The sequence below is a fragment of the Somniosus microcephalus genome, chromosome 28, assembly GCF_052327205.1.
Source record: "Somniosus microcephalus isolate GS21.2 chromosome 28, FLI_Smic_1.0, whole genome shotgun sequence".
NCBI classification, from domain to species: domain Eukaryota; kingdom Metazoa; phylum Chordata; class Chondrichthyes; order Squaliformes; family Somniosidae; genus Somniosus; species Somniosus microcephalus.
This window is the reverse complement of record NC_141014.1, coordinates 8,645,703-8,789,881: the sequence shown is the minus strand read 5'-3', so window position 1 is coordinate 8,789,881 and position 144,179 is coordinate 8,645,703. Positions and strand designations below refer to the sequence as shown.

The following is a 144,179-nucleotide window of genomic DNA, read 5'->3' as shown; positions in this document are numbered from 1 at the left end:
AGGAAGTACACATTACGGTCCGAGGAGGGGAGGGGCCCTTTAAAGTCGACACTCAGGCGCTCAAAAGGGCGGGTGGCCTTGATCAGGTTTGCTCTGTCAGGCATATAGAAGCGCGGCTTGCACTCTGCACAGACTGGGCAGCTCCTGGTCATGGTCCTGACCTCCTCGATGGAGTAAGGCAGGTTGCGGCCCTTAATGAAATGGAAGAACCTGGTGACCCCCGGGTGGCAGAGGTCATTGTGGAGGCCCCGTAGTCTATCGATCTGCGCGGTGGCGCATGTGCCTCGCGATAGAGCATCTGAGGGTTCGTTGAGTTTCCCGGACCGGTACAAGATGTCGTAATTGTAGGTGGAAAGTTCAATTCTCCACCTCAAAATCTTGTCATTTTTTGATTTTGCCCCTCTACTTGTTGTTGAACATGAAAGCGACTGAACGTTGGTCAGTAAGCAGGGTAAATCGTTTTCCAGCCAGGTAGTGCCGCCAGTGGCGCACCGCCTCCACAATGGCCTGGGCCTCTTTTTCCACAGAGGAGTGTCTGAGTTCGGAGCCCTGGAGGGTTCGTGAAAAAAAGGCCACGGGTCTTCCCGCCTGGTTAAGGGTAGCGGCCAGGGCAAAGTCGGATGCATCGCTCTCCACCTGGAAGGGGATGGACTCGTCTACCGAGTGCATGGTGGCCTTGGCAATGTCATCTTTTATACGGTGAAAGGCTGAGCGGGCCTCCGCCGTCAGGGGGAAGGGAGTGGACTTGATAAGTGGACGGGCTTTGTCCGCATAATGAGGGACCCACTGGGCGTAATAGGAAAAGAAGCCCAGGCACCTTTTGAGGGCCTTGAGACAGTGGGGCAGGGGAAGTTCCATCAATGGGCGCATCCGGTCAGGGTCAGGACCGATGACTCCGTGTTCCACCACGCAACCAAGGATAGCGAGGCGGGCTGTGCGGAATATGCACTTTTCCTTGTTGTACGTGAGGTTTAGGAGTTGGGCCGTGCGAAGGAACTTATCAAGATTGGCGTCATGGTCCTGCAGGTCATGGCCGCAGATGGTCACGTTGTCCAGGTAGGGAAACGTGGCCTGTAACGCATTCTCGTCGACCATCCGGTCCATCTCCCTCTGGAAGACGGAGACACCGTTGGTGACGCCGAAAGGAACCCTGAGGAAGTGAAAAAGACGGCCGTTTGCCTCGAAAGCTGTGTACTGGCGGTCCTCAGGGCGGATAGGGATTTGGTGGTATGCTGCCTTGAGGTCAATGGTCGAGAAAACGCGATATTGCGCTATCTTATTAACCATGTCGGCTATGCGGGGGAGAGGGTATGCGTCCAACTGGGTGTACTTGTTGATAGTCTGGCTGTAGTCGATGACCAGGCGCTGCTTGTTGCCGGTCTTAACGACTACCACCTGAGCTCGCCAGGGGCTGGTACTATCCTCAATAATCCCCTCTTTCAGGAGCCGCGTCACCTCAGATCTTATGAAGGATCTGTCCCCGGTGCTGTATCGCCTGCTCTTTGTGGCGATAGGCTTGCAGTCGCGGGTGAGGTTAGCGAACAGGGGTGGGGTGTGATTTTGAGGGTGGAGAGACTACAGGTGGGGCGCGGCGGGCAATTTAAAAACTGCTGGTTGCAGACAGTGAGCGGGGGACGAGGTCTACCATATGTCAAGGTGACACTCTTAAAGTGACAATGAAAGCCCAACCCCAGCAGAACGGCAGCGCAGAGATGTGGCAGGACGAATAGCTTTACATTTTTATAAACGGAGCCCTTCACCGAGAGGGTCACTACGCAGTAGCCGCCGACGTCTGCTGAGTGAGATTTTGAGGCCATGGAGATCCGATGGCGCGTTGGCCGGACCGAGAGGGAATAATGCCGTACCGTATCAGGGTGTATGAAGCTCTCCGTGCTCCCGGAATCAAAAAGACAAGTTGTGGCGCGGCCATTTACCTGGATGTCCATCGTGGACCTGGCTAGCTGATGGGGTCTGGATTGATCCAGCGTAATGGAGGCCGCTGTGGAGCCGGGAGCGTCGCTGTAGAACCCCGGTGAGGCGGTGGGTGAGTCGGGGGCCCGTTGGCAAAATGGCGGACAAAATGGCGGCGTCGGAGAAGAAGGACAAAAAGGCGGCGCCCATGACGATCCCGATCCCCACGAGGCTGGAGGAAGGCAAGATGGCCGCTCCCACGAATCGCATGCGGCGCTGCTGGAGGTAGGGGTCTTCTGACTTCTGCAGGCAGAGCAGACTGCGTTTTTCGCCGGGCAGCGCGCCCTGGGGTGTTTGGTTTGGCCACAGAAATAACATTTCTGGCTCGGGCGGGACATCGCTGCAGCAGTTGGGGCCGGGGCCCGGGGCGGCGCCACGTCCCAAGATGGCGGCGGCTGCGACATCCACGAGGCGGCCGCGCGGTCCGGGGAGTAGGCCTCCATGTTCCGATGGGCTACGTCCAACGAAAGGGTGAGTGAAATCGCCTTCTTCAGGTCGAGCTCGCTACTTTCCAGCAGTCGCTGCCGTGTGTGAGTGGACCTGAGGCCCGCAACGAGGGCGTCCCGGATGAGCTCCTCCGTATGTTCCGTGGCTGATACTTGCTTGCATTCGCAGGCTCGACCGAGTTCCTTCAGCTCCCGTATGTATGCTTCTGTGGGTTCCCCGGGCTGTTGTTTGCAAGACCCCAGGAGATGTCTTGCGTAAACATAGTTGACCGGGCATGCATATTGCTCCTTCAAAATGTCGATAGCCCCCTGGTAGCTCGTAGCGTCCCGGATAAGGGCAAAAGCTCGGTGGTTTACTTTAGAATTCAGCACCCTGAGCTTGGCGGCGTCGGTGGCGACGGTCTCGCCGGAAGCAGCCAGAAAGGACTCAAAACAGTTCAGCCAGTGCGAGAACTTAGCAGTCGAGTCCGGTTCTTGCGGGTCGAGTTCCAGGCACTTGATCTTAAGTATCTGCAGCATCGTTATTATTTATTTATCTTTTTTGTCAGTAGTTAATAAAATTGATGCGCTATCAATTCTAATAAGAGGCTGAGCAAAGTTCAGAACGACAGGCTTTTATTAACTACTGAATTGCACTTCAAACAGATCAGGACTATGCCTCTAGTGGACGACCGAATGGCAGAGAGCTGCCATGCGGCCGTCCTTATACCAGGTAGCCAAGGGCGGAGTCAGCTGAGGCATAGTCAGGTATAACAGTGAAACAAGAGTGAACGACAACAACAAGAACAATAACAACAATAGTGAACACAGTGAACGACAGTGGTTTACCACACATTTAGTTTATATGCCCTCTCTTCATTCTTTCTACCAAAATGTGTCACTTCACACTTTTCTGCATTAAATTTTATCTGCCACGTGTCTGCCCATCCGTATCTATGGAGGATTGGAATATTATGGCCAGTACCTCCGCGATTTCCTCCCTCAATTCCCTCAGCATCCTAGGATGCATCCCATCCGCTCCTGGTGATTTATCTACTTTAAGTACAGCCAGCCTTTCTAATAGCTCTTCTTTATCCATTTTTATCCTATCAAGTGTCTCCACTACCTCCTCCTTCACTGTGTCTATGGCAGCATCCTCTTCCTTGGTGAAGACAGATGCAAAGTACTCATTTAGTACCTCAGCCATACCCACTGCCTCCATGTGTAGGTCTCCTTTTTGGTCCCTAATCGGCCCACCCCTCCTCTTACTACCCTTTTGCTATTTATATGCCTGTAGAAGAATTTTAAATTACCTTTTATGTTGACTGCCATTCTATTCTCATACCCTCTCTTTGCCCCTCTTACTTTCTTTTTCACTTCTCTATATATAGCCTGATTCTCAGATGTATTTGCAACCTGACATAAGAACATCTGTCATACGTGCTCTTTTTCTGACTTCGGAGCTGGGTTAATATTAGAGGCTAGGAGTTGGGGTTAGAGGTTAAGATTAGAGGCTATGAGTCGGGGTTAGAGGTTAAGATTAAAAGTTAGCTGACTGGACAACACTGCTCATCTACAATTTAAGAAGTGTGAAGATCTGATCATGGTCCTTTCGTCATAACACACATTGCCACTTAATCCACAGACCATTTAACCTCTAGGCCTGGTGAACAATGCCAGGACTGGTCTCAGCCGTTCCATGAGTGGGAGATCCACTCTGACACCATCACAACATGAGTTTATCTGAAAATAGATGGTTTCTTCTCACTGGACAATCACCAGCTCCTTCCAGTCTGCTTTCTAACTGGGCAAATAATGTCCTTTTCATCTCATAGGTTTCAGAATGCTTTTCCATGAGCTTTGGGCTGTTGGGGTACATCAACAGGGCTTTCAAAAATTATCTCCAAATCGTCCTTCCTAAACATGGATCAAGGGGTTGTTGTTCTGACCTTTGTCCAACCAGTCAGGAGTCAGGGCTCGAAGGCCCATTGATCTCTGACCAGTTGGGTTGATTATATTAAGTAAACATGAAACATGAACCAACTCTTTGTTTGTTTGGGCTCAGAACGCTGGGAAAGTTGGTCTCTAAGTTATACCTTGCTCAGCTTGTTAAGAACAAAAGAACATAATAATTAGGAGCAGGAGTCGGCCATTCGGCCCCTCGAGCCTGCTCCGCCATTCAATAAGATCATGGCTGATCTTCGACCTCAACTCCACTTTCCCGCCCGGTCTCCATATCCCTTGATTCCCTTAGAATCCAAAAATCTATCGATCTCAGCCTTGAATATACTCAACGACTGAGCATCCACAGCCCTTTGAGGCAGAGAATTCCAAAATTTCACAACTCTCTGAGTGAAAAAATTCTTCCTCATCTCAGTCTAAAACGGCTGACCCCTTATCCTGAGACTATGCCCCTAGTTCTAGACTCTCCAGCCAGGGGAAACACCCTCTCAGCATCTACCCTGTCAATCCCCCTCAGAATCATATATGTTTCAACGAGATCACGTCTTATTTTTCTAAACTCCAGAGAGTATAGGCCCGATCTACTCATCCCAGGGATCAATCTAGTGAACCTTTGTTGCACCACCTCTAAAGCAAATATGTCCTTCCTCAGATAAGGAGACCAAAACTGTGCACAGTACTCCAGGTGTGGTCTCACCAAAGCTCTGTACAATTGTAGTAAGACTTCCTTACTCTTGTACTCCTAACCCCTTGTAATAAAGGTCAACATGCCATTTGCCTTCCTAATTCCTTGCTCTCCCTGCATGCTAACTCTCTGTTTCCTGTACGAGGACACCTAAATCTCTCTATATCATTGGCAAACTTCGATTCATTACACTTGTTGACTCCATCAATCACTGTTCTTACATTCTGGGGTTTTTGCACAAGATTTTGGGGTTTTTGGGGTTTTTGCCCTTCCTATGAGTTTCGCAGCACCGACCACCCCTGTAAGCAAACACTCGCGCCCTACAACCTGGAGTGGGCACTTACCTGCCCAATGTTCAATGTTCAGGTAAATGTAGCTGCCACGTGGATTCCTCAACTTTGAAGGCATTTTATTAGACTGTGGCTCAGGCCATAAACAACTAGCCAGATTTATTCAACAGTAAGCAGATAAATTAATAGCATTTAAACAAACAGTAGATTTACAGTATTTAAAGACTTTACGATTCATAAAATCATAGAATGATACAGCACAGAAGGAGGCCATTCGTCCATCGTGCCTGTGCCAGCTCTTTGGTGGAGCTCTCCAATTAGTCCCACTCACTGCTCTTTCCCCATAGCCCTGCAAATTTCTCTCCTTCAAGTATTTATCCAATTCTCTTTTGAAAGTTACTATTGAATCTTCTTCCACCGCCCTTTCAGGCAGCGCATTCCAGATCACAACAACTCGCTGCGTAAAAAAATTCTCCATAACTCACCTCTGGTTCTTTACCAATGATCATAAATCGGTGTCCTCTGGTTACCGATTCTCCTTATTTATTCCATCAAAACTCTTCATGATTTTGAACATCTCTAATAATCTCTGCTCTTAAAACCTTCTCTGCACTAAGGAGAACCATCCCAGTTTCTCCAGCCTCTCCGCATAACTGAAGTCCCTCAGCCCTGGTACCATTCTTGTCAGAACACCAAAACAACAAAAGTGTTTCACTTACACAAACACGCGATATAAAACAGTCGGTTGAAACATAGTCCCTAACAAGGCTGTTTTCCATGGAGTCTCGGACTTGGCCTGAGCTCCAATGGCTTCAGACTGATTACTGACTGGGAGAAGGCCAGTTCACAATCCTTTGAAGATATAACAGAAGAAAAGGCATCAAAAACATATCTCTCACAACGACATTACGTGATCAGCCATTCACAGGATTCAAAATGCTGTTTTACCACACAAACATAATCAAGCATGTCTGTCAAAGCGTCCCCAGGATCTTTGAACCGCTGCTGTTCTGTCGCGACCTTTCTTCACTTTCTCTATTTTATTGAACCGACTTGGCTAGTGGTCCTCTGAATGTTCCTCTCTTCTTCTGTACAGGAACAAGAAAGACTGAGGTCCATCCAGTTCACCTTCTACCATCCCGGTAGATAATGGAGTTGTTGACTAATCACAGCCATCAATCTCTGGTCTACAACAGACCCAGACACGAGGTGAGGAAAACCCCCAGTGGTGGAGAGCTTTGGGAACCACAGGTCCAAAGTCACCTGTTCCTCCCGAGCACTCACCACACGTCACGTCGCAAATTACTCATACGCTGTAACTCTGTTTAATGTGGAACTGGGAGTTTGTTGGCAAAAGAGGGCGAGGACATCTGTTGGAAGAGCACGGAACTGCAACACATCCACATTTCTGCAAAGCTCGCTGCAATTTCTTTTTCTTTATTTTCTTTATTTTTATTTACAAAATTGTTACTAAAAATATAATCCATATCTTCAGGGTATAAACAGGAAACAGTCAATGTACAATAAACTATTGCGGAACAAAGCTCTTTTAATCAGGAAATGTCTGATTGTTCAGCATTTGGAGCAGGTTTTCACCTCTTGCTGAATTGGAAAAGTTCAGATTGATTTAAACCACTGACTGATTAAAATGCAAATCTTAACGATTAAGATGGAATAAAAAGCCAGTATCAGTAACGGTGGCCATGAAGATATTGGATTGTTGTAAAAACCCAACTGGTTCACTAATGTCCTTCAGGGAAGGAAATCTGCCGTCCTTACCCGGTCTGGCCTATATGTGACTCCAGACCCACAGCAATGTGGTTGAATCATAGAATGGTTACAGTATGTAAGGAGGTCATTCGGCCCGTCGAGTCCATGCCGGCTCCCTGCGACAGCACTTCAGCTACCCCACTCCCCCGCCCTTTCCCCGTAGCCCTGCAAATGTTTTTCCTTCAGGTACTTATCCAGCTCCCTTTTGAAAGCCATGATTGAATCTGCCTCCACCACCCTATCAGGCAGTGTATTCCAGATCATAACCACTCGCTGCGTAAAATAGTTTTTCTCATGTTGCCTTTGGTTCTTCTGCCAATCACCTTAAATCTGTGTCCTCTGGTTCTCAACCCTTCTGCCAATGGGAACAGTTTCTCTCTATCTACTCTGTCTAGACCCCTCATGATTTTGAACACCTCTATCAAATCTCCTCTCAACCTTCTCTGCTCTAAGGAGAACAACCCCAGCTTCTCCAGTCTATGCACGTAACTGAAGTCTCTCGTCCCTGGAACCATTCTCATAAATCTTTCCTGCACCTTCTCTAAGGCCTTCACATCCTTCTTAAAGTGCGGTGCCCAGAATTGCACACAATACCCCAGTTGAGGCTGAAGCAGTGTTTTATAAAGGTTCACCATAATTTCCACACTTTTGTACCACCACACAGTCCTTGTGGAGATGTTGTCCTGACACCCTCTATTGTGCTGTGTGGCACTACCACTGTGCTAATTGGGATAGATTCAGAACTGATTTAGCAACTCAAAACTGGGCATCCATGAGGTGCTGTAGACCATCAGCAGCAGCAGAATTATATTCCACCACAATCTGTAACCTCATGGCCCGGCATATCCCTCACTCTACCTGTGGTGTATGTGCCTTTAAGAGCCACTGTGTACTGTAATGCCGGTAGTGGCCACTCGGGCTATATAAGCCTGTATAGTGTCTTGTATCTTTTAGTTCACCTCCAGACTTTGTTCAGTAAACACCTGTTAAACCAACTCCTGCATTCCGTGTCTCCATTAACACACGGATACAACAGTGGCAACGAATTGGAAACGGACTTACCTGCAATTCGGCAGCACCTCAAGGAGATCGATTCCTCAGACGAAGGTCGAAGAAAAAAAAAAGAAAAAAAACTGTGGTTTCACCAGCTAGCCGGGCTGGTGGCAGGTACTGCAATAATCCTTCCTGGGCGGCGGGCTGAGGCTCGATCAGCTGGCTCTGCAGCGGGGCCGAGCAGCGAAGGCGGAGGCAAACACAGACGGAGGGTGGAGCACTCGGGAGACGGCCGGCGCTGCAAAGCAGGTCGGCACTCGGACCAAGCAGAGGGAGGGAAAAGTCCCAGAGAGTCCGGCAGGAACGAGTCTCCAACTATTAAAAATATCTGTATAAATAAAAACCGCGGTGAACAGCGTTGTCAGCAGCGGCAGCGGCGGGATAGCGTGGGAGGCACCATTTTTTCTCAGCAGGGAAGAAAGGAAAGCGCGGGAGGCGCCATTTTTTTTTCAGGATGCCTAAGACTGGCAATATTACTGCTTTCAATAGTGATATAGAGGATTGGACGACATATGTGGAAAGAGTGGAGGTATATTGCACAGTGAATGAAATAGAGGATGATAAAAAGACATCGGTGCTTCTAAATCTAATGGGCGCAAGGACATACGGGCTGTTACGAAACTTAATCACTCCAGCCAAACCGATGGACAAGAATTTTAAGGAGATTGTTGATACCCTACAGGAGCACTTAAACCCAACATCGCTGCTGATAGCGGAACGATTCAAATTCTTCATGAGGAATCAGCACAAGAATGAAAGTAACGCTGATTACCTCACCGAATTAAGGAAACTGTCAAAGCACTGCCAATTCGGGGCAGGACTGACAGATTCTCTTCGAGACAAATTCGTCTGCAGTCTCCTAAGTGAAGGAACACCGAAAAGGCTACTTTCTGAGAAAGATTTAACACTGGACAAGGCTTTCAGTGTAGCTGTATCATACGAAGCAGCAGCAAGAGGAGCTGCAGAGATACAGCAAAAGCCACAGGACTTCGGCACCCATGAAATGACACAGGGTTTTGAGAGATGTTATCGCTGCGGCAGATCCACCCATGACCAGAGGGACTGCTGGTCCAAGGACAAAGCATGCAGGCAATGCGGAAAGATGGGACACATTGCACGTGTATGCCGATCTGGAAACAAAAAATCCACTGACAGAAAAAAAATCAATAAAGAACAGTACAAAAAGGTATAAATGATGACGGACAGTCGCTCCGAAGACCAGAAGAGCGATAGCGACTCCGGAAACAAGAGACTAAGTTGTCTCAAATTACATAATGTAATTGCCAAAGAAAATTACCAGACCATTTGGGTTACCCTCACGATAGCGGGGTCCCCAGTTAAAATGGAGCTAGATACAGGATCAGCTCTGACCGTCATAAGTCGACGGGATTACGAGCGGCTATTTCCGCATATACCTTTGATAGACACATCCATTATCTTGAAAACATATACGGGGCAGAAAGTATACCCCAGAGGGAAAATAAGGGTGCCTGTTGTATACAACGGCAAGGAAATACAGAAGTTGTACTTATACGTTCTGCAAGATGGTGGTCCACCGCTGTTGGGACGTGAATGGATCAGGAAGATACGTTTAGACTGGCACTCCATTCAGGCACTGACGGTGACCAGTAAGAAAAAAAAATGATGATGACGTCATACCTGAACGATTAAAAGACATCTTGGCCAACGCCAAAGAAGTGTTTCAACAGGAACTAGGAACCTTGAAAGGCGTCACCGCCTCAATAAAAGTGGAAGATGCGGCAATTCCCAAGTTTTTTAAGGCAAGGCCGGTGCCATATGCAATTCGTCCAGCAGTCGAGGCAGAGCTGGAGAATTTGGAAAAGGCAGGCGTGTTATCCAAGATAGATTGGAGCGAGTGGGCAACAGCCATCGTCCCGGTCATGAAGAAAACATTGAATAATGATAAATCTGAAGAACAGAGAAAAATTCGCATCTGTGGGGACTTCAAGGTGTAAACCCGGTCCTTCACACGGTACAGTATCCTCTTCCGAGGATAGAAGATATTTTCGCCTCACTATCCGGAGGGAAACGTTTCACCAAAATTAACTTGGCACAGGCATATCTACAGATGGAGGTTGAGGAGGCCTCTAAAAAGTATCTCACGATAAACACACACAAAGGCCTGTACCAGTACAATCGACTGGTTTTCGGAGTAGCATCAGCTCCAGCTATCTGGCAAAGAGCTATGGAGCAAGTCCTGCAAGGGATTCCGAGGACTCAATGCTACCTAGACGACATCCTTGTAACAGGAGAAAACGACAACGAGCACCTTGCCAATTTGGAGAGGGTGCTCACTAGGCTGAGAGAACGGGGCCTACGAGCAAATCGCCCCAAGTGCGAATTTTTCCAGAAACAAATATCATATTGTGGCCATATAATTAACGAAGAAGGGTTGCATAAGTCACCTGAAAAAATTGAAGCGGTCATAAAAGCCCCAGCACCTGAAAATGTCTCACAATTAAGGTCGTTCCTGGGATTGATAAATTACTATCATAAATTTTTACTGAACTTATCAACTGTTCTGCACGCTCTTAACGAACTGCTACAAACGGGAGTAATTTGGAAATGGAGTGAAGACTGTAAACGTGCCTTCCATAAATGCAAAGGCTTGATCACATCCAAGGAAGTTTTGGCTCATTACAACCCATCACTACCAATCAGACTGGCGTGCGATGCATCCCTTTATGGCGTAGGAGCGGTATTATCGCATAGATTCCCTGATGGCTCGGAGCGGCCGATAGCTTTTGCGTCACGCTCATTGAACTCAGCTGAGCGTAACTATGCCCAGATCGACAGGGAAGCACTCAGCCTGGTATGGGGAGTGAAGAAATTCAACCATTACCTACATGGACAAAAATTTACCTTGTTGACTGACCATCAACCCCTCGTCTCCATATTCAACCCTAAAAAGGGCGTTCCCATTATGACAGCGCAAAGGCTACAGAGGTGGTCCCTTTTCCTAGGGGCACATCAATATGACATAGAATACAAAGGATCAAAACAGCATGGAAATGCTGATGGTTTATCGCGCCTACCGTTGCCAACGGTAGAAGAGGCACCTACAGTGGACCCAGTGGAGATGTTCCACTCAACCATAGTGGAATGTCTACCAGTAACAAATTCTACCATTGAAAAGGAAACGAGAAATGACCCGACTCTCTCACGAGTCTACGATTTAACGGTGAAGGGATGGCCAGCACATGGCGAACCATTGTTGCCAGCATTCTCGCAAAGAAGAGAACAGCTGTCAGTTTGCCAAGGAACCTTGATGTGTGGATCCAGAGTGGTGATTCCACCCAAACTCCAGGATAAAGTGCTAAAGGAGCTTCACGAGGGGCATCTGGGTGGAGTGAAAATGAAGAACCTAGCCAGAGCGTTTGTGTGATGGCCAGGTATCGATGCAGACATCGAAGAAATGACCAATGGCTGTCTAGGATGCCAGAAGGTCCAAAACGCCCCACCACAAGCCCCTCTACATCCATGGGAGTGGCCCTCATCTCCATGGCAAAGGGTACACATCGACTTTGCTGGTCCATTTATGGACTCAATGTTCTTAATTGCGGTTGATGCACACTCCAAGTGGCCGGAGGTAATAAAGATGTCCTCCACCACCACGGAAAAAACCATCACAGTATTAAGGACCATATTTGCCAGGAATGGGCTGCCTGAACAGATCTGTTCTGATAATGGACCGCAATTTGTATCCGAAGAATTCAGGAAGTTCTTAAAAAACAATGGGGTTAAGCACTACACGTCCGCCCCATACTATCCCGCCACCAATGGATTGGCTGAAAGGTTTGTCCAGACCTTCAAGAAGGCCATAAAGGCCATGGGTAATGAAGACATAAATCTACAGCATAAGGTAGATAACTTCTTGTTTGCATACAGGAATGCAACACATGTGGTTACAAACCAAACTCCCGCCATGATGTTTTTCAATAGAAGACTAAGATGCCGGCTGGATTTGATCAAGCCAAACATCAGAAGGGACGTAGGGAACCGGCAATTTCAAGGCATGAATGAAAGGCCAACTAGAACCTTCCAGATAGGTCAACAAGTTTTGGCCCGGGACTACTGTACCGAGAAATGGCAGCCTGGAACTATTTGCACATGACTAGGACCGCTGACGTATACCGTGGACATTGGAGAAAGCATAATAAGGCGCCATGCTGACCAGATCATAGAGTCATCCGAAAAGGGACAACCTACACCACAACTCTATACGCCTAATGATGAAGCAGAGATACCCATAGTATCTACCTCCGATCCGGTGATACTGGAACCAGATGAACCCGACACTGGCATTCAAACCGAATCGACCTTGCCAAAAGAACCTACTACACCACCGAAAACTACTACACCACCGAGGCGTTATCTGGACCGAGTCAGGAAGCCTCCAGAGAGACTGACTTATAATTGATTAACTGCAGCAAATGTGTAGATTATTGTTCTTGTAAACATGTTTATTAATGATTACTTAAAATGTTATGTACTGGTTGTCTAAAAGGGGAGGAATTGTGGTGTATGTGCCTTTAAGAGCCCCTGTGTACTGTAATGCCGGTAGTGGCCACTTGGGCTATATAAGCCTGTATAGTGTCTTGTATCTTTTAGTTCACCTCCAGACTTTGTTCAGTAAACACCTGTTAAACCAACTCCTGCATTCCGTGTCTCCATTAACACACGGATACAACACTACCATTACCATCAAGCCAGGGATCAACCCTAGTTCAATGAGGAGGGTAGAAGAGCATGCCAGGAGCAGCACCAGGCATACCTAAAAGTGAGGTGCCAACCTGGGGAAGCTGCAACATAGGACTACAAGCATGCTAAACAACGGAAGCAGCATGCTATAGACAGGGCTAAGTGATCCCACAATCAACGGATCAGATCAAAGCTCTGCAGTCGTGCCACACCACGAATAGTGGTGGACAATTAAACAACTAACGGGAGGAGGAGGCTCCATGAATATCCCCATCCTCAAAGATGGCGGAGCCCAGCACATGAGTGCAAAAGACAAGGCTGAAGCATTTGCAACCATGATTCACCTCGGCCTCCTCCTGAGGTCCCCACCATCACAGAAGCCAGTCTTCAGCCAATTCGATTCACTCCACGTGATATCAAGAAACCGCTCAGCGAACTGGATACAGCAAAGGCTATGGGCCCAGACAACATCCCGGCTATCGTGCTGAAGACTTGTGCTCCAGAACTAGCAGTGCCTCTAGCCAAGCTGTTACAGTACAGCTACAACACTGGCATCTACCGACAATGTCAAAAACTGCCCAGGTATGTCCTGTCCACAAAAAAAGCAGGACAAATCCAATCCGGCCAATCCAGCACTAAGTGGCTAATAGTGACCATCTGTTGGTGTGGAGTACCCAGATTTGATGTGAGAAGCAGGCACACCCCTCTCACTGATATCTGTAAGTAAATACCTGGGGGGAGAAATTCAGTATTGCCCCATTTGGGGCGCAATTATCGGCCGGGCGCAAAGATTAGCGCCTGGCACTAATTATCGCCTCCGACTGCAAACTTGGCTTTTATTGCCCCTGGAGGTGATTGGAGCGCTAAATCAGGCGCTACACACCTCTCTTAAGGCGCAAAGGCCGAGGAGCGAGGCGCTACCTCAGAGCGCTGGCAAAGCTCATGTGATGTCAGTCAGCAATGGAACACAGACACAATGGCGCCGGCCAGTTCGTAAAGGCGAGGGTTGATCTTGCTTTCCATCCACATCCTGCTCATTGCAGCCTTGAATCTCGGCCTGGAGAGACCTGTACATCAAATCTGCTGGAAAGAACAATGGAGAGGCCCAGGGAAAGAGCTCAGAGTGCAGCCCCCACAGTCTCTTCTAAATCGATACAAGGAAGGGCAAATCAAAATGAACCTGCAAAGTGCTGCTCAGTACCCAAAACTCCTTCACACAGCGTTGAATCTCTCCAGAAGTCTCTCTCTCTCTCAGAATGCGTGGTGCAAAAATGTCACCAACAAAAAATGAAGCCTCACAGCGCCAGGGACCCGGGTTCAAATCTGGCCTCGGGTGACTGTCTGTGTGGAGTTTGCACATTCTCCCCGTGTTTGCGTGGGTTTCCTCCGGGTGCTCCGGTTTCCTCCCACAGTCCAAAGATGTGCAGGTTAGGTTGATTGGCCATGATAAAAATTGACCCTTAGTGTTAGGGGGGATTAAATACGTGGAGTTACGGGGTTACGGGGATAGGGCTTGGGTGGGATGGCTGTCGGTGTAGGGACCGGGTGCTAGGGTTTGAATGATCAGCCATGATCTCGTTGAATGGGGCCGAATGGCCTACTCCTGCTCCTATCTTCTATGTTTATGTTTCTAAATAGCGCTCCCCCAGTCCCTTCCTGACTGCAAAACGCTCCCCTCAACCTGTCGTTGCTAGCGGCAGGCGGTAAGGCAGGGGGCGACACTCAATATCCGGTCCGGGGCGCTACCGGGGCATTGCACACTCGACTGACATCACGATCTGCTGGCGCAGGAGATAATGGCGGTAGTGTTTAGCGCCGCCGCAAAATATCTAGATAATTTCCAGAGCGGCGCAAAGATCGCCGCGCACGGGCACTAGTTGCTTTGCGCCCCATTAACGCCCTCTTAAGGCACTAACAGGAGGCGCAAACCAACTGTATTTTTCCCCCCTGGTTTGTTAAAAGCATTATGAAAATACTCCTTCCATCAGCACTTTCATATTCTGAGTATTATCTCGTACAATTCAGATAGGGGGTCCGAGATTACTGATCGATTTGTAAAGGGTCCTTCGGGGGTCCATGATTACTAATCGATTTGTAAAGGGGTCCTTCGGGGGTCCGTGATTACTAATCGATTCGTAAAGGGGTCCTTCGGGGGTCTGAGATTATTAATCGATTTGTAAAGGGGTCCTTCGGGGGTCTGAGATTATTAAGCGATTTGTAAAGGGGTCCTCCAGGGGTCTGAGATTACTAATCGATTTGTAAAGGGGTCCTTCGGGGGGTCTGAGATTACTAATCGATTTGTAAAGGGTCCTTCAGGGGTCTGAGATTATTAATCGATTTGTAAAGGGGTCCTTCGGGGGTCTGAGATTATTAAGCGATTTGTAAAGGGGTCCTTCGGGGGTCTGAGATTACTAATCGATTTGTAAAGGGGTCCTTCGGGGGGTCTGAGATTACTAATCGATTTGTAAAGGGTCCTTCAGGGGTCTGAGATTATTAATCGATTTGTAAAGGGGTCCTTCGGGGGTCTGAGATTATTAAGCGATTTGTAAAGGGGTCCTTCGGGGGTCTGAGATTACTAATCGATTTGTAAAGAGGTCCTTCGGGGGTCTGTGATTACTAATCGATTTGTAAAGGGGTCCTTCGGGGGTCTGAGATTTTATTAATCGATTTGTAAAGGGGTCCTTCGGGGGTCTGTGATTACTAATCAATTTGTAAAGAGGTCCTTCGGGGGTCTGTGATTACTAATCGATTTGTAAAGGGGTCCTTCGGGGGTCTGAGATTTCATTAATCGATTTGTAAAGGGGTCCTTCGGGGGTCTGTGATTACTAATCGATTTGTAAAGGGGTCCGTCAACCAAAAACGTTTGAGACCCACGGCCGTAAAAGATGCAAAAATAATATTTTTGTCAGATTGATTCTCTGCTCTGATTAGAGACAAGGGGCTAGAAATTCAGTATCGCCACAGTTGGGGCGCTAACTTTTGAAAAGTAGTAGAAGTGGCGCCAGGCGCTAATGATTCTCTCCTGCCGGGTAATTCAGCCTTAGCGCTCCAAGAGGGAAGTGGAGCGCTAAATCAAGCGTAAACCCCTTCTCCGAGGGCGCTAATGTCCGAGAGCGGGGCGGGAGCAGCAGAGCGCTGAACAATTTCGAGTGAAAAGATACCGGCATCGCAGGCTGCTTCCCTCGCTTAAAGGGAAGGGCCATTGATGATGCACAACATACTTCTGCTCAGTTCTGTGTTGCCAGGCGACCTGCATGACTGCCATTGCAGCCTCAAACGCTCTCAGCAAGCGGAGGGCTTGGACCTCTTGCAGCAATAAAGCATCGGAAACTTTCAGCAGGCGCCGGACTGGTGCAAAGAATCAAGTTTGGCCCACCGGAAATAGCGCTCCCCAAGTGGCCAGTCATGTCAGCCATGGCTCAGTGGGCAGCACTCTCGCCTCTGAGTCAGAAAGTTGTGGGTTCAAATCCCACTCCAGGGACTTGAGCACATAAAGCTAGGCTGACGCTCCAATGCGGTGCTGAGGGAGCGCTGCACTGTCAGAAGTGCCGTCTTTCGGATGAGATGTTAAACAGAGGCCCCGTGTGCTCCGTCAGGTGGACTTAAAAGATCCCGCGGCACTATTTCGAAGAAGAGAAGGAGAGTTCTCCCCGGTGTCCTGGCCAATATTTATCCCTCAATCAACATCACTAAAAAACAGATTATCTGGTCATTATCACATTGCTGTTTGTGGGAGCTTGCTGTGCACAAATTGTGACTGCCGTGTTTCCCACATTACAACAGTGACTACACTTCATTGGCTGTAAAGCGCTTTGAGATGTCCAGTGGTTGCGAATGGCGCTATAGAAATGCGAGCGTTTCTTTTAGCCGAGGTGAGGACGCCTCCTCTTCCTGCCGTTGTTCACGCCCGGCCATACAGCGGAGGGGGGCGGGAGGCAATTTCACATCCGGGGCGGTAACGGGGCGCTGCGCACTTTATTACGTCATGATCTGCCAGGTGCTAGAGGGCGAGGCGGTGAGTGTTAGCGCCAGCGCTAGATCGGCAGGGAAGTTCGCGGGCGTCGCTGAAATCATCGTGCCCGGTCGCCAACCCCTCAGCGCCCCCGTTACCGCCTTCCCCAGGCACTAACAGGAGGCGCAAAGCAGCCGAATTTCTCCCCCAAGGTGTTCAGAAGGTGTAAGAATAAAGTACGGAGCAATTACAAGCTCAGCACAGGGTGACCCTGATTGAAAACCATTTCACTGTTTAAAGGCGGGGCAAACCTCAGTCATTTAGTGAGAAGCGATGGTGAATCTTTCCTTGGTCTGTATGGGGTTCACATGTGAGTTGTGGGTCCCCATTGCTTGGACCTACTCTGGGGAGCTGAGCTGTTGGTTCAGCTTGTGTTCAACTTTTATTTTATTTTCTCTCCATTCCTCGACTTTGGGCAGGATTACAGCATTTGATGCTTCAAATGTCCAAGTGAAAAGCAGCTAATTGTCGATGCTGGAAATTTGAAACCTAGAACCCTGCAGCACAGAAGAGGCCATGCGGCCTGTCACGCCTGTGAATGAGCTGTCCAATTAATCCCACTCCCCAGCGTTTTCCCTATAACCCTGCAGATTTTTCCTCTTCAAGTACATGTCCAATTGCCCTTTGAAAGTTACAATGGAATCTGATTCCACCACACTTTCAGCAAGTGCGTTCCAGATCATAACAACCCTCTGTGTGAAGAATTGTCTCCCCATTTCCCCTCTAGTTCTTATCTCTGACCTCTGGTTATTGACCCACTTGCCAGAGGAAACAGTTTCTTCCTACTTGCTCTATCAAAACCCCCGATAATTTTGAATACCTCTATTAGGTCTCCCTGAACCTTCTCTGCTCTGAGGAGAACAAGCCCAGCTTCTCCAATCTCTCCACATAACTGAAGTCCCTCATCCCTGGTATCATCCTGGTAAATCTCTCTGCACCCTCTCCAGGGCCTTGACATCCTTCCTAAAGTGTGGTGCCCAGAACTGGACACAATACTCCAGCTGAGGCCTAACCAGTAAAGGTTTAGCATAACTATCTTGTTTTTGTATTCAATGCCTCTATTTACAAAGCAATGTATCCCATACGCTTTCTTAACTGCCTGATCAACTTGCCCTGCCACCTTCAAGGATTTGGGAATATGCACCCCCAGGTCCCTCTGCTCTTGCACCCCCTCAAAATAGTCCCATTTAGATTATACTGCCTCTCCATGCTGTTTCTCCCAAAGTGCATCACTTCACACTTATCCACATTTCACCTGCCATGTGTCTGCGATTTCACCAGTCTGTCTGTGTCCTCCTGAAATCTGCTGCTATCTTGTTCACTATTTACTACGTTGCCAAGTTTTGGATCACCCGCAAACTTCAAAATTGCACTCCTACACCCAAGTCCAGGTCATTTATATATAACAAGAACTGCTGCAAGCCTCACACCCACATCTCACAGCTTGCACACACTGCCAGCTGTTCAACCATGACAGGATCATCAGCCAAACGCATTGCACAACACTCAGCTGTGGCTCAGTGGGTGGCACTCTCTAGGTGGGAGGGGCTAGGAGTGAGCCAGGTGTTACTGGTTGCCTAATTGCAGCTGGGTGTTGGAGGGAATTTTGTAAAAAGTTGGTGGTGGGTTTTGGGGTGTTGTTTTCAGGTTTTAGGGCCTTTTTGGCCCACAAAAACTGCCAGATGGCTGCTGAGGGGTCCGGAGTGCCGGCACCCCTCAGAGGACAATATTCCCAAGAGGAATTTAATTAGGGAAGAAACTGTGGTGGAAAGGGGGAAAAAAAGGCCCAAAGATTTGGGCCGGGACCTCGGGAGGTTTGGTAAAGAAAATACGGTGGTGGTGCAGTGTGAAGATAAGAAGATTCGAGCTTGGGATATAATCCAGGCGGTTCATGAGGACTGTGGCGAGGGAAGCTGCTTTGCCTGCCGACCAAAGCCGAATGTGGGATTTGAGGTGATGGTCAGTGGCCGTGAGGAGGTGGAAAAACTGAAAGTTGGTGAGAAATTCTTGGAGGTGACTGCTATATTCAGAGGAGGTGGTGGTTTCATTTTTGAACTTGCCAGTGTACATTGAGGACGAAGTGCTGAGCAAAACGTTGGCGTCGTGGGACATTAAAATCTGTTCTGAAATAAAGAGGAGGTACTATCCGGGAACACGGGTAGCAGACAGAACCCGGAATATAAAGGTGCGGTTCCCAGAGGGGCTGAGGCCTTTGCCGTACAGTATGAAGTTCAAGACACTGGAAGGAGTGCAGTACTTTCGTGTGCTGCACGATAACCAAGTAAAGGTGTGCTACTATTGTCTGGGACATAACCATCTCGTAAGAAACTGTCCAGATTTGTATTGTTACAATTGCGGTGAGTCGGGACATATCGCTCGGAGCTGCAAGGCGGAGGGCTGTGGGGTGTGTCACAAAGGCCCCACCCACTGTGAGTGTGTGGAAGAAGGGAGCGATATGAGTGATGAGGAGATGGGAGAAGGAGAAGGAGATGAAAGTGGAACGGCCGGAGGAGCGGTGCAGTCGGAGGACACAGCCGATAAAATGAAGGAGAAAGCAGCACAGGAAGAGGCAGAGGATGGCGGAGCGGAGGACGGGATGGAGATGGCGGAAAACACGCCGAGTGCTGTGGAGGGGAACACTGACAGCAGTGGGCAGCGAGCGTTGAGTGCAGGCTCGAGCCTTAGTGCGGTTCGACTCCCCCTAGGGAGTCTGGTGGCTGCGGGGGGAGAGGAGGCAGGAGCAGGGTGTGTGGTGGATGTGGGTGCTCTGGGGAGAGGCGGGGAGTCGGATATCTTGGTGAGCGGGAGGGGGCAGGACGGGGAGAGTGAGCAAGAGGCAGGAGCCTTAAAGGGACAGCAGGATGGGATCGGCAAGATAGAGACGTCAGAAGGGAACAATTTAGGTGCGCCATTGTCCCATGGAGAGAGGGAACAGGGTGCAAGGGTCAGAGGTGGAGATGTGGTCGAAGGGAGCGGCACAGTGGGAGAAACTGCGATAGCAGGAAGACTCTCTATGGGAGATGAAGTATCTGACGGGGAGCAGGATTATGTATCTGACGGGGAGCAGGCACAGCGGGTTGCAGAAGAGCTTGAGTGTGAGGAATTAGAGGGGGACAGAGACATGGAAGTCGGGGGTGGGGTGGCATCATGTGGAAAGGGAAAGGTTAGTGAGGGGCAGAAGGAGGGAGGAAGGGCAGCTCCTGGGCCCAAACTTAATGCAAGGAAGAGGCTGAAACAGCAGGGAAAGTTTAAACAGGGGGGGAAAAAGAGTCGGAGGCTGCAGGAAAAAGCAACAGCTGCCCGAGAAGTTGGGAAGGAGCATGTGAGGAGGGAAGGGCCAGAGATTAAATGATGGGGAGATTATCAGGCATACTTCCCTTCTTTGGAGCCATGATTACATTGGTCTCGATTAATGTGAACGGACTGAGGGGTGAGAAGAAATTGCAACAGTTGTTGCAGGGTTTTAAAGGTACGGACTTGTTGTGTCTGCAAGAAACCTTTTGGGATGAGGATATCCTAGAAAGAGTTCAGAAGGTTTGGAAGGGAGAGGTGTTTGCGAGTTGTGCAAACAATAACCGTAGAGGGGTGGCTGTTTTGGTGAGTCCGTCCATAAAAGAGAACGTTGCCTTGATGGACAAGGACGCTGAGGGGAGATTTTTATGGCTAAGGGTAAAAATGGAGGGATTTAATTGCGATCTCTTTGATATCTGTGCACCGAACGACCATTGCAAGCGTCGCGAGTTTTTTCGGGGGTTAGTCACTGAAGCGGCAGAGATGGAAAATCCTTGTATAGTGGGGGATTTTAATGTATTTTTATCTCAGATGGACATTTCAGCCCAGATGACCTTTAAGGATGATAACTCCAGAGGGATGATTGTAAAAATGATGGCAAATTTAAATTTGAGAGACTTATGGAGGGACCGGAACCCCATAAAAAGGGAGTTCTCCAGATCAGGTTGGGTGGGTGATGTTTTAAAACAGAGCCGAATAGATTTTGTGTTAATGCGGGAAGGGTTAAGTTCTGAGGTGATGGAGATTTATTATAAAAAAGTATTTTTTAGTGATCACTCGGCTTTGGTTCTTAGAATTAGGAACAGCAGAGTTAAGATCGGTTCAGGGGTGTGGATTTTAAACAATCAATACCTGAAAGAAATTGCTTATAAAGAAGGGATTATAAATATAATAAAGAATGCACGGAAGGAACATTTGTTCTTGAAAGAAAGAAGAGTTTGGTGGGATAATTTCAAATATGAGGTAAAAGTTTTTTCGGTACGTTATGGGAAAAAGAGGGCGGCAGCTAACCAGCGTCGAGAAGAGAATATAAATAAAAGGTTTATGGATGTCTGTAAAGCAGTTGACGGAGGGGATAAGGGAGCGGAGACTAAGTTCCAGGTGCTAAAGGAAGAGTGGGAATTATTGCAAGCTGAAAAATGCAATGGGGCCATTCTCCGTGCAAAGGCTAGAGATGCATTGGAGGACGAAAGATGCACTAGATATTTTCTAGAGCAAGAGAAGCTGTGACAGAGATTATCATTAATTGAAGAGTTGAAGGTTGGGGAGAAGATCATTCATGAAAGTGGGGAGATTTTAGGGGCGGCTAGCAGCTTTTATCAAGAGTTATATACTAAAGAAGACATTTCCAATTTGGCGACGGAGAAGGTTACTGCTTTTATTGAAGAGGGTTTAAAGGAGGATGAGAGAAGCATGTGTGACAAAGAAGTAGGATTAGCGGAAATAAAAGTAGCAATAAGTGGAATGAAGGGGGGGGAAGCCCAGGGTCCGATGGACTAAGTGCAGAATTTTATAAAGAATTTTGCGAGATTTTAAGTCCATTGCTCTTAGAAGTTTTTAAGGAAATTAAAATTGAGGGAAGCCTGGCCCCATCTATGAGGAGAGGGATCATAAGCTTAGATTATATAAAAATAAAGGGGATAGACGTGATCTGAAGAATGGGAGGCCCATCACATTATTAAATGTGGATTATAAGATTTTGGCGAGGGTTATGGCAAATCATTTGAAGGAGATGTTACCGCAGATAGTTTGGCCCTCTCAGTCCTATGGAGTCATAGGCCGGGACATCGCAGACTCTGTGGTCTCAATCCGAGATGCGATAGAGCTCATGGAAGAGAGTGGGAGGGAGGCTTATGTATTAAAGATAGTTCAAGAGAAAGCCTTTGATAGGGTCTCTCATGAGTTTTTATTGAAGGTTTTGGAAGCATTTGGTTTCAAGGAAAATTTCATTCAGTGGATAAGGATTTTTTATTCAAACATATTTAGCTGTGTTAAATGTAATGGTTTCTTATCCAAGTATTTTCCGATACAGAGATCAGTGAGACAGGGTTGTCCCCTGTCCCCATTGTTGTACACATTGGTAGCAGAACCATTGGGTTACATGATGCGAAAGAAACAAGGTGTAGTTGGGATTGTGGTCCCCAGTTCTGGGCTGGTGTCGGTGATACACCAATATGCAGATGACACAACCTTAACATTGAGAAATGGGGAGTCAGTAAGGAAAGCTATGGAGGTAGTGGAAGAATATTGTAGAGCTTCAGGAGCCAGAGTGAATTATAGTAAGTCCCAATGCCTGGTTGCAGGGAGGGGTAGGGGGGAATGGTTGGGGGAATGTCCCTTTAAGGTGGTGGAGGTTTTGGAAGTTCTGGGGGTGCATATGGGGTGCAAGAAAGACAGGGATGAAGTGGATCGATTAAATTGGGAACCGAAGGTTATGAAAATTAAAAAGATTTTGGGAAGATGGGAAAGAAGGTGGTTAAAAGTGCAAGGAAGAGCGACAGTGGTGTCTGCCCTCCTGCTATCTAAGCTATGGTACTTATTGACGGTGGAGGATATTCCTGAGTGGGCAGAAAAGTCCATCCGAGAGGCTTGTGTGAGGTTTTTATGGGAAGGGAAACCAGCCTTGGTGGCTTACAATACCATCATTGGACGGAGAAATCAGGGAGGGCTCAATTTCCCAGATATTGATTTGAAGAAAAAATCCTTTAGAATCAAATGGGTGAAGAGATTTCTTCAGAAGTCAAATACAAGTCTTTGGAAGAGTTGTTTTGAGCATTTTTTAAAACGAAGTGGGATAGGAGGACAGAGGATATTATATATGGAATACAATAATATGTTTTTGAAATCGATTAAACTTCTCCCTAGGTTTTATAAGGGGGTTGTAGAGACTTGGGCCCAATTTTTTATAAGTGTGCAGTTTATGCCCAAGGGGGCTGAGGAATTTTTAGAACAGCCCTTATTTGTGAACAGGTGGGTCAACATCGAAGGAGAGGTTTTATTTAATCAAGCTTTTATAAAAGCTGGGATTATATCTGTGAAAGATGTATTATACGAGGTAATTCCAGGTTGGTTGCCGGAAGCAATAGTGAGGGACATGGTGTGGGAGGAGGATCAGGAGGTAGCGGAAAAAGCAATAGGAATCATGTATGAGAAGATTGTGAGGGCAATGCCACAGGATTGGATGGAAGAAATAAATGCGGAAATCTCCAAAGGAAGTAAAATGCGTCCTGCTTTTCCAAGCTTTGTACTGGAGAAAGGGGGAGAGTTGGTCCAATTTGACAACTGTAATACTCGAGATTTCTATGAGGTATTTAGAGAATGGAGATTCAAGACACCTGCTGGTCAGGAGTTTTGGCAGAGTATATACCCACAGCTGGGCTTCAACAGGATTTGGAAGGGAGTGTGGGTGAACTTTAAATGTCCAGAGTGGATTGAACTGGATTTCAAATTGGCTCATAACCGGATTTTTACCGTGACGGTCTTGTGCAAGATTGGGCGAGTGGAGGCGGCAACTTGCCCAGTGAGTGGGACACGGGATGAGACTCTGTCCCATTTACTGGTGTTATGTCCGCAGTTAAATGACTTTAAGTACTATGTTCGACAGTTGTGTGAAGCTTTTTTGCTGGGTGGGGACCGAAGAACGAGAATGGGAATTCCGTGGGACTCAATTTTGAGATGGGGATTGCAGGAGAGTCTGCCCGAGTCTAGCGGAGCGGCAATTAATTTAATGTTCAGTTTGGCTAGATTTGTGATTGTGCAAAGAAGGAATGCTCTGTTTTTTAAGGGCTGCAGGGTGACAATGCCTGGGAATTAAACATACCAGGTTATTTGACGATCAGGAAGGACAGGCAGGAAGGAAGGGGAGGTGGGGTGGCTATGTTAATAAAGGAAGGAATCACTGTAATACAGAGAAATGATATTGGGTCAAAAGATCAGGATAATGAAACAGTTTGGGTGGAGATAAGGAATAATAAGGGGAAAAAAACACTAGTGGTCATAGTCTATAGGCCTCCGAACAGTTGCAACTCTGTTGGATGGAGTATCAATCAGGAAATAGTTGAGGCTTGTAATAAGGGAACATCTATAATTATGGGGGATTTTAACTATCATATTAATTGGACAAATCAAATTGGGCAGGGCTGCCTTGAGGATGAGTTCATTGAGTGTATTAGGGATGGGTTTCTTGAGCAGTATGTAACTGAACCGACCAGGGGGCAAGCAACCTTAGATCTGGTCCTGTGTAATGAGACAGGATTAATTAAAAATGTCCTAGTAAAGGATCCCCTTGGAATGAGTGACCATAACATGGTTGAATTCCATATTCAATTAGAGGGTGAGAAGGTTGGATCTCAAACAAGCGTGCTAAGCTTGAATAAAGGAGACTATGAAGGTATGAGAGCGGAATTGAGTAAAGTGGATTGGGAAAATAGATTAAAGGGTAAGACGATACATGATCAGTGGTGTACATTTAAGGAGTTATTTTACAACTTCCAAAAAATATATATTCCACTGAGAAGAAAAGGGTGTAAAAGAAAAGACAGCCATCCGTGGCTAAGTAAAGAAATTAAGGATAGTATTCGACTAAAAACAAGGGCATATAAGGTAGCCAAATCTAGTGGGAGGATAGAGGATTGGGAAAACTTTAAAAGACAGCAAAAAGTAACAAAAAGATTGATTAAGAAAGGGAAGATAGATTATGAAAGTAAATTAGCAAAAAATATAAAAACAGATAGTAAGAGTTTTTATAGTTATATAAAAAGAAAAAGGGTGGCTAAAGTAAATGTTGGTCCCTTAGAGGATGAGACCGGGAAATTAATGGTGGGAAATATGGAGATGGCAAAAACACTGAATGAATATTTTGTATCAGTCTTTACAGTAGAAGACACTAAGAATATCCCAACACTGGACAAACAGGGGGCTATGGGGGGGAGGAGCTAAACACGATCAAAATCACTAAGGAAGTGGTACTCGTTAAAATAATGGGACTCAAGGCAGATAAATCACCTGGACCTGATGGCTTACATCCTAGGGTCTTGAGGGAAGTGGCGGTAGGGATTGTGGATGCATTGGTGGTAATTTTCCAAAACTCCCTGGACTCAGCAAAGGTCCTGGCAGACTGGAAAACTGCTAATGTAACGCCCTTATTTAAGAAGGGCAATAGACAGAAGGCTGGAAACTATAGACCGGTTAGCCTAACATCTGTGGTAGGTAAAATATTGGAGTCCATTATTAAGGAGACAGTAACAGGACATTTGGATAATCATAATTTAATAGGACAAAGTCAGCATGGTTTTATGAAGGGGAAGTCATGTTTGACAAATTTGCTGGAGTTCTTTGAGGAAGTAACATATAGGGTGGATAAAGGGGAACCAGTGGACGTAGTGTATTTAGACTTCCAAAAGGCATTTGACAAGGTGCCACACAAAAGATTATTGCTTAAGATAAAAAGTCACGGGATTGGGGGTAATATTCTGGCATGGATAGAGGATTGGCTATCCAACAGAAGGCAGAGAGTTGGAATAAACGGTTCATTCTCAGACTGGCAATCAGTAACTAGTGGTGTTCCGCAGGGGTCAGTGCTGGGTCCCCAACTCTTTACAATCTATATTAACGATTTGGAGGAGGGGACCGAGTGTAACATATCAAAGTTTGCAGATGATACTAAGATGGGAGGGAAAGTAGTGAGTGAGGAGGACATAAAAAACCTGCAAGGGGACATAGACAGGCTAAGTAAGTGGGCAGAGATTTGGCAGATGGAATACAATACTGGAAAGTGTGAGGTTATGCACTTTGGCAGGAAAAATCGTAGAGCAAGTTATTATCTTAATGGCAAGAAACTGGAAAGTACTGAAGTACAAAGGGATCTGGGGGTCCTGGTGCACGAAACTCAAAAGGTTAGTATGCAGGTGCAGCAAGTGATTAAGAAGGCCAATGGAATGTTGGCTTTCATTGCTAGGGGGATAGAATATAAAAATAGGGAGGTATTGCTTCAGTTGTACAAGATATTGGTGAGACCGCACCTGGAATACTGCATACAGTTTTGGTGTCCATACTTAAGAAAAGACATACTTGCTCTCGAGTCAGTACAAAGAAGGTTCACTCGGTTAATCCCGGGGATGAGGGGATGGACATATGAGGAGAGGTTGAGTAGATTGGGACTCTACTCATTGGAGTTCAGAAGAATGAGAGGCGATCTTATTGAAACATATAAGATTGTGAAGGGGTTGGATCGGGTGGATGCGGGGAAGATGTTCCCGATGATGGGTGAAACTAGAACTAGGGGGCATAGTCTTAGAATAAGGGGCTGCTCTTTCAAAACTGAGATGAGGAGGAACTACTTCACTCAGAGGGTGGTAGGTCCATGGAATATGCTGCCCCAAAAAGCTGTAGAAGCTACATCATTACATAAATTTAAAACAGAAATAGACAGTTTCCTAGAAGTAAAGGGAATTAAGGGTTACGGGGAGCGGGCAGGAATTTGGACATGAGTCTAGGTTCGGATCGGTCATGGCCCTGTGGGTAGCGGAGCGGGCCCAGGGGCCGTGTAGCCTGATCCTGCTCCTATTTCGTGTGTCTAATTCTGTTAGATTCAGGAGATGGTTCTGTGATAGTGGATTGGCGGTTAGGATCAGATCAGCCATGATCTTATTGAATGGCGGAGCAGGCTCGAGGGGCCGATTGGCCTACTCCTGCTCCTATTTCTTATGTTCTTATGTTCTTATAATCACAGCAATCAAAGGTGTGAATGGTGTCCAAACAGGTCAATCAGGAAAACATTACATCAAAGAACAATGAGGTGGGGTCACAAGGGGTCAAATGTTGCAGATGCTGGGGTCTGTATGAAAAACAAAAAACAAACAAAAAACTATTTTTTTGCTGGAAATCACAGCAGGTCCGGCCGCATCTGTGTAGAGAGAACAAGCCAACGACGACTCGAGTCTGGATGACTCTACGTCAGGTGGGGTTACATGTAGCGTGACATGAAACCAAGATCCCGGTTGAGGCCGTCCTCATGAGTGCGGAACTTGGCTATCAGTTTCTGCTCGACGATTTTGTGTTGTCGTGTGTCTCGAAGGCCGCCTTGGAGAATGCTTACCCGAAGATCGGAGGCTGAATGTCCTTGACTGCTGAAGTGTTCCCCGACTGGGAGGGAACACTCCTGCCTGACGATTGTTGTGCGGTGTCCGTTCATCCGTTGCCGCAGTGTCTGCATGGTTTCGCCGATGTACCATGCTCCGGGGCATCCTTTCCTGCAACGTATGAGGTAGACAACGTTGGCCGAGTCACATGAGTATGTACCATGTACCTGGTGGGTGGTGTCCTCACGTGTGATGATGGTATCTGTGTTGATGATCTGGCATGTCTTGCAGAGGTTGCCGTGGCAGGGTTGTGTGGTGTCGTGGTCGTTGTTCTCCTGAAAGCTGGGTAATTTGCTGCGAACGATGCTCTGTTTGAGGTTAGGCGGCTGTTTGAAGGCGAGTAGTGGAGGCGTGGGGATGGCCTTAGCGAGGAGGAATTTTTTCACCCAGAGAGTGGTGAACCTGTGGAATTCTCTACCACAGAAGGCAGTTGAGGCCAAATTATTAAATATATTCAAGAAGGAGTTGGATATATTTCTTAAGGCTAAAGGGATCAAGGGATATGGGGAGAAGGCAGGGACAGGGTACTGAATTTGGATGATCAGCCATGACCTCATTAAATGGCGGAGCAGGCTCGAGGGGCCGAATGGCCTACTCCTGCTCCTATCTTCTATATTTCTATGTTTCTATGTGGAGGAGGTGTTGTCAGCTGGAGGAGCTCGAGCTCTGGGTTTCGGAGCTTGAACAGCGGCTGGCGTCACTGCAGTGCATCCGTGAGGCTGGGAGCTTCATGTTTCAGGAGGTGGTCACCCCACAGTTTAAGAGTTTGCAGGCAGAGAGAGATTGGGTGACTGCCAGAAAGACAAGGAGGACCAGGCAGGTAGTGCAGGAGACCCCTGAGTACATCTTGCTCTCTAACCAGTAGTGGTGAGAGCGATGGTTCCTCTGGGGAGTGGGAGGTGGGACCTGTACAAGCCAGAGTCACGCCCACAGCACCACGGGTGGCTCAGTTGTACAGGGGTAAAGGAGGAAGGTCAGAAGAGCAATAGTGATAGGGATTCAACAGTTAGGGGACCAGACAGGCGTTTCTGTGGCCGCAGATGTGACTCCAGGATGGTATGTTACCTCCCTGGTGCCAGGGTCAAGGATGTCACTGAGCTGTTGCAGGACATTCTGTAGTGGGAGGGTGAACAGCCAGAGGTCGTGGTCCATATCGGTACCGATGACATAGATAGAAAGAGGGATGAGGTCCTGCAGGCAGATTTTAAGGAGCTAGGAAAGAGATTAAAAAGCAGGACCTCAAAGGTAGTAATCTCTCGGTGCCATGTGCTAGTGAGTATAGAAATAGAAGGATAGAGCAGATGAATGCATGGCTGGAGAGATGGTGCAGGAAGGAGGGCTTTAGATTCCTGAGGCATTGGGACCGATTCTGGGGAAGGTGGGACCTGTACAAGCTGGACGGGTTCCTCCTCAACAGGGCCGGGACCAATATCCTCATGGGGAGGTTTGCTAGTGCTGTTGGGGAGGGTGTAACTTAGCTTGGCAGGGAGATGAGAACCTGAGCATAGATTCAGAAGGGAGAGAAGCAAAGCTGGAAATGGAAGGCAGTAAATTAGTAAGTGAGTTTGGAAGGCAGAGGAAACAAAGGCTAGAAAATAGACAACAAAGGGCAGTGCTTAAGGGTATATACGTCAATGCAAGGAATCTAGTAAATAAGGCAGATGAGCTGAGGGCACAGATAGACACGTTGGAGTATGATATTGTGAAGGAATATACTATATAGCCTTTTTAGAAAAATGCACTGTCTTATGAAAGAATTCTGGACTTGTTGAGATAAGGCAGTGGTTGACCCTGAAGAGTACCTTATAAGGAACTCTACCTTATAAATTCTTTAAAACATGACAAACTGGGTTTGGAAATTTAGAAATCTAACTATGAAATAGCTATGAAAGAATTCTGTCTATTGAAACAGGACAAGTTGTTGACCCTGAATAAATAACCTTATTGAAACAGAAGAATGGGTGGCTCCGAGTGGCTGACCTTTTGGGAACAACACAATGGTCAACCCTGGATATGTGATATAAATTAAACTTTGTAAAGATGGCACATAAGATAAGGAACATCTGCCATCGTCGTAAAGATGACACATAAAATAAGGGACATCTGCCTTTCACGCCTTTTTATATGGTGAACCCAAAACACCTGGAGATGAAGGCACAAACCAAAAGTGTGGATAAAAATATATAAAATATGATGGGGGCCGAGGTTATGATCTGAAATTGTTGAACTCAATATTGAGTCCGGAAGGCTGTAAAGTGCCTAATCGGAAGATGAGGTGCTGTTCCTCGAGCTTACGCTGAGCTTCCGTGGAACAATGCAAGAGGCCGCGGACGGTGAGGTCCGAGTGGGAATGGGGCGGTGAATTGAAATGACAGGCGACCGGAAGCTCGGGGTCATCCTTACGGACTGAACAGACGTGTTCCGCAAAGCGGTCACCCAATCTGCGTTTGGTCTCCCCAATGTAGAGGAGACCACATCATGAGCAGCGAATACAGTATACTAGATTGCAAGAAGTACAAGTAAATCGCTGTTTCACCTGGAAGGGGTGTTTGGGGCCCTGGACAGTGGGAAGGGGGGAGGTATAAGGGCAGGTGTTGCATCTCCTGCGCTTACACGGGAAGGTGCCGGGCGAAGGGAAAGGGATGCTGGGGGTGATAGAGAAGTGGACTCGGGTGTCTCGGAGGGAGCGGTCTCTACGGAATGCTGAAAGGGGAGGGGAGTGGAAGGTGCGTTTGGTAGTGGGATCACGTTGGAGGTGGCGGAAATGGCGGAGGATGATCCGTTGAATGTGGTGGCTGGTGGGGTGAAAGATGAGGACAAGGGGAACCCTATCGTGGTTCTGGGAGGGAGGGGCAGGGGTGAGGGCAGAAGTGCGGGAGATAGAACGGACACGGTCGAGGGCCGTGTCAACCATGGTAGAGGGGAATCCATGGTTGAGGAAAAAGGAAGACATGTCGGAAGCACTGGTGTGGAAAGTGGCATCGTCGGAGCAGATGCGGCGGAGACGGAGAAACTGGGAGAATGGAATAGAGTCCTTACAGGAGGCGGGGTGGGAGGAAGTGTAGTCCAGGTAGCTGTGGGAGTCAGTGGGCTTGTAGTGAATGTTGGTCAATAACCTATCCCCAGAGATGGAGAAGTCGAGGAAGGGAAGGGAAGGGAAGAGTCGGAGATGGACCATGTGAAGGTGAGGGAAGGGTGGAACTTGGAAGCAAAGTGAATGAACTTATCTAGTTCAGGGCGAGAGCAGGAAACGGCACCGATACAGTCATCAATGTACCGGAAAAAGAGGTGAGGGAGGGGACCCGAGTAAGACTGGAACAAAGAGTGTTCCACATATCCCACGAAAAGGCAGGCATAGCTAGGGCCCATGCGGGTACCCATAGCAACACCTTTGATTTGGAGGAAATGAGTGGAGTCAAAGGAGAAGTTGTTCAATGTGAGAAGAAGTTCAGCCAGGCGGAGGAGGGTGGTGGTGGATGGGGACTGGTTGGGCCTCTGTTCAAGGAAGAAGCGAAGCGCCCTCAGGCCATCCTGGTGGGGGATGGAGGTGTAGAGGGATTGTACGTCCATGGTGAAAAGGAGGCGGTTGGGGCCAGGAAACTGGAAACTGTTAGAGTGGCGGAGGGTGTCGGAAGAGTCGCGGATGTAGGTGGGAAGAGACTGGACAAGGGGAGAAAAGATAGAGTTGAGATAGGAAGAGATAAGCTCCGTGAGGCAAGAACAGGCTGAAACGATGGGTCTAGCAGGGCAGTCCTGTTTGTGGATCTTGGGAAGGAGGTAGAAGCGGGCTGTGCGGGGTTGGGGGACTATGGGGTTGGTGGCCGCGGGGGGAAGATCTCCAGAGGGGAGGCAGGGAAAGCCTGGTGGGGAGGTGTTGCATCTGCCCTTTTACCTCCTCCCTTCCCACCGTCCAGGGCTCCAAACACTCCTTCCAGCTGAAACAGCGATTTATTTGGACTTCTTGCAATTTAATATACTGTATTCGCTGCTCACGATGTGGCCTCCTCTACACTGGGGAGACCAAGCGCAGATTGGGTGACCGCTTTGCAGAACACCTCCGTTCAGTCCGCAAGCGTGACTCGAGCTTCTGGTCGTCTGTCACATTCATTCTCCGCTCCACTCCCCCTCTGACCTCTCCGTCCTTGGCCTCTTGCACTTTTCCAATGAAGCTCAATGGAAGTTCGAGGATCAGCACCTCATCTTTCGATTAGGCACTTTACAGCCTTCTGGACTCAACATTGAGTTCAATCATTTCAGACCATAACCACTGCTCCCATTTTTTCGGATGGCAGCTGTTGATGATTCTGCCATTCCCATTTACACCTCCTCTAGACCCAGCTTTCGCTTCTTTACTTGTTCCATTACCATCTCCTTTTGTCTTTTAATCTCTCCTGCCTTCCACCCTATCACAGACCTTCCCTTTTGTTCTTTCCTCCCCTCCCCCCTCTCCCTGCTTCTGTACTTGCTTAAAAACATAGAAACATCGAAGATCGGAGCAGGAGTAGGCCATTCGGCCCCTCGAGCCTGCTCCGCCATTTAATGAGATCATGGCTGATCATCCAAATTCAGTGCCCTGTCCCTGCCTTCTCCCCATATCACTTGATCCCTTTAGCCTTAAGAAATATATCTAACTCCTTCTTGAATATATTTAATGAATTGGCCTCAACTGCCTTGTGTGGTAGAGAATTCCACAGGTTCACCACTCTCTGGGTGAAGAAATTCCTCCTCATCTCTGTCCTAAATGGCTTACCCCTTATCCTTAGACTGTGAGCCCTGGTTCTGGACTCCCCCGCCATCGGGAACATCCTTCCTGCATCGAGCCTGTCTAGTCCTGTTAGAATTTCATACGTTTCAATGAGATCCCCTCGCATTCTTCTAAACTCCAGCGAGTACAAGCCCAATCGACCCAATCTCTCCTCATACGTCATTCCTGCCATCCCAGGTATCAGCCTGGTGAATCTTCGCTGCACTCCCTCCATGGCAAGAACATCCTTCCTCAGATAAACCTTTTACATCTCCAACTTTTTCCAGTTCTGGTGAAAGGCCATCGACCTGAAACGTTAACTCTGTTTCTCTCTCCACAGATGCTGCCTGACCTGCTAAGCATTTCCAGCATTTTCTGTTTTTATTTCAGATTTCCAGCATCCGCAGTACTTTGCTGCTGTATGAGAGGACTCTGGGTAGCGGACACCTTTACTCGTTTAAGAAGCAATCAGATGCAGTAATGGGGAGTATAGGGATGTTGTGGAGGGATGAATTAATAAGGGCAAATGGCCTTTCCCATCACCACGTGTCTGGTGATCTGAAGTCCAGGCAGACTCCACACCTCTGTTGGATTAATGTGGAACTGGGAGTTTGTTGGCAAAGGAGGGCGAGGACATCTGTTGGAAGAGCACGGAACTGCAACACACCTGCACTACTGCAAAGCTCGCTGCAATTTCACCGGAAAATAATCAATATTTTCCTTATTTTATTTACATAATTGCTATTAAAAATATAATCCATATCTTCAGGGCATAAACAGGAAACAGTCAATGTAAAATGAACTATTGTGGAGTAAAGATGAGAGGCTTTTAATCAGGAAATGTCTGATTGTTCAGCATTTGGAACAGGTTTTCACCTCTTGCTGAATTGGAAAAGTTCAGATTGATTTAAACCACTGACTGATTAAAATGCAAATCTTAACGATTAAGATGGAATAAAAAGCCGGTATCAGTAACGGTGACCATGAAGCCATGGATGTAAAGATCGCATCAATTAACGTGCGTAGCATAAAAACCACCACACGGTGTGTTTCCACCTTGGGGTACCTCGCCAAGGTCAAGGCCGACCTGTTGTTCCTGCAGGAGTGCGGCCTACCGCACCTCAGCAACTACCGGCAGTGGTCACGATGGTGGTCCCACGGACAATCGATCTGGTCAGGAGGCAACGATTGCCGTGCCTCCAGCCTGGGTATTCTGCTGCGGGGAGGCGACTTCACCATCACCGAAGTTAAGGAGGTGGTGGGTGGCCGCCTCCTCATAGCAGACGTGTTGTACAAGAACGCCCCGCTCAGGCTGATCAATATGTACGCCCCGGCTCTCAAGAACGAGCGGCTGGCCGTTTTCCAGAAAAGTTTGTACAGGGCAACACCTTTGACCACAAGGCCGTCAAGCAGTGGTCAGCACGTAACGTCCTCGAGACCCTACGGGAAAAGGAGATGGTAGATCCTGTCGGATGGTTCCCCGAGCACAGACTGTCGAAGTCATTTGGCAGAATGCCTCATCACCAGAACTCACAAACAAGCACCAAGACGTAGCTTGGCTGGTGGTGAGAAGGGCCCTCCCCGTCAGATCCTTCATGCACTCCCGGCGTCTCTGCTCCACCGCACGCTGTCCGCGAGGAGGCTGCGCTTGGGACGAGACCATCATCCATCTCCTTCTGGAATGTGCCTTTGCAAAGAAGGTCTGGAAAGAGATGCAGTGGTCTTTGTCGAGGTTCATCCCGAGCAGCTCGGTAACACAGGACTCTGTGCTCTACGGACTGTTCCCAGGGACGCACACCGAGACAAACATCAACTGCTGCTGGAAGATCATCAACTCGGTGAAAGACGCCCTTTGGTCTGCCCGAAACCTGCTGGTCTTCCAGAGCAAGGAGATGTCCACGACCGAGTGTTGCAGATTGGCACATTCCAAGGTCCGGGAGTACGTGCTGAGGGACGCACTAAAGGTTGGTGCCGCCGCCGCCAAGGCACGATGGGGAAGGGCCACAGTTTAAGGCCCTCCCGCCAGTGTACACTGAGGGGCTGAAACCAGTGTAAAATCCCCCTTGTGCTGTCTGTAACAGAAAATGTAGAATGTAATGTAAATGTAGATGTAAACTGCATTGTAACTGGAATGAGGCACCCGTGAGTGCCATGTACTGTATTTAATCTGTATTGCACTTTGTGAAATGTAACACTTTGTAAGATTTCAATCACAGGACACACACAGATTACCCAAAGGGTCTTAGGAGTTTGTAATGCTTTTTATTAAAGAGCTACAGTTGAAAGCATAATCAGATATTACATGTGGTTAAGCTAAGTATAACAGACACACAACCCGTGACAGTAGAGAGCGATCTATGACCCCCGAAGCGGAGTGCCATGACTCGACAGACGAACGGACGGTTAGACGCCCGATGAGACAGCGTGGAGGTCTCGGGTCAGCGGATCTCTGCAGCCAGTAGCAGCAGTCACTTCTGTTAATTCGACCCTTGAGCTGTTGGAGGTGTTAGGCCGCCAGCCAGCACTGATTTCCACCTCAGAGGCTAAACTTGATCAAGGTGTTAGGCCGCCAGCATTGATTTCCACCTCGAGGAAGCCGTTGCCCCTCACTGTCTGACTATTTCTTTCTCGGTCCTTTATATTTATATGTTATTTCGGTGGGCTGGTGATTACCTGGTGTCAATCATGGCTGACAAGTCCTTCCCCTCATCTTTCTGAGGAATGTCTTGTTATGTTTCTTTAAGGACATTTTATGACTTTCTGGCTCCATATTGTCTAACCATCATCCCACCATCCTGTGTTTTGCATTTTACGATTCCCTTATCACTTTCACGCCCTGGCCTCGGCCATTGGACCCTGCTGATATATATTAATTCCCAGCCACATCTCTTCAGTTTGTTGTCAGACTCTGTTCTAAGAATTAAAACCCCATTTACGAGTCTAATTTCTTACAACTTGAATTGTACCTTTACAAATTTTTGTGAATAAAGTATATTTATGAAACAAAAGAAAAAGCTGTGCGCGGCGACGGCATTGCCTCACTGCCGCTCGAGCTCCAACCTGGCAACTCAGAACAGGCCAGGGATTGAACCCAAGCACATTCCTGCTCTTACATTAAGTAAGTAAAACAAAATATAATAATAATTATATATGCTTAATTGTACAACTAATTTTTTTATACAGAAAAAATAACTCAATTGTGTTACGGGGGGGGTCCCTGAATTTTTTATAACATGGGTGAGGGCCTCGGCAGCAAAAGGCCGGAGGATCAACAGAAGTCGGTCCTTGGGCCGTAGCCACATGCTCGGGGCGAGCTGCCGACACTGGCTGTGCCTCCTGCCTCCATGGGAAGGTGTTTTTTCATTTTTTCCCCCAAAGTTTACCTTTGGTTGGCAGTTGCAGGGACAGCATTGTGTGGTGGTTGTCTCGGGCACCAGGTGAAATATAAAGCATTTTCAGATGCAGTGATATCGTTTTTGTGAAGTGCTGCGACCTGTTAGCGATGAAATAAAGGTACTAATGAGCTTTATAAACCAACTCCCAATCTATTTTGGTTTATTTTTAAGGGTACGGTAGTGTAGTGGTTATGTTACTAGATTAATAATCCTAGAAGTCTTGACCTAATGATCCAGAGACTGGGCTGGATTTTGCCAGGCCCGAGGAGGTGGGATTGGAGGCGTGTGGGGTATTAAAATTGCAAAAAGTGGCAGGCGGGCCCGACCCCGCCTCCATCCCGCCTCCAAGCAATTTTCCCAAATGCATGGTTTCTGATCCCGTCTCCGTCCCACCTCCAAGAGGTGGGACAGGCCCTTAAGGCCCTTAACAACCACTAAATTGCCTCTATAATCCCATTTTGAGAGGCCTTTCTGATTTTAACACCTTTCCCACGTGATTCACGTCTCCTCTGAAACACGACGGTGAAACCTGGCGGGAGCACAATTGGGATTGCTGACTATCAGCTGCAGGTCAAACATTAAACAGGAGGTTTGATCAGCCATCATTTGCAGGTGGCAGGACTTTGTTGTCTCAGGTCTGGGGGAACTTTTAGAAGGCATAACCACAGCTGTGGAAGTTTGGAGCCTGACACCCATCTCCAGTGTGACCCCCTGGGAAACCCCTCTCGCCACCTTGACTGAGCACTTCCTCAACTGAGGCATATACCAGAAGCGTGGGAGCCATTTATTTCCTTCCCTTCTGGACATTAGATGAGGACGAAGACCAGCTGCGGCACCAGCAGAACCAGGAACAGCAGCAGCACCAACAGCAGCGCCAAGCTGCTGCTCACCCACCTGAAGCTGCACAGGCCAGAAGGGGCCAGCGCATGGAAGCCCGTCGGCGCAGGAGATACCCCCCAAACAGGGTCTACAGACACAGGGTCAGCTACCGCAACATGTCTGAGCAGCAGTGCCAAAGGCGGCTCCGACTTTCGCGAGAGGTAGTGGGTGACATCTGCGCAATGCTGCAACAAGACCTGGAGCCCAGAGGACCAGGTGGACAACCCTTACCAGTGGCCGTCAAAGTCACCACCGCACTCAACTTTTTTGCTTCAGGCTCATTCCAGGGATCAGCAGCAGACATCAGTGGCATCTCCCAGGCGGCCGCACACACTTGCACCACGCAGGTAACCGATGCCCTCTTTGCCATCGCGCACAATCACATCCATTTCTCCAAGGATCAAGCAAGTGTCACGGCGCGTGCGGTTGGATTAGCTAATCTGGCAGGCTTTCCAAGGGTGCAGGGCATCGTTGACTGCACACATGTGGCCCTTAAGGCACCCCATCATAATCCAGGCATTTTTGTCAACCACAAGGGCTTCCATTCTCTCAACATTCAGCAGTTGCCATGACTCCTTCATGCTGCACCAGTCTAGTGTGTCTCTGCTCTTCAGTCCGCCAGACCAACTTAACGGATGGCTACTTGGAGACAAGGGCTATCCCCTGAAGACGTGGCTAATGACGCCGTTGAGGAGCCCATCCAACGAAGCTGAGGAGAGCTACAACTCCAGCCACATGTCCACCAGAGCCATAATCGAGCAAACCATCGGCATGCTGAAGATGCGCTTCAGATGCCTGGATAGATCAGGTGGAGCCCTGCAGTACTCAGCAGTCAGGGTCTCCAGAATTGGCGTGGTTTGCTGTGCACTTCACAACATGGCACAGCGTCGTGGCTTGCAGATTCCTAAGGACCAAGTGGCTCCTCACATATCCTCCTCAGATGAGGAGGAGGAGGAGGAGGAGAGCGAAAACAAACGTCTTGCATTGGCCCATCAACCAGCGGCAGCAGTACGCAAGGACATTGCTGCCCGGGATGCAAGGAACGCACTCATCTTGGCCAGATTTGCTTAGCCTAGCCAATCAAGCACTTTTGCCTCGCAGCTTCTTACCAGAGCATCGACAATGGCCAAGAACCAACAGATTCCTAGCAATTTGATCACCATCCTGACAATTGCAAGTAATCCTAAACCCTCAATGTGGAAGTCCCATTTGCGAAATGACACACGCCACAACTGCAACAGTTGCCATCAGAATTTTTATTTACAATAACCAACTGATGGCATTTAAAAAATAAACACATTTCACCCAAGTGACTACCCTTGTGACTATTTGTGCAGTATCTTGCTCTTACGCGTGCTCCTACGTGGTACTTCCCCTGTGGCTTCAGCAGGTGTGGAGGCCCCTTGCTCACTTTCTTGCTGCTCCTGTCTCGACACCTTTGGCGGGCGTCCTCTGGGGTTGCGAACCTGTGAGGGCTCGGCAACATTCTGCTGCTCCTGCGGCTGTGCAGGGATTGAGACGCCGATCTTAGTTGGGTGGGGACTCTGGTGGGGCTCTGACCAAGGACTTGGCAGTGGCATGGAAGTGTGAGCGCTTGGAGAGGAGCCCCCACTTCCTTGTTCCCTGCCACCAACATCCCTCTCATGGGTCAGGTCCACCTCAGCGCTTGCAAATGGCTTGAGAGCACCTTGCTGCACATCAGGGGGGCCATGGGGACCCGTATCTGCACTGGCAGTCCTACTCAGAAGGACTTCCATGAAGGTCTGGTTTCTCTGTTCAATAGCTGACCATCGCTCCTCCAGAGATGTCAGTCTATTGTGAACACTCACCATGTTTTCTACACTCTGGCGACTTAGCTCCTCCATGGCCGTAGCCATCCTCTCGTCTACTGTAGCCATCCTTTCCATGGAGGTTGCCATCCTTTCCGTGGTGCTGTGTTCATGCGCCAATGACTCCACAAAGGCTCTGCTCATGTTCGCGATGGACTCCTCCATTCGCTCCACACTCGCAGCGACCCTGGAGACAAAACCTGCCAGAGACTCCTGCAACTGTTCCTGGAGTTCCAGCACCGCTGTTCTTCTGGATGGACCCAGAGGCAGAGGGTCGACATGCAGCTGTCCCTGTCTCCACAATCTGCTGATGCTCACTTGTGAGCTGTGATACACCAGGTGACAACACTACTCTATCTCACGATGGTCCCACCGAGGTGTGAGTGTCTGCGCTGGTGACGGGTTGGCTGAATTTTGCTGACGCTGCGCCCTCAGAGGTTGCAGTTTCCTCTGAGGAGTCTGGCGGCTCCGGCTGTTCCTCCTGGACAGTGGGGACGGGTGCTTGCGATGGTCCTGTGGGGGAGTAAAGGAAAGAGTCAGAGATGTGAGGCCAAGGTTACATGCACATTGCATATTGCAGATGATCATAAGTCAATCTGTTAGAGCTTCAGAATCATTATCAGCGACTCATGCAATGTCAATGAGAGAGATCGAAAACTATTCTGTCACCAGCTTGCTGTGATGCACCCTTCTGTCCATCCCACACTTGCGCATCGTCCTCGAGTCCCACGATCTCCAGGACCGCCTCCTCCCAGGGGGTGAGCTGCGCTACTGAGGGTGGCCCTCCTCCTGTCCTCCTCTTTCCCTCTTATTGTGAGCTCTCTTTTCCTGCAATGGGGGAGACAAGTGGAGGTTGAGTGAGAATGAAGGAGTGAGTGTAGAGAATCCATATCATTGCTGGTTAGAAGGAGACAAAGATGGAGTGAGTTGGCAAGACCAAGGGCCCTCCCTGTGTTTTGTAAGTTGTTTTCATAGCATCACAGTGATAGGGAGTGTGAGGGCTGCATAGTCGAATAGTTAGGTGAATGTGACCATAGAGAGAGAGGGAATGGGTGAGGGTGCAGGGATGTCAGTGACAAGTGGGATGTGGAGGAAGAGGTTGCTAAAGCTGAGTGCTGGTGAGGAAAGGCAATGGGGATCAGATTGAGGGTGATGGGAAAGTCATACTCACTTTTCCAGTGCGCAGAAGGTCATGAAACCTCTTCCTGCACTGAAGCCAGGTTCTGTGGATCATCGACAATGAGTTGACCTCTTGGGCCAGCTGGAGCCTTTGTAGGGCGTAGTGATACCGTAGTACCACTCCTGGCCATAGGGGTATAAATAGTACTGTGGGTACTGATCTCCCCTCAGTTCCCGCCTGTTGGTATTAAGTAAAGACCTACGTTGAATCTTCCAAGCTGTCTCGTCATTATTGCATTAAGTATAGACACATACTTTATAAAAGTCACCATGACTGTAAGTGGGAGCGGACTGCCCCTGTATCGAGGGTGGGCCAACAGTTGGGTGGTTCTTGTTATTTTTTTTTTTAAGTGGGAACCCTGGTTGAAATTAAAAGGGAGCAAAGATCAATAGTTATATTCATTCATTTATTTATTTATATTCTTTACACATGTATTTTTTAGAGAACAAATGAATTCTGTTATGAAGTTCAGTTTAAATCTGAGTATTTCCTTGGTCTGATGTAGTTCAGTCCCCATTTTAAAGTCATAGAATTATATTGGCTGCAACTTTCCTTACCTGGGCAGGTTCAGTCCGGGCGGAGTCCATGGTGGGTCCCGACCCTGCTGCTGGCTCCATCCCACTGTATCGAATAAACTTACCTTAATGGGGCGCATTAAGCCTGCCCAGCACGTTACCCGACCCAATGAGATGGAGCGGGTCTGGTTACATCACTCATGACGTGTTTTAAGCTGGGATCCTTAAAGGGACCCTGGCCATGTTAAATTTTAAGTTCAATCTAACATAGTGGGTGTTGAATCTTTACTGTACAATCATATAATAAAAGTTATATATGAGTGGCAAAGAAATATTTACATAATATTATCATTAAGTAATATGACTTCATCTACAAATACGATCAAGAACATAATTAAAAAGTACATTAATTGTGAAGTTATTGGTGCTTTAGTCACAAATCTATAGACTTTTGTATCAGTAACTGGTACAAATAAAAGGTGTGTGTCTATAGGTAGTACGTAAAATTAAGCTGATTTTAAAGGTAGTTGGAAAGGGGTAAATTTACAATCTGATACAAGTTCAGTGGAAGAGCTGCGGAATCCCTGACAAACTGTGTGATATGTGTGTGGTGCGTGTGGTGGGGGTGTGCGCGTGTGGTGGTGGTGTGTGTGGGTGGGTTGTGTGTGTGTGGGTGGTGGGTTGTGTGGGTGGGTTGTGTGTGTGTGTGTGTGGTGTGTGTCTGATATGTGTGTGTGTGGGGTGTGGTGTGTGGTGTGTGGTGTGTGTGTGTGTGTGGTGTGTGTGTGGTGTGTGTGGGTGTGGTGTGTGGTGTGGTGTGTGTGTGGTGTGTGTGTGTGGTCTGTGTGTGGGTGTGGTGTGTGGTGTGGTGTGTGTGTGTGGTGTGGTGTGTGGTGTGTGTGTGTGGTGGTGTGGTGTGTGTGTGCGGGTGTGTGTGTGGTGTGTGTGTGGTGTGTGGTGTGTGTGTGGTGTGTGGTGTGTGGGTGGGTGTGGTGTGGTGTGTGGTGTGTGTGTGGTGGGTGTGGTGTGTGTGTGGTGGGTGTGGTGTGTGTGGTGGGTGTGGTGTGTGTGTGGTGTGGTGTGTGTGTGGTGTGTTGTGTGTGTGGTGTGCGGGTGTGTGTGGTGTGTGTGTGGTGTGTGTGTGGTGTGTGGTGGGTGTGTTGTGTGTGTGGTGTGTTGTGTGTGTGGTGTGTGGTGTGGTGTGTGTGTGGTGTGTTGTGTGGTGTGCGGGTGTGTGTGGTGTGGTGTGTGTGTGTGTTGTGTGTGGTGTGTTGTGTGTGGTGTGTTGTGTGTGTGGTGTGCGGGTGTTTTGCTCAAGGACTGGTTCCTAAGGTTTCCCTGGAGTTTGTAGCTCTGGATTGTTGCAGATTGGACAGCAGGTTCAGGCCGGAACCGAGTGTGGCGCAGCTGGAGTGATCAGCAGGTGCATTTGCGAGCAAGTGTTTGGCAATGGCGGCACCCAGGAGCTGCGCGCGAACCCCACGCCAGGCCGGACAGCACGAGAGGTGGCAGAGCGAGCAGGGCCCTGTGCCCCCGACACCCCCTAACCCTGGGATCGGCCTACGCTGGGCCCGGAGAGCATGAGAGCACGAGAGGTGGCAGAGCGAGCAGGGCCTAGAGCCCTGACACTCCCAAACCCCAGGACATTGTTTAGGTCCTGCCCCTCCCCATATGGGCACATGCGCAGAAGACTGTGCAAATAATCACAGTGGACCTTTGCAAGTGGGAGTGACTGACCCTGGATCGAGAAGGTTCCTGCTATTTCAGTGGGAGCCCTGGTTGAAATTAAAACAGAGCGAAGATCAATCGTTATATTCATTTATTCCGAGGCTGGGGCAATTACAGCTGTTCTGGTGCACGGAGAGAACAGTTGGGATCGGGGTAGAACGTGATCCAGGTCTAAGGGGGGGGGTAATGAGAGTGAGAACAATCCACGTGGGAAGACTGATCACGTTCTCCCCCCCTCTGTTAGACATGGATCATGTTCTGCCAATGACTGAGTGAATCTCTTTCCACACATGGAGCAGGTGAACGGCCTCTATACAGTGTGAACTCGCTGGTGTGTCAGAAGGTTGGTTGAACACACACACCCCACTCACATGCCCCACACACATGGACCCACTGATTTATTGATTAACAAATCCTTACTAGCTTCCTGCTATAGTAGCACCATCTGAGATCCAGAGGCCATTGAGTATTTGCACTTTTTGTTTTCCATTTCCTATTTTAATGAGCGTTTCTTAAAGTTGTAGTCTTGACCTTGGATTAAAGCATTTTTATCACTTCCAGAAGGAAAAAAACATAAAACTCCAAAGAAGTAACTAACGCACTAATTAGAGTATAAAGTCTTTTATTTTACCAGCCAAGGACAACTATAATTACAATTGCAGTACACTAGATAACAGAGGATCGTCACAAAGCTAACTACAGCTCCACTTTCTGTTGGCTGTGAGACAAGACTGGATCAAATTTCACATTGTAGGCAAACTGTTGGGTGTGTCTTGTCCTCCAAAGGCACCAATCAGAAAGCTGGTCCAACCCATTGGTGTTGCAAATAAATACAGCCAAAAAGATTCACTAGAATACCAGAACTGAGAGGTTATAACTATCAGGAATGTTTGAACCAGCTAGGGCTCTTTTTTCTAGAGAGAAGGCTGAGGCGTGATCTGATAAGAGAGGCGTTTCTCGCTGTGTGTGGGGGGGGGGAGAAGGCAGGAGAGATTAAATGACAAAAAGTATAGTGGTGCAAAACAAAAGGAGATGGTAATGCGACAAGCAAAGAAACAAAATATGGGTCCAGAGGAGTTGTAAATGGGAATAGCAGAATCATGATCTCATTGAATGGTGTAACAGGCTCCAGGGGCTGAATGAACTCCTCCTGTTCCTATGTAACAGTGGGAGGTGTTCAAAATGTATTTGGAGAAGTACAAAGGCCTGTGCATGCCACTTGGCCAACAAAGGCAGTGAGAGACGGTATAAAACTGAACACAAAGCCTGCAGCTTGAAGAAAGAACTACAACTCCCACAATCTCCTGCGGTCCGACGACATGCGCCTGAAGAAGCGATCCCATAATGCCGCAGCGCTCGCTACTTTGCATAATGGCGTTCTCTTTTCCCAATTTAACGACCAGTTGTTTGGAGAAAGGCCGCTGGCAGCTGAGCGGGAGAACGCGTGCTGTTCGACACGGACTGGGCCGCTCGGGGGCCATGTGGTGACGGCCTCACCCTGACTGTAAGCGGGGGTGGCCGGGCCTTGGTCTGGGCCGCGGCGCTTTTTTCAGTATGCCTTAAACTAATGAGTAAGGAAAATAACGGTCCGGGGTGACGCCCGGGTCCTCGCCGCCTTGTGCGAGAGGAATTTTTGAGCGGGTAAAGGTCGCCTTTGTGGTGACCCGCCTACTTTGTGGGATGCCGCAGTGCAGCGATCTGCCCGGCCCTGCAACCTATTCAATAAAAAGACAGACTATGCAAGTAGGATAACAAAATACTGCAGATGCTGGAAATCCGAAATAACAACAGAAAATGCTGCACAAACTCAGCAGGCCAGGCAACATCGACGTTTCCGGTCGAAGACCCTTTTTCAAAACTGGAAAGGAAATGAAATAGATCGAAAGGCAGGGCTGCCAGAGAACAAAAGAAGTGGAGAGACATTAAGAGGTATTCAAAACGAGATGAGATGGCGATAGGACTTGTGGAGACAAAAGACGGCTCAGATTCAAGTAGCAGCGCTTTAATCTACCATTAGCGACTACTCATTTGCTCAACCAGGGTTCCGCTCTCCTGTGGTTGACATGTTCCATTTCCCGTACGACGGATACCATAATGCCACAGCGTTCTACTTTGCATAATAACAATTCTTTTCCAATTCCTATTTACCAGCTCTTTGGGGAAAGGCGCTGGGAGCTGGGCGGGGAGAGATTGCTGGTCGACAGGGATAGGCGCTTGAGGGAAATAAACTTGCAGGGCTACGGGGATAGAGCGGGGGAATGGGACTGACTGGATCGCTCTACAGAGAGCCGGCACGGACCCGATGGGCCGAATGGCCTCCTTCTGTGCCTTATGTTCTGTGCATGTTACACTAGAGTGGAATGCAAGAGGGGAATCAAAGCCTTTCCACCATCTACAAGGCACAAGTAAGGAGTGTGATAGAATACTCTCCACTTGCCTGGATGAGTGCAGCTCCAACAACACGCAAGCTCGACATCATCCGGGACAAACAGCCCGCTTGATTGACACCCCATCCACCACCTTAAACATTCACTCCCTCCACCACCGGCGCACCGTGGCTGCAGTGTGTACCATCTACAAGATACACTGCAGCAACTCGCCAAGGCTTCTTCGGCAGCACCTCCCAAACCCGCGACCTCTTCCACCTAGAAGGACAAGGGCAGCAGGTGAATGGGAACACCACCACCTGCAAGTTCCCCTCCCAAGTCACACACCAGCCTGACTGGGAAATATATCGCCGATCCTTCATCGTCACTGGGTCAAAATCTTGGAACTCCCTCCCTCCCTAACAGCACTGTGGGAGCACCTTCACCACACGGACTGCAGCGGTTCAAGAAGGCGGCTCACCACCACCTTCTCAAGGGCCATTAGGGATGGGCAATAAATGCCCACACCCCATGAATGGTTTTTAAAAAAGTAGTAGCTGGGCCTACAATACTGTAACAGCAAATTTCCAACCTTCACATGCACCTCCCACCTGGGAGTGATTTTACCTTCTTAAGATTAAAGAGCTTTCATCCCAGACTGGGGGAGGCCTGATTGTGTAAACTTCCAGTCTGCAGCATGTGTCTGCAATGTAACAATGCAGTTGTGACATTTATAACCAACTTGACGTAAGTGAGTTGGTTGGTCACAGGAAGGCTGGCATAGTCTCATTGCGTACGAGGCAGTGCTGGCGACCGTGGGGGCACAGAGTAGAACCTCAGGAGCTGCTCCTTCCCGGGGCCGCTAGCAACCGTTGGTGGCCTACAGCAGAGGGCCCAGCAGGTTCCGACAGGCCAGGAACGGGGGTTTATGCTCACTGTACAAACAACCGCAGGCAAGATCAGCAGGCAGAAAATGGAAATCATTAATAAATGGGCTATTGGCAAGCTTTTAGACGTGCAGTTTTGTGTGATGCTGCTGGCGTTGCTGCTGTGGAATCTGCGCTGCAACGTAGCAGACTCATTTCAAAGCCAAAAGGAAAAAAAACCTGCATTTATATCTCACCTTTCCCAACCTCAGGACGTCCCAAAGCGCTTTACAGCCAATTAAGTACTTTGGAAATGCCAATTGTTGTAATGCAGGGAACGCAGCAGATTTATAGTGCACAGCAAGATCCCAATGTGATAATAACCAGATAAACCATTTTAGTGATGCTCGCTGAGGGATAAATATTGGCCAGGACACCGGGGAGAGCTCCTCTGGCTCTTCTGGAAATAGTGCTGCGGGATCTTTCACATCCACCTGAGCGAGCAGACGGGGCCTCAGTTTAACATCTCATCTGAAAGACGGCACCTCCGACAGTGCAGCACTCCCTCAGCACTGCACTGGGAGTGCCAGCCTAGATTATACACTCAAGACACTGGAGCAGGGGTTGAACCCATGACCTATTGAGCCTGTAGAAGGGAGTGTGCTACCCACTGGGCCACTTCAAGAGGCACTGCCATCTTTTGCCACTTTTTACAATCGAACTAGGACTCAAGAAACACAGGGAGGAACTGGGATTTCCAGCTCCTTCATAGTTTGTTTGTAGCGAGCAAATGACAATCAAATTAGACGTGCAATAATCATGAGGATGGATGGCGTGAATCATAGAGCAGTTCTCCTTAGAGCAGAGAAGGTTAAGAGGAGATTTAATAGAGGTGTTCAAAATCATGAGGCATTTTGATAGAGTAAATAAGGAGAAACTGTATCCAGTGGCAGGAAGGTCATTGAGCAGAGGACACAGATTTAAGGTGATTAGCAAAAGAGCCAGGGGGGAGAGGAGGAGCACTTTTTTACGGAGCACGTTGTTGTGATCTGGAATGCGCTGCCTGAAAGGGCGGTGGAAGCAGATTCAATAGTAACTTTCAAAATAGAATTGGATAAATACTTGAAGGGAAAAATTTACACGGCTATGGGGAGGGGAGCGGGGGAGTGGGATCGCTCTTTCAAAAAGCCTGCAGAGGCACAAGGGGCCGAATGGCCTCCTTCTGCGCTGTATCATTCTCTGATAGCAAAACAGATTAAAAAGATAGGGAGTTGACTGAAGATGGCGCCTTCCAAGCAATGCCAGACCCCCCACAGGCATTGGCTACGTTTCATTAGGGATGGGCAAGAGAGGAACACAACAGCTCAACAGCGCTGAACAAGTGGTGTGACCTTTGAACCCTTGCTGTGCCAGCAATGCTCCATGGTAAAAGAAAGACAGACATTTTATATCCGCCTCAGGACATCCCAAAGCACTACCGTCGATGAGGTACTTTTTTTGGAAGTGCAGTCACTGTTGTAATGTAGGAAAAACGGCAGCCAATTTGTGCACAGCAAGCTCCCACAAACAGCAATGTGATAATGACCAGATAATCTGTTTTAGTGATGTTGATTGAGGGATAAATATTGGCCAGGACACCGGGGAGAACTACCCCTGCTCTTCTTCGAAATAGTGTCATGGGATTCTTTAAGGCCACCCGAGAGAGCAAACGTGGACCTCGGTTAGCATCTCATCCGAAAGACGGCACCTCCAACAGTGCAGCGCTCCCTCAGCACTGCACTGGGTGTGTCAGCCTAGATTTTTATGCTCAAGTATCTGGAGTGGGGCTTGTAACCCATGATCTTCTGAGTCGGAGGTGAGAGTGCCGCCCACTGAGCCACGGTTAACACAGGATGGACCTGCCCAGGGTGGCAGTGCATGCAACACTCACGATACAACCTCACGCAGCTCCCAATGGCCACAGACGAGAAGTTAATTCTGGTGTTTAAAAGAGGCGATCGGTATTCGTGGTTAGAGAGGAAATAAAGGCAGGGAATTGGGGTTAAAGAGATAGAACTGTCATGGTGTACAAAATGGAGTAGTCAGCAAGATGGCCTTCTCTTGTCCCTTGGACTCTCCTTACTAATTTAGCACTAGTGTTTTTATAGACATGATTCATGAGATAGAAGGCGGTGAGACAGGGCCTGGGGCAATTGAGGAGAGACCGGGTAAAGTGGTGAGACTGTGGGGAGGGGGGTGGGATTTATCCCTCAACCAACATCGCTAAAAAAACAGATTATCTGGTCATCACACTGCTTTTTGTGGGAGCTTGCTGTGCGCAAATTGGCTGTCGCATTTCCTACATTACAACAGTGACTACACTTCAAAAGTACTTTATTTGTTGCAAGGCGCTTTTGGGACGTCCTGAGGAGCTATATAAATGCAAGTCTTTCTTTAAGGAGAGCGGGAAAAGAGGGGATATGGACGGGGGTGGCGGGGGTGCGAAATTAAGGAGAGATCGGGACAAGTGGGGAGAAGTGGGAGGGGAATCGGGTCGAGATAGTCTGAATTCCCAACCATTGTGAGGACTCTCCAGAGGCACTGTGGGAGGTCTTCGTCAGCACATCCTTTGTGACTGCGACAAAGGTAAACTGTCCCTCTTCGTCCTTCTTGCTTGTCTGCAGCCTTTGACACGGTTGACCACTCCATCCTTCTCCAACGCCTCTCCACCATCGTCCAGCTGGGTGTGACTGCACTCGCCTGGTTGCATTCTTATCTATCTAATCGTAGCCAGAGAATCACCTGCAATGGCTTCTCTTCCCGCTCCCGCACCGTTACCTCTGCTGTCCCCCAAGGATCTATACTTGGCCCCCTCATCTCATTTCTCATCTACATGTTGCCCCTTGGCGATATCATCTGAAAACACAGCGTCAGTTTCCATGTGTACGCTGACGACACCCAGCTCTACCTCACCACCACCTCTCGACCCCTCCACGGTCTCTAAATTGTCAGATTGCTTGTTCAACATAGAGTTCTGGATGAACAAAAATTTTCTCCAATTAAATATTGGGAAGACCGAAGCCATTGTTTTTGGTCCCTGCCACAAACTCCTTCCCCTAGCCACCGACTCCATCCCTCTCTCTAACATCTGTCTGAGGCTGATCCACACTGTTTGCAACCTTGGTGTCATATTTGACCCTGAAATGAGCTTCCGACCACATATCCGCAGCATAACAAAGACCGCCTACTTCCACCGCCCGTCTCCGCCCCTTGCGTCAGCTCATCCGCTGCTGAAACCCTCATCCGTGCCTTTGTTACCTCCAGACTTGACTATTCCAACACACTCCTGGCCGGCCTCCCACATTCCACCCTACGTAAACTTGAAGTCATCCAAAACTCGGCTGCCCGTGTCCTAACTCGCACCAAGTCCCGTTCACCCATCACCCCTGTGCTCGCTGACCTACATTGGCTCCTGGTTAAGCAGCGCCTCGATTTCAAAATTCTCATCCTTGTTTTCAAATCTCTCCATGGCCTCGCCCCTCCCTATCTCTGTAATCTCCTTCATCCCTACAACCCCCCCCCCCGAGATATCTGCGCTCCTCTAATTCTGCCCTCTTGAGGATCCCTGTTTATAATCACTCAACCGTTGGTGGCCGTGCCTTCTGTTGCCTGGGCCCTAAGCTCTGGAATTCCCTCCCTACACCTCTCCACCTCGCTACCTCTCTTTCCTCCTTTAAGACACTCCTTAAAACTGACCTCTTTGACCAAGCTTTTGGTCACCTGCCATAATTTAACCTTATGTGACTCGGTGTCAAATTTTTTGTCTTAAGATACTCCTGTGAAATACCTTGGGACAATTTACTACATTAAAGGCACTATATAAATACAAGTTGTTGTTGTTGTTGATAGGTTATCAAGGTCAAACCCTTGTAGCTCGCTTGTCTGTCACACTCGGAAGTGTGACATATGTAAACTGTACGTGACATTTACATCCGATGAGCTTAATTTTCATAAACCAACCACAATCTTTCAAACAAAAAGCATTATAAAAAATGAGATAAAAAGCCAGTCATTTCCTTCTGTTTTTTTCTGACCCGGGTACTTTCCTCAGCCACAGTAATTCGTTTCCGTTTGACCTTGAGATGCCCACCTCGTTACACAGGGAGTCTCCCCCACTTTATCCCGTCTCTCCTGCTTCGGGAGTACCTGAGCAAGGGCTCTTCAAGGAACAGGCAAGTGGGAAGACAGCTCCCCCTTAGTGAAGGAACATTGCCCCACGTGCTCCAGATCCCACACTACCTATGAGCAATGTCACAGGAGATCATCGAAAAATGAGTAGACCAAACGAATTGATGCATAGAAATTCTGTGAGTCACATGGGTGTTGTGCTAATTCGAATCCTCGCCTTAATGAATGTGAATGATCTCCACAATGAACAATGTGATGGACACTTTCTAGAGCAAGATTATATAGACTGTACAGCACAGAAACAGGCCGTTCGGCCCAAGTGGTCCATGCCGGCGTTTATGCTCCACACGAGCCTGCTCCCCACCTCTCTTCATCTGACCCTATCAACATGTCACAGAATCACAGAAACCCCACAGTGCAGATAGAGGTCATTTCGGCCCATCGAGCCTGCACCGACACATATCCCACCCAATCCCCGTAACCCCTACACCAACACATATCCTACCCTATCCCCGTAACCCCACGTATTTAATCCCCCTAACACTAAGGGTCAATTTATCATAGCCAATCAACCTAACTCACACATCTTTGGACTGTGGGAGGAAACCCACGCAAACACGGGGAGAATGTGCAAACTCCACACAGACAGTCGCCCGAGGCCGGATTCGAACCCGGGTCCCTGGCGCTGTGAGGCAACAGTGCTAACCACTATGCCACCGTCCTTCTATTCCTTTCTCCCTCATGTGTTTGTCTAGCTTTGTGACAGCTGTGGCTCAGTTGGTAACACCCTCGCCTCGGAATCAGAAAGCGTGTGGGTTCAGCCCCACTCCAGAGACTTAAGCACAAAAAGCTAGGCTGGCACTCCAGTGCAGTACTGAGGGAGCGCTGCACTGTCAGAGGTGCTGTCCTCTCGGATGAGATGTTAAACTGGAGGCCCAGTTTGCTTTCTTTCTCAGGCGGACAGAAAAGATCTCATGGCACTATTTTGAAGAAGAGCAGGGGAATTATCCCCAGTGTCCTGGGGCCAATATTTATCCCTCAACCAACATCGCAAAAACAGATTATCTGGTCATTATCACATTGCTGTTTGTGGGAGCTTGCTGTGCGCAAATTGGCTGCCCCGTTTCCTACATCACAACAGTGACTACACTTCAAAAATACTTCATTGGCTGTAAAGTGCTTTGGGACGTCCTAGGGACATGAAAGGCGCTACAGAAATGCAAGTCTTTTCTTTCTTCCTCTTGAATGGATCCGTGCTCTTCGCCTCAGCTATCCCCTGTGGTAGCGAGTTCCATGTTTTACCCATTTTAACCATTAGATTGATTGTTCATCGCTTGTGAGGTCGTCTGTTTCCTCTGTATTTATATTTTTAATGTAATTTTTTTAATGTTTTCATGTTTTCTTAAACCCTGTCCTTTTCCTGTAATGTATTCATCCTGTGGCTAGCTCTTTGGCCTAGCGCTGAATGTGAGAGCCCCACACAGACCGCTGTCACTGGGAGAGGCTGTTTTTCGTTTCAGTAGCACTTCATTGGAATTCTGAAAACTCCCACAAATGGAGGTGGATAAATGATGTGGAAAAGCAGCCCAAGAACGCTGCTAACGTAGTTCATGGTAACAACAACAACTTGCATTTATATAGCACCTTGAATGCAGCAAAACATCCCAAGATGCTTCACAGGAGCGATTATCAAACAAAATTTGACAATAAAAGAAAGACTTGCATTTCTATGGCGCCTTTCACGACCACTGGACGTCTCAAAGTGCTTTACAGCCAATGAAGTACTTTTTTGAAGTGGAGTCACTGTTGTAATGTAGGAAACGCGGCAGCCAATTTTCTGAGGAGAAGGCTGCATGAATATCCCCATCCTGAATGATGGAATTATTAATTCCCCAGTCTCATCCCCTAAGGGACCAACGTTTACTTTAGCTACTCTCTTCCTTTTTATATACTTGTAGAATCTCTTACTGTCTGTTTTTATATTTCTTGCTACTTTACTCTCAATCTATTTTCTCCTTCTTTATTATTTTTTTAGTCATCCTTTGCAAGTTTCTAAAAATGTCCCGATCTTCTGGCCTACCACTAATCTTTGCAACATTGTATACCTTTTCTTTCAATTTGATACCATCCTTAACTTCCTTAGTTAGCCACGGATGGTGCATCCTTTGTAACACTGTCATGGTAAACTTGACTGAATCTCCATCTGACTGAATGTAAAAGTGACCAAATTTTACCATCATGCTTCACGAAGACAAAGACTGGTTGCTGTGAGAACTTTGCAAAATAAACTGTTTTACTTGTAAGCTGTAAAAGCTGCCAATTGTCTTGCAACAGATATGGAAAACAAGCTTATTGAAGTTCTGTGGGAACAAACTATTGACTGTGAAATCAGTGCAATAACAGAAACATCTTCAGACTATGGAATGTACCGCACCTTGAAGGCCCACAGGAGCCTAACAAACTAGTGATAAGAGGGTCTGGGAAACAACGGCCGGCCATTATGCCGTATAGTTAGGGACATGTAGGTAGTGGGAGGGTTGCTAAACTTTGAGGTATAAAAGGTACTGTTTCAAAACATTCGGCGCTATAGTCGATGGTGACCTGGTCAGTTACCAGTTAAAGTTAGTCATACATCTAGTCATCATTGAATTGACCTCTCACCCGGTGAATAGTATGTATGTGGTTTTGCTGATAATCCCCTGAGCTTAAAGTAAATGATTTTAGATGCTTGCTTGTGATAAGTACATGAATTGAGTACAGTTTGTATTCTGGTAATTACTTGTAACCTCTTGTTGATTTTTCACAGATTCATTGGGTTTTGTGTTGTCTGTTCCACGAGTCTGAACTCTATAAATGGTCAGACAATCAGAACGTCTTACACCTTCTCATAGAGTCTTTCTTTCTCACTGGAATATATCTTTGTTGAGAGTTATGAAATATTTCCTTAAAAGTCTGCCACTGCTTATCTACCGTCTTACCTTTAAATCTATTTTCCCAGTCCACTTTAGCCAACTCTGTCTTCATAAACTTAAATAAAGGCAATTACAAGGGTAAGACACTAGTTTCAGACCCAAGTTTCTCACCCTCAAACTGAATGTGAAATTCTGTCATGTTATGATCACTCTTCCCTAGAGGATCATTTACAATGAGATCATTCATTAATCCTGTCTCATTACACAATACCAGATCTAAAATAGCCTGCTCCCTGGTTGGTTCCACAATGTATTGTTCTAAGAAACTGTCCTGAATACACTCTATGAACTCGTCCTCAAGGCTATCTTTGCCAATTTGATTTGTCCAATCTATATGAAGATTAAAATCATCCACAATTATTGCAGTACCTTTCTTACAAGCCCCCATTATTTCTTGATTTACACTCTGTCCCACAGTGTAGCTACTTTTATTAGGACAGGTGACCAAAAGCTTGGTCAAATAGGTAGGATTTAAGGAGCACCTTAAAGGAGGAGAGAGAGGTAGAGAGGGTGGAGAGGTTCCAGAGCTGAGGGCCCAGGCAACTGAAGGCTCGGCCATCAATGGTGGAGTGATTAAAATTGGGGATGCGCAAGCAGCCAGAATTGGAGAAGGGCAGAGATCTCGGAGGGTTGTGGGGCTGGAGGAGGTTACAGAGATAGGGAAGGGGCGAGGTCATGGAGGGATTTGAAAACAAAGATAGAATTTTAAAATCAAGGCATTACTGGACCAGCAGCCAGTGTAGGTCAGGGAGGGGGGGAGGGGGAGGGGAGTATTTTGCTTTTGTGTAGGTCAGTGAGCACAGGAGTAATGGGTGAATGGGACTTGGTGCGAGTTAGGATACAGGCAGCAACATTTTAGATGCGCTCAAGTTTATGTAGAGTGGAAGATGGGAAGCTGATCAACAGAGCATTGGATTAGACCAGACTAGAAGTAACAAAGACACGGGTGAAGGGTTCAGCAGCAGATTAGAGACAATAATCCAGGACAAAATTAATTGACATTTGAATAAATGAAAGTCAGCATGGATTTGCTAAACATAAATTGTGTTTGACTAACTTGTTTGAGTTCTTTGATGAAGTAACAGAGAGGATTGATGAGGGTAGTGCAGTTGATGTTGTGTATATGGACTTTCAAAGGGTGTTTGACAAAGTGCCACAAATTGTCCGCGAGGAGGCTGCGCTTGGGACGAGACCGTCATCCATCTCCTTCTGGAATGTGCCTTTGCAAAGAAGGTCTGGAAAGAGATGCAGTGGTCTTTGTCGAGGTTCATCCTGAGCAGCTCGGTAACACAGGACTCTGTGCTCTACGGACTGTTCCCAGGGACGCACACCGAGACAAACATCAACTGCTGCTGGAAGATCATCAACTCGGTGAAAGACGCCCTTTGGTCTGCCCGAAACTTGCTGGTCTTCCAGAGCAAGGAGATGTCAACGACCGAGTGCTGCAGATTGGCACATTCCAAGGTCCGGGAGTACGTGCTGAGGGACGTACTAAAGGTTGGTGCCGCCGCCGCAAAGGCACGATGGGGAAGGGCCACAGTTTAAGGCCCTCCCGCCAGTGTACACTGAGGGCCTGAAACCAGTGTAAAATCCCCCTTGTGCTGTCTGTAACAGAAAATGTAGAATGTAATGTAAATGTAGATGTAAACTGCATTGTAACTGGAATGAGGCACCCGTGAGTGCCATGTACTGTATTTAATCTGTATTGCACTTTGTGAAATGTAACACTTTGTAAGATTTCAATCACAGGACACACACAGATTACCCAAAGGGTCTTAGGAGTTTGTAATGCTTTTTATTAAAGAGCTACAGTTTAAAGCATAATCAGATATTACATGTGGTTAAGCTAAGTATAACAGACACACAACCCGTGACAGTAGAGAGCGATCTATGACTCCCGAAGCGGAGCGCCATGACTCGACAGACGAACGGACGGTTAGACGCCCGATGAGACAGCGTGGAGGTCTCGGGTCAGCGGATCTCTGCAGCCAGTAGCAGCAGTCACTTCTGTTAATTCGACCCTTGAGCTGTTGGAGGTGTTAGGCCGCCAGCCAGCACTGATTTCCACCTCAGAGGCTAAACTTGATCAAGGTGTTAGGCCGCCAGCATTGATTTCCACCTCGAGGAAGCCGTTGCCCCTCACTGTCTGACTATTTCTTTCTCGGTCCTTTATATTTATATCTTATTTCGGTGGGCTGGTGATTACCTGGTGTCAATCATGGCTGACAAGTCCTTCCCCTCATCTTTCTGAGGAATGTCTTGTTATGTTTCTTTAAGGACATTTTATGACTTTCTGGCTCCATATTGTCTAACCATCATCCCACCATCCTGTGTTTTGCATTTTACGATTCCCTTATCACTTTCACGCCCTGGCCTCGGCCATTGGACCCTGCTGATATATATTAATTCCCAGCCACATCTCTTCAGTTTGTTGTCAGACTCTGTTCTAAGAATTAAAACCCCATTTACGAGTCTAATTTCTTACAACTTGAATTGTACCTTTACAAATTTTTGTGAATAAAGTATATTTATGAAACAAAAGAAAAAGCTGTGCGCGGCGACGGCATTGCCTCACTGCCGCTCGAGCTCCAACCTGGCAACTCAGAACAGGCCAGGGATTGAACCCAAGCACATTCCTGCTCTTACATTAAGTAAGTAAAACAAAATATAATAATAAATATATATGCTTAATTGTACAACTAATTTTTTTATACAGAAAAAATAACTCAATTGTGTTACGGGGGGTCCCTGAATTTTTTATAACATGGGTGAGGGCCTCGGCAGCAAAAGGCCGGAGGATCAACAGAAGTCGGTCCTTGGGCCGTAGCCATATGCTCGGGGCAAGCTGCCGACACTGGCTGTGCCTCCTGCCTCCATGGGAAGGTGTTTTTTCATTTTTCCCACCAAAGTTTACCTTTGGTTGGCAGTTGCAGGGACAGCATTGTGTGGTGGTTGTCTCGGGCACCAGGTGAAATATAAAGCATTTTCAGATGCAGTGATATCGTTTTTGTGAAGTGCTGCGACCTGTTAGCGATGAAATAAAGGTACTAATGAGCTTTATAAACCAACTCCCAATCTATTTTGGTTTATTTTTAAGGGTACGGTAGTGTAGTGGTTATGTTACTAGATTAATAATCCTAGAAGTCTTGACCTAATGATCCAGAGACTGGGCTGGATTTTGCCAGGCCCGAGGAGGTGGGATTGGAGGCGTGTGGGGTATTAAAATTGCAAAAAGTGGCAGGCGGGCCCGACCCCGCCTCCATCCCGCCTCCAAGCAATTTTCCCAAATGCGTGGTTTCTGATCCCGTCTCCGTCCCACCTCCAAGAGGTGGGACAGGCCCTTAAGGCCCTTAACAACCACTAAATTGCCTCTATAATCCCATTTTGAGAGGCCTTTCCGATTTTAACACCTTTCCCACGTGATTCACGTCTCCTCTGAAACACGACGGTGAAACCTGGCGGGAGCACAATTGGGATTGCTGACTATCAGCTGCAGGTCAAACATTAAACAGGAGGTTTGATCAGCCATCATTTGCAGGTGGCAGGACTTTGTTGTCTCAGGTCTGGGGGAACTTTTAGAAGGCATAACCACAGCTGTGGAAGTTTGGAGCCTGACACCCATCTCCAGTGTGACCCCCTGGGAAACTCCTCTCGCCACCTTGACTGAGCACTTCCTCAACTGAGGCATATGCCAGAAGCATGGGAGCCATTTATTTCCTTCCCTTCTGGACATTAGATGAGGACGAAGACCAGCTGCGGCATCAGCAGAACCAGGAACAGCAGCAGCACCAACAGCAGCGCCAAGCTGCTGCTCACCCACCTGAAGCTGCACAGGCCAGAAGGGGCCAGCGCATGGAAGCCCGTCAGCGCAGGAGATACCCCCCAAACAGGGTCTACAGACACAGGGTCAGCTACCTCAACATGTCTGAGCAGCAGTGCCAAAGGCGGCTCCGACTTTCGTGAGAGGTAGTGGGTGACATCTGCGCAATGCTGCAACAAGACCTGGAGCCCAGAGGACCAGGTGGACAACCCTTACCAGTGGCCGTCAAAGTCACCACCGCACTCAACTTTTTTGCTTCAGGCTCATTCCAGGGATCAGCAGCAGACATCAGCGGCATCTCCCAGGCGGCCGCACACACTTGCATCATGCAGGTAACCGATGCCCTCTTTGCCATCGCGCACAATCACATCCATTTCTCCAAGGATCAAGCAATTGTCACGGCGCGTGCGGTTGGATTAGCTAATCTGGCAGGCTTTCCAAGGGTGCAGGGCATCGTTGACTGCACACATGTGGCCCTTAAGGCACCCCATCATAATCCAGGCATTTTTGTCAACCACAAGGGCTTCCATTCTCTCAACGTTCAGCAGTTGCCATGACTCCTTCATACTGCGCCAGTCTAGTGTGTCTCTGCTCTTCAGTCCGCCAGACCAACTTAACGGATGGCTACTTGGAGACAAGGGCTATCCCCTGAAGACGTGGCTAATGACGCCGTTGAGGAGCCCATCCAACGAAGCTGAGGAGAGCTACAACTCCAGCCACATGTCCACCAGAGCCATAATCGAGCAAACCATCGGCATGCTGAAGATGCGCTTCAGATGCCTGGATAGATCAGGTGGAGCCCTGCAGTACTCAGCAGTCAGGGTCTCCAGAATTGGCGTGGTTTGCTGTGCACTTCACAACATGGCACAACGTCGTGGCTTGCAGATTCCTAAGGACCAAGTGGCTCCTCACATATCCTCCTCAGATGAGGAGGAGGAGGAGGAGGAGAGCGAAAACGAACGTCTTGCATTGGCCCATCAACCAGCGGCAGCAGTACGCAAGGACATTGCTGCCCGGGATGCAAGGAACGCACTCATCTTGGCCAGATTTGCTTAGCCTAGCCAATCAAGCACTTTTGCCTCGCAGCTTCTTACCAGAGCATCGACAATGGCCAAGAACCAACAGATTCCTAGCAATTTGATCACCATCCTGACAATTGCAAGTAATCCTAAACCCTCAATGTGGAAGTCCCATTTGCGAAATGACACACGCCACAACTGCAACAGTTGCCATCAGAATTTTTATTTACAATAACCAACTGATGGCATTTAAAAAATAAACACATTTCACCCAAGTGACTACCCTTGTGACTATTTGTGCAGTATCTTGCTCTTACGCGTGCTCCTACGTGGTACTTCCCCTGTGGCTTCAGCAGATGTGGAGGCCCTTTGCTCACTTTCTTGCTGCTCCTGTCTCGACACCTTTGGCGGGCGTCCTCTGGGGTTGCGAACCTGTGAGGGCTCGGCAACATTCTGCTGCTCCTGCGGCTGTGCAGGGATTGAGACACCGATCTTAGTTGGGTGGGGACTCTGGTGGGGCTCTGACCAAGGACTTGGCAGTGGCATGGAAGTGTGAGCGCTTGGAGAGGAGCCCCCACTTCCTTGTTCCCTGCCACCAACATCCCTCTCATGGGTCAGGTCCACCTCAGCGCTTGCAAATGGCTTGAGAGCACCTTGCTGCACATCAGGGGGGCCATGGGGACCCGTATCTGCACTGGCAGTCCTACTCAGAAGGACTTCCATGAAGGTCTGGTTTCTCTGTTCAATAGCTGACCATCGCTCCTCCAGAGATGTCAGTCTATTCTGAACACTCACCATGTTTTCTACACTCTGGCGACTCAGCTCCTCCATGGCCGTAGCCATCCTCTCGTCTACTGTAGCCATCCTTTCCACGGAGGTTGCCATCCTTTCCGTGGTGCTGTGTTCATGCGCCAATGACTCCACAAAGGCTCTGCTCATGTTCGCGATGGACTCCTCCATTCGCACCACACTCGCAGCGACCCTGGAGACAAAACCTGCCAGAGACTCCTGCAACTGTTCCTGGAGTTCCAGCACTGCTGTTCTTCTGGATGGACCCAGAGGCTGAGGGTCGACATGCAGCTGAGCCGAGCTGGGAGAGTCCTGCGCTCTCCGACTAGGGCTCTCCACTGCTGTCCCTGTCTCCACAATCTGCTGATGCTCACTTGTGAGCTGTGATACACCAGGTGACAACACTACTCTATCTCGCGATGGTCCCACCGAGGTGTGAGTGTCTGCACTGGTGCTGGGTTGGCTGAATTTTGCTGACGCTGCGCCCTCAGAGGTTGCAGTTTCCTCTGAGGAGTCTGGCGGCTCCGGCTGTTCCTCCTGGACAGTGGGGACGGGTGCTTGTGATGGTCCTGTGGGGGAGTAAAGGAAAGAGTCAGAGATGTGAGGCCAAGGTTACATGCACATTGCATATTGCAGATGATCATAAGTCCATCTGTTAGAGCTTCAGAATCATTATCAGCGACTCATGCAATGTCAATGAGAGAGATCGAAAACTATTCTGTCACCAGCTTTCTCTGATGGACCCGTCTGTCCGCCCCCCACTTGCGCATCGTCCTCGAGTCCCACGATCTCCAGGACCTCCTCCTCCCAGGGGGTGAGCTGGGCTACTGAGGGTGGCCCTCCTCCTGTCCTCCTCTTTCCCTCTTATTGTGAGCTCTCTTTTCCTGCAATGGGGGAGACAAGTGGAGGTTGAGTGAGAATGAAGGAGTGAGTGTAGAGAATCCATATCATTGCTGGTTAGAAGGAGACAAAGATGGAGTGAGTTGGCAAGACCAAGGGCCCTCCCTGTGTTTTGTAAGTTGTTTTCATAGCATCACAGTGATAGGGAGTGTGAGGGCTGCATAGTCGAATAGTTAGGTGAATGTGACCATAGAGAGAGAGGGAATGGGTAAGGGTGCAGGGATGTCAGTGACAAGTGGGATGTGGAGGAAGAGGTTGCTAAAGCTGAGTGCTGGTGAGGAAAGGCAATGGGGATCAGATTGAGGGTGATGGGAAAGTCATACTCACTTTTCCAGTGCGCAGAAGGTCATGAAACCTCTTCCTGCACTGAAGCCAGGTTCTGTGGATCATCGACAATGAGTTGACCTCTTGGGCCAGCTGGAGCCTTTGTAGGGCGTAGTGATACCGTAGTACCACTCCTGGCCATAGGGGTATAAATAGTACTGTGGGTACTGATCTCCCCTCAGTTCCCGCCTGTTGGTATTAAGTAAAGACCTACGTTGAATCTTCCAAGCTGTCTCGTCATTATTGCATTAAGTATAGACACATTCTTTATAAAAGTCACCATGACTGTAAGTGGGAGCGGACTGCCCCTGTATCGAGGGTGGGCCAACAGTTGGGTGGTTCTTGTTATTTTTTTTTTTAAGTGGGAACCCTGGTTGAAATTAAAAGGGAGCAAAGATCAATAGTTATATTCATTCATTTATTTATTTATATTCTTTACACATGTATTTTTTAGAGAACAAATGAATTCTGTTATGAAGTTCAGTTTAAATCTGAGTATTTCCTTGGTCTGATGTAGTTCAGTCCCCATTTTAAAGTCATAGAATTATATTGGCTGCAACTTTCCTTACCTGGGCAGGTTCAGTCCGGGCGGAGTCCATGGTGGGTCCCGACCCTGCTGCTGGCTCCATCCCACTGTATCGAATAAACTTACCTTAATGGGGCGCATTAAGCCTGCCCAGCACGTTACCCGACCCAATGAGATGGAGCGGGTCTGGTTACATCACTCATGACGTGTTTTAAGCTGGGATCCTTAAAGGGACCCTGGCCATGTTAAATTTCAAGTTCAATCTAACATAGTGGGTGTTGAATCTTTACTGTACAATCATATAATAAAAGTTATATATGAGTGGCAAAGAAATATTTACATAATATTATCATTAAGTAATATGACTTCATCTACAAATACGATCAAGAACATAATTAAAAAGTACATTAATTGTGAAGTTATTGGTGCTTTAGTCACAAATCTATAGACTTTTGTATCAGTAACTGGTACAAATAAAAGGTGTGTGTCTATAGGTAGTACGTAAAATTAAGCTGATTTTAAAGGTAGTTGGAAAGGGGTAAATTTACAATCTGATACAAGTTCAGTGGAAGAGCTGCGGAATCCCTGACAAACTGTGTGATATGTGTGTGGTGGGTGTGCGCGTGTGGTGGGGGTGTGTGTGTTGTGTGTGTGGTGTGGTGTGTGTGTGGTGGGTGTGGTGTGTGTGTGGTGTGTGTGTGGTGTGTGGTGTGTGGTGTGGTGTGTGTGTGGGGTGTGGTGTGTGTGTGGTGTATGGTGTGGTGTGTGTGGTGTGGTGTGTGTGTGTGTGTGTGTGTGTGGTGTGTGTGTGGTGTATGGTGTGGTGTGTGTGTGTGGTTGGTGTGGTGTGTATGGTGTGTGGTGTGGTGTGTGGTGTGTGTGTGTGTGGTGTGGTGTGTGTGGTGTGTGGTGTGTGTGTGTGTGGTGTGTTGTGTGGTGTGTGGTGTGTGTGTGTGGTGTGTGTGTGTGGTGTGTGTGTGTGGTGTGGTGTGTGTGGTGTATGGTGTGTGTGTGATATGTGTGTGTGTGTGGTGTGTGTGGTGTGCGGGTGTTTTGCTCAAGGACTGGTTCCTAAGGTTTCCCTGGAGTTTGTAGCTCTGGATTGTTGCAGATTGGATAGCAGGTTCAGGCCGGAACCGAGTGTGGCGCAGCTGGAGTGATCAGCAGGTGCATTTGCGAGCAAGTGTCTGGCAATGGCGGCACCCAGGAGCTGCGCGCGAACCCCACGCCAGGCCGGACAGCACGAGAGGTGGCAGAGCGAGCAGGGCCCTGTGCCCCCGACACCCCCTAACCCTGGGATCGGCCTACGCTGGGCCCGGAGAGCATGAGCGCACGAGAGGTGGCAGAGCGAGCAGGGCCTAGAGCCCTGACACTCCCAAACCCCAGGACATTGTTTAGGTCCTGCCCCTCCCCATATGGGCACATGCGCAGAAGACTGCAAATAATCACAGTGGACCTTTGCAAGTGGGAGTGACTGACCCTGGATCGAGAAGGTTCCTGCTATTTCAGTGGGAGCCCTGGTTGAAATTAAAACAGAGCGAAGATCAATCGTTATATTCATTTATTCCGAGGCTGGGGCAATTACAGCTGTTCTGGTGCATGGAGAGAACAGTTGGGATCGGGGTAGAACGTGATCCAGGTCTAAGGGGGGGGGTAATGAGAGTGAGAACAATCCAGGTGGGAAGACTGATCACGTTCTCCCCCCCTCTGTTAGACATGGATCATGTTCTGCCAATGACTGAGTGAATCTCTTTCCACACATGGAGCAGGTGAACGGCCTCTATACAGTGTGAACTCGCTGGTGTGTCAGAAGGTTGGTTGAACACACACACCCCACTCACATGCCCCACACACATGGACCCACTGATTTATTGATTAACAAATCCTTACTAGCTTCCTGCTATAGTAGCACCATCTGAGATCCAGAGGCCATTGAGTATTTGCACTTTTTGTTTTCCATTTCCTATTTTAATGAGCGTTTCTTAAAGTTGTAGTCTTGACCTTGGATTAAAGCATTTTTATCACTTCCAGAAGGAAAAAAACATAAAACTCCAAAGAAGTAACTAACGCACTAATTAGAGTATAAAGTCTTTTATTTTACCAGCCAAGGACAACTATAATTACAATTGCAGTACACTAGATAACAGAGGATCGTCACAAAGCTAACTACAGCTCCACTTTCTGTAGGCTGTGAGACAAGACTGGATCAAATTTCACATTGTAGGCAAACTGTTGGGTGTGTCTTGTCCTCCAAAGGCACCAATCAGAAAGCTGGTCCAACCCATTGGTGTTGCAAATAAATACAGCCAAAAAGATTCACTAGAATACCAGAACTGAGAGGTTATAACTATCAGGAATGTTTGAACCAGCTAGGGCTCTTTTTTCTAGAGAGAAGGCTGAGGCGTGATCTGATAAGAGAGGCGTTTCTCGCTGTGTGTGGGGGGGGGGGGGGGGGGAAGGCAGGAGAGATTAAATGACAAAAAGTATAGTGGTGCAAAACAAAAGGAGATGGTAATGCGACAAGCAAAGAAACAAAATATGGGTCCAGAGGAGTTGTAAATGGGAATAGCAGAATCATGATCTCATTGAATGGTGTAACAGGCTCCAGGGGCTGAATGAACTCCTCCTGTTCCTATGTAACAGTGGGAGGTGTTCAAAATGTATTTGGAGAAGTACAAAGGCCTGTGCATGCCACTTGGCCAACAAAGGCAGTGAGAGACGGTATAAAACTGAACTCAAAGCCTGCAGCTTGAAGAAAGAACTACAACTCCCACAATCTCCTGCGGTCCGACGACATGCGCCTGAAGAAGCGATCCCATAATGCCGCAGCGCTCGCTACTTTGCATAATGGCGTTCTCTTTTCCCAATTTAACGACCAGTTGTTTGGAGAAAGGCCGCTGGCAGCTGAGCGGGAGAACACGTGCTGTTCGACACGGACTGGGCCGCTCGGGGGCCATGTGGTGACGGCCTCACCCTGACTGTGAGCGGGGGTGGACGGGCCTTGGTCTGGGCCGCGGCACTTTTTTCAGTATGCCTTAAACTAATGAGTAAGGAAAATAACGGTCCGGGGTGACGCCCGGGTCCTCGCCGCCTTGTGCGAGAGGAATTTTTGAGCGGGTAAAGGTCGCCTTTGTGGTGACCCGCCTACTTTGTGGGATGCCGCAGTGCAGCGATCTGCCCGGCCCTGCAACCTATTCAATAAAAAGACAGATTATGCAAGTAGGATAACAAAATACTGCAGATGCTGGAAATCCGAAATAACAACAGAAAATGCTGCACAAACTCAGCAGGCCAGGCAACATCGACGTTTCCGGTCGAAGACCCTTTTTCAAAACTGGAAAGGAAATGAAATAGATCGAAAGGCAGGGCTGCCAGAGAACAAAAGAAGTGGAGAGACATTAAGAGGTATTCAAAACGAGATGAGATGGCGATAGGACTTGTGGAGACAAAAGACGGCTCAGATTCAAGTAGCAGCGCTTTAATCTACCATTAGCGACTACTCATTTGCTCAACCAGGGTTCCGCTCTCCTGTGGTTGACATGTTCCATTTCCCGTACGACGGATACCGTAATGCCACAGCGCTCTACTTTGCATAATAACAATTCTTTTCCAATTCCTATTTACCAGCTCTTTGGGGAAAGGCGCTGGGAGCTGGGCGGGGAGAGATTGCTGGTCGACAGGGATAGGCGCTTGAGGGAAATAAACTTGCAGGGCTACGGGGATAGAGCGGGGGAATGGGACTGACTGGATCGCTCTACAGAGAGCCGGCACGGACCCGATGGGCCGAATGGCCTCCTTCTGTGCCTTATGTTCTGTGCATGTTACACTAGAGTGGAATGCAAGAGGGGAATCAAAGCCTTTCCACCATCTACAAGGCACAAGTAAGGAGTGTGATGGAATACTCTCCACTTGCCTGGATGAGTGCAGCTCCAACAACACGCAAGCTCGACATCATCCGGGACAAACAGCCCGCTTGATTGGCACCCGATCCACCACCTTAAACATTCACTCCCTCCACCACCGGCGCACCGTGGCTGCAGTGTGTACCATCTACAAGATACACTGCAGCAACTCGCCAAGGCTTCTTCGGCAGCACCTCCCAAACCCGCGACCTCTTCCACCTAGAAGGACAAGGGCAGCAGGTGAATGGGAACACCACCACCTCCAAGTTCCCCTCCCAAGTCACACACCAGCCTGACTGGGAAATATATCGCCGATCCTTCATCGTCACTGGGTCAAAATCTTGGAACTCCCTCCCTCCCTAACAGCACTGTGGGAGCACCTTCACCACACGGACTGCAGCGGTTCAAGAAGGCGGCTCACCACCACCTTCTCAAGGGCCATTAGGGATGGGCAATAAATGCCCACACCCCATGAATGGTTTTTAAAAAAGTAGTAGCTGGGCCTACAATACTGTAACAGCAAATTTCCAACCTTCACATGCACCTCCCACCTGGGAGTGATTTTACCTTCTTAAGATTAAAGAGCTTTCATCCCAGACTGGGGGAGGCCTGATTGTGTAAACTTCCAGTCTGCAGCATGTGTCTGCAATGTAACAATGCAGTTGTGACATTTATAACCAACTTGACGTAAGTGAGTTGGTTGGTCACAGGAAGGCTGGCATAGTCTCATTGCGTACGAGGCAGTGCTGGCGACCGTGGGGGCACAGAGTAGAACCTCAGGAGCTGCTCCTTCCCGGGGCCGCTAGCAACCGTTGGTGGCCTACAGCAGAGGGCCCAGCAGGTTCCGACAGGCCAGGAACGGGGGTTTATGCTCACTGTACAAACAACCGCAGGCAAGATCAGCAGGCAGAAAATGGAAATCATTAATAAATGGGCTATTGGCAAGCTTTTAGACGTGCGGTTTTGTGTGATGCTGCTGGCGTTGCTGCTGTGGAATCTGCGCTGCAACGTAGCAGACTCATTTCAAAGCCAAAAGGAAAAAAAACCTGCATTTATATCTCACCTTTCCCAACCTCAGGACGTCCCAAAGCGCTTTACAGCCAATTAAGTACTTTGGAAATGCCAATTGTTGTAATGCAGGGAACGCAGCAGATTTATAGTGCACAGCAAGATCCCAATGTGATAATAACCAGATAAACCATTTTAGTGATGCTCGCTGAGGGATAAATATTGGCCAGGACACCGGGGAGAGCTCCTCTGGCTCTTCTGGAAATAGTGCTGCGGGATCTTTCACATCCACCTGAGCGAGCAGACGGGGCCTCAGTTTAACATCTCATCTGAAAGACGGCACCTCCGACAGTGCAGCGAAACTCCCTCAGCACTGCACTGGGAGTGCCAGCCTAGATTATACACTCAAGACACTGGAGCAGGGGTTGAACCCATGACCTATTGAGCCTGTAGAAGGGAGTGTGCTACCCACTGGGCCACTTCAAGAGGCACTGCCATCTTTTGCCACTTTTTACAATCGAACTAGGACTCAAGAAACACAGGGAGGAACTGGGATTTCCAGCTCCTTCATAGTTTGTTTGTAGCGAGCAAATGACAATCAAATTAGACGTGCAATAATCATGAGGATGGATGGCGTGAATCATAGAGCAGTTCTCCTTAGAGCAGAGAAGGTTAAGAGGAGATTTAATAGAGGTGTTCAAAATCATGAGGCATTTTGATAGAGTAAATAAGGAGAAACTGTATCCAGTGGCAGGAAGGTCATTGAGCAGAGGACACAGATTTAAGGTGATTAGCAAAAGAGCCAGGGGGGAGAGGAGGAGCACTTTTTTACGGAGCACGTTGTTGTGATCTGGAATGCGCTGCCTGAAAGGGCGGTGGAAGCAGATTCAATAGTAACTTTCAAAATAGAATTGGATAAATACTTGAAGGGAAAAATTTACACGGCTATGGGGAGGGGAGCGGGGGAGTGGGATCGCTCTTTCAAAAAGCCTGCAGAGGCACAAGGGGCCGAATGGCCTCCTTCTGCGCTGTATCATTCTCTGATAGCAAAACAGATTAAAAAGATAGGGAGTTGACTGAAGATGGCGCCTTCCAAGCAATGCCAGACCCCCCACAGGCATTGGCTACGTTTCATTAGGGATGGGCAAGAGAGGAACACAACAGCTCAACAGCACTGAACAAGTGGTGTGACCTTTGAACCCTTGCTGTGCCAGCAACACTCCATGGTAAAAGAAAGACAGACATTTTATATCCGCCTCAGGACATCCCAAAGCACTACCGTCGATGAGGTACTTTTTTTGGAAGTGTAGTCACTGTTGTAATGTAGGAAAAACGGCAGCCAATTTGTGCACAGCAAGCTCCCACAAACAGCAATGTGATAATGACCAGATAATCTGTTTTAGTGATGTTGATTGAGGGATAAATATTGGCCAGGACACCGGGGAGAACTCCCCCCTGCTCTTCTTCGAAATAGTGTCATGGGATTCTTTAAGGCCACCCGAGAGAGCAAACGTGGACCTCGGTTAGCATCTCATCCGAAAGACGGCACCTCCAACAGTGCAGCGCTCCCTCAGCACTGCACTGGGTGTGTCAGCCTAGATTTTTATGCTCAAGTATCTGGAGTGGGGCTTGTAACCCATGATCTTCTGAGTCGGAGGTGAGAGTGCCGCCCACTGAGCCACGGTTAACACAGGATGGACCTGCCCAGGGTGGCAGTGCATGCAACACTCACGATACAACCTCACGCAGCTCCCAATGGCCACAGACGAGAAGTTAATTCTGGTGTTTAAAAGAGGCGATCGGTATTCGTGGTTAGAGAGGAAATAAAGGCAGGGAATTGGGGTTAAAGAGATAGAACTGTCATGGTGTACAAAATGGAGTAGTCAGCAAGATGGCCTTCTCTTGTCCCTTGGACTCTCCTTACTAATTTAGCACTAGTGTTTTTATAGACATGATTCATGAGATAGAAGGCGGTGAGACAGGGCCTGGGGCAATTGAGGAGAGACCGGGTAAAGTGGTGAGACTGTGGGGAGGGGGGTGGGATTTATCCCTCAACCAACATCGCTAAAAAAACAGATTATCTGGTCATCACACTGCTTTTTGTGGGAGCTTGCTGTGCGCAAATTGGCTGTCGCATTTCCTACATTACAACAGTGACTACACTTCAAAAGTACTTTATTTGTTGCAAGGCGCTTTTGGGACGTCCTGAGGAGCTATATAAATGCAAGTCTTTCTTTAAGGAGAGCGGGAAAAGAGGGGATATGGACGGGGGTGGCGGGGGTGCGAAATTAAGGAGAGATCGGGACAAGTGGGGAGAAGTGGGAGGGGAATCGGGTCGAGATAGTCTGAATTCCCAACCATTGTGAGGACTCTCCAGAGGCACTGTGGGAGGTCTTCGTCAGCACATCCTTTGTGACTGCGACAAAGGTAAACTGTCCCTCTTCGTCCTTCTTGCTTGTCTGCAGCCTTTGACACGGTTGACCACTCCATCCTTCTCCAACGCCTCTCCACCATCGTCCAGCTGGGTGTGACTGCACTCGCCTGGTTGCATTCTTATCTATCTAATCGTAGCCAGAGAATCACCTGCAATGGCTTCTCTTCCCGCTCCCGCACCGTTACCTCTGCTGTCCCCCAAGGATCTATACTTGGCCCCCTCATCTCATTTCTCATCTACATGCTGCCCCTTGGCGATATCATCTGAAAACACAGCGTCAGTTTCCACGTGTACGCTGACGACACCCAGCTCTACCTCACCACCACCTCTCTCGACCCCTCCACGGTCTCTAAATTGTCAGATTGCTTGTTCAACATAGAGTTCTGGATGAACAAAAATTTTCTCCAATTAAATATTGGGAAGACCGAAGCCATTGTTTTTGGTCCCTGCCACAAACTCCGTTCCCTAGCCACCGACTCCATCCCTCTCTCTAACATCTGTCTGAGGCTGAACCACACTGTTCGCAACCTTGGTGTCATATTTGACCCTGAAATGAGCTTCCGACCACATATCCGCAGCATAACAAAGACCGCCTACTTCCACCGCCCATCTCCGCCCCTTGCGTCAGCTCATCCGCTGCTGAAACCCTCATCCATGCCTTTGTTACCTCCAGACTTGACTATTCCAACACACTCCTGGCCGGCCTCCCACATTCCACCCTACGTAAACTTGAAGTCATCCAAAACTCGGCTGCCCGTGTCCTAACTCACACCAAGTCCCGTTCACCCATCACCCCTGTGCTCGCTGACCTACATTGGCTCCTGGTTAAGCAGCGCCTCGATTTCAAAATTCTCATCCTTGTTTTCAAATCCCTTCATGGCCTCGCCCCTCCCTATCTCTGTAATCTCCTTCATCCCTACAACCACCCCCCGAGATATCTGCGCTCCTCTAATTCTGCCCTCCTGAGCATCCCTGTTTATAATCACTCAACCATTGGTGGCCGTGCCTTCTGTTGGCTGGGCCCTAAGCTCTGGAATTCCCTCCCTACACCTCTCCGCCTCGCTACCTCTCTTTCCTCCTTTAAGACACTCCTTAAAACCGACCTCTTTGTCCAAGCTTTTGGTCACCTGCCATAATTTAACCTTATGTGACTCGGTGTCAAATTTTTTGTCTTAAGATACTCCTGTGAAATACCTTGGGACAATTTATTACATTAAAGGCACTATATAAATACAAGTTGTTGTTGTTGTTGATAGGTTATCAAGGTCAAACTCTTGTAGCTCGCTTGTCTGTCACACTCGGAAGTGTGACATATGTAAACTGTACGTGACATTTACATCCGATGAGCTTAATTTTCATAAACCAACCACAATCTTTCAAACAAAAAGCATTATAAAAAATGAGATAAAAAGCCAGTCATTTCCTTCTGTTTTTTTCTGACCCGGGTACTTTCCTCAGCCACAGTAATTCGCTTCCGTTTGACCTTGAGATGCCCACCTCGTTACACAGGGAGTCTCCCCACTTTATCCCGTCTCTCCTGCTTCGGGAGTACCTGAGCAAGGGCTCTTCAAGGAACAGGCAAGTGGGAAGACAGCTCCCCCTTAGTGAAGGAACATTGCCCCACGTGCTCCAGATCCCACACTACCTATGAGCAATGTCACAGGAGATCATCGAAAAATGAGTAGACCAAACGCATTGATGCATAGAAATTCTGTGAGTCACACGGGTGTTGTGCTAATTCGAATCCTCGCCTTAATGAATGTGAATGATCTCCACAATGAACAATGTGATGGACACTTTCTAGAGCAAGATTATATAGACTGTACAGCACAGAAACAGGCCGTTCGGCCCAAGTGGTCCATGCCGGCGTTTATGCTCCACACGAGCCTGCTCCCCACCTCTCTTCATCTGACCCTATCAACATGTCCTTCTATTCCTTTCTCCCTCATGTGTTTGTCTAGCTTTGTGACAGCTGTGGCTCAGTTGGTAACACCCTCGCCTCGGAATCAGAAAGCTTGTGGGTTCAGCCCCACTCCAGAGACTTAAGCACAAAAAGCTAGGCTGGCACTCCAGTGCAGTACTGAGGGAGCGCTGCACTGTCAGAGGTGCTGTCCTCTCGGATGAGATGTTAAACTGGAGGCCCAGTTTGCTTTCTTTCTCAGGCGGACAGAAAAGATCTCATGGCACTATTTTGAAGAAGAGCAGGGGAATTATCCCCAGTGTCCTGGGGCCAATATTTATCCCTCAACCAACATCGCAAAAACAGATTATCTGGTCATTATCACATTGCTGTTTGTGGGAGCTTGCTGTGCGCAAATTGGCTGCCCCGTTTCCTACATTACAACAGTGACTACACTTCAAAAATACTTCATTGGCTGTAAAGCGCTTTGGGACATCCTAGGGACATGAAAGGCGCTACAGAAATGCAAGGCTTTTCTTTCTTCCTCTTGAATGGATCCGTGCTCTTCGCCTCAGCTATCCCCTGTGGTAGCGAGTTCCATGTTTTACCCATTTTAACCATTAGATTGATTGTTCATCGCTTGTGAGGTCGTCTGTTTCCTCTGTATTTATATTTTTTATGTAATTTTTTTAATGTTTTCATGTTTTCTTAAACCCTGTCCTTTTCCTGTAATGTATTCATCCTGTGGCTAGCTCTTTGGCCTAGCGCTGAATGTGAGAGCCCCACACAGACCGCTGTCACTGGGAGAGGCTGTTTTTCGTTTCAGTAGCACTTCATTGGAATTCTGAAAACTCCCACAAATGGAGGTGGATAAATGATGTGGAAAAGCAGCCCAAGAACACTGCTAACGTAGTTCACAGTAACAACAACAACTTGCATTTATATAGCGCCTTGAATGCAGCAAAACATCCCAAGATGCTTCACAGGAGCGATTATCAAACAAAATTTGACAATAAAAGAAAGACTTGCATTTCTATGGCGCCTTTCACGACCACTGGACGTCTCAAAGCGCTTTACAGCCAATGAAGTACTTTTTTGAAGTGGAGTCACTGTTGTAATGTAGGAAACGCGGCAGCCAATTTTCTGAGGAGAAGGCTGCATGAATATCCCCATCCTGAATGATGGAATTATTAATTCCCCAGTCTCATCCCCTAAGGGTCCAACGTTTACTTTAGCTACTCTCTTCCTTTTTATATACTTGTAGAATCTCTTACTGTCTGTTTTTATATTTCTTGCTACTTTACTCTCAATCTATTTTCTCCTTCTTTATTATTTTTTTAGTCATCCTTTGCAAGTTTCTAAAAATGTCCCGATCTTCTGGCCTACCACTAATCTTTGCAACATTGTATACCTTCTCTTTCAATTTGATACCATCCTTAACTTCCTTAGTTAGCCACGGATGGTGCATCCTTTGTAACACTGTCATGGTAAACTTGACTGAATCTCCATCTGACTGAATGTAAAAGTGACCAAATTTTACCATCATGCTTCACGAGGACAAAGACTGGTTGCTGTGAGAACTTTGCAAAATAAACTGTTTGGCTTGTAAGCTGTAAAAGCTGCCAATTGTCTTGCAACAGATATGGAAAACAAGCTTATTGAAGTTCTGTGGGAACAAACTATTGACTGTGAAATCAGTGCAATAACAGAAACATCTTCAGACTATGGAATGTACCGCACCTTGAAGGCCCACAGGAGCCTAACAAACTAGTGATAAGAGGGTCTGGGAAACAACGGCCGGCCAGTATGCCATATAGTTAGGGACATGTAGGTAGTGGGAGGGTTGCCAAACTTTGAGGTATAAAAGGTACTGTTTCAAAACATTCGGCGCTATAGTCGATGGTGACCTGGTCAGTTACCAGTTAAAGTTAGTCATACATCTAGTCATCATTGAATTGACCTCTCACCCGGTGAATAGTATGTATGTGGTTTTGCTGATAATCCCCTGAGCTTAAAGTAAATGATTTTAGATGCTTGCTTGTGATAAGTACATGAATTGAGTAGTTTGTATTCTGGTAATTACTTGTAACCTCTTGTTGATTTTTCACAGATTCATTGGGTTTTGTGTTGTCTGTTCCACGAGTCTGAACTCTATAAATGGTCAGACAATCAGAACGTCTTACACCTTCTCATAGAGTCTTTCTTTCTCACTGGAATATATCTTTGTTGAGAGTTATGAAATATTTCCTTAAAAGTCTGCCACTGCTTATCTACCGTCTTACCTTTAAATCTATTTTCCCAGTCCACTTTAGCCAACTCTGTCTTCATAAACTTAAATAAAGGCAATTACAAGGGTAAGACACTAGTTTCAGACCCAAGTTTCTCACCCTCAAACTGAATGTGAAATTCTGTCATGTTATGATCACTCTTCCCTAGAGGATCATTTACAATGAGATCATTAATTAATCCTGTCTCATTACGCAATACCAGATCTAAAATAGCCTGCTCCCTGGTTGGTTCCACAATGTATTGTTCTAAGAAACTGTCCTGAATATACTCTATGAACTCGTCCTCAAGGCTATCTTTGCCAATTTGATTTGTCCAATCTATATGAAGATTAAAATCATCCACAATTATTGCAGTACCTTTCTTACAAGCCCCCATTATTTCTTGATTTACACTCTGTCCCACAGTGTAGCTACTTTTATTAGGACAGGTGACCAAAAGCTTGGTCAAATAGGTAGGATTTAAGGAGCACCTTAAAGGAGGAGAGAGAGGTAGAGAGGGTGGAGAGGTTCCAGAGCTGAGGGCCCAGGCAACTGAAGGCTCGGCCATCAATGGTGGAGTGATTAAAATTGGGGATGCGCAAGCAGCCAGAATTGGAGAAGGGCAGAGATCTCGGAGGGTTGTGGGGCTGGAGGAGGTTACAGAGATAGGGAAGGGGCGAGGTCATGGAGGGATTTGAAAACAAAGATAGAATTTTAAAATCAAGGCATTGCTGGACCGGGAGCCAGTGTAGGTCAGTGAGGGGGGAGGGGGAGGGGAGTATTTTGCTTTTGTGTAGGTCAGTGAGCACAGGAGTAATGGGTGAATGGGACTTGGTGCGAGTTAGGATACAGGCAGCAACATTTTAGATGCGCTCAAGTTTATGTAGAGTGGAAGATGGGAAGCTGATCAGCAGAGCATTGGATTAGACCAGACTAGAAGTAACAAAGACACGGGTGAAGGGTTCAGCAGCAGATTAGAGACAATAATCCAGGACAAAATTAATTGACATTTGAATAAATGAAAGTCAGCATGGATTTGCTAAACATAAATTGTGTTTGACTAACTTGTTTGAGTTCTTTGATGAAGTAACAGAGAGGATTGATGAGGGTAGTGCAGTTGATGTTGTGTATATGGACTTTCAAAGGGTGTTTGACAAAGTGCCACATAATAGACTTGTTGGCAAAATTAAAGCCCATGGGATTAAAGGGACAGTGGCAGCGTGGGTACGAAATTGGCTAAGGGACAGAAAGCAGAGAGTCGTGGTGAATGGTTGTTTTTCAGACTGGAGGGAGGTGTACAGTGGTGTCCTCCAGGGGTCGGTATTAGGACCACTGCTCTTTCTGATATATATTAATGACCTGGGCTTGATAATGGATAGACAGGGCATAATTTCAAAGTTTGCAGGTGAAACGAAACTCTGAAATGTCGTAAACAGTGTGGAGGATAGTAACAGACTTCAGGAAAACATAGATAGACTGGTGAAATGGGAAGACATGTGGCAGATAAAATTTAACTCAGAGAAGTGTGAAGTGATCATAGAATCTTACAGCACAGAAGGCGGCCATTCAGCCCATTGTGCCTGTGCCGGCTCTTTGGTGGAGCTCTCCGGTTAGTCCCACTCCCCCGCTCTTTCCCCATAACCCTCTTCAAGTACATGTCCAATTCATTGTTGAAAGTTCCTAATGGAATCTGATTCCACCACCCTTTCAGGCAGTGCATTCCAGATCATAACAACCCTCTGTGTGAAGAATTGTCTCCCCATTTCCCCTCTAGTTCTTATCTCTGACCTCTGGTTATTGACCCACTTGCCAGAGGAAACAGTTTCTTCCTACTTGCTCTATCAAACCCCCGATAATTTTGAATACCTCTATTAAGTCTCCCTGAACCTTCGCTGCTCTAAGGAGAACAAGCCCAGCTTCTCCAATCTTTCCACATAACTGAAGTCCTTCATCCCTGGTATCATCCTGGTAAATCTCCTCTGCACCCTCTCCAGGGCCTTGACACCTTTCCTAAAGTGTGGTGCCCAGAACTGGACACAATACTCCAGCTGAGGCCTAACCAGTAAAGGTTTAGCATAACTATCTTGTTTTTGTATTCAATGCCTCTATTTACAAAGCAAAGTATCCCATACGCTTTCTTAACTGCCTTATCAACTTGCCCTGCCACCTTCAAGGATTTGGGAATATGCACCCCCAGGTCCCTCTGCTCTTGCACCCCCTCAAAATAGTCCCATTTAGATTATACTGCCTCTCCATGCTGTTTCTCCCAAAGTGCATCACTTCACACTTATCCACATTTCATCTGCCATGTGTCTGCGATTTCACCAGTCTGCCTGTGTCCTCCTGAAATCTGCTGCTATCTTGTTCACTATTTACTACGTTGCCAAGTTTTGGCTCACCCGCAAACTTCAAAATTGCACTCCCTGGCCTGGAGTTTCCGCAGTTAGTTGTTTAATTGTCCACTACCATTCACGACTGAATGTGGCAGGACTGCAGAGATTTGGTCTGATCTGTTGATTGTGGGATCACTTAACTCTGTCTATAGCATGCTGCTTCCACTGTTTAGCATGCATGTAGTCCTGTGTGATGTAGCTTCCCCAGGTTGGCACCTCATTTTCAGGTTTTTAAAAATTCATTGATAGGATGTGGGCGTCGCTGGCTAGGCCTGCATTTAGTGCCCATCCCTAATTGCCCTTGAGAAGATGGTGGCGAGCCGTCTTCTTGAACCGCTGCAGTCCATATGGTGTAGGTACACCCACAATGCTGTTAGGAAGGGAGTTCCAGGATTCTGGCCCAGCGACAGTGAAGGAACGGCGATACAGGTCCAAGTCAGGATGGTGTGTGGCTTGGAAGGGAACTTGTCGGTGGTGATGTTCCCATGCGTCTGCTGCCCTTGTCCTTCTAAGTGGTAGAGGTCGCGGGTTTGGAAGGTGCTGTTGAAGGAGCTTTGGCGAGTTGCTGCAGTGCATCTTGTAGATGGTACACACTGCAGCCACAGTGCGCCGGTGGTGGAGGGAGTGAATGTTGAAGGTGGTGGATGGAGTGCCAATCAAGCGGGCTGCTTTATCCTGAATGGTGTCGCGCTTCTTGAGTGTTGTTGAAGCTGCACTCATCCAGGCAAGTGGAGAGTATTCCATCACACTCCTGACTTGTGCCTTGTAGATGGTGGAAAGGCTTTGGGGAGTCAGGAGGTGAGACACTCGCCGCAGAATTCCCAGCCTCTGACCTACCCTTGTAGCCACAGTATTTATATGGCTGGTCCAGTTCAGTTTCTGATCAATGGTAACCCCCAGGATGTTGATAGTGGTATGCTCTTCTGCACTCCCCATTGAACCAGGGCTGGTCCCCTGGCTTGATGGTAATGGTAGAGTGAAGGATATGCCAGGCCATGAGGTTACAGATTGTGGTGGAATACAACTCTGCTGCTAATGGCCCACAGCATCTCATGGCTGTGCAGTTTTGAGCTGCTAGATCTGTTCCGAATCTATCCCATTTACAGCAGAGGAGGTGGACCTGTGTGGGAGCGGCAGCGGGACCTGAGAGAAGGGGGAGCGGCCATAAAGGAGCGCTGCAAGTTGGGAAAGAGTCCGAGAGCGGGAGTAGTTAAACAACAACAACTGTGAAACCTCTAAAGTAACATCACAACCAGGAAAGGAGCTGATTGGTAAGTAGGACCTGGTGAGTATTTCTACAGTCCAGTCGTTGAAGTAAAAGGAAGGTCTCTAGTTTAGAGTTAGTGTTTAAAGTGAAGTAAGGTCCCTAGTGTATTTAATATTCTTTAATTTAAAGGGAGTAAGTTAAGGTTAGGACATGGCAGGGCAGCTCGGCAGCGTGGAGTGCTCCTCCTGTGCTATGTGGGAAGTCAGGGACACTTTCGGTGTCCAGGGCGAACACATGTGCAGGAAGTGTCTCCAGCTGCAGCTACTCAAAATCCGCGTTTCGGAGCTGGAGCTGCGGCTGGAGACACTGTGGAGAATCCGCAAAGCTGAGATCTTCGTGGATAGCACGTTTAATGAGATGGTCACACCGCAGGTAAAGAGTGCACAGGCAGACAGGGAATGGGTGACCGCCAGAGTAAAATAACTAGGAAGGTAGTGCAGGAGTCCCCTGGGTCCATCCCCCTCTCCAACAGATTTTCCGTTTTGGGTACTGATGGGGAGATGGTTTCTCAGGGGAATGCAGCAAGAGCCAAGTCTGTGGCACTACGAGTGACTCAGCTGCACAGGAGGGGAGGAAAAAGAGTGGGAGAACAATAGTGATAGGGGATTCTATCATAAGGGGAACAGATAGACGTTTCTGTGGCCGCAGACATGACTCCAGGATGGTATGTTGCCTCCCTGGTGCCAGGGTCAAGGATGTCATTGAACGGCTGCAGGGCATTCTGAAGGGGGAGGGCGAATAGTCAGAGGTCGTGGTTCACATTGGTACCAACGACATGGGTAGAAAGAGGGATGAGGTCCTGCAGCAAGAATTTAGGGAGCTGGGTAGCAGATTAAAAAGCAGGCCCTCAAAGGTTGTAATCTCTGGATTACTCCCGGTGCCACGTGCTAGTGAGTATAGGAATAGGAGGATAGAGCAGATGAATGTGTGGCTAAAGAGTTGGTGCAGGAAGGAGGGCTTTAGTTTCCTGGATCACTGGGTCTGCTTCTGGGGAAGGTGGGACCTGTACAAGTCGGACGGGTTGCACCTGAACCAGAACGGGACAAATATCCTTGCGGGGAGGTTTGCTCGTACTGTTTGGGGGGGGTGGGGAGAAGAATTAAACTAACTTGGCAGGGGGAAGGGATATGGAGTGGAGCTATAATAGGGGGTGATGTACAGCCAAATATAGAGGAAAAAACAAGGCAGCCTGGAAGGCAGAGCAAATATGTAACGGCACAAGGGAGTATGGCAAGGCTGGATGGCATTTATTTTAATGCAAGGAGTCTTGCGAGTAAGGCAGATGAATTGAAGGTGGTGTTGAACACATGGGAATAAGATATTGTTGCTATCACGGAGACATGGTTGAGGGAGGGGCAGGACTGGCAGCTCAATATTCCGAGGTATAGAATCTTCAGTCGAGACAGAGGGGGGTGTAAAAGAGGAGGGGGTGTCGCAATATTAATCAAGGAGTCATTTACTGCTGTAAGGAGGAATGATATATTAGCGGGTTCCTCTAATGAGGCCATATGGGTAGAACTTAAAAACAAAAAGGGGGCAAGCACTTTGCTGGGAGTGTACTATAGGCCCCCAAACAGTCAGGGGGAGATAGAGGAACAGATATGTAGGCAAATCTCAGAGAAGTGTAGAAATAATAGGGTAATAATAGTAGGGGGATTTCAACTTCCCCAATATTAATTGGGATAGTCAGAGTGTGAAAGGCTTAGAGGGTGCGGAATTCTTAAAGTGCATCCAGGAGAGCTTTTTGAGCCAGCATGTAAAAAGTCCTACAAGAGAGGGGGCGGTACTGGACCTAATTCTAGGGAATGTAGCTGGGCAAGTGGTAGATGCGTCAGTAGGAGAGCATTTTGGTGACAGTGACCATAATTCAGTGAGATTTAAGGTAGTCATGGAAAAGGACAGAGATGGACCGGAAATAAAGGTTCTAAATTGGGGGAAAGCCGATTTTAATATAAGGCAGGATCTGGCCAAAGTGGATTGGGATAAGCTACTTGTAGGAAAATCCACATCAGAGCAGTGGGAGTCTTTCAGAAAGGAATTAGAGAGAGTACAACGCCAACATGTTCCCATAAAGGTCAAGGGTGGAACCAACAAGCCCAGGGAACCCTGGATGCCAAGGGATATACAAGAATGGATTAGGAAAAAAGGGAGGCTTATGGCAGATACAAAGGACTAAAAGCAGTGGAAGCCCTAGAGGAGTATAGAAAGTGCAGGGGGGTACTTAAAGAAGTTAGCAGAGCGAAGAGGGGGCATGAAAAAACATTGGCGGGCAAAATAAAGGAAAATCCCAAGGTGTTTAATAAGTATATTAAGGGCAAGAGGACAACCAGGGAAAGAGTAGGGCCCATTAGGGACCAAAGTGGCAATCTGTGTGTAGAGCCGGAAGATGTAGGTGAGGTTTTAAATGAATATTTTGCATCCGTGTTCACTATGGAGAAGGACAATATAGGCATCAAAATCAGGCAGGGGGATTGAGATATACTTGAACAAATTATTGAGGGGGAGGAGGTACTAGCGGTTTTAGCGGGCTTAAAAGTGGATAAATCCCCAGGCCTGGACGAGATGTAGGGGCTCAGACACAAATTTTCAGAACCTCTCTGGCCACAGGAGATGTGCCAGAGAACTGGAGAACAGCTAACGTAGTACCATTATTCAAGAAGGGTAGTAGGGATAAACCAGGGAATTACAGGCCAGTGAACCTAACATCAGTGATAGGGAAATTATTGGAAAAAATTCTGAGGGACAGAATTAGTCTCCACTTGGAGAGGCAAGGATTAATCAGGGATAGTCAGCATAGCTTTGTCAGGGGGAGATCATGTCTAACCAAATTGATTGAATTTTTTGAGGGGTTGCCTAGGTGTGCGGATGAGGGTAGTGCAGTTGATGTAGTCTACATGGACTTCAGTAACGCATGGGAGACTGGTCAAGGTGGTAAGGGCCCATGGGATCCAGGGCAATTCGGCACATTGGATCCAAAATTGGCTTAGTGGCAGGAGGCAGAGGGTGATGGTCGAAGGTTGTTTTTGTGACTGGAAGCCTGTGTCCAGTGGTGTACCGCAGGGATCGGTGCCAGGTCCTTTGCTGTTTGCGGTCTACATTAATGATTTAGATATGAATGTAGAAGGTATGATCAGTAAGTTCGCAGATGACACGAAAATTGGTGGGGTGGTAAATAGCGAGGAGGGAAGCCTCAGGCTACAGGACAATATAGACGGGTTGGTTAGATGGGCAGAACAGTGGCAAATGGAATTTAACCCTGAAAAGTGTGAGGTGATGCATTTTGGGAGGACTAACAAGGCAAGGGAATACACAATGAATGGCAGGATCCTAGGAAAGACAGAGGATCAGATGGACCTTGGTGTGCATGTACATAGATCCCTGAAGGCAGCAGGACAGGTGGATAAGGTGGTTAAAAAGGCATATGGGATACTTGCCTTCATTAGCCGAGGCATAGAATATAAGAGCAGGGAGGTTATGATGGAGCTGTACAAAACGCTAGTTAGGCCACAGCTGGAGTACTGTGTGCAGTTCTGGTCGTCACACTATAGGAAGGATGTGATTACATTGGAGAAGGTGCAGAGGAGATTCACCAGGATGTTACCTGGGCTGGAGCGCTTCAGCTATGAAGAGAGACTGGACAGGCTGGGGTTGTTTTCCTTGGAGCAGAGAAGGCTGAGGGGGGACCCGATTGAGGTGTACAAAATTATGAGGGGCATAGATAGGGTAGAGGGAAACCTTTCCCCTTAGTAGAGGGGTCAATAACCAGGGGGCATAGTTTCAAGGTAAGGGACAGGAGATTTAGGTGGGATTTGAGGAAAAACTTTTTCACCCAGAGGGTGGTTGGAATCTGGAACTCACTGCCTGAAAGGGTGGTAGAGGCAGGAACCCTCACAACATTCAAGAAGCATTTAGATGAGCACTTGAAACGCCATAGCATACAAGGCTATGGACCAAGTGCTGGAAAATGGGATTAGAATAGACAGGGCTTGATGGCCGACGTGGACACGATGGGCCTCTTTCTGTGCTGTATAAATCTATGACTATTTAGTATGGTGGTAGTGCCACATAACACGATTGAGGGTGTCCTCTGTGCAAAGAGGGGACTTTGTCTCCACAAGGGCTATGCGGTGGTCACTGCTGCCAATACTGTCATGGACAGATGCATCTGCGACAGGTAGATTGGGGAGGACGAGGTCAAGTAGGTTTTTCCGTCGTGTTGGTTCTCTCACCTCCTGCCGCAGGCCCAGGCTGGCAGTGATGTGCTTCAGGACTTGGATAGCTCGGTCAGTAGTGGTGCTACCGAGCCACTCTTGGTGATGGACATTGAAGTCCCCCGCCCAGAGTACATTCTGTGCCTTTGCTGCCCTCAACCACATTGCTGTGGGTCTGGAGTCACATATAGGCCAGGCTGGGTAAGGGCAGTAGATTTCAGCCTCAGCCAAGGATCTCAGAGACCTGCCATCTTGAAAGGTTTGTGCATGTGAAACCCCCAGTTTATATTTTGCTAACAAGTCTCTTACGTGGTACTTTAGTCAGTTGACTGGCTTTGTTTCACCAAGTATTAGCTCGATCTGGATTCTAAAAGATTGAAATACTCGTGCAAAAGACACAAAGATCTGGTTCAGATCAGTTGGGTGTTACCACTATACCCTTCGGTTACATCATATATTGGGCAGTATGGGCACACTCCTGAACATAAGGCACCCGAACCGTTTACGGGAGTGAACAGCATCACTGAACTCAAGAACATCTAAGGCAGACCTGAAACTTGCAAGTCATCCATCCAAAATTATCGAAAGCCCTTGGGGGGGGGGGGGGGAAGATTTCCACTGCATATTAAATATCTTTAATAATTTGCAGGGCTATGGAGAAAGAGCAGGGGGAGTGGGACTAACTTGAACAGCTCTTTCAGAGCCGGCACAGGCACGATGGGCCGAATGGCCTCTTTGTGCTGTAAAATTCTATGAATAAGTTTTCCATTTTAGGAGAAACAGCAGCAATCTTCCTCCCTTAGAGACCATTTTACACTCCATTTTGTTTTTTAAAAATGGAAGGAAAGTTGGGGAAGAAAAGGACGTTTAACCATTTTAGACAAAAGATGATGTTTTGAATTTCAAAGTGTTTTGAGTGACCTCAGGGTTGCAGGAATCAGATTGAGGAGTTAACGTCAGTCCCCAGGCCCCCATTGCCAACTCGGCAAAAGGGCTGACCCCCTCCATTGTCACTATTGTCTCAGAACATTTACATTTAAAATAATGTCTGTCAGGATCATTGCAAGTGGAGCTTTCCATAAACAAAAGCCCAAAACCCTCCCACTTCCCTGGATCTAAAAACACCATCAACCCACAGGAAGACCGAGGCCCCCTCTTGGATTAATGTGCAACTGCACGCACGGTATCCACACAGGACCAGGACACCTGTTGGAAGAAGGTGGAACTGCAGCAAACTGCTGCCGACAGTCAAACCAGCACAAGTCAGCCCAGGAAGGCCATTCGGCCCATCTTGGTTCACAGTACCGCCCTCCCCACCCCAATCCCAGGCTTCGAACCTTCACAACCCCATCCAGTGCCCGCTCCAGGTGTTGCTCACTGTGTGAAAAGCTTCCCGACATCAATCTAAAAATGACCTTTGAACCTGTCCCCATATCCGGCTCAGTATAAAGATACGTCCTCCATTTACCTTTTTATTTCCCTCCATAAGATCACTCGCGGATCCTTTCCCAGACTGAAAGCCCAAGTCTCTCCAGCCTTTCCGCATAACTCGGACCCCTCACACCGGGGAGGAAATCAGCCCTGTGGCTCCTCTCTGCACTGCCTCCCATGCCTGAATATCTCCCTTGTATCCCAGTGAGCAGAAGTGGACACCGTATTCAAGATCTGGGGAGATTTATTTACAAAAATCTTGTCGAGATTCTAAACCATATTTTCCAGAGCAATAAACACAAAATGAAAAATAAGCATTTTAATCAGCAGCTAGCTTACAGTTCACAATGGGAGCAACCTGCACCTCACGCTGTCACGCCGCTTATCCAACCTCTTGCTGCCAGATTGGATGGGATAATTTAGTAACGCCCCCCCCCACCCCGGATTAGATTCCAGCCTGTAACTCACTCCCGTATATCTTAATATAAACCCCCTGAACTGGATTCACACGGGCCCTAGGATAATGGGGCAAAGCCTGAGGCCCGGTCACCATCAGCCCCCTGGCCGGTGAGCCCGATGGACAATGCTCACCAATTTGCTGTGCTCTCCCCCCACCCCGATCCTGTGAAATATTTACAGCCCCCTCACCCAGGTGTGTAGCAGACTCAAGATTTACACTTCCAGAAATATGTGACCGAGTGCAAGAGTGAGAGTAATAAACCAAGCCGTCACTGACAGACTGGTGATCAACAGCAGTCGGAGCTCCCACCCCACCCTGACCCCCCCAGGGTCGGAGCTCCGACCCCACCCTGACCTCCCAGGGCCAGAGCTCCGACCTCACCCTGACCCCCCACGGCCGGATCCCGGACACCATCCTGACCCCCACCCCACCCCAGGGCCGGAGCCCCGACCCCAATCTGACGCCACCCCTCCCCCGCCGGCCCAATCCCTAGGACGGAAGCCCCAGTCCAGCTCCCACAGGTCGACAGATCTTCAGTAAGGTTTGAATTTCCGTTCAGCCCTCATCAGAGCGATCTTCTGTTTATCCTGTTCAAACTTCTTCCGAAGCTGAGCGATATCTGTAAGCAAACACAATGAGCAATTGGGACTGAACTACGATATAATCAGAGAGCGCGATTGGGACTGAGCTACAATATAATCAGAGAGAGCGCGATTGGGACCGAGCTACGATATAATCAGAGAGAGCGATTGGGACTGAGCTACGATATAATGAGAGCGTGCGATTGGGACTGAGCTACGATATAATGAGAGAACGAGCGATTGGGACTGAGCTACGATATAATCAGAGAGAGCGCGATTGGGACTGAGCTACGATATAATCAGAGAGCGCGAATGGGACTGAGCTACGATATAATCAGAGAGCGATTGGGACTGAGCTACGATATAATGAGAGAGAGCGATTGGGACTGGGCTACGATATAATCAGAGAGCGTGATTGGGACTGAGCTACGATATAATCAGAGAGAGCGATTGGGACTGAGTTACGATATAATCAGAGAGCGATTGGGACGGAGCTACGATATAATCAGAGAGCGCGATTGGGACTGAGCTACGATATAATCAGAGAGCGCGACTGGGACTGAGCTACGATATAATCAGAGAGAGCGCGATTGGGACTGAGCTACGATATAATGAGAGAGAGCAATTGGGACTGAGCTACGATATAATCAGAGAGCGATTGGGACTGAGCTACGATATAATCAGAGAGCGCGATTGGGACTGAGCTACAATATAATCAGAGAGAGAGCGATTGGGACTGAGCTACGATATAATCAGAGAGAGCGCGATTGGGACTGAGCTACGATATAATCAGAGAGCGCGATTGGGACTGAGCTACGATATAATGAGAGAGAGCGCGATTGGGACTGAGCTACGATATAATCAGAGAGCGATTGGGACTGAGCTACGATATAATCAGAGCGAGCGATTGGGACTGAGCTACGATATAATCAGAGAGCGATTGGGACTGAGCTACAATATAATCAGAGAGCGATTGGGACTGAGCTACGATATAATCAGAGAGAGAACGATTGGGACTGAGCTACGATATAATCAGAGAGAGATTGGGACCGAGCTACGATATAATCAGAGAGAGCGATTGGGACTGAGCTACTATATAATCAGAGCGAGCGATTGGGACTGAGCTACGATATAATCAGAGAGCGATTGGGACTGAGCTACGATATAATCAGAGAGAGCGATTGGGACTGAGCTACGATATAATCAGAGAGCGCGATTGGGACTGAGCTACGATATAATCAGAGTGAGCGATTGGGACTCAGCTACGATATAATCAGAGCGAGCGATTGGGACTGAGCTACGATATAATCAGAGAGAGCGCGCGATTGGGACTGAGCTATGATATAATCAGAGAGAGCGATTGGGATAGAGCTACGATATAATCAGAGCGCGATTGGGACTGAGCTACGATATAATCAGAGCGCGCGATTGGGACTCAGCTGCGATATAATCAGAGCGAGCGATTGGGACTGAGCTACGATATAATCAGAGAGAGAGCGATTCGATATAATTAGAGAGCGGGATTGGGACTGAGCTACGATATAATGAGAGAGCAATTGGGACTGAGCTACGATATAATCAGAGAGCGCGATTGGGACTGAGCTACGATATAATCAGAGCGATTGGGACTGAGCTACGATATAATCAGAGAGCGCGATTGGGACCGAGCTACGATATAATCAGAGAGAGAGCGCGATTGGGACTGAGCTACGATATAACCAGAGACAGCGATTGGGACTCAGCTGCGATATAATCAGAGAGAGCGCGATTGGGACCGAGCTACGATATAATCAGAGAGAGCGCGCGATTGGGACCGAGCCACGATATAATCAGAGAGAGAGCGCGATTGGGACTGAGCTACGATATAATCAGAGAGAGATTGGAACTGAGCTACGATATAATCAGAGAGCGATGGGGACTGAGCTACGATATAATCAGAGAGAGAGAGCGATTGGGACTGAGCTACGATATAATGAGAGAGAGCGATTGGGACTGAGCTACAATATAATCAGACAGAGTGATTGGGACTGAGCTACGATATAATCAGAGAGCGATTGGGACTGAGCTACGATATAATGAGAGAGCGCGCGATTGGGACTGAGCTACGATATAATCAGAGAGAGCGATTGGGACTGAGCTACGATATAATCAGAGAGCGCGATTGGGACTGAGCTACGATATAATCAGAGAGCGTGAGCGATTGGGACTGAGCTACGATATAATCAGAGAGCGATTGGGACTGAGCTACGATATAATCAGAGAGCGATTGGGACTGAGCTACGATATAATGAGCGCGCGATTGGGACTGAGCTACGATATAATCAGAGAGCGATTGGGACTGAGCTACGATATAATCAGAGAGCGCGATTGGGACTGAGCTACGATATAATGAGAGAGAGAGCGATTGGGACTGAGCTACGATATAATCAGAGAGCGAGCGATTGGGACTGAGCTACGATATAATCAGAGAGAGCGCGATTGGGATTGAGCTACGATATAATCAGAGAGAGAGCGATTGGGACTGAGCTACGATATAATCAGAGAGCGATTGGGAGTGAGCTACGATATAATCAGAGAGCGCGATTGGGACTGAGCTACGATATAATCAGAGAGCGATTGGGACTGAGCTACGATATAATCAGAGAGCGCAATTGGGACTGAGCTACGATATAATCAGAGAGCGTGAGCGATTGGGACTGAGCTACGATATAATCAGAGAGCGCGATTGGGACTGAGCTACGATATAATCAGAGAGAGCGATTGGGACTGAGCTACGATATAATCAGAGAGCACGATTGGGACTGAGCTACGATATAATCAGAGAGCGATTGGGACTGAGCTACGATATAATCAGAGAGAGAGCGATTGGGACTGAGCTACGATATAATCAGAGAGAGCGATTGGGACTGAGCTACGATATAATCAGAGAGCGATTGGGAGTCAGCTACGATATAATCAGAGAGAGCGCGATTGGGACTGAGCTACGATATAATCAGAGAGAGCGATTGGGACTGAGCTACGATATAATCAGAGAGCGCGATTGGGACTGAGCTACGATATAATCAGAGAGCGATTGGGACTGAGCTACGATATAATCAGAGAGAGAGCGATTGGGACTGAGCTACGATATAATCAGAGAGCGCGATTGGGACTGAGCTACGATATAATCAGAGAGAGCGATTGGGGCTGAGCTACGATATAATCAGAGCGATTGGGACTGAGCTACGATATAATCAGAGTGTGTGATTGGGACTGAGCTACGATATAATCAGAGAGCGATTGGGACTGAGCTACGATATAATCAGAGCGATTGGAACTGAGCTACGATATAATCAGAGAGAGCGATTGGGACTGAGCTACGATATAATCAGAGAGCGCGATTGGGACTGAGCTACGATATAATCAGAGAGAACGATTGGGACTGAGCTACGATATAATCAGAGAGAGCGATTGGGACTGAGCTACGATATAATCAGCGCGATTGGGGCAGAGCTACGATATAATCAGCGCGATTGGGGCAGAGCTACGATATAATCAGAGAGAGCGACTGGGACTGAGCTACGATATAATCAGAGAGAGCGACTGGGACTGAGCTACGATATAATCAGAGAGCACGATTGGGGCTGAGCTACGATATAATCAGAGAGCGATTGGGACTGAGCTACGATATAATCAGAGAGAGAGAGAGCGATTGGGACTGAGCTACGATATAATCAGAGAGCGATTGGGACGGAGCTACGATATAATCAGAGAGAGCGATTGGGACTGAGCTACGATATAATCAGAGAGAGCGCGATTGGGACTGAGCTACGATATAATCAGAGAGAGCGATTGGGACTGAGCTACGATATAATGAGAGAGAGCGCGATTGGGACTGAGCTACGATATAATCAGAGAGAGCGCGATTGGGACTGAGCTACGATATAATCAGAGAGAGAGCGATTGGGACTGAGCTACGATATAATGAGAGAGAGCGCGATTGGGACTGAGCTACGATATAATCAGAGAGAGCGATTGGGACTGAGCTACGATATAATGAGAGAGAGAGAGCGATTGGGACTGAGCTACGATATAATCAGAGAGCGCGATTGGGACCGAGCTACGATATAATCAGAGAGCGCGCGATTGGGACTGAGGTACGATATAATCAGAGAGAGAGCGATTGGGACTGAGCTATGATATAATCAGAGAGAGCGATTGGGACTGAGCTACGATATAATCAGAGCGCGATTGGGAGTGAGCTACGATATAATGAGCGCGCAATTGGGACTGAGCTACGATATAATCAGAGAGCGCGATTGGGACTGAGCTACGATATAATCAGAGCGCGCGATTGGGACTGAGCTACGATATAATCAGAGAGCGTGAGCGATTGGGACTGAGCTACGATATAATCGGAGCGAGCGATTCGGACTGAGCTACGATATAATAAGAGAGCGCGATTGGGACCGAGCTACGATATAATCAGAGAGAGCGATTGGGACTGAGCTACGATATAATCAATCAGAGAGAGCGATTGTGACTCAGCTACGATATAATCAGAGACAGCGCGATTGGGACTGAGCTACGATATAATCAGAGACAGCGCGATTGGGACTGAGCTACGATATAATCAGAGCGATTGGAACTGAGCTACGATATAATCAGAGAGAGCGATTGGGACTGAGCTACGATATAATCAGAGAGCCCGATTGGGACTGAGCTACGATATAATCAGAGAGAACGATTGGGACTGAGCTACGATATAATCAGAGAGAGCGATTGGGACTGAGCTACGATATAATCAGCGCGATTGGGGCAGAGCTACGATATAATCAGCGCGATTGGGGCAGAGCTACGATATAATCAGAGAGAGCGACTGGGACTGAGCTACGATATAATCAGAGAGCACGATTGGGGCTGAGCTACGATATAATCAGAGAGCGATTGGGACTGAGCTACGATATAATCAGAGAGAGAGAGCGATTGGGACTGAGCTACGATATAATCAGAGAGCGATTGGGACGGAGCTACGATATAATCAGAGAGAGCGATTGGGACTGAGCTACGATATAATCAGAGAGAGCGCGATTGGGACTGAGCTACGATATAATCAGAGAGAGCGATTGGGACTGAGCTACGATATAATGAGCGCGCGATTGGGACTGAGCTACGATATAATCAGAGAGAGCGCGATTGGGACTGAGCTACGATATAATCAGAGAGAGAGCGATTGGGACTGAGCTACGATATAATGAGAGAGAGCGCGATTGGGACTGAGCTACGATATAATCAGAGAGAGCGATTGGGACTGAGCTACGATATAATGAGAGAGAGAGAGCGATTGGGACTGAGCTACGATATAATCAGAGAGCGCGATTGGGACCGAGCTACGATATAATCAGAGAGCGCGCGATTGGGACTGAGGTACGATATAATGAGAGAGAGAGCGATTGGGACTGAGCTATGATATAATCAGAGAGAGCGATTGGGACTGAGCTACCATATAATCAGAGCGCGATTGGGAGTGAGCTACGATATAATGAGCGCGCGATTGGGACTGAGCTACGATATAATCAGAGAGCGCGATTGGGACTGAGCTACGATATAGTCAGAGAGCGTGAGCGATTGGGACTGAGCTACGATATAATCGGAGCGAGCGATTCGGACTGAGCTACGATATAATAAGAGAGCGCGATTGGGACCGAGCTACGATATAATCAGAGAGAGCGATTGGGACTGAGCTACGATATAATCAATCAGAGAGAGCGATTGGGACTCAGCTACGATATAATCAGAGACAGCGCGATTGGGACTGAGCTACGATATAATCAGAGACAGCGCGATTGGGACTGAGCTACGATATAATCAGAGAGAGAGCGATTGGGACTGAGCTACGATATAATGAGCGCACGCGATTGGGACTGAGCTACGATATAATCAGAGAGCGATTGGGACTGAGCTACGATATAAATCAGAGAGAGCACGATTGGGACTGAGCTACGATATAATCAGAGAGAGCGATTGGGACTGAGCTACGATATAATCAGAGAGCGCGATTGGGGCTGAGCTACGATATAATCAGAGAACGATTGGGACTGAGCTACGATATAATGAGAGAGAGAGCGCGCGATTGGGACTGAGCTACGATATAATCAGAGAGCGATTGGGACTGAGCTACGATATAATCAGAGAGAGAGCGATTGGGACTGAGCTACGATATAATCAGAGAGAGCGATTGGGACTGAGCTACGATATAATCAGAGAGCGCGATTGGGACTGAGCTACGATATAATCAGAGAGCGCGATTGGGACTGAGCTACGATATAATCAGAGAGCGATTGGGACTGAGTTACGATATAATGAGAGAGAGAGCGATTGGGACTGAGCTACGATATAATCAGAGTGAGCGATTGGGACTGAGCTACGATATAATCAGAGAGAGCGATTGGGACTGAGCTACGATATAATCAGAGAGCGATTGGGACTGAGCTACGATATAATCAGAGAGCGCGATTGGGACTGAGCTACGATATAATCAGAGAGCGATTGGGACTGAGCTACGATATAATCAGAGAGCGATTGGGACTGAGCTACGATATAATCAGAGAGAGTGCGATTGGGACTGAGCTACGATATAATCAGAGAGAGAGCGATTGGGACTGAGCTACGATATAATCAGAGAGAGCGATTGGGGCTGAGCTACGATATAATCAGAGCGCGATTGGGACGGAGCTACGATATAATCAGAGCGCGCGATTGGGACTGAGCTACGATATAATCAGAGAGAGCGCGATTGGGACTGAGCTACGATATAATCAGAGAGAGAGCGATTGGGACTGAGCTACGATATAATGAGAGAGAGTGATTGGGACTGAGCTACGATATAATCAGAGAGCGATTGGGACGGAGCTACGATATAATCAGAGAGAGCGATTGGGACTGAGCTACGATATAAATCAGGGAGCGCGCGATTGGGACTGAGCTACGATATAATCAGAGAGAGCGCGATTGGGACTGAGCTACGATATAATCAGAGAGCGATTGGGACTGAGCTACGATATAATCAGAGAGAGCGATTGGGGCCGAGCTACGATATAATCAGAGAGCGCGCGATTGGGACTGAGGTACGATATAATCGGAGAGAGAGCGATTGGGACTGAGCTACGATATAATCAGAGAGCGCGATTGGGACTGAGCTATGATATAATCAGACAGAGCGATGGGACTGAGCTACGATATAATCAGAGAGCGCGATTGGGACTGAGCTACGATATAATCAGAGAGCGATTGGGACTGAGCTACGATATAATCAGAGAGAGAGCGATTGGGACCGAGCTACGATATAATCAGACAGAGCGATTGGGACTGAGCTACGATATAATCAGAGACAGCGCGATTGGGACTGAGCTACGATATAATCAGACAGAGCGATTGGGACTGAGCTACGATATAATCAGAGACAGCGCGATTGGGACTGAGCTACGATATAATCAGAGAGAGAGCGATTGGGACTGAGCTACGATATAATCAGAGAGAGCGATTGGGGCTGAGGTACGATATAATCAGAGAGAGCGATTGGGACTGAGCTACGATATAATGAGCGCGCGCGATTGGGACTGAGCTACGATATAATCAGAGAGCGATTGGGACTGAGCTACGATATAATCAGAGAGCGCGATTGGGACTGAGCTACGATATAATCAGAGAGAGCGATTGGGACTGAGCTACGATATAATCAGAGAGAGCGATTGGGACTGAGCTACGATATAATCAGGGAGCGCGATTGGGGCTGAGCTACGATATAATCAGAGAGCGATTGGGACTGAGCTACGATATAATCAGAGAGCGCGATTGGGACTGAGCTACGATATAATCAGAGAGAGCGATTGGGATTGAGCTACGATATAATCAGAGAGAGAGCGATTGGGACTGAGCTACGATATAATCAGAGAGCGATTGGGAGTGAGCTACGATATAATCAGAGAGAGCGATTGGGACTGAGCTACGATATAATCAGCGAGAGCGATTGGGACTGAGCTACGATATAATCAGAGCGCGATTGGGACTGAGCTACGATATAATCAGAGAGCGATTGGGACTGAGCTACGATATAATCAGAGAGCAATTGGGACTGAGCTACGATATAATCAGAGAGAGAGCGATTGGGACTGAGCTACGATATAATCAGAGAGCGCGATTGGGACTGAGCTACGATATAATCAGAGAGAGCGATTGGGACTGAGCTACGATATAATCAGAGAGCGATTGGGACTGAGCTACGATATAATCAGAGAGCGCGATTGGGGCTGAGCTACGATATAATCAGAGAGCGATTGGGACTGAGCTACGATATAATCAGAGAGCGATTGGGACTGAGCTACGATATAATGAGAGAGAGAGAGAGAGCGATTGGGACTGAGCTACGATATAATCAGAGAGCGATTGGGACTGAGCTACGATATAATCAGAGAGCGCGATTGGGACTGAGCTACGATATAATCAGAGAGAGCGATTGGGACTCAGCTACGATATAATGAGAGAGAGCGCGATTGGGACTGGGCTACAGTATAATCAGAGAGAGCGATTGGGACTGAACTACGATATAATCAGAGAGAGAGCGATTGGGACTGAGCTACGATATAATCAGAGAGAGCGATTGGGACTGAGCTACGATATAATCAGAGAGAGCGATTGGGACTGAGCTGCGATATAATCAGAGTGAGCGATTGGGACTGAGCTACGATATAATCAGAGAGCGCGATTGGGACTGAGCTACGATATAATCAGAGAGCGCGATTGGGACTGAGCTACGATATAATCAGAGAGCGCGATTGGGGCTGAGCTACGATATAATCAGAGCGATTGGGACTGAGCTACGATATTATCAGAGCGCGATTGGGACTGAGCTACGATATAATCAGAGAGAGAGAGAGAGCGATTGGGACTGAGCTACGATATAATCAGAGAGCGATTGGGACGGAGCTACGATATAATCAGAGAGAGCGATTGGGACTGAGCTACGATATAATCAGAGAGAGCGCGATTGGGACTGAGCTACGATATAATCAGAGAGAGCGATTGGGACTGAGCTACGATATAATGAGAGAGCGCGCGATTGGGACTGAGCTACGATATAATCAGAGAGAGCGCGATTGGGACTGAGCTACGATATAATCAGAGAGAGAGCGATTGGGACTGAGCTACGATATAATGAGAGAGAGCGCGATTGGGACTGAGCTACGATATAATCAGAGAGAGCGATTGGGACTGAGCTACGATATAATGAGAGAGAGAGAGCGATTGGGACTGAGCTACGATATAATCAGAGAGCGCGATTGGGACCGAGCTACGATATAATCAGAGAGCGCGCGATTGGGACTGAGGTACGATATAATCAGAGAGCGAGCGATTGGGACTGAGCTACGATATAATCAGAGCGCGATTGGGAGTGAGCTACGATATAATGAGCGCGCAATTGGGACTGAGCTACGATATAATCAGAGCGCGCGATTGGGACTGAGCTACGATATAATCAGAGCGCGCGATTGGGACTGAGCTACGATATAATCAGAGAGCGTGAGCGATTGGGACTGAGCTACGATATAATCGGAGCGAGCGATTCGGACTGAGCTACGATATAATAAGAGAGCGCGATTGGGACCGAGCTACGATATAATCAGAGAGAGCGATTGGGACTGAGCTACGATATAATCAATCAGAGAGAGCGATTGGGACTCAGCTACGATATAATCAGAGACAGCGCGATTGGGACTGAGCTACGATATAATCAGAGACAGCGCGATTGGGACTGAGCTACGATATAATCAGAGCGATTGGAACTGAGCTACGATATAATCAGAGAGAGCGATTGGGACTGAGCTACGATATAATCAGAGAGCGCGATTGGGACTGAGCTACGATATAATCAGAGAGAACGATTGGGACTGAGCTACGATATAATCAGAGAGAGCGATTGGGACTGAGCTACGATATAATCAGCGCGATTGGGGCAGAGCTACGATATAATCAGCGCGATTGGGGCAGAGCTACGATATAATCAGAGAGAGCGACTGGGACTGAGCTACGATATAATCAGAGAGAGCGACTGGGACTGAGCTACGATATAATCAGAGAGCACGATTGGGGCTGAGCTACGATATAATCAGAGAGCGATTGGGACTGAGCTACGATATAATCAGAGAGAGAGAGCGATTGGGACTGAGCTACGATATAATCAGAGAGAGCGATTGGGACTGAGCTACGATATAATCAGAGAGCGCGCGATTGGGACTGAGCTACGATATAATCAGAGAGAGCGATTGGGACTGAGCTACGATATAATGAGAGAGAGCGCGATTGGGACTGAGCTACGATATAATCAGAGAGAGCGCGATTGGGACTGAGCTACGATATAATCAGAGAGAGAGCGATTGGGACTGAGCTACGATATAATGAGAGAGAGCGCGATTGGGACTGAGCTACGATATAATCAGAGAGAGCGATTGGGACTGAGCTACGATATAATGAGAGAGAGAGAGCGATTGGGACTGAGCTACGATATAATCAGAGAGCGCGATTGGGACCGAGCTACGATATAATCAGAGAGCGCGCGATTGGGACTGAGGTACGATATAATGAGAGAGAGAGCGATTGGGACTGAGCTATGATATAATCAGAGAGAGCGATTGGGAGTGAGCTACGATATAATCAGAGCGCGATTGGGAGTGAGCTACGATATAATGAGCGCGCGATTGGGACTGAGCTACGATATAATCAGAGAGCGCGATTGGGACTGAGCTACGATATAATCAGAGCGCGCGATTGGGACTGAGCTACGATATAATCAGAGAGCGTGAGCGATTGGGACTGAGCTACGATATAATCGGAGCGAGCGATTCGGACTGAGCTACGATATAATAAGAGAGCGCGATTGGGACCGAGCTACGATATAATCAGAGAGCGCGATTGGGACTGAGCTACGATATAATCAATCAGAGAGAGCGATTGGGACTCAGCTACGATATAATCAGAGACAGCGCGATTGGGACTGAGCTACGATATAATCAGAGACAGCGCGATTGGGACTGAGCTACGATATAATCAGAGAGAGAGCGATTGGGACTGAGCTACGATATAATCACAGAGAGCGATTGGGACTGAGCTACGATATAAATCAGAGAGAGCGCGATTGGGACTGAGCTACGATATAATCAGAGAGAGCGATTGGGACTGAGCTACGATATAATCAGAGAGCGCGATTGGGGCTGAGCTACGATACAATCAGAGAACGATTGGGACTGAGCTACGATATAATGAGAGAGAGAGCGCGCGATTGGGACTGAGCTACGATATAATCAGAGAGCGATTGGGACTGAGCTACGATACAATCAGAGAGAGAGCGATTGGGACTGAGCTACGATATAATCAGAGAGAGCGATTGGGACTGAGCTACGATATAATCAGAGAGCGCGATTGGGACTGAGCTACGATATAATCAGAGAGCGCGATTGGGACTGAGCTACGATATAATCAGAGAGCGATTGGGACTGAGTTACGATATAATGAGAGAGAGAGCGATTGGGACTGAGCTACGATATAAATCAGAGTGAGCGATTGGGACTGAGCTACGATATAATCAGAGAGAGCGATTGGGACTGAGCTACGATATAATCAGAGAGCGATTGGGACTGAGCTACGATATAATCAGAGAGCGCGATTGGGACTGAGCTACGATATAATCAGAGAGCGATTGGGACTGAGCTACGATATAATCAGAGAGCGATTGGGACTGAGCAACGATATAATCAGAGAGAGAGCGATTGGGACTGAGCTACGATATAATCAGAGAGAGAGCGATTGGGATTGAGCTACGATATAATCAGAGAGAGCGATTGGGGCTGAGCTACGATATAATCAGAGCGCGATTGGGACGGAGCTACGATATAATCAGAGCGCGCGATTGGGACTGAGCTACGATATAATCAGAGAGAGCGCGATTGGGACTGAGCTACGATATAATCAGAGAGAGAGCGATTGGGACTGAGCTACGATATAATGAGAGAGAGTGATTGGGACTGAGCTACGATATAATCAGAGAGCGATTGGGACGGAGCTACGATATAATCAGAGAGAGCGATTGGGACTGAGCTACGATATAAATCAGAGAGCGCGCGATTGGGACTGAGCTACGATATAATCAGAGAGAGCGCGATTGGGACTGAGCTACGATATAATCAGAGAGCGATTGGGACTGAGCTACGATATAATCAGAGAGAGCGATTGGGGCCGAGCCACGATATAATCAGAGAGCGCGCGATTGGGACTGAGGTACGATATAATCAGAGAGGGAGGGATTGGGACTCAGCTATGATATAATCAGAGAGAGCGATTGGGACTGAGCTACGATATAATCAGAGAGCGCGATTGGGACTGAGCTATGATATAATCAGACAGAGCGATGGGACTGAGCTACGATATAATCAGAGAGCGCGATTGGGACTGAGCTACGATATAATCAGAGAGCGATTGGGACTGAGCTACGATATAATCAGAGAGAGAGAGCGATTGGGACCGAGCTACGATATAATCAGACAGAGCGATTGGGACTGAGCTACGATATAATCAGAGACAGCGCGATTGGGACTGAGCTACGATATAATCAGAGAGAGAGCGATTGGGACTGAGCTACGATATAATCAGAGAGAGCGATTGGGGCTGAGGTACGATATAATCAGAGAGAGCGATTGGGACTGAGCTACGATATAATGAGCGCGCGCGATTGGGACTGAGCTACGATATAATCAGAGAGCGATTGGGACTGAGCTACGATATAATCAGAGAGCGCGATTGGGACTGAGCTACGATATAATCAGAGAGAGAGCGATTGGGACTGAGCTACGATATAATCAGAGAGAGCGATTGGGACTGAGCTACGATATAAATCAGGGAGCGCGATTGGGGCTGAGCTACGATATAATCAGAGAGCGATTGGGACTGAGCTACGATATAATCGGAGAGAGCGCGATTGGGACTGAGCTACGATATAATCAGAGAGAGCGATTGGGATTGAGCTACGATATAATCAGAGAGAGAGCGATTGGGACTGAGCTACGATATAATCAGAGAGCGATTGGGAGTGAGCTACGATATAATCAGAGAGCGCGATTGGGACTGAGTTACGATATAATGAGAGACAGCGCGATTGGGACTGAGCTACGATATAATCAGAGACAGCGCGATTGGGACTGAGCTACGATATAATCAGAGCGATTGGAACTGAGCTACGATATAATCAGAGAGAGCGATTGGGACTGAGCTACGATATAATCAGAGAGCGCGATTGGGACTGAGCTACGATATAATCAGAGAGAACGATTGGGACTGAGCTACGATATAATCAGAGAGAGCGATTGGGACTGAGCTACGATATAATCAGCGCGATTGGGGCAGAGCTACGATATAATCAGAGAGAGCGACTGGGACTGAGCTACGATATAATCAGAGAGAGCGACTGGGACTGAGCTACGATATAATCAGAGAGCGATTGGGACTGAGCTACGATATAATCAGAGAGAGAGAGCGATTGGGACCGAGCTACGATATAATCAGACAGAGCGATTGGGACTGAGCTACGATATAATCAGAGACAGCGCGATTGGGACTGAGCTACGATATAATCAGACAGAGCGATTGGGACTGAGCTACGATATAATCAGAGACAGCGCGATTGGGACTGAGCTACGATATAATCAGAGAGAGAGCGATTGGGACTGAGCTACGATATAATCAGAGAGAGCGATTGGGGCTGAGGTACGATATAATCAGAGAGAGCGATTGGGACTGAGCTACGATATAATGAGCGCGCGCGATTGGGACTGAGCTACGATATAATCAGAGAGCGATTGGGACTGAGCTACGATATAATCAGAGAGCGCGATTGGGACTGAGCTACGATATAATCAGAGAGCGCGATTGGGACTGAGCTACGATATAATCAGAGAGAGCGATTGGGACTGAGCTACGATATAATCAGGGAGCGCGATTGGGGCTGAGCTACGATATAATCAGAGAGCGATTGGGACTGAGCTACGATATAATCAGAGAGAGCGATTGGGACTGAGCTACGATATAATCAGAGAGCGCGATTGGGACTGAGCTACGATATAATCAGAGTGAGCGATTGGGACTCAGCTACGATATAATCAGAGCGAGCGATTGGGACTGAGCTACGATATAATCAGAGAGAGCGCGCGATTGGGACTGAGCTATGATATAATCAGAGAGAGCGATTGGGATAGAGCTACGATATAATCAGAGCGCGATTGGGACTGAGCTACGATATAATCAGAGCGCGCGATTGGGACTCAGCTGCGATATAATCAGAGCGAGCGATTGGGACTGAGCTACGATATAATCAGAGAGAGAGCGATTCGATATAATTAGAGAGCGGGATTGGGACTGAGCTACGATATAATGAGAGAGCAATTGGGACTGAGCTACGATATAATCAGAGAGCGCGATTGGGACTGAGCTACGATATAATCAGAGCGATTGGGACTGAGCTACGATATAATCAGAGAGCGCGATTGGGACCGAGCTACGATATAATCAGAGAGAGAGCGCGATTGGGACTGAGCTACGATATAACCAGAGACAGCGATTGGGACTCAGCTACGATATAATCAGAGAGGGCGATTGGGACTCAGCTGCGATATAATCAGAGAGAGCGCGATTGGGACCGAGCTACGATATAATCAGAGAGAGCGCGCGATTGGGACCGAGCCACGATATAATCAGAGAGAGAGCGCGATTGGGACTGAGCTACGATATAATGAGAGCGTGCGATTGGGACTGAGCTACGATGTAATCAGAGAGAGATTGGAACTGAGCTACGATATAATCAGAGAGCGATGGGGACTGAGCTACGATATAATCAGAGAGAGAGAGCGATTGGGACTGAGCTACGATATAATGAGAGAGAGCGATTGGGACTGAGCTACAATATAATCAGACAGAGTGATTGGGACTGAGCTACGATATAATCAGAGAGCGATTGGGACTGAGCTACGATATAATGAGAGAGCGCGCGATTGGGACTGAGCTACGATATAATCAGAGAGAGCGATTGGGACTGAGCTACGATATAATCAGAGAGCGCGATTGGGACTGAGCTACGATATAATCAGAGAGCGTGAGCGATTGGGACTGAGCTACGATATAATCAGAGAGCGATTGGGACTGAGCTACGATATAATCAGAGAGCGATTGGGACTGAGCTACGATATAATGAGCGCGCGATTGGGACTGAGCTACGATATAATCAGAGAGCGATTGGGACTGAGCTACGATATAATCAGAGAGCGCGATTGGGACTGAGCTACGATATAATGAGAGAGAGAGCGATTGGGACTGAGCTACGATATAATCAGAGAGCGAGCGATTGGGACTGAGCTACGATATAATCAGAGAGAGCGCGATTGGGATTGAGCTACGATATAATCAGAGAGAGAGCGATTGGGACTGAGCTACGATATAATCAGAGAGCGATTGGGAGTGAGCTACGATATAATCAGAGAGCGCGATTGGGACTGAGCTACGATATAATCAGAGAGCGATTGGGACTGAGCTACGATATAATCAGAGAGCGCAATTGGGACTGAGCTACGATATAATCAGAGAGCGTGAGCGATTGGGACTGAGCTACGATATAATCAGAGAGCGCGATTGGGACTGAGCTACGATATAATCAGAGAGAGCGATTGGGACTGAGCTACGATATAATCAGAGAGCACGATTGGGACTGAGCTACGATATAATCAGAGAGCGATTGGGACTGAGCTACGATATAATCAGAGAGAGAGCGATTGGGACTGAGCTACGATATAATCAGAGAGAGCGATTGGGACTGAGCTACGATATAATCAGAGAGCGATTGGGAGTCAGCTACGATATAATCAGAGAGAGCGCGATTGGGACTGAGCTACGATATAATCAGAGAGAGCGATTGGGACTGAGCTATGATATAATCAGAGAGCGCGATTGGGACTGAGCTACGATATAATCAGAGAGCGATTGGGACTGAGCTACGATATAATCAGAGAGAGAGCGATTGGGACTGAGCTACGATATAATCAGAGAGCGCGATTGGGACTGAGCTACGATATAATCAGAGAGAGCGATTGGGGCTGAGCTACGATATAATCAGAGCGATTGGGACTGAGCTACGATATAATCAGAGTGTGTGATTGGGACTGAGCTACGATATAATCAGAGAGCGATTGGGACTGAGCTACGATATAATCAGAGCGATTGGAACTGAGCTACGATATAATCAGAGAGAGCGATTGGGACTGAGCTACGATATAATCAGAGAGCGCGATTGGGACTGAGCTACGATATAATCAGAGAGAACGATTGGGACTGAGCTACGATATAATCAGAGAGAGCGATTGGGACTGAGCTACGATATAATCAGCGCGATTGGGGCAGAGCTACGATATAATCAGCGCGATTGGGGCAGAGCTACGATATAATCAGAGAGAGCGACTGGGACTGAGCTACGATATAATCAGAGAGAGCGACTGGGACTGAGCTACGATATAATCAGAGAGCACGATTGGGGCTGAGCTACGATATAATCAGAGAGCGATTGGGACTGAGCTACGATATAATCAGAGAGAGAGAGAGCGATTGGGACTGAGCTACGATATAATCAGAGAGCGATTGGGACGGAGCTACGATATAATCAGAGAGAGCGATTGGGACTGAGCTACGATATAATCAGAGAGAGCGCGATTGGGACTGAGCTACGATATAATCAGAGAGAGCGATTGGGACTGAGCTACGATATAATGAGAGAGAGCGCGATTGGGACTGAGCTACGATATAATCAGAGAGAGCGCGATTGGGACTGAGCTACGATATAATCAGAGAGAGAGCGATTGGGACTGAGCTACGATATAATGAGAGAGAGCGCGATTGGGACTGAGCTACGATATAATCAGAGAGAGCGATTGGGACTGAGCTACGATATAATGAGAGAGAGAGAGCGATTGGGACTGAGCTACGATATAATCAGAGAGCGCGATTGGGACCGAGCTACGATATAATCAGAGAGCGCGCGATTGGGACTGAGGTACGATATAATCAGAGAGAGAGCGATTGGGACTGAGCTATGATATAATCAGAGAGAGCGATTGGGACTGAGCTACGATATAATCAGAGCGCGATTGGGAGTGAGCTACGATATAATGAGCGCGCAATTGGGACTGAGCTACGATATAATCAGAGAGCGCGATTGGGACTGAGCTACGATATAATCAGAGCGCGCGATTGGGACTGAGCTACGATATAATCAGAGAGCGTGAGCGATTGGGACTGAGCTACGATATAATCGGAGCGAGCGATTCGGACTGAGCTACGATATAATAAGAGAGCGCGATTGGGACCGAGCTACGATATAATCAGAGAGAGCGATTGGGACTGAGCTACGATATAATCAATCAGAGAGAGCGATTGTGACTCAGCTACGATATAATCAGAGACAGCGCGATTGGGACTGAGCTACGATATAATCAGAGACAGCGCGATTGGGACTGAGCTACGATATAATCAGAGCGATTGGAACTGAGCTACGATATAATCAGAGAGAGCGATTGGGACTGAGCTACGATATAATCAGAGAGCCCGATTGGGACTGAGCTACGATATAATCAGAGAGAACGATTGGGACTGAGCTACGATATAATCAGAGAGAGCGATTGGGACTGAGCTACGATATAATCAGCGCGATTGGGGCAGAGCTACGATATAATCAGCGCGATTGGGGCAGAGCTACGATATAATCAGAGAGAGCGACTGGGACTGAGCTACGATATAATCAGAGAGCACGATTGGGGCTGAGCTACGATATAATCAGAGAGCGATTGGGACTGAGCTACGATATAATCAGAGAGAGAGAGCGATTGGGACTGAGCTACGATATAATCAGAGAGCGATTGGGACGGAGCTACGATATAATCAGAGAGAGCGATTGGGACTGAGCTACGATATAATCAGAGAGAGCGCGATTGGGACTGAGCTACGATATAATCAGAGAGAGCGATTGGGACTGAGCTACGATATAATGAGCGCGCGATTGGGACTGAGCTACGATATAATCAGAGAGAGCGCGATTGGGACTGAGCTACGATATAATCAGAGAGAGAGCGATTGGGACTGAGCTACGATATAATGAGAGAGAGCGCGATTGGGACTGAGCTACGATATAATCAGAGAGAGCGATTGGGACTGAGCTACGATATAATGAGAGAGAGAGAGCGATTGGGACTGAGCTACGATATAATCAGAGAGCGCGATTGGGACCGAGCTACGATATAATCAGAGAGCGCGCGATTGGGACTGAGGTACGATATAATGAGAGAGAGAGCGATTGGGACTGAGCTATGATATAATCAGAGAGAGCGATTGGGACTGAGCTACCATATAATCAGAGCGCGATTGGGAGTGAGCTACGATATAATGAGCGCGCGATTGGGACTGAGCTACGATATAATCAGAGAGCGCGATTGGGACTGAGCTACGATATAGTCAGAGAGCGTGAGCGATTGGGACTGAGCTACGATATAATCGGAGCGAGCGATTCGGACTGAGCTACGATATAATAAGAGAGCGCGATTGGGACCGAGCTACGATATAATCAGAGAGAGCGATTGGGACTGAGCTACGATATAATCAATCAGAGAGAGCGATTGGGACTCAGCTACGATATAATCAGAGACAGCGCGATTGGGACTGAGCTACGATATAATCAGAGACAGCGCGATTGGGACTGAGCTACGATATAATCAGAGAGAGAGCGATTGGGACTGAGCTACGATATAATGAGCGCACGCGATTGGGACTGAGCTACGATATAATCAGAGAGCGATTGGGACTGAGCTACGATATAAATCAGAGAGAGCACGATTGGGACTGAGCTACGATATAATCAGAGAGAGCGATTGGGACTGAGCTACGATATAATCAGAGAGCGCGATTGGGGCTGAGCTACGATATAATCAGAGAACGATTGGGACTGAGCTACGATATAATGAGAGAGAGAGCGCGCGATTGGGACTGAGCTACGATATAATCAGAGAGCGATTGGGACTGAGCTACGATATAATCAGAGAGAGAGCGATTGGGACTGAGCTACGATATAATCAGAGAGAGCGATTGGGACTGAGCTACGATATAATCAGAGAGCGCGATTGGGACTGAGCTACGATATAATCAGAGAGCGCGATTGGGACTGAGCTACGATATAATCAGAGAGCGATTGGGACTGAGTTACGATATAATGAGAGAGAGAGCGATTGGGACTGAGCTACGATATAATCAGAGTGAGCGATTGGGACTGAGCTACGATATAATCAGAGAGAGCGATTGGGACTGAGCTACGATATAATCAGAGAGCGATTGGGACTGAGCTACGATATAATCAGAGAGCGCGATTGGGACTGAGCTACGATATAATCAGAGAGCGATTGGGACTGAGCTACGATATAATCAGAGAGCGATTGGGACTGAGCTACGATATAATCAGAGAGAGTGCGATTGGGACTGAGCTACGATATAATCAGAGAGAGAGCGATTGGGACTGAGCTACGATATAATCAGAGAGAGCGATTGGGGCTGAGCTACGATATAATCAGAGCGCGATTGGGACGGAGCTACGATATAATCAGAGCGCGCGATTGGGACTGAGCTACGATATAATCAGAGAGAGCGCGATTGGGACTGAGCTACGATATAATCAGAGAGAGAGCGATTGGGACTGAGCTACGATATAATGAGAGAGAGTGATTGGGACTGAGCTACGATATAATCAGAGAGCGATTGGGACGGAGCTACGATATAATCAGAGAGAGCGATTGGGACTGAGCTACGATATAAATCAGGGAGCGCGCGATTGGGACTGAGCTACGATATAATCAGAGAGAGCGCGATTGGGACTGAGCTACGATATAATCAGAGAGCGATTGGGACTGAGCTACGATATAATCAGAGAGAGCGATTGGGGCCGAGCTACGATATAATCAGAGAGCGCGCGATTGGGACTGAGGTACGATATAATCGGAGAGAGAGCGATTGGGACTGAGCTACGATATAATCAGAGAGCGCGATTGGGACTGAGCTATGATATAATCAGACAGAGCGATGGGACTGAGCTACGATATAATCAGAGAGCGCGATTGGGACTGAGCTACGATATAATCAGAGAGCGATTGGGACTGAGCTACGATATAATCAGAGAGAGAGCGATTGGGACCGAGCTACGATATAATCAGACAGAGCGATTGGGACTGAGCTACGATATAATCAGAGACAGCGCGATTGGGACTGAGCTACGATATAATCAGACAGAGCGATTGGGACTGAGCTACGATATAATCAGAGACAGCGCGATTGGGACTGAGCTACGATATAATCAGAGAGAGAGCGATTGGGACTGAGCTACGATATAATCAGAGAGAGCGATTGGGGCTGAGGTACGATATAATCAGAGAGAGCGATTGGGACTGAGCTACGATATAATGAGCGCGCGCGATTGGGACTGAGCTACGATATAATCAGAGAGCGATTGGGACTGAGCTACGATATAATCAGAGAGCGCGATTGGGACTGAGCTACGATATAATCAGAGAGAGCGATTGGGACTGAGCTACGATATAATCAGAGAGAGCGATTGGGACTGAGCTACGATATAATCAGGGAGCGCGATTGGGGCTGAGCTACGATATAATCAGAGAGCGATTGGGACTGAGCTACGATATAATCAGAGAGCGCGATTGGGACTGAGCTACGATATAATCAGAGAGAGCGATTGGGATTGAGCTACGATATAATCAGAGAGAGAGCGATTGGGACTGAGCTACGATATAATCAGAGAGCGATTGGGAGTGAGCTACGATATAATCAGAGAGAGCGATTGGGACTGAGCTACGATATAATCAGCGAGAGCGATTGGGACTGAGCTACGATATAATCAGAGCGCGATTGGGACTGAGCTACGATATAATCAGAGAGCGATTGGGACTGAGCTACGATATAATCAGAGAGCAATTGGGACTGAGCTACGATATAATCAGAGAGAGAGCGATTGGGACTGAGCTACGATATAATCAGAGAGCGCGATTGGGACTGAGCTACGATATAATCAGAGAGAGCGATTGGGACTGAGCTACGATATAATCAGAGAGCGATTGGGACTGAGCTACGATATAATCAGAGAGCGCGATTGGGGCTGAGCTACGATATAATCAGAGAGCGATTGGGACTGAGCTACGATATAATCAGAGAGCGATTGGGACTGAGCTACGATATAATGAGAGAGAGAGAGAGAGCGATTGGGACTGAGCTACGATATAATCAGAGAGCGATTGGGACTGAGCTACGATATAATCAGAGAGCGCGATTGGGACTGAGCTACGATATAATCAGAGAGAGCGATTGGGACTCAGCTACGATATAATGAGAGAGAGCGCGATTGGGACTGGGCTACAGTATAATCAGAGAGAGCGATTGGGACTGAACTACGATATAATCAGAGAGAGAGCGATTGGGACTGAGCTACGATATAATCAGAGAGAGCGATTGGGACTGAGCTACGATATAATCAGAGAGAGCGATTGGGACTGAGCTGCGATATAATCAGAGTGAGCGATTGGGACTGAGCTACGATATAATCAGAGAGCGCGATTGGGACTGAGCTACGATATAATCAGAGAGCGCGATTGGGACTGAGCTACGATATAATCAGAGAGCGCGATTGGGGCTGAGCTACGATATAATCAGAGCGATTGGGACTGAGCTACGATATTATCAGAGCGCGATTGGGACTGAGCTACGATATAATCAGAGAGAGAGAGAGAGCGATTGGGACTGAGCTACGATATAATCAGAGAGCGATTGGGACGGAGCTACGATATAATCAGAGAGAGCGATTGGGACTGAGCTACGATATAATCAGAGAGAGCGCGATTGGGACTGAGCTACGATATAATCAGAGAGAGCGATTGGGACTGAGCTACGATATAATGAGAGAGCGCGCGATTGGGACTGAGCTACGATATAATCAGAGAGAGCGCGATTGGGACTGAGCTACGATATAATCAGAGAGAGAGCGATTGGGACTGAGCTACGATATAATGAGAGAGAGCGCGATTGGGACTGAGCTACGATATAATCAGAGAGAGCGATTGGGACTGAGCTACGATATAATGAGAGAGAGAGAGCGATTGGGACTGAGCTACGATATAATCAGAGAGCGCGATTGGGACCGAGCTACGATATAATCAGAGAGCGCGCGATTGGGACTGAGGTACGATATAATCAGAGAGCGAGCGATTGGGACTGAGCTACGATATAATCAGAGCGCGATTGGGAGTGAGCTACGATATAATGAGCGCGCAATTGGGACTGAGCTACGATATAATCAGAGAGCGCGATTGGGACTGAGCTACGATATAATCAGAGCGCGCGATTGGGACTGAGCTACGATATAATCAGAGAGCGTGAGCGATTGGGACTGAGCTACGATATAATCGGAGCGAGCGATTCGGACTGAGCTACGATATAATAAGAGAGCGCGATTGGGACCGAGCTACGATATAATCAGAGAGAGCGATTGGGACTGAGCTACGATATAATCAATCAGAGAGAGCGATTGGGACTCAGCTACGATATAATCAGAGACAGCGCGATTGGGACTGAGCTACGATATAATCAGAGACAGCGCGATTGGGACTGAGCTACGATATAATCAGAGCGATTGGAACTGAGCTACGATATAATCAGAGAGAGCGATTGGGACTGAGCTACGATATAATCAGAGAGCGCGATTGGGACTGAGCTACGATATAATCAGAGAGAACGATTGGGACTGAGCTACGATATAATCAGAGAGAGCGATTGGGACTGAGCTACGATATAATCAGCGCGATTGGGGCAGAGCTACGATATAATCAGCGCGATTGGGGCAGAGCTACGATATAATCAGAGAGAGCGACTGGGACTGAGCTACGATATAATCAGAGAGAGCGACTGGGACTGAGCTACGATATAATCAGAGAGCACGATTGGGGCTGAGCTACGATATAATCAGAGAGCGATTGGGACTGAGCTACGATATAATCAGAGAGAGAGAGCGATTGGGACTGAGCTACGATATAATCAGAGAGAGCGATTGGGACTGAGCTACGATATAATCAGAGAGAGCGCGATTGGGACTGAGCTACGATATAATCAGAGAGAGCGATTGGGACTGAGCTACGATATAATGAGAGAGAGCGCGATTGGGACTGAGCTACGATATAATCAGAGAGAGCGCGATTGGGACTGAGCTCCGATATAATCAGAGAGAGAGCGATTGGGACTGAGCTACGATATAATGAGAGAGAGCGCGATTGGGACTGAGCTACGATATAATCAGAGAGAGCGATTGGGACTGAGCTACGATATAATGAGAGAGAGAGAGCGATTGGGACTGAGCTACGATATAATCAGAGAGCGCGATTGGGACCGAGCTACGATATAATCAGAGAGCGCGCGATTGGGACTGAGGTACGATATAATGAGAGAGAGAGCGATTGGGACTGAGCTATGATATAATCAGAGAGAGCGATTGGGAGTGAGCTACGATATAATCAGAGCGCGATTGGGAGTGAGCTACGATATAATGAGCGCGCGATTGGGACTGAGCTACGATATAATCAGAGAGCGCGATTGGGACTGAGCTACGATATAATCAGAGCGCGCGATTGGGACTGAGCTACGATATAATCAGAGAGCGTGAGCGATTGGGACTGAGCTACGATATAATCGGAGCGAGCGATTCGGACTGAGCTACGATATAATAAGAGAGCGCGATTGGGACCGAGCTACGATATAATCAGAGAGCGCGATTGGGACTGAGCTACGATATAATCAATCAGAGAGAGCGATTGGGACTCAGCTACGATATAATCAGAGACAGCGCGATTGGGACTGAGCTACGATATAATCAGAGACAGCGCGATTGGGACTGAGCTACGATATAATCAGAGAGAGAGCGATTGGGACTGAGCTACGATATAATCACAGAGAGCGATTGGGACTGAGCTACGATATAAATCAGAGAGAGCGCGATTGGGACTGAGCTACGATATAATCAGAGAGAGCGATTGGGACTGAGCTACGATATAATCAGAGAGCGCGATTGGGGCTGAGCTACGATACAATCAGAGAACGATTGGGACTGAGCTACGATATAATGAGAGAGAGAGCGCGCGATTGGGACTGAGCTACGATATAATCAGAGAGCGATTGGGACTGAGCTACGATACAATCAGAGAGAGAGCGATTGGGACTGAGCTACGATATAATCAGAGAGAGCGATTGGGACTGAGCTACGATATAATCAGAGAGCGCGATTGGGACTGAGCTACGATATAATCAGAGAGCGCGATTGGGACTGAGCTACGATATAATCAGAGAGCGATTGGGACTGAGTTACGATATAATGAGAGAGAGAGCGATTGGGACTGAGCTACGATATAAATCAGAGTGAGCGATTGGGACTGAGCTACGATATAATCAGAGAGAGCGATTGGGACTGAGCTACGATATAATCAGAGAGCGATTGGGACTGAGCTACGATATAATCAGAGAGCGCGATTGGGACTGAGCTACGATATAATCAGAGAGCGATTGGGACTGAGCTACGATATAATCAGAGAGCGATTGGGACTGAGCAACGATATAATCAGAGAGAGAGCGATTGGGACTGAGCTACGATATAATCAGAGAGAGAGCGATTGGGATTGAGCTACGATATAATCAGAGAGAGCGATTGGGGCTGAGCTACGATATAATCAGAGCGCGATTGGGACGGAGCTACGATATAATCAGAGCGCGCGATTGGGACTGAGCTACGATATAATCAGAGAGAGCGCGATTGGGACTGAGCTACGATATAATCAGAGAGAGAGCGATTGGGACTGAGCTACGATATAATGAGAGAGAGTGATTGGGACTGAGCTACGATATAATCAGAGAGCGATTGGGACGGAGCTACGATATAATCAGAGAGAGCGATTGGGACTGAGCTACGATATAAATCAGAGAGCGCGCGATTGGGACTGAGCTACGATATAATCAGAGAGAGCGCGATTGGGACTGAGCTACGATATAATCAGAGAGCGATTGGGACTGAGCTACGATATAATCAGAGAGAGCGATTGGGGCCGAGCCACGATATAATCAGAGAGCGCGCGATTGGGACTGAGGTACGATATAATCAGACAGAGCGATGGGACTGAGCTACGATATAATCAGAGAGCGCGATTGGGACTGAGCTACGATATAATCAGAGAGCGATTGGGACTGAGCTACGATATAATCAGAGAGAGAGAGCGATTGGGACCGAGCTACGATATAATCAGACAGAGCGATTGGGACTGAGCTACGATATAATCAGAGACAGCGCGATTGGGACTGAGCTACGATATAATCAGAGAGAGAGCGATTGGGACTGAGCTACGATATAATCAGAGAGAGCGATTGGGGCTGAGGTACGATATAATCAGAGAGAGCGATTGGGACTGAGCTACGATATAATGAGCGCGCGCGATTGGGACTGAGCTACGATATAATCAGAGAGCGATTGGGACTGAGCTACGATATAATCAGAGAGCGCGATTGGGACTGAGCTACGATATAATCAGAGAGAGAGCGATTGGGACTGAGCTACGATATAATCAGAGAGAGCGATTGGGACTGAGCTACGATATAAATCAGGGAGCGCGATTGGGGCTGAGCTACGATATAATCAGAGAGCGATTGGGACTGAGCTACGATATAATCGGAGAGAGCGCGATTGGGACTGAGCTACGATATAATCAGAGAGAGCGATTGGGATTGAGCTACGATATAATCAGAGAGAGAGCGATTGGGACTGAGCTACGATATAATCAGAGAGCGATTGGGAGTGAGCTACGATATAATCAGAGAGCGCGATTGGGACTGAGTTACGATATAATGAGAGACAGCGCGATTGGGACTGAGCTACGATATAATCAGAGACAGCGCGATTGGGACTGAGCTACGATATAATCAGAGCGATTGGAACTGAGCTACGATATAATCAGAGAGAGCGATTGGGACTGAGCTACGATATAATCAGAGAGCGCGATTGGGACTGAGCTACGATATAATCAGAGAGAACGATTGGGACTGAGCTACGATATAATCAGAGAGAGCGATTGGGACTGAGCTACGATATAATCAGCGCGATTGGGGCAGAGCTACGATATAATCAGAGAGAGCGACTGGGACTGAGCTACGATATAATCAGAGAGAGCGACTGGGACTGAGCTACGATATAATCAGAGAGCGATTGGGACTGAGCTACGATATAATCAGAGAGCGCGATTGGGACTGAGCTACGATATAATCAGAGAGCGATTGGGACTGAGCTACGATATAATCAGAGAGAGAGAGCGATTGGGACCGAGCTACGATATAATCAGACAGAGCGATTGGGACTGAGCTACGATATAATCAGAGACAGCGCGATTGGGACTGAGCTACGATATAATCAGACAGAGCGATTGGGACTGAGCTACGATATAATCAGAGACAGCGCGATTGGGACTGAGCTACGATATAATCAGAGAGAGAGCGATTGGGACTGAGCTACGATATAATCAGAGAGAGCGATTGGGGCTGAGGTACGATATAATCAGAGAGAGCGATTGGGACTGAGCTACGATATAATGAGCGCGCGCGATTGGGACTGAGCTACGATATAATCAGAGAGCGATTGGGACTGAGCTACGATATAATCAGAGAGCGCGATTGGGACTGAGCTACGATATAATCAGAGAGCGCGATTGGGACTGAGCTACGATATAATCAGAGAGCGCGATTGGGACTGAGCTACGATATAATCAGGGAGCGCGATTGGGGCTGAGCTACGATATAATCAGAGAGCGATTGGGACTGAGCTACGATATAATCAGAGAGCGCGATTGGGACTGAGCTACGATATAATCAGAGAGAGCGATTGGGATTGAGCTACGATATAATCAGAGAGAGAGCGATTGGGACTGAGCTACGATATAATCAGAGAGCGATTGGGAGTGAGCTACGATATAATCAGAGAGAGCGATTGGGACTGAGCTACGATATAATCAGCGAGAGCGATTGGGACTGAGCTACGATATAATCAGAGCGCGATTGGGACTGAGCTACGATATAATCAGAGAGCGATTGGGACTGAGCTACGATATAATCAGAGAGCAATTGGGACTGAGCTACGATATAATCAGAGAGAGAGCGATTGGGACTGAGCTACGATATAATCAGAGAGCGCGATTGGGACTGAGCTACGATATAATCAGAGAGAGCGATTGGGACTGAGCTACGATATAATCAGAGAGCGATTGGGACTGAGCTACGATATAATCAGAGAGCGCGATTGGGGCTGAGCTACGATATAATCAGAGAGCGATTGGGACTGAGCTACGATATAATCAGAGAGCGATTGGGACTGAGCTACGATATAATGAGAGAGAGAGAGAGAGCGATTGGGACTGAGCTACGATATAATCAGAGAGCGATTGGGACTGAGCTACGATATAATCAGAGAGCGCGATTGGGACTGAGCTACGATATAATCAGAGAGAGCGATTGGGACTCAGCTACGATATAATGAGAGAGAGCGCGATTGGGACTGGGCTACGGTATAATCAGAGAGAGCGATTGGGACTGAGCTACGATATAATCAGAGAGAGAGCGATTGGGACTGAGCTACGATATAATCAGAGAGAGCGATTGGGACTGAGCTGCGATATAATCAGAGTGAGCGATTGGGACTGAGCTACGATATAATCAGAGAGCGCGATTGGGACTGAGCTACGATATAATCAGAGAGCGCGATTGGGACTGAGCTACGATATAATCAGAGAGCGCGATTGGGGCTGAGCTACGATATAATCAGAGCGATTGGGACTGAGCTACGATATTATCAGAGAGCGATTGGGACTGAGCTACGATATAATCAGAGAGAGAGAGAGAGCGATTGGGACTGAGCTACGATATAATCAGAGAGCGATTGGGACGGAGCTACGATATAATCAGAGAGAGCGATTGGGACTGAGCTACGATATAATCAGAGAGAGCGCGATTGGGACTGAGCTACGATATAATCAGAGAGAGCGATTGGGACTGAGCTACGATATAATGAGAGAGCGCGCGATTGGGACTGAGCTACGATATAATCAGAGAGAGCGCGATTGGGACTGAGCTACGATATAATCAGAGAGAGAGCGATTGGGACTGAGCTACGATATAATGAGAGAGAGCGCGATTGGGACTGAGCTACGATATAATCAGAGAGAGCGATTGGGACTGAGCTACGATATAATGAGAGAGAGAGAGCGATTGGGACTGAGCTACGATATAATCAGAGAGCGCGATTGGGACCGAGCTACGATATAATCAGAGAGCGCGCGATTGGGACTGAGGTACGATATAATCAGAGAGCGAGCGATTGGGACTGAGCTATGATATAATCAGAGAGAGCGATTGGGACTGAGCTACGATATAATCAGAGCGCGATTGGGAGTGAGCTACGATATAATGAGCGCGCAATTGGGACTGAGCTACGATATAATCAGAGAGCGCGATTGGGACTGAGCTACGATATAATCAGAGCGCGCGATTGGGACTGAGCTACGATATAATCAGAGAGCGTGAGCGATTGGGACTGAGCTACGATATAATCGGAGCGAGCGATTCGGACTGAGCTACGATATAATAAGAGCGCGCGATTGGGACCGAGCTACGATATAATCAGAGAGAGCGATTGGGACTGAGCTACGATATAATCAATCAGAGAGAGCGATTGGGACTCAGCTACGATATAATCAGAGACAGCGCGATTGGGACTGAGCTACGATATAATCAGAGACAGCGCGATTGGGACTGAGCTACGATATAATCAGAGCGATTGGAACTGAGCTACGATATAATCAGAGAGAGCGATTGGGACTGAGCTACGATATAATGAGAGAGCGCGATTGGGACTGAGCTACGATATAATCAGAGAGAACGATTGGGACTGAGCTACGATATAATCAGAGAGAGCGATTGGGACTGAGCTACGATATAATCAGCGCGATTGGGGCAGAGCTACGATATAATCAGCGCGATTGGGGCAGAGCTACGATATAATCAGAGAGAGCGACTGGGACTGAGCTACGATATAATCAGAGAGAGCGACTGGGACTGAGCTACGATATAATCAGAGAGCACGATTGGGGCTGAGCTACGATATAATCAGAGAGCGATTGGGACTGAGCTACGATATAATCAGAGAGAGAGAGCGATTGGGACTGAGCTACGATATAATCAGAGAGCGATTGGGACGGAGCTACGATATAATCAGAGAGAGCGATTGGGACTGAGCTACGATATAATCAGAGAGAGCGCGATTGGGACTGAGCTACGATATAATCAGAGAGCGCGATTGGGACTGAGCTACGATATAATGAGAGAGAGCGCGATTGGGACTGAGCTACGATATAATCAGAGAGAGCGCGATTGGGACTGAGCTACGATATAATGAGAGAGAGCGCGATTGGGACTGAGCTACGATATAATGAGAGAGAGAGAGAGCGATTGGGACTGAGCTACGATATAATCAGAGAGCGCGATTGGGACCGAGCTACGATATAATCAGAGAGCGCGCGATTGGGACTGAGGTACGATATAATGAGAGAGAGAGCGATTGGGACTGAGCTATGATATAATCAGAGAGAGCGATTGGGACTGAGCTACGATATAATCAGAGCGCGATTGGGAGTGAGCTACGATATAATGAGCGCGCGATTGGGACTGAGCTACGATATAATCAGAGAGCGCGATTGGGACTGAGCTACGATATAATCAGAGCGCGCGATTGGGACTGAGCTACGATATAATCAGAGAGCGTGAGCGATTGGGACTGAGCTACGATATAATCGGAGCGAGCGATTCGGACTGAGCTACGATATAATGAGAGAGCGCGATTGGGACTGAGCTACGATATAATCAATCAGACAGAGCGATTGGGACTCAGCTACGATATAATCAGAGACAGCGCGATTGGGACTGAGCTACGATATAATCAGAGACAGCGCGATTGGGACTGAGCTACGATATAATCAGAGAGAGAGCGATTGGGACTGAGCTACGATATAATCAGAGAGAGAGCGATTGGGACTGAGCTACGATATAATGAGAGAGCGCGCGATTGGGACTGAGCTACGATATAATCAGAGAGAGCGCGATTGGGACTGAGCTACGATATAATCAGAGAGAGAGCGATTGGGACTGAGCTACGATATAATGAGAGAGAGCGCGATTGGGACTGAGCTACGATATAATCAGAGAGAGCGATTGGGACTGAGCTACGATATAATGAGAGAGAGAGAGCGATTGGGACTGAGCTACGATATAATCAGAGAGCGCGATTGGGACCGAGCTACGATATAATCAGAGAGCGCGCGATTGGGACTGAGGTACGATATAATCAGAGAGCGAGCGATTGGGACTGAGCTATGATATAATCAGAGAGAGCGATTGGGACTGAGCTACGATATAATCAGAGCGCGATTGGGAGTGAGCTACGATATAATGAGCGCGCAATTGGGACTGAGCTACGATATAATCAGAGAGCGCGATTGGGACTGAGCTACGATATAATCAGAGCGCGCGATTGGGACTGAGCTACGATATAATCAGAGAGCGTGAGCGATTGGGACTGAGCTACGATATAATCGGAGCGAGCGATTCGGACTGAGCTACGATATAATAAGAGAGCGCGATTGGGACCGAGCTACGATATAATCAGAGAGAGCGATTGGGACTGAGCTACGATATAATCAATCAGAGAGAGCGATTGGGACTCAGCTACGATATAATCAGAGACAGCGCGATTGGGACTGAGCTACGATATAATCAGAGACAGCGCGATTGGGACTGAGCTACGATATAATCAGAGCGATTGGAACTGAGCTACGATATAATCAGAGAGCGCGATTGGGACTGAGCTACGATATAATGAGAGAGCGCGATTGGGACTGAGCTACGATATAATCAGAGAGAACGATTGGGACTGAGCTACGATATAATCAGAGAGAGCGATTGGGACTGAGCTACGATATAATCAGCGCGATTGGGGCAGAGCTACGATATAATCAGCGCGATTGGGGCAGAGCTACGATATAATCAGAGAGAGCGACTGGGACTGAGCTACGATATAATCAGAGAGAGCGACTGGGACTGAGCTACGATATAATCAGAGAGCACGATTGGGGCTGAGCTACGATATAATCAGAGAGCGATTGGGACTGAGCTACGATATAATCAGAGAGAGAGAGCGATTGGGACTGAGCTACGATATAATCAGAGAGCGATTGGGATGGAGCTACGATATAATCAGAGAGAGCGATTGGGACTGAGCTACGATATAATCAGAGAGAGCGCGATTGGGACTGAGCTACGATATAATCAGAGAGCGCGATTGGGACTGAGCTACGATATAATGAGAGAGAGCGCGATTGGGACTGAGCTACGATATAATCAGAGAGAGCGCGATTGGGACTGAGCTACGATATAATCAGAGAGAGAGCGATTGGGACTGAGCTACGATATAATGAGAGAGAGCGCGATTGGGACTGAGCTACGATATAATCAGAGAGAGCGATTGGGACTGAGCTACGATATAATGAGAGAGAGAGAGCGATTGGGACTGAGCTACGATATAATCAGAGAGCGCGATTGGGACCGAGCTACGATATAATCAGAGAGCGCGCGATTGGGACTGAGGTACGATATAATGAGAGAGAGAGCGATTGGGACTGAGCTATGATATAATCAGAGAGAGCGATTGGGACTGAGCTACGATATAATCAGAGCGCGATTGGGAGTGAGCTACGATATAATGAGCGCGCGATTGGGACTGAGCTACGATATAATCAGAGAGCGCGATTGGGACTGAGCTACGATATAATCAGAGCGCGCGATTGGGACTGAGCTACGATATAATCAGAGAGCGTGAGCGATTGGGACTGAGCTACGATATAATCGGAGCGAGCGATTCGGACTGAGCTACGATATAATAAGAGCGCGCGATTGGGACCGAGCTACGATATAATCAGAGAGCGCGATTGGGACTGAGCTACGATATAATCAATCAGACAGAGCGATTGGGACTCAGCTACGATATAATCAGAGACAGCGCGATTGGGACTGAGCTACGATATAATCAGAGACAGCGCGATTGGGACTGAGCTACGATATAATCAGAGAGAGAGCGATTGGGACTGAGCTACGATATAATCACAGAGAGCGATTGGGACTGAGCTACGATATAATGAGCGCGCGCGATTGGGACTGAGCTACGATATAATCAGAGAGCGATTGGGACTGAGCTACGATATAAATCAGAGAGAGCGCGATTGGGACTGAGCTACGATATAATCAGAGAGAGCGATTGGGGCTGAGCTACGATATAATCAGAGAGCGCGATTGGGGCTGAGCTACGATACAATCAGAGAACGATTGGGACTGAGCTACGATATAATGAGAGAGAGAGCGCGCGATTGGGACTGAGCTACGATATAATCAGAGAGCGATTGGGACTGAGCTACGATACAATCAGAGAGAGAGCGATTGGGACTGAGCTACGATATAATCAGAGAGAGCGATTGGGACTGAGCTACGATATAATCAGAGAGCGCGATTGGGACTGAGCTACGATATAATCAGAGAGCGCGATTGGGACTGAGCTACGATATAATCAGAGAGCGATTGGGACTGAGTTACGATATAATGAGAGAGAGAGCGATTGGGACTGAGCTACGATATAATCAGAGTGAGCGATTGGGACTGAGCTACGATATAATCAGAGAGAGCGATTGGGACTGAGCTACGATATAATCAGAGAGCGATTGGGACTGAGCTACGATATAATCAGAGAGCGCGATTGGGACTGAGCTACGATATAATCAGAGAGCGATTGGGACTGAGCTACGATATAATCAGAGCGATTGGGACTGAGCAACGATATAATCAGAGAGAGAGCGATTGGGACTGAGCTACGATATAATCAGAGAGAGAGCGATTGGGATTGAGCTACGATATAATCAGAGAGCGCGATTGGGGCTGAGCTACGATATAATCAGAGCGCGATTGGGACGGAGCTACGATATAATCAGAGCGCGCGATTGGGACTGAGCTACGATATAATCAGAGAGAGCGCGATTGGGACTGAGCTACGATATAATCAGAGAGAGAGCGATTGGGACTGAGCTACGATATAATGAGAGAGAGTGATTGGGACTGAGCTACGATATAATCAGAGAGCGATTGGGACGGAGCTACGATATAATCAGAGAGAGCGATTGGGACTGAGCTACGATATAAATCAGAGAGCGCGCGATTGGGACTGAGCTACGATATAATCAGAGAGAGCGCGATTGGGACTGAGCTACGATATAATCAGAGAGCGATTGGGACTGAGCTACGATATAATCAGAGAGAGCGATTGGGGCCGAGCCACGATATAATCAGAGAGCGCGCGATTGGGACTGAGGTACGATATAATCAGAGAGGGAGGGATTGGGACTCAGCTATGATATAATCAGAGAGAGCGATTGGGACTGAGCTACGATATAATCAGAGAGCGCGATTGGGACTGAGCTACGATATAATCGGAGAGAGCGCGATTGGGACTGAGCTACGATATAATCAGAGAGCGCGATTGGGACTGAGCTATGATATAATCAGACAGAGCGATGGGACTGAGCTACGATATAATCAGAGAGCGCGATTGGGACTGAGCTACGATATAATCAGAGAGCGATTGGGACTGAGCTACGATATAATCAGAGAGAGAGAGCGATTGGGACCGAGCTACGATATAATCAGACAGAGCGATTGGGACTGAGCTACGATATAATCAGAGACAGCGCGATTGGGACTGAGCTACGATATAATCAGACAGAGCGATTGGGACTGAGCTACGATATAATCAGAGACAGCGCGATTGGGACTGAGCTACGATATAATCAGAGAGAGAGCGATTGGGACTGAGCTACGATATAATCAGAGAGAGCGATTGGGGCTGAGGTACGATATAATCAGAGAGAGCGATTGGGACTGAGCTACGATATAATGAGCGCGCGCGATTGGGACTGAGCTACGATATAATCAGAGAGCGATTGGGACTGAGCTACGATATAATCAGAGAGCGCGATTGGGACTGAGCTACGATATAATCAGAGAGAGAGCGATTGGGACTGAGCTACGATATAATCAGAGAGCGCGATTGGGACTGAGCTACGATATAAATCAGGGAGCGCGATTGGGGCTGAGCTACGATATAATCAGAGAGCGATTGGGACTGAGCTACGATATAATCAGAGAGCGCGATTGGGACTGAGCTACGATATAATCAGAGAGAGCGATTGGGATTGAGCTACGATATAATCAGAGAGAGAGCGATTGGGACTGAGCTACGATATAATCAGAGAGCGATTGGGAGTGAGCTACGATATAATCAGAGAGAGCGATTGGGACTGAGTTACGATATAATGAGAGACAGCGCGATTGGGACTGAGCTACGATATAATCAGAGACAGCGCGATTGGGACTGAGCTACGATATAATCAGAGCGATTGGAACTGAGCTACGATATAATCAGAGAGAGCGATTGGGACTGAGCTACGATATAATCAGAGAGCGCGATTGGGACTGAGCTACGATATAATCAGAGAGAACGATTGGGACTGAGCTACGATATAATCAGAGAGAGCGATTGGGACTGAGCTACGATATAATCAGCGCGATTGGGGCAGAGCTACGATATAATCAGAGAGAGCGACTGGGACTGAGCTACGATATAATCAGAGAGAGCGACTGGGACTGAGCTACGATATAATCAGAGAGCGATTGGGACTGAGCTACGATATAATCAGAGAGCGCGATTGGGACTGAGCTACGATATAATCAGAGAGCGATTGGGACTGAGCTACGATATAATCAGAGAGAGAGAGCGATTGGGACCGAGCTACGATATAATCAGACAGAGCGATTGGGACTGAGCTACGATATAATCAGAGACAGCGCGATTGGGACTGAGCTACGATATAATCAGACAGAGCGATTGGGACTGAGCTACGATATAATCAGAGACAGCGCGATTGGGACTGAGCTACGATATAATCAGAGAGAGAGCGATTGGGACTGAGCTACGATATAATCAGAGAGCGATTGGGGCTGAGGTACGATATAATCAGAGAGAGCAATTGGGACTGAGCTACGATATAATGAGCGCGCGCGATTGGGACTGAGCTACGATATAATCAGAGAGCGATTGGGACTGAGCTACGATATAATCAGAGAGCGCGATTGGGACTGAGCTACGATATAATCAGAGAGAGAGCGATTGGGACTGAGCTACGATATAATCAGAGAGAGCGATTGGGACTGAGCTACGATATAATCAGGGAGCGCGATTGGGGCTGAGCTACGATATAATCAGAGAGCGATTGGGACTGAGCTACGATATAATCAGAGAGCGCGATTGGGACTGAGCTACGATATAATCAGAGAGAGCGATTGGGATTGAGCTACGATATAATCAGAGAGAGAGCGATTGGGACTGAGCTACGATATAATCAGAGAGCGATTGGGACTGAGCTACGATATAATCAGAGACAGCGCGATTGGGACTGAGCTACGATATAATCAGAGAGAGAGCGATTGGGGCTGAGGTACGATATAATCAGAGAGAGCGATTGGGACTGAGCTACGATATAATGAGCGCGCGCGATTGGGACTGAGCTACGATATAATCAGAGCGCGATTGGGACTGAGCTACGATATAATCAGAGAGCGCGATTGGGACTGAGCTACGATATAATCAGAGAGAGAGCGATTGGGACTGAGCTACGATATAATCAGAGAGAGCGATTGGGACTGAGCTACGATATAATCAGGGAGCGCGATTGGGATTGAGCTACGATATAATCAGAGAGAGAGCGATTGGGACTGAGCTACGATATAATCAGAGAGCGATTGGGAGTGAGCTACGATATAATCAGAGAGAGCGATTGGGACTGAGCTACGATATAATCAGCGAGAGCGATTGGGACTGAGCTACGATATAATCAGAGCGCGATTGGGACTGAGCTACGATATAATCAGAGAGCGATTGGGACTGAGCTACGATATAATCAGAGAGCAATTGGGACTGAGCTACGATATAATCAGAGAGAGAGCGATTGGGACTGAGCTACGATATAATCAGAGAGCGCGATTGGGACTGAGCTACGATATAATCAGAGAGAGCGATTGGGACTGAGCTACGATATAATCAGAGAGCGATTGGGACTGAGCTACGATATAATCAGAGAGCGCGATTGGGGCTGAGCTACGATATAATCAGAGAGCGATTGGGACTGAGCTACGATATAATCAGAGAGCGATTGGGACTGAGCTACGATATAATGAGAGAGAGAGAGAGAGAGCGATTGGGACTGAGCTACGATATAATCAGAGAGAGAGCGATTGGGGCTGAGGTACGATATAATCAGAGAGAGCGATTGGGACTGAGCTACGATATAATGAGCGCGCGCGATTGGGACTGAGCTACGATATAATCAGAGAGCGATTGGGACTGAGCTACGATATAATCAGAGAGCGCGATTGGGACTGAGCTACGATATAATCAGAGAGAGAGCGATTGGGACTGAGCTACGATATAATCAGAGAGAGCGATTGGGACTGAGCTACGATATAATCAGGGAGCGCGATTGGGATTGAGCTACGATATAATCAGAGAGAGAGCGATTGGGACTGAGCTACGATATAATCAGAGAGCGATTGGGAGTGAGCTACGATATAATCAGAGAGAGCGATTGGGACTGAGCTACGATATAATCAGCGAGAGCGATTGGGACTGAGCTACGATATAATCAGAGCGCGATTGGGACTGAGCTACGATATAATCAGAGAGCGATTGGGACTGAGCTACGATATAATCAGAGAGCAATTGGGACTGAGCTACGATATAATCAGAGAGAGAGCGATTGGGACTGAGCTACGATATAATCAGAGAGCGCGATTGGGACTGAGCTACGATATAATCAGAGAGAGCGATTGGGACTGAGCTACGATATAATCAGAGAGCGATTGGGACTGAGCTACGATATAATCAGAGAGCGCGATTGGGGCTGAGCCACGATATAATCAGAGAGCGATTGGGACTGAGCTACGATATAATCAGAGAGCGATTGGGACTGAGCTACGATATAATGAGAGAGAGAGAGAGAGAGAGAGAGAGAGCGATTGGGACTGAGCTACGATATAATCAGAGAGCGATTGGGACTGAGCTACGATATAATCAGAGAGCGCGATTGGGACTGAGCTACGATATAATCAGAGAGAGCGATTGGGACTCAGCTACGATATAATGAGAGAGAGCGCGATTGGGACTGGGCTACGGTATAATCAGAGAGAGCGATTGGGACTGAGCTACGATATAATCAGAGAGAGAGCGATTGGGACTGAGCTACGATATAATCAGAGAGAGCGATTGGGACTGAGCTACGATATAATCAGAGAGAGCGATTGGGACTGAGCTACGATATAATGAGAGAGAGAGCGATTGGGACTGGGCTACGATATAATCAGAGAGAGCGATTGGGACTGAGCTGCGATATAATCAGAGTGAGCGATTGGGACTGAGCTACGATATAATCAGAGAGCGCGATTGGGACTGAGCTACGATATAATCAGAGAGCGCGATTGGGACTGAGCTACGATATAATCAGAGAGCGCGATTGGGGCTGAGCTACGATATAATCAGAGCGATTGGGACTGAGCTACGATATTATCAGAGAGCGATTGGGACTGAGCTACGATATAATCAGAGAACGATTGGGACTGAGCTTCGATATAATCAGAGAGAGAGCGATTGGGACTGAGCTACGATATAATCAGAGAGCGATTGGGACTGAGCTACGATATAATCAGAGAGAGAGCGATTGGGACTGAGCTACGATATAATCAGAGAGCGCGATTGGGACTGAGCTACGATATAATCAGAGAGAGCGATTGGGACTGAGCTACGATATAATCAGAGAGAGAGCGCGATTGGGGCTGAGCTACGACGTAATCAGAGAGCGATTGGGACTGAGCTACGATATAATCAGAGAGAGAGCGATTGGGACTGAGCTACGATATAATCAGAGAGCGCGATTGGGACTGAGCTACGATATAATCAGAGAGAGCGATTGGGACTGAGCTACGATATAATCAGAGAGAGCGATTGGGAGTGAGCTACGATATAATCAGAGAGAGCGATTGGGACTGAGCTACGATATAATCAGAGAGAGCGATTGGGACTGAGCTACGATATAATCAGAGAGAGAGCGCGATTGGGGCTGAGCTACGATATAATCAGAGAGAGAGCGATTGGGAGTGACCTACGATATAATCAGAGAGAGCGATTGGGACTGAGCTACGATATAATCAGAGAGCGCGATTGGGACTGAGCTACGATATAATCAGAGAGAGCGATTGGGACTGAGCTACGACACAATCAGAGCGAGCGATTGGGACTGAGCTACGATATAATCAGAGAGCGATTGGGACTGAGTTACGATATAATCAGAGAGAGAGCGATTGGGACTGAGCTACGATATAATCAGAGTGAGCGATTGGGACTGAGCTACGATATAATCAGAGAGAGCGAGCGATTGGGACTGAGCTACGATATAATCAGAGAGCGCGATTGGGACTGAGCTATGATATAATCAGAGAGCGCGATTGGGACTGAGCTACGATATAATCAGAGAGCGATTGGGACTGAGCTACGATATAATCAGAGAGAGAGAGCGATTGGGACCGAGCTACGATATAATCAGACAGAGCGATTGGGACTGAGCTACGATATAATCAGAGACAGCGCGATTGGGACTGAGCTACGATATAATCAGACAGAGCGATTGGGACTGAGCTACGATATAATCAGAGACAGCGCGATTGGGACTGAGCTACGATATAATCAGAGAGAGAGCGATTGGGACTGAGCTACGATATAATCAGAGAGCGATTGGGGCTGAGGTACGATATAATCAGAGAGAGCAATTGGGACTGAGCTACGATATAATGAGCGCGCGCGATTGGGACTGAGCTACGATATAATCAGAGAGCGATTGGGACTGAGCTACGATATAATCAGAGAGCGCGATTGGGACTGAGCTACGATATAATCAGAGAGAGAGCGATTGGGACTGAGCTACGATATAATCAGAGAGAGCGATTGGGACTGAGCTACGATATAATCAGGGAGCGCGATTGGGGCTGAGCTACGATATAATCAGAGAGCGATTGGGACTGAGCTACGATATAATCAGAGAGCGATTGGGACTGAGCTACGATATAATCAGAGAGCGCGATTGGGACTGAGCTACGATATAATCAGAGAGAGAGCGATTGGGACTGAGCTACGATATAATCAGAGAGAGCGATTGGGACTGAGCTACGATATAATCAGGGAGCGCGATTGGGATTGAGCTACGATATAATCAGAGAGAGAGCGATTGGGACTGAGCTACGATATAATCAGAGAGCGATTGGGAGTGAGCTACGATATAATCAGAGAGAGCGATTGGGACTGAGCTACGATATAATCAGCGAGAGCGATTGGGACTGAGCTACGATATAATCAGAGCGCGATTGGGACTGAGCTACGATATAATCAGAGAGCGATTGGGACTGAGCTACGATATAATCAGAGAGCAATTGGGACTGAGCTACGATATAATCAGAGAGAGAGCGATTGGGACTGAGCTACGATATAATCAGAGAGCGCGATTGGGACTGAGCTACGATATAATCAGAGAGAGCGATTGGGACTGAGCTACGATATAATCAGAGAGCGATTGGGACTGAGCTACGATATAATCAGAGAGCGCGATTGGGGCTGAGCCACGATATAATCAGAGAGCGATTGGGACTGAGCTACGATATAATCAGAGAGCGATTGGGACTGAGCTACGATATAATGAGAGAGAGAGAGAGAGAGAGAGAGAGAGAGAGCGATTGGGACTGAGCTACGATATAATCAGAGAGCGATTGGGACTGAGCTACGATATAATCAGAGAGCGCGATTGGGACTGAGCTACGATATAATCAGAGAGAGCGATTGGGACTCAGCTACGATATAATGAGAGAGAGCGCGATTGGGACTGGGCTACGGTATAATCAGAGAGAGCGATTGGGACTGAGCTACGATATAATCAGAGAGAGAGCGATTGGGACTGAGCTACGATATAATCAGAGAGAGCGATTGGGACTGAGCTACGATATAATCAGAGAGAGCGATTGGGACTGAGCTACGATATAATGAGAGAGAGAGCGATTGGGACTGGGCTACGATATAATCAGAGAGAGCGATTGGGACTGAGCTGCGATATAATCAGAGTGAGCGATTGGGACTGAGCTACGATATAATCAGAGAGCGCGATTGGGACTGAGCTACGATATAATCAGAGAGCGCGATTGGGACTGAGCTACGATATAATCAGAGAGCGCGATTGGGGCTGAGCTACGAAATAATCAGAGCGATTGGGACTGAGCTACGATATTATCAGAGAGCGATTGGGACTGAGCTACGATATAATCAGAGAACGATTGGGACTGAGCTTCGATATAATCAGAGAGAGAGCGATTGGGACTGAGCTACGATATAATCAGAGAGCGATTGGGACTGAGCTACGATATAATCAGAGAGAGAGCGATTGGGACTGAGCTACGATATAATCAGAGAGCGCGATTGGGACTGAGCTACGATATAATCAGAGAGAGCGATTGGGACTGAGCTACGATATAATCAGAGAGAGAGCGCGATTGGGGCTGAGCTACGACGTAATCAGAGAGCGATTGGGACTGAGCTACGATATAATCAGAGAGAGAGCGATTGGGACTGAGCTACGATATAATCAGAGAGCGCGATTGGGACTGAGCTACGATATAATCAGAGAGAGCGATTGGGACTGAGCTACGATATAATCAGAGAGAGCGATTGGGAGTGAGCTACGATATAATCAGAGAGAGCGATTGGGACTGAGCTACGATATAATCAGAGAGAGCGATTGGGACTGAGCTACGATATAATCAGAGAGAGAGCGCGATTGGGGCTGAGCTACGATATAATCAGAGAGAGAGCGATTGGGAGTGACCTACGATATAATCAGAGAGAGCGATTGGGACTGAGCTACGATATAATCAGAGAGCGCGATTGGGACTGAGCTACGATATAATCAGAGAGAGCGATTGGGACTGAGCTACGACACAATCAGAGCGAGCGATTGGGACTGAGCTACGATATAATCAGAGAGCGATTGGGACTGAGTTACGATATAATCAGAGAGAGAGCGATTGGGACTGAGCTACGATATAATCAGAGTGAGCGATTGGGACTGAGCTACGATATAATCAGAGAGAGCGAGCGATTGGGACTGAGCTACGATATAATCAGAGAGCGCGATTGGGACTGAGCTATGATATAATCAGAGAGCGCGATTGGGGCTGAGCTACGACATAATCAGAGAGCGATTGGGACTGAGCTACGATATAATGAGAGAGAGAGAGCGCGATTGGGACTGAGCTACGATATAATCAGAGAGCGATTGGGACTGAGCTACGATATAATCAGAGAGCGCGATTGGGACTGAGCTACGATATAATCAGAGAGAGAGCGATTGGGACTGAGCTACGAAATAATCAGAGAGCGCGATTGGGACTGAGCTACGATATAATCAGAGAGAGCGATTGGGACTGAGCTACGATATAATCAGAGAGAGCGATTGGGACTGAGCTACGATATAATGAGAGAGAGAGCGATTGGGACTGGGCTACGATATAATCAGAGAGAGCGATTGGGACTGAGCTACGATATAATCAGAGAGAGAGCGCGATTGGGGCTGAGCTACGACATAATCAGAGAGCGATTGGGACTGAGCTACGATATAATCAGAGAGAGAGCGATTGGGACTGAGCTACGATATAATCAGAGAGCGCGATTGGGACTGAGCTACGATATAATCAGAGAGAGCGATTGGGACTGAGCTACGATATAATCAGAGAGAGCGATTGGGAGTGAGCTACGATATAATCAGAGAGAGCGATTGGGACTGAGCTACGATATAATCAGAGAGAGCGATTGGGACTGAGCTACGATATAATCAGAGAGACAGCGCGATTGGGGCTGAGCTACGATATAATCAGAGAGCGATTGGGACTGAGCTACGATATAATCAGAGAGAGAGCGATTGGGACTGAGCTACGATATAATCAGAGAGCGCGATTGGGACTGAGCTACGATATAATCAGAGAGAGCGATTGGGACTGAGCTACGATATAATCAGAGAGCGATTGGGACTGAGCTATGATATAATCAGAGAGAGCGATTGGGAGTGAGCTACGATATAATCAGAGAGAGCGATTGGGACTGAGCTACGATATAATCAGAGAGCGCGATTGGGACTGAGCTACGATATAATCAGAGAGAGCGATTGGGACTGAGCTACGACACAATCAGAGCGAGCGATTGGGACTGAGCTACGATATAATCAGAGAGCGATTGGGACTGAGTTACGATATAATCAGAGAGAGAGCGATTGGGACTGAGCTACGATATAATCAGAGTGAGCGATTGGGACTGAGCTACGATATAATCAGAGAGAGCGAGCGATTGGGACTGAGCTACGATATAATCAGAGAGAGCGATTGGGACTGAGCTACAATATAATCAGAGAGCGCGATTGGGGCTGAGCTACGACATAATCAGAGAGCGATTGGGACTGAGCTACGATATAATGAGAGAGAGAGAGCGCGATTGGGACTGAGCTACGATATAATCAGAGAGCGATTGGGACTGAGCTACGATATAATCAGAGAGCGCGATTGGGACTGAGCTACGATATAATCAGAGAGCGATTGGGACTGAGCTACGAAATAATCAGAGAGAGCGATTGGGACTGAGCTACGATATAATCAGAGAGAGCGATTGGGACTGAGCTACGATATAATGAGAGAGAGAGCGATTGGGACTGGGCTACGATATAATCAGAGAGAGCGATTGGGACTGAGCTACGATATAATCAGAGAGCGCGATTGGGACTGAGCTACGATATAATCAGAGCGATTGGGACTGAGCTACGATATAATCAGAGAGCGATTGGGACTGAGCTACGATATAATCAGAGAGAGCGATTGGGACTGAGGTACGATATAATCAGAGAGCGATTGGGACTGAGCTACGATATAATCAGAGAGCGATTGGGACTGAGCTACGATATAATCAGAGCGATTGGGACTGAGCTACGATATAAGGAGAGAGAGAGAGAGAGCGCGATTGGGACTGAGCTACGATATAATCAGAGAGCGCGATTGGGACTGAGCTACGATATAATCAGAGAGAGAGCGATTGGGACTGAGCTACGATATAATCAGAGAGAGAGCGATTGGGACTGAGCTACGATATAATCAGAGAGAGCGATTGGGGCTGAGCTACGATATAATCAGAGCGCGATTGGGACGGAGCTACGATATAATCAGAGCGCGCGATTGGGACTGAGCTACAATATAATCAGAGAGAGCGCGATTGGGACTGAGCTACGAAATAATCAGAGAGAGAGCGATTGGGACTGAGCTACGATATAATCAGAGAGAGCGATTGGGACTGAGCTACGATATAATCAGAGAGCGATTGGGACGGAGCTACGATATAATCAGAGAGAGCGATTGGGACTGAGCTACGATATAATCAGAGAGAGCGCGATTGGGACTGAGCTACGATATAATCAGAGAGAGCGATTGGGACTGAGCTACGATATAATCAGAGAGAGCGCGATTGGGACTGAGCTACGATATAATCAGAGAGCGATTGGGACTGAGCTACGATATAATCAGAGAGAGCGATTGGGGCCGAGCTACGATATAATCAGAGCGCGCGCGATTGGGACTGAGGTACGATATAATCAGAGAGAGAGCGATTGGGACTCAGCTATGATATAATCAGAGAGAGCGATTGGGACTGAGCTACGATATAATCAGAGAGCGATTGGGAGTGAGCTACGATATAATCAGAGAGCGCGATTGGGACTGAGCTACGATATAATCGGAGCGAGCGATTGGGACTGAGCTACCATGTAATAAGAGAGCGCGATTGGGACCGAGCTACGATATAATCAGAGAGCGCGATTGGGACTGAGCTACGATATAATCAGACAGAGCGATTGGGACTGAGCTACGATATAATCAGAGAGCGCGATTGGGACTGAGCTACGATATAATCAGAGAGAGCGATTGGGACTGAGCTACGATATAATCAGAGAGCGATTGGGACTGAGCTACGATATAATCAGAGAGCGAGATTGGGACTGAGCTACGATATAATCAGAGAGAGCGATTGGGACTGAGCTACGATATAATCAGAGAGCGCGCGATTGGGACTGTGCTACGATATAATCAGAGAGAGCGATTGGGACTGAGCTACGATATAATCAGAGACAGCGCGATTGGGACTGAGCTACGATATAATCAGAGAGAGAGCGATTGGGACTGAGCTACGATATAATCAGAGAGAGCGATTGGGGCTGAGGTACGATATAATCAGAGAGAGCGATTGGGACTGAGCTACGATATAATGAGCGCGCGCGATTGGGACTGAGCTACGATATAATCAGAGCGCGATTGGGACTGAGCTACGATATAATCAGAGAGCGCGATTGGGACTGAGCTTCGATATAATCAGAGAGAGCGATTGGGACTGAGCTACGATATAATCAGAGACAGCGCGATTGGGACTGAGCTACGATATAATCAGAGAGAGAGCGATTGGGACTGAGCTACGATATAATCAGAGAGAGCGATTGGGGCTGAGGTACGATATAATCAGAGAGCGCGATTGGGACTGAGCTACGATATAATGAGCGCGCGCGATTGGGACTGAGCTACGATATAATCAGAGAGCGATTGGGACTGAGCTACGATATAATCAGAGAGAGCGATTGGGACTGAGCTACGATATAATCAGAGAGAGAGCGATTGGGACTGAGCTGCGATATAATCAGAGAGAGCGATTGGGACTGAGCTACGATATAATCAGAGAGCGATTGGGACTGAGCTACGATATAATGAGCGCGCGCGATTGGGACTGAGCTACGATATAATCAGAGAGCGATTGGGACTGAGCTACGATATAATCAGAGAGAGCGATTGGGACTGAGCTACGATATAATCAGAGAGAGCGATTGGGACTGAGCTACGATATAATCAGAGAGCGCGATTGGGGCTGAGCTACGATATAATCAGAGAGCGATTGGGACTGAGCTACGATATAATCAGAAAGAGCGATTGGGACTGAGCTACGATATAATCAGAGAGAGAGAGCGATTGGGACTGAGCTACGATATAATCAGAGAGCAATTGGGACTGAGCTACGATATAATCAGAGAGCGAGCGATTGGGACTGAGCTACGATATAATCAGAGAGCGATTGGGACTGAGCTACGATATAATCAGAGAGAGAGCGATTGGGACTGAGCTACGATATAATCAGAGAGCGCGATTGGGACTGAGCTACGATATAATCAGAGAGAGAGAGCGATTGGGATTGAGCTACGATATAATCAGAGAGCGATTGGGACTGAGCTACGATATAATCAGAGAGCGCGATTGGGGCTGAGCTACGATATAATCAGAGAGCGATTGGGACTGAGCTACGATATAATCAGAGAGCGATTGGGACTGAGCTACGATATAATGAGAGAGAGAGAGAGAGCGAGCGAGCGATTGGGACTGAGCTACGATATAATCAGAGAGCGATTGGGACTGAGCTACGATATAATCAGAGAGCGCGATTGGGACTGAGCTACGATATAATCAGAGTGAGCGATTGGGACTGAGCTACGATATAATCAGAGAGCGCGATTGGGACTGAGCTACGATATAATCAGAGAGCGCGATTGGGACTGAGCTACGATATAATCAGAGAGCGCGATTGGGGCTGAGCTACGATATAATCAGAGCGATTGGGACTGAGCTACGATATAATCAGAGAGCGATTGGGACTGAGCTACGATATAATCAAAGAGAGCGATTGGGACTGAGCTACGATATAATCAGAGCGCGATTGGGACTGAGCTACGATATAATGAGAGCGCGATTGGGACTGAGCTACGATATAATGAGAGAGAGAGAGCGATTGGGACTGAGCTACGATATAATCAGAGAGAGCGATTGGGACTGAGCTACGATATAATCAGAGAGCGAGCGATTGGGACTGAGCTACGATATAATCAGAGAGAGAGCGATTGGGACTGAGCTACGATATAATCAGAGAGCGCGATTGGGGCTGAGCTACGATACAATCAGAGAGCGATTGGGACTGAGCTACGATATAATCAGAGAGAGCGATTGGGACTGAGCTACGATATAATCAGAGAGCGATTGGGACTGAGCTACGATATCATCAGAGCGATTGGAACTGAGCTACGATATAATCAGAGAGAGCGATTGGGACTGAGCTACGATATAATCAGAGAGAGCGATTGGGACTGAGCTACGATATAATCAGAGAGAGCGATTGGGACTGAGCTACGATATAATCAGAGAGCGATTGGGACTGAGCTACGATATAATCAGAGAGCGCGATTGGGACTGAGCTACGATATAATCAGAGCGATTGGGACTGAGCTACGATATAATCAGAGAGCGATTGGGACTGAGCTACGATATAATCAGAGAGAGCGATTGGGACTGAGGTACGATATAATCAGAGAGCGATTGGGACTGAGCTACGATATAATCAGAGAGCGATTGGGACTGAGCTACGATATAATCAGAGCGTTTGGGACTGAGCTACGATATAAGGAGAGAGAGAGAGAGAGAGCGCGATTGGGACTGAGCTACGATATAATCAGAGAGCGCGATTGGGACTGAGCTACGATATAATCAGAGAGAGAGCGATTGGGACTGAGCTACGATATAATCAGAGAGAGAGCGATTGGGACTGAGCTACGATATAATCAGAGAGAGCGATTGGGGCTGAGCTACGATATAATCAGAGCGCGATTGGGACGGAGCTACGATATAATCAGAGCGCGCGATTGGGACTGAGCTACAATATAATCAGAGAGAGCGCGATTGGGACTGAGCTACGAAATAATCAGAGAGAGAGCGATTGGGACTGAGCTACGATATAATCAGAGAGAGCGATTGGGACTGAGCTACGATATAATCAGAGAGCGATTGGGACGGAGCTACGATATAATCAGAGAGAGCGATTGGGACTGAGCTACGATATAATCAGAGAGAGCGCGATTGGGACTGAGCTACGATATAATCAGAGAGAGCGATTGGGACTGAGCTACGATATAATCAGAGAGAGCGCGATTGGGACTGAGCTACGATATAATCAGAGAGCGATTGGGACTGAGCTACGATATAATCAGAGAGAGCGATTGGGGCCGAGCTACGATATAATCAGAGCGCGCGCGATTGGGACTGAGGTACGATATAATCAGAGAGAGAGCGATTGGGACTCAGCTATGATATAATCAGAGAGAGCGATTGGGACTGAGCTACGATATAATCAGAGAGCGATTGGGAGTGAGCTACGATATAATCAGAGAGCGCGATTGGGACTGAGCTACGATATAATCGGAGCGAGCGATTGGGACTGAGCTACCATGTAATAAGAGAGCGCGATTGGGACCGAGCTACGATATAATCAGAGAGCGCGATTGGGACTGAGCTACGATATAATCAGACAGAGCGATTGGGACTGAGCTACGATATAATCAGAGAGCGCGATTGGGACTGAGCTACGATATAATCAGAGAGAGCGATTGGGACTGAGCTACGATATAATCAGAGAGCGATTGGGACTGAGCTACGATATAATCAGAGAGCGAGATTGGGACTGAGCTACGATATAATCAGAGAGAGCGATTGGGACTGAGCTACGATATAATCAGAGAGCGCGCGATTGGGACTGTGCTACGATATAATCAGAGAGAGCGATTGGGACTGAGCTACGATATAATCAGAGACAGCGCGATTGGGACTGAGCTACGATATAATCAGAGAGAGAGCGATTGGGACTGAGCTACGATATAATCAGAGAGAGCGATTGGGGCTGAGGTACGATATAATCAGAGAGAGCGATTGGGACTGAGCTACGATATAATGAGCGCGCGCGATTGGGACTGAGCTACGATATAATCAGAGCGCGATTGGGACTGAGCTACGATATAATCAGAGAGCGCGATTGGGACTGAGCTTCGATATAATCAGAGAGAGCGATTGGGACTGAGCTACGATATAATCAGAGACAGCGCGATTGGGACTGAGCTACGATATAATCAGAGAGAGAGCGATTGGGACTGAGCTACGATATAATCAGAGAGAGCGATTGGGGCTGAGGTACGATATAATCAGAGAGCGCGATTGGGACTGAGCTACGATATAATGAGCGCGCGCGATTGGGACTGAGCTACGATATAATCAGAGAGCGATTGGGACTGAGCTACGATATAATCAGAGAGAGCGATTGGGACTGAGCTACGATATAATCAGAGAGAGAGCGATTGGGACTGAGCTACGATACAATCAGAGAGAGCGATTGGGACTGAGCTACGATATAATCAGAGAGCGATTGGGACTGAGCTACGATATAATGAGCGCGCGCGATTGGGACTGAGCTACGATATAATCAGAGAGCGATTGGGACTGAGCTACGATATAATCAGAGAGCGATTGGGACTGAGCTACGATATAATCAGAGAGAGCGATTGGGACTGAGCTACGATATAATCAGAGAGAGCGATTGGGACTGAGCTACGATATAATCAGAGAGCGCGATTGGGGCTGAGCTACGATATAATCAGAGAGCGATTGGGACTGAGCTACGATATAATCAGAAAGAGCGATTGGGACTGAGCTACGATATAATCAGAGAGAGAGAGCGATTGGGACTGAGCTACGATATAATCAGAGAGCGATTGGGACTGAGCTACGATATAATCAGAGAGCGAGCGATTGGGACTGAGCTACGATATAATCAGAGAGCGATTGGGACTGAGCTACGATATAATCAGAGAGAGAGCGATTGGGACTGAGCTACGATATAATCAGAGAGCGCGATTGGGACTGAGCTACGATATAATCAGAGAGAGAGAGCGATTGGGATTGAGCTACGATATAATCAGAGAGCGATTGGGACTGAGCTACGATATAATCAGAGAGCGCGATTGGGGCTGAGCTACGATATAATCAGAGAGCGATTGGGACTGAGCTACGATATAATCAGAGAGCGATTGGGACTGAGCTACGATATAATGAGAGAGAGAGAGCGAGCGAGCGATTGGGACTGAGCTACGATATAATCAGAGAGCGATTGGGACTGAGCTACGATATAATCAGAGAGCGCGATTGGGACTGAGCTACGATATAATCAGAGTGAGCGATTGGGACTGAGCTACGATATAATCAGAGAGCGCGATTGGGACTGAGCTACGATATAATCAGAGAGCGCGATTGGGACTGAGCTACGATATAATCAGAGAGCGCGATTGGGGCTGAGCTACGATATAATCAGAGCGATTGGGACTGAGCTACGATATAATCAGAGAGCGATTGGGACTGAGCTACGATATAATCAAAGAGAGCGATTGGGACTGAGCTACGATATAATCAGAGCGCGATTGGGACTGAGCTACGATATAATCAGAGAGAGCGATTGGGACTGAGCTACGATATAATCAGAGAGAGCGATTGGGACTGAGCTACGATATAATCAGAGAGCGATTGGGACTGAGCTACGATATAATCAGAGAGCGCGATTGGGACTGAGCTACGATATAATCAGAGCGATTGGAACTGAGCTACGATATAATCAGAGAGCGCGATTGGGACTGAGCTACGATATAATCAGAGAGAGCGATTGGGACTGAGCTACGATATAATCAGAGCGATTGGAACTGAGCTACGATATAATCAGAGAGCACGATTGGGACTGAGCTACGATATAATGAGAGAGAGAGCGCGATTGGGACTGAGCTACGATATAATCGGAGAGCGCGATTGGGACTGAGCTACGATATAATCAGAGAGCGACTGGGACTGAGCTACGATATAATCAGAGAGAGCGATTGGGACTGAGCTACGATATAATCAGAGAGCGATTGGGACAGAGCTACGATATAATCAGAGAGAGAGCGATTGGGACTGAGCTACGATATAATCAGAGAGCGCGATTGGGACTGAGCTACGATATAAACAGAGCGATTGGGACTGAGCTACGATATAATCAGAGAGAGAGCGAGCGATTGGGACTGAGCTACGATATAATCAGAGAACGATTGGGACTGAGCTACGATATAATCAGAGAGAGAGCGATTGGGACTGAGCTACGATATAATCAGAGAGCGCGATTGGGACTGAGCTACGATATAATGAGAGAGCGAGCGATTGGGACTGAGCTACGATATAATCAGAGCGAGCGATTGGGACTGAGCTACTATATAATCAGAGAGCGATTGGGACTGAGCTACGATATAATCAGAGAGCGCGATTGGGACTGAGCTACGATATAATCAGAGAGAGCGATTGGGACTGAGCTACGATATAATCAGAGAGCGATTGGGACTGAGCTACGATATAATCAGAGAGCGCGATTGGGAATGAGCTACGATATAATCAGAGTGAGAGCGATTGGGACTGAGCTACGAAATAATCAGAGAGAGAGCGATTGGGACTGAGCTACGATATAATCAGAGAGAGAGCGATTGGGACTGAGCTACGATATAATCAGAGAGAGCGATTGGGACTGAGCTACGATATAATCAGAGAGCGATTGGGACTGAGCTACGATATAATGAGAGCGCGCGATTGGGACTGGGCTACGATATAATCAGAGGGCGCGATTGGGACTGAGCTACGATATATTCAGAGTGAGCGATTGGGACTGAGCTACGATATAATCAGAGAGCGCGATTGGGACTGAGCTACGATATAATCAGAGAGAGCGATTGAGACTGAGCTACGATATAATCAGAGAGCGCGATTGGGACTGAGCTACGATATAATCAGAGCGATTGGAACTGAGTTACGATATAATCAGAGAGAGCGATTGGGACTGAGCTACGATATAATCAGAGAGCGCGATTGGGACTGAGCTACGATATAATCAGAGAGAGAGCGCGATTGGGGCTGAGCTACGATATAATCAGAGAGAGCGATTGGGACTGAGCTACGATATAATCAGAGCGCGATTGGGACTGAGCTACGATATAATCAGAGCGAGCGATTGGGACTGAGCTACGATATAAATCAGAGCGCGATTGGGACTGAGCTACGATATAATCAGAGCGAGCGATTGGGACTGAGCTACGATATAATCAGAGAGAGCGATTGGGACTGAGCTACGATATAATGAGAGAGCGCGATTGGGGCTGAGCTACGATATAATCAGAGAGCGATTGGGACTGAGCTACGATATAATCAGAGAGAGCGATTGGGACTGAGCTACGATGTAACCTGAGACAGTCCCAGTCTGGGCTGCACTTGGAGCCTTAAGGCGGTTCCAAGCTGTTCCTCACTCCCTTCAGAAATGTCCCCCCTCCTCGCACGTTTAATGGGGCCCTGCTCAGGTGGTCTGTATCCAGGTTCCACTCTGGGAGGGATGGCCAGCCCGGGAGAGAAACTGACTCCAGTTGAAGTGTGAGCGCCGAGCCCCCCACCTGCTGCAGGACCTGCTCACCAAGTCCAAGGTCCCGGTCTCCTGAAGTGGGCCTGGTGGCCCCTGCCTCTCGCTCTTCACCCGCCCGCGTGCGCCGTGCCGCCTGCCCCTCCTCAGGGCCCTGCGCCGTGCACTCAGCCCCTCCGTGACTCACGTTCCCGCTTGGTATCCCGGTGCTGCCAGCTGTAGAAGTTCAGCAGTTCCTTCTGAGCCCGCTTGCGTTTCTCGCGCTGGATCGCCCGCAGATTACCCGCCTCGGTCCGGGGGAGGCCCGGGCGCCGCCCTTTCCTGGTCACCTTCACCCAGCCTTCCTCGTCTGGGACGCCGTCTTCAGCCTCCGCAAGCGCATCCACCTGGGAACAGAGCGAGCGCCGTGAGAAACCGCGGGAACCAAGCGAGACCTCACGCCCCGCCGAGCGAGACCACCCGCCTCACCGAGCGAGACCACCCATCCCACCGAGCGAGACCACCCACCCCCGTACCTCTGCCACCCGCTGGTCGTGTTTTTGCATGAACTGGTCGACATCACTCTGCAGTTCCCCGGGGTCGGTGATGCGAGAGCAATAATTCCGGATCCACTCTGAGAAAGAAGAAAAGGGTCAGGATCTCGGTCTTCGACCGAGGGTGGTACCATCCAATGTCTCCCCCCACCACTGCACTCCGCACCTGCCCCCGGGCACTGCGCGCCACCAGCACGGCACCCTCCTCCACCGGCACTGCACCGCCCACCTCGGACACCGCGCTCCACCCCCACCCGGGCACCACGCTCCGCCAGCACCGCCCCCCTCGATCCACTGGCACCCCCCCCCACCCCGGGCACCACGCTCCGTCCCGCCCTCCATTACCCGTAAGCAGTCGGTCTGGGGCACTCACTCTGAAGGCCTGTTGTGATGGGGCGCTGACTCGGTGACAGGACCCAGGGGTCTCGGGGATTTCGGGACGTTGCACATTTCACCCCAGCCGGACTCTTAAACACGACGTAAGCCACTCGGAAACCCTGCAGCAAGAAGAGAGTTAGACAGCACGGCACAAAGCAGGGTCCTGGGAACACGGCGCCGTGGGGTACAACCTCGGGCCACCCTGGTCTGGGCCGGGGCTCCGCCCCAGGGCACACGGAGCCAAGGTCTGACTCCTGGGGGCACTGCCAGTCTGCGGCCCCCCCGAGCAACCTACACAGTGAGGCCAGGCCCAGAACCCAACTTCAGCTAGTGTCCGTGGTCCGGGGCCCCCAGCCGACCTTTCCCCTCATCCTCATGATCCCTAGGGCCAGTATCCGTGTCCAGGGGCCCCGGCAAAGCCCAGTGTCACGGGTCACACCCCCAGGCTGGTAAACGGTTGCCGATGGGACCCAGAGCCAAGTCTGACACACAGCCGCCTATTTACTCTGTCTCTGGGTCAGTGCAGCCCCAGGCTGATGGTGATGACCCATCACCTCGACTGAGAGCTAGTATCAGACAGTCCACCCCCACACAAACTGGGTCTGTTCTGGGTTGCTTTATAAATGGAATACACAGAGAAATTTAGTTAAACATGGATAGAATGTGAATGACAGTCCACACTGGGTGAATGGACCCGTCCCAGGCGCTGCCTCGCCACAGTGCGTGGGAAAGGAGCCGAACCTCCTCACCCAATCAGCACAGCCTCTTGCCTTAGCACAGTGCGTTACGGGCAGGGCAGTCGATCTGACACCTTCATCAAGACGGAAGACTGGTGGCCTGAGTGGTGGGAGTCACTCCCGGAACCGCGCTGACCCACGTCACGCCGGACACCGACGTTACGTACCTGCACCGATCGGCCTGGGAAGAACTTTGATTTCTGCGTCTCAGGCTTGCTCCCTGGGCCTGGCTTTTCCTGCAGCTCCACAGAGGTGACTGGGCCGCACTGAGAGAACAGCCTGCGCACACACTCCTAGCCCACAACACACAGAAAGGTACACAACATTTACACAGCTCAAGCATTGCTAAACCGGTATTAATAAAAAAAGACAAAATTAATCTACAGCAGGTTCAGAAATAACGCCCCCAGCCCCAGGACACAACAGCGACTGTCCGTGGGGTCAGGTGCTCAGGGGAGGCCAAGCACTTCCGCACACGGTCGATCAGCACAGGCCACTCTCACCCCTTCCCCCCCGCCAGTCAGCAGGTCCTCACACCCACACCCCATTACTGCCAGTGAGAGACAATCACATGAACAGGTGTAATGGACCACATGCTGACCCTTTCTCCCCCCCCCGCAGCAGCTTGACCCTTCCCCTCCCCCCAGCCACTGACCCTTCCCCTCCCCCCAGCCACTGACCCTTCCCCTTCCCCCCCACCGACCCTTCCCCTCCCCCCAGCCACTGACCCTTCCCCTCCCCCCAGCCACTGACCCTGCCCCTCCCCCCAGCCACTGACCCTTCCCCTTCCCCCCCACCGACCCTTCCCCCCCCCCAAAGTCACTGACCCTTCCCCCCCCCCCAAAAGTCACTGACCCTTCCCCCCCCCAAAAGTCACTGACCCTTCCACCCCCCCCAAAAGTCACTGACCCTTCCCCCCCCAAAAGTCACTGACCCTTCCCCCCCCCAAAAGTCACTGACCCTTCCCCCCCCCCCCCCGCAAAAGTCACTGACCCTTTCCCCCCCCCGCCAAAGTCACTGACCCTTTCCCCACCCCACCCCACCCCCAAGTCACTGACCCAAGCCCCGGCGGTGAGCGTTACCTGGGTGCAATAGGGAGGCAGGTTGAGGACGAACAGAGTGCGGTCCTGCGGCCTGGTGCCGTCGGCGCCCTGGCGGACCCGGTGCTCCTTCACGTACAGGTGGCGACAGGCCCGGCGCTGCTCCGAGAATCTCACCGGGATCGCTGGCAACCAGAGAGAAAACCCCAGATTATTGAAGGGAAAAGGCGGCGGAGCCGCAGCCCCCGACACCACCCACCCCACCCCTCAGACACCCCCACCCTCCCCCCGCACCCCCAGACGCCCCCACGCTCCCCCCGCAGCCCCCACCCTCCCCCCGACACCCCCACCCTCCCCTCGCACCCACCCCCCGACACCCCCAACCCGCACCCCCACCCTCCCCTCGCACCCCTCGACACCCCCACCCTCACCCTCCCCTCGCACCCTCCCCCCGACACCCCCACCCCGCACCCCTCGACACCCCCACCCTCCCCCCGCACCCCTCGACACCCCCACCCTCCCCCCGCACCCCTCGACACCCCCACCCTCCCCCCGCACCCCTCGACACCCCCACCCGACACCCAGACGCCCCCACCAGACACCCCCCCACCTCTCCTCATTCCCCAACCCCCGGTACCTGAGAATCCCCGCGAACCCAAACCGCGCGGCGCCATCCCGCTCACTCCGGAAACACGGCTCCACCGGAAGTCCCGCCCAGCGATGCCGATTGCTCATCCGCGGAACGACGTCACACCCTCACACAACCCCCCTCACACAGGCCCCGCCCACTTACACAGCCCCGCCACTCACACTCGCCCCGCCCCCACACACTGGCCCCGCCCCCACACACTGAGGTCACTGAGGGTCAGGGCCCGAGGGTCAGGTCACTAGGTTCAGGTCACTGACGGTCATGTCCCCGGGGGTCAGGTCACTATCAGCTCCTGTTCTATCTTCCCACAATCATTCTTGTGAGTTGCCCAGCATTTTGTCTGTGCAAGGATCTCTTGTACTACAGGATCATCATGGGTTAATACGATCCCGAAATGATATCCCTTCTAAACTCCCACTAAATTAATACATCCTTCCTTCTCTATTCTCTTCCATGAGCAATGGTTAGCCTTGTCGACTGCTGCACCACATCTTTCCAGCCAGTTCACCCCTAATATTCCATCTGTATCTTTCGGCTTACCCTGTATCCATGCTGCCTGAACCTGGCTCTCAATGTTACCAATTTTTGGCTGACTTCCTGTCAAAATACTGATATTCAACCCACCAGCAAACCCTTCTAAATCAATAGCTCCCGTGACTTTACTCCCTCCAGAAGGGGATCCCCAGATGCAGGTACGGGACGTTCCCGCGTCAACCAAAAATCTTTTCTGGTGGCCTCGAACCAGAACAGTCACATTGGGCAGCCTGCAGTTGTTCAAGGGATCACTCTAGCTTTACCGAGACCAGTCCCCATCAGCAGGAATGGGAAACTCCCTCCTGCTGTGGGGCCAGCAGAGCCCTCCCATTACCACCCCACATTACAGTCCCATTGCAGCCCACATTACAGTCCCATTACAGCCCGCATTACTTTCCCATTACACCCCACATTACTGTCCCATTACAGCCCGCATTACTGTCCCATTACAGCCCGCATTACTGTCCCATTACAGCCCGCATTACAGCCCACATTACAGTCACATTACAGCCCACATTACAGTCCCATTACACTCCACATTACAGTCCCATTACACCCCACATTACAGTCCCATTACACCCACGTTGCAGCCCCATTACACCCACATTACAGTCCCATTACAGCCCACATTACAGTCCCATTACACCCCACATTACAGTCCCATGACAGCCCACATTACAGTCCCATGACAGCCCACATTACAGTCCCATGACAGCCCACATTACAGTCCCATTACAGCCCACATTACAGTCCCATTACATCCCACATTACAGTCCCATGACAGCCCACATTACAGTCCCATGACAGCCCACATTACAGTCCCATTGCACCCCACATTGCAGTCCCATTACAGTCCAGATTACAGTCCCATTGCTCTCCACATTTCACTCCAATTAGGCTCACATTACAGGCCCATTACACCTCCACCACTCCCTCATTACAGACCTCCCCTCAACACTATGTTCTCCCAATCTAAATGAGTTTTTAACATGACTTGTGGTCCCAACTGATCCTCCTCTTCTCACCAGCTGGAGTAAGGTCCCCAGTTGCACCACCAGCTCACACAGTCCTTGAGCAATCAGTCAGGGACTACAGCATCCAACATGTTCTGACACGGGGCTGGGATGTGCCATCAGGAACAGCTTCCTGCTTCTACCTTGGTGATAAAATCTCAGTAGTTGTGGCAGTAAAGCAAAACTGACTGCGGAAAGCTCCTTTCAAGAGTAAAGTATTATTGGGTTAAACAGTGGTAGGTGCAGATTTAAGTCCAGCATTTAAGGTTACAGCAGTGCAGTAGTTATATTAGTGGATTAGTAATCCAGAGAATGTGAGTGAATCCCACTACGGCAGTTTGTGAATTTGAATTGTTAAAAAAATGTGGAAATAAAATAAAAAGCAGGTATCAGTAAAAGTGACCATGAAGCTGGGATTCTCCCCAGTCCGCTCCTCATAGCCCTGCAAACTAGCGGGGCAGGTGGGACCAGCTGGGCACACTGCGGGGAGCTCACCAGAGCTGTGCACTGGTAACCTGGCTAAACTCCAACTACTTGGGGACTGCTAAACCTGGGCTGTGTATAAGATCTCAATTCTCAGGTAAGTAGGGTGTGCCCCCATAGGGAGAGCGGGTATACTCTGGATCAGGCACCCACAGACCTGTGTAACTTGGTTCAGAGATTCAGGCATGGAGGTGGGTTTTCTGTATGTGCCGGACAAGAAATTCTTGTGGCCTCTCTCAATGAGATGAGGAATTTCACTGAATAATCAGCAGCTTCCCTGTATAACAGGGGCATCACCAGCAGAAGGTGACAGGAAATAAGTGTGACATTTACAGAAAGCGCACATTGTACGCAAGATTTTTAACGTGTTATAGACGGTCACGTCTGTGCTGTGGACTTCACATTGAGGACACCCTCCATCATGTTGTGTGGCACTACCACCGTGCTAAATGGGATAGATTCAGAACAGATCTAGCAGCTCAAAACTGGGCATCCATGAGGCACTGTGGGCCATCAGCAGCAGCAGAATTGTATTCCACCACAATCTGTAACCTCATGGCCCAGCATATCCCTCACTCTACCATTACCATCAAGCCAGGCGACCAACCCTGGTTCAATGAGGAGTGCAGAAGAGCATGCCAGGAGCAGCACCAGGCGTACATAAAAATGAGGTGCCAACCTAGGGAAGCTGCAACACAGGATTACATGCATGCTAAAAAGCAGAAGCAGCATGCTATAGACAGAGCTAAGCGATCCCACAATCAACAGATCAGATCAAAGCTCTGCAGTTCTGCCACATCCAGTCGTGAATGGTGGGAGACCATTAAACAACTAACAGGAAGAGGAGGCTCCATGAATATCCCCATCCTCAATGATGGTGGAGCCCAGCATGTGAGTGCAAAAGACAAGGCTGAAACGTTTGCGACCAACTTCAGCCAGAAGTGCCAAGTGGATGATTCATATCGGCCTACTCCTGAGGTCCCCACCATCACAGAAGCCAGTCTTCAGCCAATTCGATTCACTCCACATGTTATCAAGAAATGGCTGAGCGCACTGGATACAGCAAAGGCTATGGGCCCTGACAACATCTCGGCTATCGTACTGAAGACATGCTCCAGAACTAGCCGCGCCTCTAGCCAAGCTATTCCAGTATCGCTACAACACTGGCATCTATCCGACAATGTGGAAAACTGCCCAGGTGTGTCCTGTCCACAAAAAGCAGGACAAATCAAACCTGGCCAATTACCGCCCCATCAGTCTACTCTCAATCATCAGCAAAGTGATGGAAGGTGTCATCGACGGTGCTATCAAGCGGCACTTACTCACCAATAACCTGCTCACTGATGCCCAGTTTGCGTTCCGCCAAGACCACTCGGCTCCCGACCTCATTACAGCCTTGGTCCAAACATGGACAAAGGAGCTGAATTCCAGAGATGAGGTGAGAGTGACTGCTCTAGACATCAAGGCAGCATTTGACCGAGTGTGGCATCAAGGAACCCTAGTAAAACTGAAGTCAATGGGAATCAGGGGGAAAACTCTCCACTGGCTGGAGTCATACCTAGCACAAAGGAAGATGGTTGTGGTGGTTGAAGGTCAATCATCACAGCCCCAGGACATCGCTGCAGGAGTTCTTCAAGGCGGTATCCTAGGCCCAACCATCTCCAGCTGCTTCATCAGTGACCTTTCCTCCAACATAAGGTCAGAAACAGGGATGTTCACTGATGACTGCAGAGTGTTCAGCACCATTTGCAACTCCTCAGATAATGAAGCAGTCCATGCCTGCATGCAAAAAGACCTGGACGACATTCAGACTTGGGCTGATAAGTGGCAGGTAACATTTGCACCACAGAAGTGCCAGGCAATGACTATCTCCAACAAGCGAGAATCTAACCACCACCCCTTGACATTCAACGTCATTACCATCGCCGAATCCACCACCATCAATATCCTGGGGGTCACCATTGACCAGAAACTTAACTGGACCAGCCACATAAATACTGTGGCAACAAGAGCAGGTCAGAAGCTAGGTATTCTGTGGTGAGTGTCTCACCTCCTGACTCCCCAAAGCCTTTCCATCATCTATAAGGCACAAGTCAGGAGTGTGATGGAATACTCTCCACTTGCCTGGATGAGTGCAGCTCTAACACTCAAGAAGCTCAACCCCATCCAGGACAAAGCAGCCCGCTTGATTGGCACCCCATCCACCACCTTAAACATTCACTCCCTCCACCACCGGCGCACCGTGGCTGCGGTGTGTACCATTGACAAGATGCACTGCAGCAACTCGCCAAGGCTTCTTCGGCACCTTCCAAACCTGCGATCTCTTCCACTTAGAAGGACAAGTGGGAACACCACCACCTGCAAGATCCCCTCCACGACCCACACCATCTTGGCTTAGAAGTATATCGCCGATCCTTCATCGTCGCTGGGTCAAAATCCTGGAACTCCCTACCCATCGGATCACCACACGGACTGCAGCGGTTCAAGAAGGCAGCTCACCACAACCTCAAGGGCAACTAGGGATAGGCAATAAATGCTGGCCTTGCCAGTGATTCCATAAACGAATAAAAAAAAAGTCGGAACCGGGGCGAGACTGGCTGCAGCTCGATTCCCGCCAGTCCCTTAACATGTGGTGGAAAGAAGCCATCGAACCCGTTAGTCCGGCCTGGATTCGAAGCCACGGCCCACAACTTTATTCAACAAAAATGTTCAAAACCATGAAGGGTTTTGACGGGAGTAAATAAGGAGAATCTGTTTCTGGTGGCAGCAGGGTCAGTAACCAGAGGTCACAGATTTAATATATCTGACAAAAGTACCAGAGGCGAGATGTGGAGAATTTTTTCCCCGCAGCGAGTTGTTGTGATCTGGAAGGCGCTGCCTGAAAGGGCGGTGGAAGCAGATTCAATAGTAACTTTCAAAAGGGATTTGGGTAAATACTAGAATAGGAACAATTTGCAGGGCTGTGGGGAAAGAGCGGGGGAGTGGGACTAATTGGATCGCTCTTTCATAGGCCTCCTTCTGCGCTGTGTGATTCTAAACCATTTAAACTTTTAGCTTAATATGAGAACAGATGGCTTTCGGAGAGCAGGGGGTGCTGTAACCAGCCTGTGCCCCAGGCCTGGAATTAACCTGTATATGGGCAGCAGGTGAGGACAGATCGGGCTTGACTGTGATGCTTTGTGAGGCCGAATAGCCCGACACCGAGGCTTACACACGAAGGAGGGGCAATTGGGTGATGTGCAGGAGGGCAGAGCGCTGGCCGCGGGTTTGAGGAAAAACCCTTTCCTGTTGCTGGAGGCCAGGCAGGTCAATGAGCAGATTGACCTCAGATCAAGTTGAAAATGTCCTAAACATTGGTCAGTATTTGTGAAGGGCCCAGTTCACACCTGCCGCAGTGAAGAGCTGAATTGGTTCTGAGCATGATGGGCCGAATGGCCTCCTTCTGTACTGTTTAACCTGTTATCAGTAAATCCCCATTTATTGTGTATTTGTTTAATTTTAATCTTAAAGAGAAAGACAAGAGACGGCAGGTTATTTTTCTGTACAATGTCTATTTAGGCTGTATTGTAAATGAGAAACAGAACACATTGTATAAGAGAAACCTATTTACACAACCCGTCCCCTACCGATGCTGGTATATTTCAGACACGCTCCTCGTCTGGTGCACAAAGCACCTGATTTAAAATGGTCACAGTCCAGCACGGAAAAACCTGCTCAAAGTGGTCACCTTCCGGCCACAACAACACGACTGCGTAAGACAGGCGGCGTGGGTCAGTCAGAGCGGCCGCTCAGTGCATGGTGTCCAGGACAATCAGCTCAGCCAGAATTCAACCCCAGGCTCCTGTTACTCGGACATCCAGTTCGTGTCAGAACGACGCCTGGAGCCTGCCTCAGGTGATAACCCGGCCCACAAGTTAGATCTGTAACAGTACCACTCCTGGCACATTCAGAGCCCCGTGCACCTGGATACAGCCTGCCCGAGTCGCCCAGGGTCATCCACACACACCTCACGTTTAACCAGCAGGCCAGGCCAGGCCAGGCTCAGCTCACTCGCCCACCGCTACCCCGACCACTGTCTCAGGCTGTTACAATGTCTGCTTCACACGGTTTGTGGGCTCAACACGTAGCTACGGCAAACCAAGCTACTCCTGTTGGTTTATTTTGTTTAAAAACAAGTTTATTTAAAACTAAGTCCCTCCCTCCAATGCAAATTGTCAAGTTACAGCTCTGGGAGCTTCCCCGCAAAAAAATCTCTGGCCAACTAGCTGCCGTTTCTAATCAGCGCACTGGTTGGAATGGGATTATTGCCAAAACACGGGATCAATGACAGATCTGAATAAACAGCAGCGGGACACCACGCTCAGCACTCGCCCATCCCCCGCCACAACGTAGAAATATGGTGTCCCACAAAGAAAGAACTTGCATTTCTATAGCGCCTTTCACAACCTCGGGGCGGCCCAAAGCGCGTTACAGCCGATGAAGTACCTTTTGAAATGTCCTCACTGTTGTAATGTAGGAAATGCAACTGCCAATTTGCGCACAGCAAGATCCCACAGACAGGAATGAGATATTGATAATCTGTCTGGTGATGTTGACTGAGGGATAAATATTGGGCAGGACACCAGGGAGCACGCCCCTGCTCTTTGAAATAGTGCCACGGGGTCTTTTACACCCACCCGGGAGCAGACAGGGGGCCTCGGTTTAACGTCTCCTACGACAGTGCCGCACTGCACTAAAGTGTCAGCCCAGACTACGCGCTCAAGTCTCAGGAGTGGGGCTTCTGACTCAGAGGCAAGACAGTATTGCCACTAAATAAGTATTTTGCACTGGGTGCGAATGACATCGCTGCAGCTTCATTGTAAATATTGCCTGTTCCCAAAGGCATGGGCCGAGCCCACACTGGGACAGAGCGACGCAAAGGTTCTCAGGAACACACCGACAGTGCAGACGTGCCCCATCACCGCCAGCAGTGATAGCTCCCAGGCAGCTGCTCTCTAGCATGGATTACACACTCCTCCCAGTCACAGGCCAGGATGGTTCAGTGGAGCGCCAGGAGACTGACAGTGATGGACACAGGATAACTTGTCCCTCCCTCCCCCAAATCCAGCTGCAGCAGCTGGGTATGGAGCAGGGGGGGTGGTCTTTGGATGCTGGGATTGGGTTACAGGCCTGTTTTCTTGGCCCAGTCGATTTCCAATGACTGTCACTGAGGACGGGCTTGTTTCCATACATCCCCACCCCCCCTCACTCTACCCTTTCAAATCAAGGTGAACATGTACATGACGGGTCTATTTTGGATTAAAGTCACCAATAAACTGGAAGAATTTTTGTAATTGACTGAAGTTGAATCCTCCCTGTATCTCAGTGCAGTAACAGTTCACCAGTTAACTTAACGGATTACACACCTGTATCACACTACACGTGTAATATCCTGCTACTGATCACATGATGAAGCATGATGAATTTGCTAGGGTCACCGGACCACTACATGAAGCTGCGGCCTCCCCGAGCACTGCGGCCTCCCCGAGCACTGCGGCTTGGCATCTCCTACAGGAGGCGATTGAAACACTGAGCTGCTGTGAGGGGCTGCACTAACCCCGTCAGCCACAATTTACCTGCTTCAAACCCCACTCTTTCTTATTCCTGCGTGCCATGGTCTGACGCTGGCCACTGCACTGAAATCGGGAGAGGTTCAAACACACCATTTAACTCTTAATAAAAACAATGCTGTTTAAAGGTCGCCTCTACTGTATATTCTCTAAAAATGTCGTCTCAACCCCCTGG

At 48.3% G+C, this 144,179-nt stretch overlaps 1 protein-coding gene, 2 non-coding genes and 1 pseudogene across 3 annotated transcripts; 3 read left to right on the top strand and 1 right to left on the bottom strand.

The window, feature by feature from the left end:
- The first annotated feature begins 26,042 nt into the window (after positions 1-26,042).
- On the top strand, positions 26,043-34,076 carry LOC147098762 (uncharacterized; annotated as a pseudogene).
- Positions 34,077-43,144: 9,068 nt separating this feature from the next.
- LOC147098761 (U12 minor spliceosomal RNA) lies at positions 43,145-43,295 on the top strand. The gene has a single exon (XR_015074057.1). It is a non-coding gene; the product is annotated as a U12 minor spliceosomal RNA (small nuclear RNA).
- A 19,074-nt stretch (positions 43,296-62,369) lies between these two features.
- On the top strand, positions 62,370-62,520 carry LOC147098760 (U12 minor spliceosomal RNA). Its single transcript, XR_015073946.1, has one exon. It is a non-coding gene; the product is annotated as a U12 minor spliceosomal RNA (small nuclear RNA).
- An 18,548-nt stretch (positions 62,521-81,068) lies between these two features.
- Positions 81,069-136,464, bottom strand: rrp7a (ribosomal RNA processing 7 homolog A). The gene is made up of 7 exons (XM_085969432.1): positions 136,354-136,464; positions 135,759-135,901; positions 134,844-134,969; positions 133,935-134,058; positions 133,544-133,641; positions 133,216-133,414; positions 81,069-81,231 (listed from the first exon to the last, which is right to left on the bottom strand). Exons 1-7 carry the CDS (start codon positions 136,388-136,390, stop codon positions 81,146-81,148), a joined length of 813 nt encoding a protein of 270 aa, XP_085825558.1. The 5' UTR covers positions 136,391-136,464; the 3' UTR covers positions 81,069-81,145.
- Positions 136,465-144,179: the final 7,715 nt, after the last annotated feature.

Coding starts and splice junctions, on each gene's coding strand:
- rrp7a (XM_085969432.1), bottom strand. CDS start 136,390: ATGGCGCCGCGCGGTTTGGGTTCGCGGGGATTCTCAG. Junction 133,415..133,543: donor ACGACCAGCGGGTGGCAGAG/GTACGGGGGTGG, acceptor CTCTGTTCCCAG/GTGGATGCGCTTGCGGAGGC. Junction 81,232..133,215: donor CCGGGATACCAAGCGGGAAC/GTGAGTCACGGA, acceptor GTTTGCTTACAG/ATATCGCTCAGCTTCGGAAG.